This window comes from Thermobia domestica, chromosome 5 (genome assembly GCF_964235325.1).
Source record: "Thermobia domestica chromosome 5, izTheDome1.hap1.1, whole genome shotgun sequence".
Taxonomy (NCBI): Eukaryota; Metazoa; Arthropoda; class Insecta; order Zygentoma; family Lepismatidae; genus Thermobia; species Thermobia domestica.
The window spans coordinates 40,325,215-40,469,393 of NC_137458.1; the positions used below are offsets into that span (position 1 = coordinate 40,325,215).

Genomic DNA, 144,179 nt, shown 5'->3' on the forward strand with positions numbered 1-144,179 from the left:
CGATATCTTATGTCTACAGGAACCCTATTTTAAAAATGACGAGTTTGAAACTCCAAATTTTAATTATAGAATAATAAGAGAAGATAGACAAGCACTTGCCTCAATAATAGTTTTAAACAATGAACTACAGATTTTAAATATTGTACATTTTTCAAATAAATGGACAAATTGTATACAAATAAAATATGGTTTAATAGATTTTTTATTGATAAACTCTTACTTTCAGTATTCACATCCCATAGAACCATATATAGAAAACATAATGTCAATTTGTAATACATACTCAGAAAAAAGACTGTTAATATGTGCAGATGCAAACGCTAAATCAACTTCGAAAGAAATCCTATTATAAAAATTGGTATTAAGTCCATTTCCAGAGTAGAAATTTTTAAATATCTTGGCATATGGTTGGACCAGTTGCTGAACTTTGCAGTCCATATAAATAAACAAAAAGAGAAGATAATCGGAATTGCAAATAAAATTTTTTATATAATGGCAAGAGACTTTAGACTGTCGGCAAGGCATTGTCTAACATATTACAAGGCAATATTTGTAACAATCGCTGCTTATGGCTCAAGTTCTTGGAGCCACAGACTACTAGAAAATGTTAAAATAAGAACAAAGGTAGATAGTATTCAAAGAAGTATTTTAATAAGAATGACCGGGGCAATGGGTACTACACCTGTGGAAGCCCTACAAGTTCTTTTAGGCATAGAACCTTTATATCTATCAATACTGAGACAAGCAGGTCGATATTGGCTGCAAAAGGGCAACCTAGTAAAAGTGGAAAGAATATTTAAACACAGAATTCTCACGAGGGAGGAAATGGACAATTATATAAGGAGGAAATGGCAGGAAACCTGGACAAATAGCACCAAAGCCCGAAGATTATTTAATATTTTTCCTAACATTGACCAAAGACTTGAAATGGGAGATCTTCATTTTAATAAACACATGACACAATTTTTAACCGGACATGAACCATTCAAAACTACATTTTATAAATTAGGACTTTTAGATAATGACGTATGTGATTGTGGAAATATCCAAACACCTGATCACATAACCTTTTACTGTGAGAACATTACTTTGTTCGAAGATGACCACAACATAAGAGCACATCTAAGAAACGATTTTGAACTAAATGGAATACAGGAAATAATAAGAGACAAAGAAAAAAGACTAAAGCTTAGCAGTCTGTGTAGCAAAATATTAGAAATAAACAGAGTGCAAATAAGCCTTGACTTGGCAAGAAGAAGAAGAAGATAAAATTTCTGCATGTCTAGGGAAAATCATAAATATAGCCAAAACAATCTTAGTCTAATAACCAAGTCCTTGGTGTTTTGTGTGTGTGTGTGTGTGTGTGTGTGTTTTGTGTGTTTATCAGTGTAGTGTAGTAAGGGAAATGTAATGGTGTAGTTGTAGTATTTCAGTGTTTTATGGTGATCTAAAGTAGAAATATGAAGTGCGGAGGACCGTGTAAAAAAGTAGATAAAAACTGAAATGCGGAGGACCGCCAACATTAGGAAGTCTATAGGTACAGTAATACAGGTGAAAACCAAGTGTTATTAATAACTATAATAGAATAAGGTTTAAGGTGAAAAACCCAATAGTCATACAGGTAATGAACTAAAAAAAAAAGAATAAATGAAATGAAATTGAAAATAGAAAAGTTTAATTCAATTCATAGATAATTCATACAGGTGAGATCACCTATGTTAGTCATGTTGTAATTGTAGTGTTATGAGTACTGTGTGTTTGTAAATTGTGTTGTATCTATGTTATCATGTATGTATTAAAAATGTTTTCTCTTTTATTTCCAGAATAAAGGATACGCATATAAGAAGAAGAAAACTAAGACCTGAGATAAGCATTTTAGGACTCAGGTCATAAAAGCCCCACCCCCTAGCACTTGGGTATACAAAACGAAAAGAGAGATGAGATAAAAAAAATGGAGAGAGATTATCACAGAGTTAGGGGCAGATGCGTCTGCTGGTAAGTCCGTAAGAAAACGGCAAGAGCAGGGGTAGTGGAGGAATAAAAAAAAAAACACCCCAGGAATGTGTCCAGGCTTGTCGTCGTCCAACCTTGTCATCAACGAACGACCCAAAATGAGATGTGTCCAGGCTTGTCGGGATCGACCGCGACAAACCTGGACACCCTAGGAATGTGTCCAGGGTTGTCGTCAACGACCCAATTTGAAATGTCTGTTCCAACAAACTCTAACAATTAAGACGTTTCCAGTCCATACATACATGCCCTTCAATATAGAGTTGCATGGCTCGCATCTATATCGATATTGGCTGATTCTCGCCAGTCAGCTACTGCCCTCTACTAAAGGATTTTCGAATTATTTTAAATTTATTTATCTTTTATGAAAAGAGATTATTATTATTTACAAAATTTTCGTTTTACTTAAATAATTATTAAATGGGATGTGTGCCCTTGTACATAAAATTTTCGTCGAACTGAGCTGGCGCCGATACGGTGTCGTCGAAACGTAGCGGCACCAAAGCCTGATGGCTTGAATAGGTTTGAACCCTCATATCTGTGGTACTTCTTACGATTTTTATGAATATCACGGTGGTATAAAAATAACACTGCAGTATAATCAGAGAGAACAGCTGCCCTTGTACAATGATAACACTGACTTCCCTTGTACACCCGTGCAAGTGAATAAACAGTTGTATTTGCCAGATCTACGTGCTTTGAATGCACCAAATCGGCCCATTAGAATGTGCCCAGACTTGTCGTTGGCTAACCTTGTCGTCAGCGATCCAAAATCGATCCCGACAAGCCTAGACACCTAAGGAATGTGTCCAGGCTTGTCGTTGGCCAACCTTGTCGTCAGCGACCCAAAATTAGATGTGTCCAGGTTTGTCGGGATCGACCACGACAAGCTTGGACACCTCAGGAATGTGTCCAGGCTTGTCGTCGTCCAACCTTGTCGTCAACGACCCAAAATGAGATGTATCCAGGCTTGTCGGGATCGACCACGACATGCTTGGACACCTCAGGAATTCGTTCGAGTCTGGCGCAAGAGGATAAATTGAGAAGTGTCCAAGCTTTTCGTCGTCCAACCTTGTCAGGAGCGACCAAAATTAAGTGTCCAGGCTTGTCGTCGTCCAACATTGTCTGCGTCCCACATGTACATATAATAACGTTGATGTGGACTGTGTGAAGAACAGCATTATTAAGTGGGAACCAGATTATGCGCTAATGTGTAGCGGATGTGCAAGTGGAATTTATAACCAACAAGGACATTATTGTTTAATGGTGGATCCTATTTCATATGAAACTGGGGCATGGTGTGTTATGACATTGGAAAGGGTACAAGAAGACGTTTTGTTTGTACAGTGATTCTCATATGATTGGACATGATACGCAGAATAATTTAATAAGAGTTATGCAAGTGTAATTAGTAATCCATCATATTTTTCGGAACTGGTGACGATTCTTCGTGAAAAAGATGTTGAGAAAGGATATCAACTACATAACATTTAACGAAATGAACTGTGAAAACAGTGAAGTGTGAAAATACGTTTACATCTTGCAGTGAATGGAAATTTTACCAAGTTTGAATTATATTTTAACGTTACGTTATACAAATAACATGTGCAAGAACATTTGTAGAACACAATATTATGTTTTGTGAAATTCATGTGTGTTTTTAATTCCAAGTTTGCAAGTTACGTATTGTTTGCTTACTATTTTCTATGCTAATGTGTATCTTTTCACTCTTTTTTCGTAATTATTCATTTGCTTTGTATGTGAATTCTTTGGTGTTGCATGTGTGATGTGAAATATTCAATTTATATTTTGGAAAATAATTAGTGTACACAACTTTAGATTTGAAAACTAATAAAATAAAATGAATAAGACAAGTGTTACGAACTGCAGTGCTAGTGAACTTATACATTTGCAAAACTTAATAAAAACTAAAATGAAAACTGTTATTACTGAAAACGAAGACTGTAACTTAACGGAAAAACGTAATGATGTTTCCGCCGACGGAAAGTTTATGTTGTTGAAATCAGAAAAACTTTTACCTTCAGCATTAAATTGGCCAACGTGTACTTGTTCATTTGAATTCGTAAGCATTGATTGTATTAAACAACATATTAAGAAAACAACCGTTAACACTTACTTTTTAAAAATATTTGTGTAAACATTAATGTAATATAAGTATGATTTAATTTTAAATGATATAATAAAATTATTATTATATTTTATTTTTTGTTTATTATTGTTTTCTTCGAGTAAACTTAGTAATATTGATTAAGATTTTTTACGCACGGAATTTATTTCATCTTGAAAAAACTTTAACTATACATACAGTTTATCTTTTTTTGTTTGTTTGTTCATAACAAACTTGGATGAAAAAATTAACGTCAGTATGTGAAGAATTAAAAATAATATGAAAGGATTTTATCATAGACAAAAAGTATTTAGAATTATGATTAACTTATTTAACACGAATGTCCTTGTGGTGGACAAACACCGTGTGCGTGGGTTTTCTCGGGGTTTTCCCGTTTCCTCCCACTTTCTTCATTCCACCATTTCATTCATTACTCATCATCACCGTCTCCTTTAGCCTAACCGGCATAACGTGGGACGTAAAACTCAAAGATTTCATTTTTTCGAACAGTATATGTGTATAGTGGATGAGAACAGAGCAGCAGGGTTAAGAAATAGCTAAGAATTAAATTATATGCTGATTCCTTGAGCCAAAAATCTCCACATTCAGTCTATTTAAAGTCAATAAAATTGTAACGAAAAAAGTGTGTTCGCAGTTTAAGCTTATATATCTCTATTGGTCATTAAAAACTTATATTTTCCTATTGGTAATTAAAAGTTTGGTTTTATAAGCCTAATTAAATTGAATTTAAATAAAGTGTATTCCAGTTCTGATACTATAGTAAAATCGTTGAAAGGACATTAATCGTTGGCTACAAATTATTTTTCTACATTTAATTATATATTGTACCTTAAATCTCAAAAATTTGAAACTAAGTAAAACCGTCCTAAAATTTGATTTAATTGTTTAATTGCTATTTTCTTGCATTCGCTAACCAGTTTCAATTGTATGAACGATAGAGTGTGGAGTGTTGTAAGAATAACTATTTGGCTTTCATTTTTCTTTATTTTGGGAGGTTTTCAGGTACGCTACTGTTGTAGGCCTAATTTTTCACTGCTTCAGATTCAGAGCGCTTTTTTCTAATTATTTTTCACAAGCCATACAGTGATTGAAATACCGAAAAGTGACGCTTCATATAAACCAAGTCTCCAAGTCTCTCTCTCTATCTGTATATATATATATATATATATATATATATATATATATATATATATATATATATATATTCTTTGATAGGGTTCAGGTAGATTGCCTATGAGATGCTATATTTTGGATCAGTCGAAATACTTACTAATGCTTTCAGTAAAGTACTATAAATTCTAGAAGAGTTGATAATTTACGATTTGATTTTGATTTTTTGAGTGTTTTATGCTTGAAGAAGTAACAGGTTATTTGTAAAAGTGTACACAGTTGTTTTATTAGTATTGTTTGGAGCGATTTATTATCGTTGTTTTCTTTGAATTAGTAGGATCGACACTCCCGCTAAGTTTTAATTATGTCATATACTTTATTATTAGAGCAATTAACTTTATGCTTTCTACAGCTGTATATTGTGCTTTATTTACTTTTTTTTACATTATGCTTTTTTCCAAATTTATGCCTTATATGATATTCCTTGAATTATACTTCATTTTCACCCATTCATTCATTTTAAAGTATTTCTAGTACATATTTGTCTTGTTTCACTCGTTTTCATTACACAAGCATTAAAAAGATATATGGAATTATTAATTTTCCCCATTAAAATTACATAAATATGGTGCATCAAGGTACGGTGATACAAAATTGCATCAAGATGCTGAGAGAGGTTGAATTTGAACTTTCCATTGTTACGCGTAAAGGCAATTGGCAGTTGGTTTCCATTGTTTGCGGCATTGATAACAGCCTTTCTTGATATATTTTTCTTTGGTACAAAATATGGGTTACTGCTGGATATGTCCATGGTAACTCAGGTTACGTAATGACATATTTTGAAGAATACTAGCCACAAACAAACTTAAAAGTTCCGCTTTTTGTTAAAAAAGGAAAGCTGTCCTATTTATACAGATAATTACCAATTATCGTAATTTTATATGATACAGCAAACCTAGGAGAAAAGAAAATACTATAGTAACTCACGTTAAAAATTTTTCCCCTACATTCAGAACGTGTGATTTTTCAGTACATTTTCTTTTGTCCTGGTATAGTGCATGGCGTCGTATAGTGCAGTAGTGTCAAGATCGCGTTCGCAAAAAGACAGAGTTATAAGGAATGCTAGTTGTGCGAAATGCTACAAAATAGTTAGAAACGGAATTATATGTGATAACTGTGATAGATGGTATCATTTTGATAAATGTTGTGAAATTAGAGCGGATAATATTCCAAAAAATGACTGGCATTGTGAAGGATGCTTACAAACGACAATGGCGTCTACTCAAAGGTGTGAAAACAAAAGAAAATCGAACTGTGAATGTGATAATAGGGATCTGGTAAGTGAGCTATTAGATGAAATTATGTCTTTGAAAGAAGTTATTAATATTTTGAAAGGTGATATTGTGAAAATCAAGCAAGAATATACTTCTGTGGAAGAGAGGCAAGTTAGGCATGGTGTGAGTAACCGGAAAACGAATGTGGATGTGGATAATATGGTAGTAGAGACCGAGTGGCAAAAAACAAAACCGCGTAGATCTAGGCATATAGAAATTTCAAACAATGAGCCTTGCATTAGTGTTCTTACATCGAATAGATATTCCGTACTAACCGAAATAGAAGATGTAGACGAAGAAAACTCAGTGCCGGTAGTGCAAGGGGACACAGTGATCAAGTTAAAGTGCAAGGATAATAGGACGGATGTAAGAAATAATAAAATCAAGATCTATGCAGATAGTTATGGTCGTGGAATTTCTACAATGTTAAGAGATATGAACCATGATAAGTTTGATACAGAAGCATGGGTGAAACCAGGGGCGAAATTCGATAAAATTGTGACAGAGGTAAGGAACAATTGTGCTAAGCTAACGGATAAAGACTTTGTTGTACTCATGGGAGGTGCGAATGATGTTGCTAGTAACGAGACAGAAGCCGCCGCTGCTACACTACGGAAAACTTTGGCAGGTCTAACACACACGAACGTGATCGTTATGGGTATTCCACATAGACATGATCTTGTAGACTGGTCAATTGTTAATAAAGAAGTAGAAAAAGCAAACATTGTGTACGGTAAGATATGTAAACGTTTTAAGAATGTAACGGTGGTAAATATCAATAAGGCTGACGGAATGCTTCATACTAGACACGGTCAGCATTTTAATGTTTATGGTAAAAGGAAGTTGTGTGAGTCTATAGGTAAAGTTATTGAAAACAGGTACTGGAATATGAATCATAAAATTATCACGCTGAGTAATGAACAGGGAAACGTGAATTAAAGGCCAAGCTGATTCAAGATGAAGTTTGGCCGGTTTCGTACAAGCTAAATAACAACAATATTAGAAATCATACCAGAGAACAATATACTAACAATAATAATACTACGTCTATGACTGACTTGAGTGAAGATAATATGAATTTTGACCTAAAAATAGGTTTTCTTAAGGTACAAGGTTTAAATAACAAACAGCTTGCTGTAAACGTTTATGCTAAAGATAATATGTTTGACGTTATTGGTGTAAGTGAACATTGGTGTCATGAAAATGAAATACCATATATTGTGATGGATGATTATTATGTAGCCAATAGTTATAGTAGAGAAAAACATAAACACGGAGGTGTAGCAATTTATGTAAAAAAGTCCTATATGATGAAATGTAGTATATTAGACTTAAACTATTTATGTAATGAACTACATTTTGAGGTTACAGGTATCTGTATTGAAGAGCTTAAGTTAGTTATAGTATCTATTTATAGGTCACCTGACGGAAACCCCGTTATTTTCCTAGAAAATCTTGAGAAAATATTTAATTTTTTAAGTAGACCTAGGTGGAAGTATTTTAGTATTGTTGTTGGGGGTGATGTAAACTCCCACTTTGATGTAAGGCAGGTCAAACGCAGTGTATCCGAATTATGTAACTTACTTAGAGAGTACAACTTCTGCTATACGAATGACAAACCAACTAGAGGATTAGCCTGTCTTGACAATATATTTACAAATATAACAAAAGATCGTATATCTAGTGATGTAACAATTTTTCCATTAGCAGATCATGACTCTGTCTGGATTAAAGTAGGTTCCGTTATTGCTAGTAAATGTGTAATTGAGGAGAGTAAAATAATAATTACAAGACCAATATCCGACGAAAGAATTTTACATTTTAGAAATTCATTGAATAATATAAATTGGTTGAATGTGTTAACTGGACCTACATCTATGAAATCAGCTAATAATACGTTTGAGCGTTTCATGCAGGTTTTTCTGAATGTGTTTAATACATCTATTCCTCAAAGGAAAGTTAAAGTTAAAACTAACAAAAATAATGTAAAAAAAATAAATGGTAATACAAATTGGTATACTACCCAACTTGCAACTATGAAATGTACAGTTATGTCATTATTGGCATTATACAGATGGGATAAAAGTGAAAACAACAAAGAAAAGTATTTGAAAGCAAAAAAGGATTATAAATTAGCGTTAAATCAAACAAAAAAATTATATAATGTAGCAAAAATTGAGGCAGCACCCAATAAATGTAAAGAGGCCTGGAAATTAATTAACGAGGTAGCTAAAGTTGGTAATAGGGATAGTATACCCATTTCCCCTGATGAACTTAACACATTCTTTATTAAATCGATTGAGGAAATACGTAAAAATACAAATATAGGGGTCTCTGACATAACTGAACCGCATTCTAATAAATGGGTACAGAATAATTTAGTTTTTACCGGGGTAACAACCCCAGTAGTTTTAGATATTGTTAAAAGAATGAAGTCCTCGGATAGTGTTGATATTTATGATTTATCAACAACTCTAATTCAAAAAGTAATTGATTGCATTGTAAGTCCACTTACATATTGCATAAATAGATGTATAAATGAAGGTACTTTTCCTGACGTACTAAAGCTGTCTAGGGTTGTTCCAATTTATAAAAAGGGAGACAAACATTGTACAGCTAGCTATCGCCCTGTTTCGCTGGTTCCTATCTTTTCAAAAATTATCGAATACATTATAAAAATGCAGTTATGTGATCATTTGGAACAACTTAATATAATTAGTGATTCACAGTTTGGATTTAGGGCAGGAAGATCTACGGTTGATGCTATAGACTCATTAGTAAGCAAAATTTTACAAGTTTTTGAGTCCAGGGGTTTTGCAAGGGCCACATTCTGTGACCTGAGCAAGGCTTTCGACTGTGTTGACCATAATCTATTATTAAATAAACTGGCGTATTATGGTGTAGGAAATACTGGTCTAAATTTATTCAGGACTTACCTTAAGGATCGTAGGCAAGTGGTATGTGTGGGAAGGGAAAAGTCACAAGTTGCACAGGTTGTATATGGTGTACCGCAAGGCTCAGTACTTGGACCTTTGCTTTTTACTATAATGGTTAATGATTTACCAAATTGTGTAAGTAGTCACTCAATTTTATATGCAGATGACACAACATTTCTCAGTGTTAGCCACGACTTGGAAAAATTAGAAGAAATCACAGAAAGAACATTATCTGAAGCTGGATCGTGGTTTAAGACGAATGGTTTTTTCCTTAATGAAAGTAAAACGAAACATTTAAACTTCAGTTTAAGAGGTATGGCAACCGAGAACAATTTGGACAGTGTAAAATTTTTGGGCATTATTATTGATAACAAATTATCATGGGACTCTCATATTCAATATATTACAGGAAAACTTTCAAGAGTGATATATTTGATAAAAAATTTGAGGAATCAGGTACCACAAAACTATGTAAGATCCGCATATTTTGCGTTTTTTCAAAGTATCTTACTATATGGTATACTGTTATGGGGAAATGGTAGCCATGTGAAGGACGTTCTGTTGTTACAGAAAAAAGTTGTGAGAATAATGATGAATGCAGAGAATACGTGTCATTGTAAACCATTATTCATAAGATTAAAAATAATGACGGTAATCAATTTATATATATACAATGTGTTGATGTACATAAAGGGCAAAACGTCGGAAATACACTATAGGCATGACATACACTCATACAACACTAGGAATAATAGACGTGTCAACGTACCATATTTGAGATTAACAAAATCACAAAATAGCTATGAAGCCATGAGTGTGAGGTTATATAATAAATTACCTATAGAACTGACACAACTACCTATGGGTAGCTTCAAAAATAGATTATATTCTTGGTTAGTAAAAACACCATTTTATTCAATAGATGAGTTTTTTGAATACGATAATATTTAATTTTTGTAAGGTAATAATATTTAAGATATGTTATTGTGGTGAACTTTAGTACTTTAGCACTTATTGTAGATAATGAACAATCACTATTGCTGTACATTATTGTAGTAAGTTATAATTTGACGTTGTCTATGGCTATGTAGCTGATTCGACAATAAAATTTATTTTTATTATTATTATATAGCTATGTGCATAAAATTACTATGTAAGATAGAGGCACACATAATTTAATTAAAGCAAAAATATTAATTTTTTATTTACATTTTATGACTAGTTATTTTAGTGGAATGTGCACAAAGTAGGGTAACTCACGTTACATTTGTCAACGATCTTTTATTATTAAGCATAAGCAACATATTTAATACATTTATAATAACTTGAAATAAGCACAGTTTAATTAAATTGAACATTGAACTTTACTTTAAGAAAAGGTTTCATATTAATTGGGATACCGACAGAAAAAATAAGACCTATGTAATTGTTGATTACTAAGGTTCAGTTAGGTTCTCAAGAGTAATTCAATAGTATACCTCTTAAACTTAATCTACACCTTTATCTTTTTCATAGATATATTTGCCTAAATCACTTACCAAATGTCTATAGGCTAATACTGTTTGATATATTGATATTGATACTCAACTATAACGACTATTAATTCCAATTCACTAAATCCATTTATTACCATATTACATCCACATCATATTTGCACTTCCTATATCGAAGTATTTTCAAGTACTAAACAAACATATCCATTACCTGTTCTAATCAATCCATTTTAATCTTTTTCCATTATATGAACTAATTGTTCACACAGTGTATTCTCTAGCAACCAATTAATATGCATATGCCATTACCTCAAACATTTAACAGCCTCTGGCCTCATTCCACACCTACCAACACTCTCCCCTCTTTACGTAAATAGACTATATCTTCTAGGCACCCATTAAATATTCCTGCAATATGTCAGAGAATAGGTAATTTAACAGCACCTAATTCCAATTACATTAACAATTACATTTTGCATCACAGATAAAACAACAAAACTAATGAGTTCATTTCAGTTCCATAACTCTTTTCACCGTACATTCGCTTCTTTCAATCTATTGTCTAAATGCATGTACCACGAGTCAACCTTGTGTCGCAAATTCTCAATCTTCATTGCATGTACATCCAGCTGTTTCTTTATTTTTACCATATCACCTCGCAACTGATATAGTACTTCTTCACGTTTCTTTAATTTACCAATAACCAATTGTTCTATTGTTCCATTTCGTTTTTTAACTTGTTTCAAAACTTCATCTCTCTTTTTCAATTCATCTGCCAAACATCGCATCAATTCGAATTTACAGTTACAACTTATTAGCCCTATGTTTTCTTTTTCTTCTCTTTCTTCTTTCATTTTCCCCTCCTCTGCCATTTCGTTTGTTCCTTTGACAATCTCGTCTACTGTATTCTGTTTTTTAGTCACTTCAGTCGAACTAGACTTGCTTTCAGGAATATTTGGTGTCTTTTGGTTTTCCAGTAATATCTTACTCTTCTTTCCTTTCTTTCTAATTTTCGTCTCATACTCTGTAATATATCCATCCTTGTCTTGTATTTCGCCTTCTCCTTTAGACTGTAATTCTTCAATTACCTCTGGATTATTTATTTCTTGATTGCCTTCTTTGTGGCTGATTACTGAACTGTCCTGTACAAAACTTTTAACATCGTTTTGTACTTCTGTTTCCTTGACACCCAAATCAAAAATAGAATGCTCCGTTCTTTGTTGTAAACGTACGTATCATTCTTGTTTTCTGGTAAAAAGATTTTAGAAGTGATGTCGATATCACTAAGACGCGCTATACATTACGAGATCAATCCTAGGAAATATCTTAGGATTTATCTTCGGAAAAATGTTATGACATATCTTGTAGGAAATCTTACCCTTATGTGCCATACACGTGAAGATTTTTCCTGTCTGACCGAATGACGTATATCAACATTGTGAAATAGTTCTATTTAATAAAAGTATAAAGTTGAAGAATTACTATGCTAACCACACTGCACATCCCACTGATATTAATATCAGGCGCTATATTGTTAAATTGGATACCTCTAAAAAAAAATAAAAAAAGCATAAGTCAGAAGGGTGCTGGTACACTTTTGGCGCACCACATTTTAGAAGATTTACACGTAAAATTTAATACTTTGCATGAAAAGACATATTTATAAGGAACAAATTTTTTGGAAGCAACATAATTAAATACAAAGTAATACACCTGTATTTTATGTTTACAACTGTAGGGTTACTAGTGTAAAATCATTATAAATGTTTTAACGACGGTTAAAATAAGTGAGACAATGTTTAGCAGAAAGGGTCCAGCTATTTTTTCTAAGAAATGCTACAATTTCGGTAGTTTATATTCACATTAGTTTAGTTTAGGTTGGTTCAGGTTAGTTACGGTTATGTTACGTTAGATTATATTAGTACATGGGTCCAACACAATTTTCAAAAAGTAATAGAATTTCGCTTACTTCTATTAATATTAGGTTAGTTTAAGCTAGTTAACTTCATTAGGTTAGATTTAGTTAGGTTGTGTTAGGTCTAAGTACTTGCATCTTCCATTTCTCCTGTAAATTTTGTATGTTCTGCTTACTTCTGGACCCCTTCTGCGAAACTTTTACGTAAGTGAGTGCATATGAAGGTTGACCGGTGTTACTATTTTCCACCACCGGTGTATTTCTTCATAGTTTACAGAAGCTATAATTTATGTTTACGAGTGGAGCGCTACTACCACGATACCATGACAAGTGCTATTCAAACTCGTATCATTGCCAAAACGCACTCGTTTTCACTACATCAACTGACGCGCCTGCTTCCTTCGCTCGCACCCCCTCACTGACGCTCGGGACTCCGCTTAGCCCTGCTCTGACTCGGTTAAATAGCATTCGTACTTTCTAGAAACAACCTAGCACAACTTGGTTTGCGTTTTTTGCACTATAGTTTTTATACTATATATATATCTTGACCCCGTATTTGTACGCAAATCGTAAAAGAATTGTAGTTTATCAACAATTGCTTTTGTTGGTCCCCTTCAGGGATTTTATCTATGCTATGTAAGATATTTTCATGTCGGTCAACGCAAATCATTTAGGAAATAGTGACAAATTATAATTTTTCAACAATTATTTCGAGTGGTACATCTAAAGTAAACCTGCACGATCAGAAGATACCTCATCATTTGTGTTTTGTTTTCACTTTCTCTCACCTGATGTCCCTTAAATCGAAATCTTACGAATTTTCTTTCCGAAATAGAGCGTGCTCTAAACAAGAGAAATCTCATAGGATCGTTCAGAACACAGGAAATGACATGGGATCTGTTGCCATACACGTTGAGATTTTGACTCTAGGATAAATCGTAAGAGTTTTCCTAGGATCTATCTTATAGTGTATAGCCGGCCTAACTTGACCAGTATTATCGTCACTCCCTTGCACTATGTTTGTTTGAAACTGCTGTATCTGCTGTGCACTATTCGAAAAAGTTTTGTATCTACAGGCGTACGAGAAATGATTATTTCCGTGCCATGAAAAACATTGTTTTCCATATGCAGGACAGTTACGGAAAGCATGAAATTTTCTGCACCTCCTACATGGAAACTGCCTTCTTTGATCTTTATTTAATTGTGAACATCGTTGACAAACTACTGTTAATTCTTCTTCGTTATTCTGCATCTGCTTAAACAAAACTTGGGTATTAGAACACTCCAAATCACAAGCCATTTGTACTGCTTCTTTAAAAGTTAGATTGTCTTTAGAAAGTAACAAATTTCGGATTCGGTTGCTTGATAATCCAAAAATTAATTGATTACATAACGCCAGATCTTGATATGTCTCAAATGCACATGTTGGAACTGTATTCTGAAGCTCTGTAACAAACTGCACAACATTTTGGTTCTCCTTCTGTTTCATAGAATGAAATTTAAAGCGATATGTCCATTTACTGTATGTGATGTGTGAGTTGTTCAACAATAAATCATGTCCCTGATCTTGCTCCAAACTCGAAAAAGTTGCCATAATATCTGTGTTAGGAAGCGTTGCTCGAAATCGACTGCGCCAATGTTGATTACTAAGGTTCAGTTAGGTTCTCAAGAGTAATTCAATAGTATACCTCTTAAACTTAATCTACACCTTTATCTTTTTCATAGATATATTTGCCTAAATCACTTACCAAATGTCTATAGGCTAATACTGTTTGATATATTGATATTGATACTCAACTATAACGACTATTAATTCCAATTCACTAAATCCACTTATTACCATATTGCATCCACATCATATTTGCACTTCCTATATCGAAGTATTTTCAAGTACTAAACAAACATATCCATTACCTGTTCTAATCAATCCATTTTAATCTTTTTCCATTATATGAACTAACTGTTTACACAGTGTATTCTCTAGCAACCAATTAATATGCATATGCCATTACCTCAAACATTTAACAGCCTCTGGCCTCATTCCACACCTACCAACAGTAATAATAAATAAAGCTTGTATAATATAATCAACATTAAAACTTAGTAGATGAAAAGTAACCTACGGAAAAAATAAGAAAATAGTAATTCTCTGAAAAAATTAATGATGTCTGCTACACACAACTATATTTTTATCAAAAGAACAACTTGACTAAAAATTATAACTATATATCTTTCGTGAATTTTTGTCCCTGTTTCTGTGGACATGCCCTGCTGTATTGCCGCACCAGTTTTAGGAAATTTACCGGGTAAATTGGAGAATTTATTTTTCTGAGGAAGAATGAGTGAAAGTCAGGTAAGGGGAGTAGTAAGAGTTAAGAAAGTGGTTGTATTTGTTGGTTGTTTTTGATGTTGTAAGCGGCACTGTATGTAGAGGCGGATGGACTATTTCGCGGAAAGGTACACTTGTTTTGCTATACAGATCCATAGATTGTAAAATTTACAGAAAAATTTGGGCAAGTCTTGAATTTGCCATTTCATGTCGAGAACAGAACCTAACGAACCCCTGCGGGGCTTCTAACCCGTTTCTCCTCCTCCTCCTCCTCCTACTACTTATATTATGAATCCGTATTGTAAAACTACACGCCTAATAACGTAATCTAACATAACATAATGTAATCCAACCAAATATTACCGAAATGCAGTACATTTTGGTACTTTTTTCGATTTTGAAATTGGTCCGGCGATACAGAAGTAATGCCCAAAATATAATATATGTTTCTTTGTTGTACACAGACACAATGTTCTGGAATATAAAACATTAAGCATTATGCTTTATTTCTGTAAATTATGCTTATAAGATTAGCAAATTTGGATATATAAAGTGGTAAAAATCACATATATGGTACATCACATAGATGAAAATTTCCATTATGCTTTTATTGCATTTTATGCTTTATTGTTGCCCTATTTGTTATTTTTGTTATTTTGTTTTCCGAAATTTTGAGGTCTTATATTTTCTATTTACTTTTTCTGCATGAAATTTTTGTTCTGTTTTGTGTTGTACCATTCTATTTATGAAAGGTTCAAATAATTTTTATAGATTGTGCAATCTTAAACTATTTATTTTACTTAGTGTATATGTATATTTACTCGATTTTGTCTTATACTTTGATACTTTGATATAAACTTTTTCGTTTTATCTACAAGAGATTACTTCTATCTACTCTCTATATTCTCTTTTTATTCATATGGAACTTCATAAACCAAGATGTTATGATGTTACTAGAACATGGCCAAATTATAGTAATCCTGATTTTGACTAAATCTCGATATGTACTAATTTAATAAACTGAACTAGACAAGAGTGTGCACAAATACCTGATTTATTGACATATCCATGAACGTATGTATATTTAAATACATATGAATTTTATTTCCTCATTTTGATTTGTTGCTAGTATTGTTCAAGCTATATACAAGCTGTTTTTCGTTACCATATGTTTACAAAATAATCGAATCGTGAACGCTAATTCAATATTCTGTTTTTGGTCTTTGTTGCCATATGGCTGCACCTTTCCGCTTCGTACGCTGACTCGTGCTGACACCTGGTAGTGAGTTCGGGTAACTTCACACGGGAAAGATGCGTTTGTTAGTAGAATCCAGAATTCACAGAGGGTGAAGAGCAAACATTTTTGGTTGTTAGGTAAGTAGCAGTAATTTTGTTTTGCTGACTTCTAGTTGTTTATAAAGCCTAACTGAGAGATTTTAAATTTAATGTTATCAATTATATCAATTTATGAGTACGTTCGGGGTTGTTAAACCTCGCGTAACCATATGGTTAAATTGTTCAATGAGGAAATAAAATTATATTATTTATTGAGCAGTATTCCTCACGATTTTATGTACAAGGGTATATACTGAACTGTTGATATTCATACATGAAAGAAATGTTTTATGTGTCTACTCTGTGAATTTTTTTTATATTACAGTTTGGTTCATCAATTTGTTCCATAAAGGCTTGTCCATTTTCATTTTCGGCTTTCGTAAATCCAGTGAGCTGTGATCAGGGGTGTTGTCAGTAAAGGTTTTGTGGGTATTACACCATTTCTAATAATACTTTTATATAGGATATCGTTAAATGTAAATGTGTTTCAGATACAATTTGTGTACCTTTTTTTTTTTTACCCAGATCTATCCTGAACGTTGATCTATGACAAATATATTTATAGCTTAGTGACTTATTATATTTTTAGTTTGTTCATTTCAGAGTTCAGTTCGTCGTCGCTCAAAATGGATGGGGGTGGTATCTCAACGTGTTTGACGAAAAAGCCTTAAGGAGCAACAGCTGTCATACCAGATTCCTCGCAGTTGCCTGACATTGATTCGTCCGAATCTTATGAAGACCTAAGTTGCAGTGATTCTGATCAAGACTATGTACCTGACAGTGAGGTATGTTCAATCATTTAGGCACCTATATATGTTTATGTATCCCGTAGAAGTATTCTGCTGTTGCAAATTTTCTTTGTGTTGTTGCTAAATTCTAGCATGTTATATGCTTGATATTGAATATACATTTTAAAACTACTAGTAGAAAGAAAATGGATGAAACCCCTTCCCTTTTTGTTTCGTACATTTTCACTATTCTTGTTCATTGGCGTAATATCTATAACTTGCCACTGGTATTTTCAGTAAATTCTATGTAACATAATACAATTCTAAGTCACGTTCTTTGAATCGAGATATTTACCAAAATCTATTTCATGTTTGAAGGTTTTACTTCATAAAAAGACAATCGAAAAATATCTGATTTAGAATAATTTTACCTTTGTTTCTTTTTTCAGAATAATAGCATTCCGAAAGGTCTTACATCTGTACCGGATGACAACCGATTCTGATGCTGACTCCGAAGTTTCAAAGAGAAAATGCATGTTTATTGCCCAGCCATTTTCAAACGATAAAACAAACATATGGGGCAGTGGATAAATCAAATATGCTAACTGAAATTTATCGTACAATGAAAGCCAAACATTGGTACCTCAGAATCTTCGGCTACATCCTAGACTTGGCTGTAGTAAACAGCTGGTTGCTATGCAGGAGAGACCGTAAAATAGTTAGAGAATTACATATACAGTTGAACGTATATCGTCCTGATATTGCCTACGCAGTTGCTACGTGTGGGAAACCAAAGAGAGGATTGTCCTCTGTACGAATCGAGAGTGGAACCGCAAGGAAAGACACGTCGACCACTGAAAGGTTCGCCCGGGTGATGATACTACAACAGATAATATAGCCCACTGGCCTATCCATACGTCTAAAGGAAGGTGCCGGTTTAGAAATATGGTACTAGTCGAATTACGTGCATGAAATGTGATGCAAGGTTGTCTTTTACTGAAACCGAACCAAAAACTGCATTCTGGTATTCCATTCGTAGAAACTAACTATACTGCTCTGAAAATTTTATTATATGGTAAAGAAATATGTCCATAAGCACTACATTACAGTGCGAGAAAACATCCAATACCATAACCATTATTTGTAATTTATTTAGTCCAAATAAATACACTGTCATTTTTATACTAACTTGCACGCAAAAAAGTCACCATCTTTTCTTGACAAGTGACTAAGTTGTAATTATATGCCCCAGATATTTGATAACATAACTATTTAGGAGCTGTAACACAAAAGTATTGTTTGTAATTGAACACGGTTTAAAACATATTCAGTATTTTGCAACTGGCCTCTTATTTCAATTTACTCTCGTAGAAATGGTTTTTACATAACAAGGACACCATATTGACCAATGTTACCATATGGTTACACCTATGAATACAAGCATATTGTACAATGTAACCATATTGTAACAATTCATAACTCAAAGAGTTTTGGCGGGAAAATTTTCAGGATCAGTAGAGATGATACAGAGTGCCTATATGTCATCCTGTACAAGTTTGAGATTTTTTGGTCAACTGTAAGTCATAGTGAACAGTAAAGGGTTATTGTTGCACTTGTATTTATGCATTGTTTTATTCTTTATTTAATTTCATTTTGAGTTCAACGTTTCGTTTAGACGCGAGGCTATATGAGACGTGGAGTCCGAATCACATGAGCTCCCGCCGGGAATCGAACCCGGGTCTCCCACGCCAAAGCACGTACGCTAACCGCTTAGTCACGAAGGATCTATGTTTTATTCTTGTTACTATTTGTTTTCTATTTTGGTTTTAATTTTTATTAGTACTCTTTTTGCCAATTTTAACAACTTTCATAACTTTTTTGTTCATTGTTTATCAGTCAAATCTTTGCTCTTCTCATTGAAGCGTACTTTGAAATGAAGTTTACTATTTTGAAGCAGTAATTTAATTTTAAATTTTGACTTTCTGGAGCTTTAATTCAGTCAATTCTTAAAGAATTTAATTCTCAACTTTAGTAATTATTTTGAATATTTAATTTTTTATTTCTTTTACGTTAATATTATTGTATAATGATTATTTTGTCCCTTGCATTAGCTCTTTTTTTTTTTTTTTTTTTTTTTAAACTTTCATTCTGGATGTAATTATATCTTTGCCGCAAACTTCCCCCGAAGCCTTTCCCGTGCCTGGAGAAAATGGTAGGTAGTTCTTTTCTTTTTGGATCAAAAGATCCAATATATTTCAGGCAACAATTCTCTTGTGGGTCTTATATGTGGTGAACTACATATAGTGTAGCCAAATCCAAACTATCACTTAACACCGATGATGTGCTTATTTCGTTAAAAAAAAGCTTGATTTAGGGACCGTTCAAAAACTTTGTGGTCCCTAATCCGAAAACTAATTATTGGACAAGATCGCAATCGCTTGATCTATTTTTTTTATCATTCAAAAATTCTTATTCAAGAAATAATTATTTTCAGAACACTTTTGTGATATCCCAATTTTTTTTTTTAGATTAAGTTTATCCCCCCACCTTGGGATAGCAATATAGATGTATTTTTTCATTTCGGTATGTTCGATCCCGTAGTTTTGCTTAATTTTGTTTATTTTATGCTACCATTATTTCTTTTTGTTTTTTCGTTTCTTCTATTTTTGTCTATTTTTCTAGTACTGCTAGTCGTTCCGCTTCGTGTTTATGGACCCTACGGCGTATTGTTTTGGATTCAATGACCCATATTTATAGCTTGTGTACGTGACCCAGTTGCGTCAGTTTTAATTTTTCATTGTATATGACCAAGGTCACTTTTATATTTATAGTAGTACCTTGTTGTATCTTCCAATTTTGTTTGTGTTTCTCTTTTTTCAGATCCGATGTGTTTAGTTCGATTCCGCCTCACATCTTTTTTTTTTTTTTTTGTTTTTCTGTATGTTTTACTGATACAGATTTTTGTCTTCTACTCAATTTGATTTCCTTTTGATAATATCCAATTAACTTTATTTTTTGGGTAGCATAACTTTTTATACAGTTTCCTTTTAAGCAACCTCATACACTGTAAACTGTTTTACTGATCTCACCACCATAATTTTGGAGTGATTTAAGTGAAAGTTCATTTGAGACACTGATTTAGTGATCGTGATCTGGTTCTTCACTATTTATTGGAAACTTTGAAACCGTGAACTTACCTCCTACCTTTCTCTTTAAGGACCTGATATTCATATTTTTATCGGCTTTATTCACTACCACTGTTCACGCACTATCTGCCATATTTACTGTATACGAGTTCTACTGACGTCACCTGCAGCCTGCTTGTGTGCTCCAGATGTGTTACAATCACCCTGCAGTGATATACATTTTACCAGCGGCTTCCGGATCTTTCCATCATTTTCTTCATGGTCCAGTAAGAAGAAATTAATCTTACAACATCCATCCCTGCAGAGAACTTAATATTTTTTTTCTACGCTTCCAAAAATCTTCTGCCAGGCTTCTCCTCCTAGGTTTCGACCCCTTCCTATTCCGAAATTTTTTGTGCTGATGACGTTACCGGATATGAAGGACCGACCAAGAACATCTTTATTCATGTAGGAAATCGATCATCCTTCCATTGAGAGCCAAGCAGCTTCGAAGTTTGAGTTCATTACCTAATGATTAACACCCACCATTCGCTTGACGTCAACAGCTGACATCAAAATTTTACATCAAGGAAATATTTACTTATTGTTTTGCTTTCAACTAGAAAGTTTTTATACATGTTAGAAACATTTGCAATAAACAGTGGTAGCGACCTCTAGTACCTTCACCCCTTGTTTCATCATAGTCGCAAACGCAACTCTTCTAAATTTAATTCTATTTAGATCAGTTGCTTTCTCAATAAGTTTGATCTTACTGGCCCTCATAATCATAAAACAACAACCTGACATTGTCCTCTTCGTTCGTTTACCTGCTTCACGACGCAACAACAAGTAATGGATATTGGAAGTAAGTACTTTGATGAATCTCTCTTGTACGTCTTCCTGCCAACGTTAGCAAGCTCAGTAGGAAGTCTAGCTGATCTGTGCTGAATCAACAAGATGTGGAAATACGGACTTCGTCAGTGTCCTTTTGGGTAATTGACCACGTTCATGTGATCTAGTGAGTGTCATATTCACCTGCTCACTAATGACGTCAGAGGGACAATCGGATCAAAAGCAATTGAGAAAGCCTGAATTTGGTCATTCTGGATCGATCATTCTTAGCCATCCTGCAATCTTTCTGTTAATCGATACCGTGGGAATCTACGAGACGACGCGATCTGCGAGTCTCTAGAACTTCGAGGACAACACCTAACATCGCCTATTAGAAAGAGCGAGGATAATGGAAATTCTACAGTTTGGGTAAGATTGTTCGAAATTAGTTGCTTTCCTTTGCTCTACCATCTTTCCCCCAATTATACCTTTATTGCTACTATTTATTATTATGAGAATCATGTGTTTTACTTCTTTCATATTGTCAAAGTTATCGCACACACGTCACTATTTCCTCTTTTCACACTTGATTTGTCTCTAAGATAGAAATAAAATGTATAACGCGTTTAAAAGTTGCCAGCAAATTGACTTTAATCCTTGTCTTATATAAAGAAAAATTAACGGGTGAAAAAAAAAAAAATCGAATAGGAAAGTTTAACATGACTCAATATCGTGTACTCAGAGTACAGTTAAGTTTTTTCCGTTTATTTTTTCTATCAGGTTCATTTCTTTCCTGTAAAAGGAAAAAATACGATTTATGTTATTTTTAGAAGTTTGGGATTAAATCTATTTGGCAATCCATTTTAACGATATTATGAACGGCTTCTTACTGAACCATGACAACGAGCGAGTTCGAATCTGGTGTAAACAGTTTGAGTTCCGTCTCTGGGATACAGCATATGGGAGTTCAACAAGCAAGTAGTAGTGGTGTCACTATCTGGGGAGGGATCTGACATTCTTACGCATTAGTCATCATTCACCAAATTCTAAATGGCGAAAGGTATCACAATCTGTTAGCTCACAACAGTGTCGTAATCCAATAGAATAACGTAAAGTGTCATTAGGCTGTGATCACTACAGAATGAAGGAGGAATATCACTTGAATTCTCAACAAAACACTGGCCTCCAAACTCGCCATTCTAACCCTATTGAAAATGCATGGGACATACTGGACAGTACCACACAACCTGCTGATTTTTCTCTCAAAATCAACATTAATTGGAGGAACTACTACAGCACGCATGGCTTGGACTGAACATGCTGATGTAGAATCTGTTCTTGCCCGTTTGAACGCTGTAATTGCCCAGAAATTTGGATCAACACGCTATTTGATAAATTTAATGCAATGATCGTTCACTATATCTATCTACCTATCTATGTATTTATAATATTAATATACATTTTTTTTTCTTTTAATTGGACGAGTCGTTTGAGCTGTACACTTTTTATGCGTCCAATGTTAAATTAAAATGCAACGCTTCAATTTACCTGGACCCACAACATAAAGTGAAGGGGGCTGGCCATCGACATGTTAGCGTAAAAGACAGTAACTTCATTCATTTATGTTACGGGTCCAGGTAAATGGCAACACTGCATTTTTACTTAACATTAGGTGCATAAATAGTGTACAGCCCAAACGGTTCATCCGATTTAACAAAATTCCTTTGCTTTAGATTGAAAACATTTGGAAACTGTTTTCCCTCTTAAATTTTGTTGTAACTCTTATAATAATAGAGTTACCCTATGTCAGGGGAAAGTAATTCTGTACAGGATTCGTATCGAAGATGACAAGCCGTCATTAAAACTTATGTAGATGAGAATAAATAAATAAATAAAAAAAGCTTAGTTGAGTTCAACCGTATCAGCGTTCAGTATGCATACTATTAGTTCAAGTAATTGAAAAGTTCGTTGTCTTTTATCATCTGGTATATCCAGGATCACACACACTCGTCAACAAATTGATCCTAATGATCAACCGAGAGTTCATGGAACAGAATGAACGTCTGAATCTGTGTGTTACTCTATAAAACTTCCTATGATCTTAGGATTCTAAGACATCTTTTGCCAGTCTACAGCAAAGTACAATGTTACCTGTTGAACTTTTTTTTAATGAATAAACAAATTGTTTTCTTTAACGTTTGTTTATTGATTCATGGAATCTCTCTGCGATATTTCAGATTTTCAATTTCTTGACATTATGCGAAATTTTTTCTCCTACAAACATTCTTGATGGAAAAATGCCGAACTTTCTTTGCAAATTAAACAGTTAAAAGTTTTCTTACATATGATATTAATACTTAACATTGTGTTTTATTTTAAATACTTAAAAAGCAGAATTATTTTTACATTGCATGTTTAAGGTTTTGCAATTAACCTTTTACAATCATCGTAAGATGCATAAGATTGTTTGGAGGTAAAGAAAGTTAGATAAATCTCAGATTTAAATTAATTACGAATTTTCATTAAAGCACAGCACAAAAATACATAACGCACAATATTATGCAAAACAATATTTAATCATTTTACAAATATCTATTTAGTTATAGACAATTTCATTGATGTACTTTACAATTGACAATCATAGCGAAAACTGGATATAAAACATTTCTCTAAAAAGGAAAGTATTATTCTTTTGTCGTTTGTTCTGAACTGATATGTTAAAAAATAATGTCAGCAAGTACATGAAAATTGTCTACAACTACAAATGAGTCAATGTGATGCACAAGAAAAAAAAAAATCCATCGTTTCCAAATGAATGAGATTTCAAGATCATGAATCACATATACAGATTTTTCTTTTTCACAAAACAGAAATAAATTGACTTAACAATATTTACCGCTGTTTCCGAGCAGCAAATCAAAGCATAATTTACGATCAACAATATACATATATAGCAGTTTCTTTTGCTGCAACTTATTTCATTCAATTTTATTGCACAGACGTTTTTTATTTGTGTTTTAAAAAAATTCTAGAAAATGCATTCCTACAAAGCACTGCTTTATCTACTTATTTTTAGGAATAAAAGGAAAAATGTCAATCTCCCTCTCTCTCTCGCTTGCTTCAACAGCACACGCAATCATTCATTCGTTAGATCACACCCTTTTAGCATCTAGACAATGCAAATATACCACTGGACTGGGTCAATCAACACAGCTTTGTAACGTTTGAGATTACACGAAATAAATACACACTTATCAAAAACAAATTACAATTTTGTTTTCTATTCTTCAATGTTGTCACACAATGAAGGCGCCAAATCCAAATGTTCTCTTAAGAGCTGCCCAATAGTACTGATCCCAGCCTTCTTTGGTTGCTTCTGCTTCACTGAAAGAAAGAGTAAACAGAGTTCTAGCGAATTACAGGTGCATAAAATCATATCCGTACGAGTTTTTGATTTATGTTTACTGCAAACAACAAATGTAAATAAAATGTTTGGTGTTTAACATCTTATTGATGTCCTTTTTCCGTATGAGTATGGTTAGACAAGTAGAAAACTGAAGAAAATAAGTGTAGTCAAACTACCATTATTTACGTTAGATGCAATGCACTCTAGTTTCCAATAAGATGTATAATAACTGGATCAATAGCACTTAAAAACACTTTTATCGAATCCATGACCAAATATTTTCTTTCACGCGGAAGGATATGGAGCCCAGTCATTATGTATTATAATGGAAGTTGAAGGTAAGCGTAAATTACGAAACTACTAAAACTTCCAATTTTCTTGAGTTATCGACCACGTTTGGTACTTCAAAATTTATTATCACTGTGAAAATCGGAAAACAATAGCATTTGAGTTGAGTTGATTTTGAGTTTTAACGTCCCTTTCAGCAGCGAGGCTATATGAGACATGGACCTACTGATTAACGTAGAGTCCGAACCACATGAGCTCCCGCCGGGAATACCTTAGCATTTGGTATCTCAAGATATGACATCACTAACGTGTGGAAGTTAAATCACACATACTACAAATGAACAGTCTTATTCAAGAAAACTTGGCCACCTACCTCTTTTTGAAAAGGCTTGCACTTCTTACCTAGAGTTGGATACTGATTTTCTTTGGGGTCAATTTACATCTTTATTTAGAGCCATATTATTGGAATTTACTACGTACGGTTTCCCCAGTATGGGCTTTTAAAGCAAGATGGTTGGCGAATATTTTCTGAACAAGACTACGTATGCTAAAAGGCATTTTTGTTACACGCTTCACCAGATAGGTAGGGGAAGGAATAGGGAAAAAGAAAAATTAAAGAACAAAGAAATAAAAATTGTATTAATCACTTGTATTCCTAGTGGCTAAAAGGGTTTTTAATATTTCGAATATATTAGGAAAAAAAAAATCTTTTCTTGTAAAATGTAATCCGTATGTTCTATTAGCCAACAGAAGTACCCTGATTTCAAAGAAGTCTTAAGAGCTCTGTACATTCTATTTAGTAAAAACGCTTTTTGCCGAATAGGATTTAATTGTCATGAAGTCAAAAGAAATTAAATTATATAAATGTCCACAGCGAGAAAAAATACCTGAACACACCAATTGAAGGGTAAGGGGAAAAAAAACAAGGAATGTTCATGTGTGTGCTTTGGTATTTGTTGGTGACTGTTGGTACTATATCACTGCGTACAATAACGAATGGACAATAACCTTTAACTTTGTTAAGTTATCGTTCGTGTAATTCAACCCTATTATTTTGTACACGGTTTTCAATATTAAAAAGCCGTTTTCTCGGAAATGTAGTTTTGGGACATTTCTTTTTTTTTTTTCCTTACCCTTCAATTACTATGATGAACAAAGGCATACAAACTACACCTGAAGACTTTTTTTTTTGGCATTATTATGTGAAGAAGTATAAAAGCAAAATGTTTTTACAGTTTATTTAGGACGAAAGAAATTCATTAGCCAATTTTATACTACTACTTATACCAAGTTATTGTAATTTTGCAAGCATACGTCTATCAGTGATATAGTTACTGTGCTCATTATTGTGAACACTTTTCCCATAAAACAGTTTTTGCTATCAGGATACGTGGAACTACAATTAGAATTTACTCTCACTCACTCACTCACTCTCTCTCTCTCTCTCTCTCTCTCTCTCACACACACACACACACACACCCACACACACATATATATATATATATATATATATATATATATATTACTCTACTTCTTTAAAAGTGTAATAGTTTAAGCTATCTATATCTTTGAATGTTTCCTGTGTCTACATATGTGGTTGCAAGTAGGTCTTACCCGTCATCATTTTAAAGGCAAAACGAGTCAGTGTAAGCTATATGTAAAATATAAGCTAAGCTATAATGTATATTTTCTTAAATCTAACCAAGTAGGTTATATGTTAGTCTTTCCTATATATGGTCTTTAGCTATTTTATATGTTATTTACTAGCCAAGAGCACAAATTGTGGGCCGTGAACCAAACGAAATACATGATAAAAATGTGTTTGTGTATTTTATATGATATTAAATCAATACATAATTACTATTTATTCCAAATATTTTAATCCACTTACTTCGAAGGTACGCCAGTCTGAGTTACTCGGACTTCCGTATGATCGTCTTTTTGCTTAATGTTAAAAGTAACCGTAGAGTAATGTTCCGCTGGCCACCTCCTAAACCTCCATCTTTGCACTATTTTCTCATTTGGAACCTGGAAAAGGGAATATATATATATTTTTTTTGTGGTAAATACATTATTGCACAATTTTATGAAAGAAAGGTATATTGTAAAAACCAACTATGTTAAATACGTTCGATTTATTAAGCATTCATTTGTAACCGTAATTTCTAAGACAAGTGTAACCCTCTGTTTTAAATGAAAAGCATCACAGGTCCTGGGTTCATTAATACACATGTACAAGTTCTAACAGATCGCTTACACAGAATTGCATCGGACAGAATCAATTGTAAATAGAATCCGCTTTGTTACGTCCCTCAATTTTATGCAATACATGTGTCCTCGATATGAGCCAAAGATGCAAGGTAAAGACAATAAGGCAAATCGCCCTCAGCAATCAATTCCTAATCTAAATCAAAGTCAGCCATTTCCTTGACACCTGACCAAGGAAACTATACAAATTAAGACTTCTCATTCTTAAATCAGCGATTTCTTTCCTAAAAAAAAAAAAAAAAAAAAAAAAAAAAAAAAAAAAAAAAAAAAAAAAAAAAAAAAACACTCAAGAAGATGAACATGTGCCCTTGGGCATTCACTCATATAAGCAGAGATGGAGACCAATTAAAGGCCACTAGAATTGGGACCGATTGGTTGCGATTAACCAACAAGGACAACTTCATCCTCTGATTGAGCCACAGAGTTCCAACCGAACAAAGACAAAGAATTTTCAAGATGAGTGTATCTTTTCAAATGCAACATCTAAATGAATTTTCGACAAGTGTCAGTAACACAGGAAACAACGGAACCGAGGACTCAGCAGTGTCAAAAATGAACGATGAATACTAATATTCCGTACAATTTGATGTTTCAATTTGATTAGAGGTCAATTAGAACTATTAAGCTGCTATTTGCACCTTACATCATTGCTTTCTACTTTAGAAAAGCTCTTATTTGCATTTACACACACACTCCTTTTCGGATCAGTTTAATACTATGAAAAATGTAATTGACTGAATTAATACGGTGGCTGTACCAATTTTTAATCTTCTCTTTCATCTTGTGTATGTTATGATAATCCAAGCTAATTTTTATTTATTTCATTAGTGTCTGGTTACAATTGAAACAGCAAGTCAGAAATATAGCAAAAACGATTTGGAAATATACAACAGAGAGGAATTTTCGCATGACTAGCCCCTTCTAACAAAGACAACAGATTTAAGCTGGCTTATAAATATGGAAAGGTTGTTTATCCAAGTCACAAACTTACACAACAGCAACTGACTTTTATTAAGGTGTGAAGCTTCCTTGAACAATTAGCACCGCTGCACACCTGTAACATGAAATTCAATATTTTATCGATGGAATCCTTGATTCTTTGCAACTCCTCCTGGACAGCTATTTCCAGCTGGCGAGACTTGCAGGAGGTATGGTTTTGCAGTGCGTCTCCTGTGTTCTACAGAATTACTCTTGCAAGTTTACTCACCATCCAATCCACTTAATGTCATCTTCCTGAAGTATATTGTCCATCATTTGCACTTTGTGAGGGCGTTCATTATTGTCCATGAAAATATAGAATCACCAAATACGTTAGTCATTACCACGACACGAGGCCTGAGGATCTCATCCCCACCCAATCGGAAAGTCTAATTATCTTTCTGAATTACAGTCAGGTCGTATATCAGCAATCAATAACACTGGTCAACAGTGAAAATGCTTCGGAGATAAAAGAAACCACTTTAACTAATTTTAGAGTGCTGATAACGAACATGAAATTAGTTTTTGAAGACCGGTTCGAGTTTCAAAGAAATACGTCATCACCAGGAGTGCTTCTGCGCGCAAATTAAGGGTTTGTGGTAACTTGATCTGTCTGTTTATTTCAATGAACTTCCTTGTTTGAGGGTTAGCTTTACTGCTATCCTTATCGCCTGCATTTCATCGCTGACAAAGAAACATCAACCACATCACGGTTTAGTTTGTATTGAAGAGTTTGACAATGAAAATGTGTTGTGTAAGGTTTGTTTTTAATTTCATTTTGCCATCCCGGATGTGGTCGTCGAGACATATTAGGTAAGTGTGTGGTGTCATTATTTTTTATCGTTCTATGACTGTATGTGAGCAGAAACTTGTTGCGTAAATGTGTTAACAGTGCAGAGCAAATTGTTATGTTTTTAACGAAGTAACATTTGCCAATAAAAAAAAAATTCACACTAACTATAAAGAACGTGCACAACAAACTGTATGTTCGTAGTAGAATTCCCGAACGTGGTCATGGTGAGATACTTGGTTAAAGTGTGTTGTTTTCTTTCTTTTTATTGTTATATAACCGTATTGACCAGAAAATATGTCGCGTAAGTGTATTAACAATGCGGACAATTTTCGTTATGTTTGCGGCGAAGTAACATTTTCCAATCAAAAACGAAATTTCACGTACTATAAAGAAAGCCTATCACTTGTACGTTGGCTGTAAAGTTGGGATATGGATAAGAAGTGGGCACACATATATGTTGTAATACTTGTTCTACAAAATTGCGGGACTGCCGACACGGAATATGGCAATGCATGTAGTTTGCAGTTCCAATGATATGGAGAAAGCAGACAGATCATACTTTAAACTGCTATTTTTGAATGGTTCATCCAATTAAAGGTCAATCTGGAAAGAAAAAGAGGACAATTACTTATCCCAATATCCCTTCAGCTATTCGTCCTGTGCCACATTCTGAAGAACTAAAGGTTCCACAACCTCCCGTACCCTACTCCAGTTTTTCATTCGACAGAGAGTAAGAGGCGGACAAAGTCGACCCAAATGTCAAATCCTGTTGTAGATTACTCGTCATAAACCGATCCTGACTTCACAACCAACATACCATTATCTATTCGCCATATGATCACTCAACATGAATTAAATGACCTTGTAAGGGACCTGGGTTATCAAAAGGTGGCGTAGAACTACTGGCATCTAGAGTCGAGCAGTGGGGAGCTCTTTCTGAAGATCTTCAAGTGTTCATGTATCGAATACGTTAGAAGCCCTTGGAAGAATATTTTTCAGTGGAAAGTGACATAGTGGGTTGTAAAAATGTAACCAGTATTATGAGTATAAACTTAACATAAAACATAATCCCGATGAACGGTGCCTGTTCATAGACGCATCAAAAAATTTTGAAGGCTGTGTTAGTGAACAATGGAAATGTGTTGCCATCAATCCGAATTGGTTATACAGTACACTGAAGGAAACTTATACTAACATGGAAAAACTACTGAAAGCCATTAATTATAACGAATATAACTGGAATATTTATGGTTCTAGCCATACTTCTTGGCCTGCAGCTCGGCTATACGAAATATTGCTGCTTTTTATGCGAATGGGATACGCGTGATAAAGACTTCCCACCATGTGAAAAAAGACTGGACACTACGTAAATCTTTGGATCCAGGAGCCAAAAACGTTCAATATATTCCTTTGATATATTCCAATAAATTTTTACTTTCTCTTGTACATATTAAGTTAGGTTTAATCAAGAACTTCGTTAAAAGTATGAATGGGTGATGCCTTCAAAACAGGTGATGCCTTCAAATATATGCTGCGTAAATGTCCACAAATTAGTGAAACTAAAATCAGGGAGGAAATATTAAATGGCCCTCAAATTCGACAACTTCTCAATGATCCTGAAATTGATGCAGTGTTAGAACGTAAGAAGATTGCACGGGATTCTTTTCGAAACGTGTAATGATTTTTTTAAAGCAATCTCAGAACTATAAGGAACTAGTGGAATACCTAATATCTTCCTACCAAACAATCAGGTGTAATATGTCACTAAAAATGCACATGTTGCACTTCCACATAGATTTCTTCCCAGCAAATTACGGAGCAGTCAACAATGAACATGGGGAACATTTCCACCAAGTTATATCTACGATGTAGAAATGATATAAGGGCCACTGGAGCAAATCTATGATTGCTGATTATTGTTGAACAATTGCTCGAGATGTTCCAGAACCACAATACAAGCGACGGACAAAGAGGCGCCGTTTGTAATATCTATGTAAGTTATGTTTTATCACTTCCATTTATTAACCCTTTTAAATTCTTTGGGACAAACTCTATGCTAGGCACACATCATATACCATAAAACCTATACTTGCTTCAAGTGATTTTTGTCTCATATCTAGAGGGTCTAACATTATAACAAGATGTATTTTCTGCTCTTTACGTACGAACGCTACTGTATATATTTTTATTTTATATCTCACTTTTCCCTATATGAATTTTGGTATTGTCAAGCAGGATTGAGAAATATTTTTCCCTCATAATATTGTAGATATTAGAATGAAACTTATTACGTATAAACCACAGTTGTTTTCAAGATATATTTTGGTACCAGCAACCAGGGGCGTTACATTAAAAAGAACAAAAACTCAAATTTCCCTTCTCTTGTACATTATGTACACATGCATATTTGCAAACTTGATTTATTTTGAAGCGAATGACATATGAACCACGATACTCGGATGAACAATACTGAAGCAGTATCTACTTAAGTGAAAATCAACATAGAAAATGCAAGAACTTAAGTTTAACACTACATAACATATATTTCTGTAGATTACAATTTAACTCTAACCAATTCAGCATTTTTAGTGTCATTTTTGTATTAGGCATCCTCATTTGCATTTAAAAATGTACTTTTCATTTCCGAAGCATGAAAGAAGTTCAAATTTGTTGTCCAGTGTTTGTGGAGTACTGTATATACGTTAAACCAGATAATTTAAGAATTTCATTTTTTTTTTCTATATCAGTATGTAACAATTATCTGACTGAAGTACAACTCATCCAACCACAGAAGCGAACTCCACTCGACATGCTCTCAATCGCGATGTTTCGCAGCCTATGGCTCATAGACTCAACGATGTCGTGCTCTCAACGGGAACAGCAACGGCCTTCATGCACAGAATCTACCTTCGCACAGGTGACAGCGGATTGTTCTGGTTGATATACTGCGTCTTGTTGTCTGCTATAATGAGTTAACACTAAGCACCAGTTGTTTTTTGCTATTGAAAGTATTCAGCCTTCGTCATGACCTCCATAGTTGGTCTGTTAAAAACGGGTCCATAGTTAAGAAAAGACAACGCAAGATATATCAACGGTCTCTGTTACTTCCCACTATATCTGTTTTGTTTCAAATCTGTCTATGGTTTACCTTGACAGATTTCACTAAATTACGCTTGCGCTGTACTTCACTACACTAGGTACCTGCTTCATCAGTGGCACACTACAAGAGCTACTATGTAGTGTTGTAGATTGCATCTTATTACGTTCTCTGAGTTACGCATTCTGATGTCATACCTGATTTTATTATACGCACAAACCAGGAGATAAGAAATGAAATATTTGAGTTTAACATCCCACGATTATGTCTTTTAGGCTAAGGGAGACTACGATTAAGGCAAGTGAATGAGATGAAAGAAGTGGTGGAATGAGAATGTGGAAGGAAACGGGAATACCCCGAGAAAACCCACTGACACGATGTTGTCGACCACAAACTTACTTGGCCGGGAATCGAAGCAAGGACTCTACGCACCAGAGCATAATCCAGTAGAAACCTACAGTATCTGCTACGGAAAAAAACAATCAAGCACAAAACTAAGTTGTTTGTTTAGAGCTTAGAGATTTCAGAATAAGTATATGAAAATCAAAACAAAAGATGTGCTTATAAGGTAGTTACGTACATACACTGAAAGCACTGTCACACATACATACGATCAGACTTCTAATATTTCACTCCTCTCTACACTCAGTGACCAACGTAAGATCAAGTGGTAGTTTCGTATATTGGCCTCAAAAGCGTGTAATGAATGTGACAAGTATAATACAACTAGAAGACTTAGTTTGGTTGAAACTTACTAGAATCTATGGTTACTTTTTTAACATCTCGTTGTGAAGTTATTTGAAAGTGATGAATTGCAAATTTCTATATAGGAATTTTCACAATCAGTATACTTGAAAGAGATTGGCTGCGGCTAGCAGCCAATCAGAAGCAAGATGTCTCAGTAGTTGTTTGTATATAGAATTGTACAGGGTTGAAAAAACACGTTTTTAAAAAAAAAAACAAAAAGAACATTTTTTATGTATAAAACATGTTTTTTTTTTGTTTAAAACGTATTTAACGTTTAAAACAAAGTACTTTGTTTTAAACAAAAAAAAAAAACATGTTTAAAATGATTATTTTGTTTAAAACAATAATCTAAATAGGCGTATATATTACATTTTTACGCTCTTAGGTATTGCTTGCCATCTATATTCAACCGCTAGATCAAATTTCGGGAACTTCCCTAATCTCGATCCGCCCAAATGTTCAATTTCGGAGAAAGAAATCGGGAATTTCCCGATCTCCGTTCACAGAATATGTAGTTTAGTTTCTTTGTGTTACGTTCTACTGGTCGTCTGTATTCTTAATCTTTAAACGTCCATTGACGCAACTGTTGTGTCAGGGCTTTAAACCTCAAATTAAGGCTGGAAGATGGTTTTGGTAGCAATTTATTTCTGAAAGATGCAGCTTTGCTGTTGTGCATTTTATGTATGTGGGAGAAGGGTAAATATCGTGTTTTTTTTCAACAGTTTTTTGGGGGCCGTTCCCCCTCTTGGGGGATAGATTCATAAAATTGTTACGTGAAGCAATGAAATAGGCCACTACATGGTAATATCGTGTATTTGTACTTCTTGCTTATATGAAATAGCAGCGAGGGGGTAAAGTTAGCCAATTTTTGGAGTTAGTTTTTTGACGTAAATTACATTTATTTTTACAACAAACATCAATAGATCAGTCCTTAATTAAGCTAGAAAGATGATTTGGTACCAAAGTATTTTTGAGGGTTGAAGCTTTCCGTCAGTTGCATTTTACGTATATAGGGGGTACGTATGTACGGCCGAGAGAGAGAAAAAATAAAATGAAATCTTTCAGTTTTACGTCCCACGGTTATGCCGGTTAGGCTAAAGGAGACGGCAATGATGAGTAATGAATGAAATGGTGAAATGAAGAAAGTGGGAGGAAATGGGAGAAACCGAGAAAACCCACGCACACGGTGTTTGTCCACCACAAAGTTCACTTGGCAGGTGCTGGGATCGAACCCGGGACCTCTAGCACCAGAGGTGAACGCTCTACCACTAAGCCCCGCGGCCCATTGTCGAGAGAGCGAGGATGAATTTTTTTTTAATTTTTCATCTTTTTTTTCCATCAGGTTTTGGCGGGTATTCCTCTCCCCTTTGTGGTCATCTATAAAAATTGGTATGTGAAGCAATGAAGTAGTCCCCTACATGATAGTAACCTGTATGTGTACTTGTTGTTTATAGAGGAAGAGGGGGTCAAATTTGGTTAATTTACATTTATTTTCGGGACGGTCCTATATAACACAAGATATAGTTTACTGAAGTGGTCTAGAAGCATAATTCTTGTTCGTATACATGATGTGTGCAACAAAAATGATTTGCATATGGACGTGGTACTATAGTAGGAGAAGGGGGGGGGGGAAGAATGTTTAATTCAATGAATGTTTTTCTGCGCATATTTTTTAAAAATATTTCCTACATAAAACGAATTCATTACGCAATGGCTACCATTTCTTATATTATTGTCACAAGTATGTGGCCTATACATTAGCATCATTTTGTCAGCGTAGGGGACTGCAAGGGTTGCCAGGGCCCCGCAAAGTCAATATTTTCGTATTTTTAATTATTTTTTAGGTCTGTTCTTTTTCTACGAATACGGCGGGAATTTCACGAATGTTACCTCGTTGGAATTTGTGGTCTATAAGCTTTCCAATGGTGTATAACTCATGACTGTGATAATTAGGAGGGTCACCAGAGCCCCGAACGTCTACCATTTTGTTAAAATTCCTGGCGGGTGTCTAGAGTTAATTGTGTTGTTATGCCGTAGACACTAATCATTATTAGCTACCCATGTTGTAGATAGAGATGTATCTTGAAAACTGTTTAGATAAAATGTAATTTGTTCCTTGTAGGCTAATCAGTTCTCTTTCTTATGAGTTGTATTGTATTTGTCAGAGCATTTCTTCTAGCTTATGATGTGAGAACTGTTCAGTATTATGGAAATGATAGTGATAAAAAATTACCCGTTTTCAACTTGTGAATTTGGATCTTAGAATAGTGTATAGTGTGTTTAACCTCCGTTATTCTTGGAAATTAAGAAATGTTGAAATACTTCATTTGAATTTCTGTTGGTTTAGTTATATGCACATTGATATGCAGAATTTCGTTCAGTAATTGCTGTTATAATAAGAATATAACTCTGCTTGTAATTTACTCCATGCACAAATCCTGCGGGGGATGGGTTGTTTGTTAGAAAATTAAATTAGCTTCTTCAATCTGATATTTTAGTTGTTTTAAACATGTCCAACCACTATCGAAAAAAAAAAAAAAAATGTTTAAAACAATTTGTTTAAAACGTTTAAAAACAACAGCTCTCGTTTTAAACATGTTTTAAACACTTGTTTTAAACATATCAACCCTGGAATTGTACATTACTTCTGTATCTCAGTCTTTGATGAAGCCAAAGAGTTAGTTGGCGAAATTGTCGCAAATACATAATTTTTTAATGAAAATATATTATTTTGCTTAGCAGGTTTGTGAAATTCAATATTTTATGTGTGTTTTATGCTTTAATATTTTATATGCACGTGTCCTTTATAATATGAAGGAAAATATAATAAAATTTGTGTATTCATAGCAATCGGTCTAAAGTGCATGACACTATATATTATATATATATATATATATATATATATATATATATATATATATATATATATATATATATATATATCAAGGTGAAGGGGATAGACCAACTTTTAAGCCTAATTTAATCATAATCGCGAGAGTTCTTTGTTCTATCCACGATGTGTGCGTCTACTTGTCTCTTTGTCCATCCTCAACATTCTGTCTACTTTTGATATTTTGTTTCATTTTCTTTTTTCTTCTAGTTATTCTTCAGTGTAATTTCCTATCAGTGTTCAATTCCATACTATTCTATGCATCTCATGGGACAGTGGATGTATGGAAAGGTTGGTGGATCTTAACCAATCTCATAGAAAGACTCCAAACAGGTAAATAGTAGTAGCACATTAACAATGTATATAAATTTATAGAAACTAGATCCTTGAGCTACTGTCAATTTATTCTCAGATGTAAACATACCTACTGTAGATGCTATATAGACCAGTGCATCAACTCTTAATTAGGTATTATTGATAAATATATATATATACACCAAGGTCTGAGTGTCGACTACTACAAGGATTGAATTTCCCCTCATCTTTTATGCACATGCCTTCACCCACACACATATTGCACCTTAACCAGACTCAAAGCAAAACCAGAGTCAATTACTCCATGCCACTTACACGAATTCATTAGCCACACTATAATTCAATTCTTTGTCGATTATAGATGGTCATCAAATTACCTCCAAAATGCGGCAACACAAGTCATTTACTTCAGGTCTCAAACTAGCCAAGCAATGAAAAAAAAATACCACTTCCCTACTGGATTTTCCAAATTTTCTTTTAAAAGGAATGTGCATATTTCCTGTTTACATTTTACTACCTCATACTCGCGGCTAAGTGAAAGCAAATGCAGTCATCCTGACAGACTGCTAGTTTGGGCGACACACGCATTATTATTATTATTATTATTATTAATAATAATAATAATAATAATAATAATAATAATAATAATAATAATAATAATAATAATAATAATAATAAATAAAATTACAAGTAAGGTAGTTTTGCGGAATGAATCTACTTGTAAAATATTTATAAGAAAATCCAATTGGATCTTCGAGGTAGGATTAAAGAAAGAAAAAAAATAAATATATAAAAGTAAGAACGTAAGGTTGCACAAAGCACGGAAAATTCAGATATTAAGTAAAGAAAAAAAAATCCAAGCTAAATGCACTAGAAACCTACAAATTTATTTGAATAGGTTAATTGAAGGTTCCCTTGTATACTGAGACCATGTAATATGAGAGAAAATTATTTTTCTGAAACAGCAGTTCACTTTTTGCAAGGGGGAACAGGTATTCATACCTTAGGCACGGGATTCTTCATTACGGATATTATTTTAATGGCAGTTCGGAAGGTCGTTTAGATAACTGTATAATGCTACTGGGACATAATTCAGAAATGTTATACAAAATTCTAAATTTCCCTATCTCAGAGTTGTTCCTCAATGCATCCTTCCCTCTTCTGGTCTGCTATATTGCATTCGTGCAATAAATACATATTTGTATTTTGTGTCAAACGGCCCCTAAATACCAATTTTCAAAATGGCATGTCTTAACAGTTAGAAGAATCACATAATAGTTAATTCTGTCAGATCTGTCGGCTAAAATAGTGGCTGAAATGTATGATAAATTACTTTCTGAGCATTTTCATTAAAACACTTCATCAGATAATGAGAGGAAGACGTAGGGAGAAAAGAAAAGGAAAATTAAAGCACAAAGCAAAACCGGAGAAGTGTCTAGTGGATGCAATGTTGTAATGCAGCGCTCTCTTTCCTCGGCTTTCCTCTTATCCCGCTTAGTAATGCTCTTAAAAGGAAAAAAGAGTTTCCTCAGGTGAGTACTGAATTTTCCTCTTAAGAGTAAACTATTAATAAATATTTAGAACTTACCAATTCTACGAATTCTCCATGTACATTGCCTCCAAAGAATTCGAATTTTCCTCCTTTTTTGGGTTCTAGCTTGACAGGACCGTTTGTGAATGCCTGGACCATCTGCAATGAAAATTATCAGTGAATAAATACCAAGATTGAAGGGAGTTGCAACAATCTTATCTTTTAATTAACCAATTTACTAACTGTAGGAACTAACAAATACATTACAGTGACACTTCCAATTAAGTTACTTCAATCGACAATCTTAATTTTAACAAGCTACAACTTATATTAACTTATTTTTCCATACGAAACTAGCCATGTCCGAATGTATGATAACTTGAGTATTTTACGCGCAAACAAATCATAAGTTATTTCAAATTCGCATACGAGAAGTTGCCCATTTCAGTTACAACAATAACCACAATCGTTGAGGTTTACTTGTTACTGTAAAATAATAGGATTACTAATACTTTTTTTTTTTTTCATGTAATTGGACTGAAATAGAAAGAAAACATCGAATATTAGCGCTTCCTAAGTATACCTTGGTTTTCCGAAATTAGATATTGTTAAGATTTCACTACAGACTGCTCAAATGGTAAGACTTACCAAACAATACACTCTCACAGAAAGGCAACTCTACGAGGGGGGAGGGCTAAAACATTCATGAAATCACCAAGAAGAAATAAAAATTGGAACATATCATTGCAGTCATTAGAAAGGTCATATATTGTGAACCTCTCATCCCGTATATGATCATTTTATCACTGTTATTTCCTTTGTTACAGGTTTTGTAAGAAGATATGGCGGAGGATCTAAGGAAATTCGAGAAGAATGAGCTTCGCAGCGTCATCAAGTTTTTTGTGCTGCAAGACAAATCCTCTATGGAAATTCATAAAACTTTGCAAGATACTTTGGGGAACACGTTCCTGGATATACAACGTAAGTGAAGTGGGTGAGGCGTTTTAAGACTGGTCATCGTGAGACTGAAGATGAACCTCGCTCAGGCAGGCCTTCAAGTGCAGTGACCACGGAAAACATCGACAAAGTGCACGACATGATCATGGAGGATAGGCGCATATAAATCAAAAACTGTTGCATGTGTGGGGATATCGCGTGGGCGTCATAATAGCAGAATATATGAACATGCGGAAGGTCAGTGCTAAAAGGATCCCAAAATGTTTGAATGCTGACCAGAAGAGAACACGGGTTCAAAACCCTGTGAGTTTTTGCGCAGTTTGGTGACAGAAGATGAAACACTGCTGCACTGCTATGATCCAGAGACTAAACAGCAATCCATAGAGTGGCTCCACAGTGGATCTCCTCAACTGAAGAAGTTCCGAAGCCAAAGATCAGCTGGGAAGGTGCTGGAATCGGTGTTTTGGGATAAGGACGGTATCATCCTTATCAAATATCTTAAAAAGAGTGAAACCATCAATGCTGGGGCTTATTACAACTATTTGAGCTGAAGAAGGCTCTGAAGAAAAAACGTCGGGGAAAAGTGAGCAGTGGTGTTCAGTTTCTCCAGGACAATGCACCCTCCCACAAAGCTCATCAAACCATGCAATTGCTCGTGGATCTGGGCTTCATCTGTGTACCTCACCCACTCTACTCACCTGATCTGGCCCCCTCCGACTATCACCTCTTCCCACATCTCAAAGGCAAACATCTTCCATCCGATTAGGCACTTATTGCGGAGGTGGAGGACTGGTTTGCACAGCAGGACAAGAGCTTCCATTTGCAAGGGTTAGAAATGTTGCAACATCGTTGTGAAAAGTGTATTGAGCTTCGGGGGGAATACGTTGAATAGGTATTAAAATGGTTCTTCCAGGTAAATTTCTTCTTGGTGATTTCATGAACTTTCCAGCCTCCCCTCGTATGATAAATGGCACAGTGGAAGCTTAGAATAACATGCGTATGAAAATTATTTTTTTTAACTTACCTCGGGCACGGTTAATGCATTATAAACTTCTTCTGCTGTACATTGGAAATCTTGCTTTAATTCTAATTTCGTTGTACTGATTTTCACACCTTTTGTGTCTCCATCGCTACTTGGGCTGTTTACATGAACCTGTAGAGAAAGTATAAATCAAATAAGAACAAACTATATAGATTTTCGTTAAATTGAGATACATTCTGTAGCCACATATACAGTATATTTTATATTCAACTACTTACGTTTTGGACCAATTCCGGGGACCCAAAATAACCAGAATCGTACACTTGCGCATCGTGTACTTGTAATACGAGATTGCGCCGCTTGGGTGCTGTGGGAAGACCTCTCTTGAGTTAGTATGCCCAGTGGCATCAACCGGATAGAGTGGTAATAATTTACTATAACGACTCTTTTTTGGGGAGAGATACAAGGTTAGTACTCAAGTACAATCATGTTACTAAAATATGCCCGCTGTACAAAAATACTTGTCTGAATAGCACTGAATGCTCTTTGGTTATCACATAGATGAGTGCTTTATCGACAACACGCAAAAGTTGTTTAATTTTGTTTAGGTAATACGTAGAACGAAAAATATTTTTGTGTAGTAGTCAAGTTTAATGACGTATGATGGACAGATTTCCCTTCCCACTGGGTTGTCTGCACTGACAAGAATTAATTATAGAAGTTTATTTAACAGAAAAACAGTACAGTTGTGAAGTAGTATGAAAATTTTGCTCTTCCTTTTCTTGTCCACAGAGGTTTTATTATAATAGATATTCAAGACAAAGAATAAAGAAAACCCACCTGTTTCAATGGATTTTCTTTAGGAGCTGAACACACTGGTTTCTTGGTATCCGTCACAGCTTCACCTTTCTTTGGAAGAATCATTCCTTGTGAAAACTCTGGAAAATAAACAAAAATACTTTAATTCCGATATTGACACACATACAGGAACACAATATCGAATAATTAATAAAGCCTGTCGAGTTATTAAACTGACGAGTAGAAATCCTAATTCTGTTGACTGCGTCTGTTAAATTTTTACTAGTGAACAAGACCAAAGTTTAAGTGGCCGAAACAGTCCAGAAAAATCTTACAAATGCAATTAATGGAATTAGAGTTTCACTCATCATTTCTATTAATTTGATTAAAAATGAGCCAATTTCAATTTCTAAGCACACAATAAACCTCAGTTTAAACAAAATTCAACTGAAAGTATCGGGTCCCAACTGTCGCTGAATTCTGAAGCTCAATATCCAGACTCTTAATGCCGATGAAGGTAACATGAAGCGAGAGGGAAAAAGGTACGACAAAGGCAGAAAATAATCATACTTGTGAGGTAATGGGGTAAAAGCAGGTTAAAAAAACTTTTATACAACGAAAACTACAACCGGTATCAACTCGAAGTCAAAGTAGAAACAAACGATTGATGGAAAGTATGGTCAAAACCTAACTGAGAAGACAATTTCTACGATTAAATGGAACTACACGATGTAGAAAATGTCCTATGATTCAGATTTGCTTCCTTGACTTTTAATAAAAAACAAAACAAAAACATCTAATTTTTACTTCATTTCTGACTCGCTTCATAATCCTACCCTCATTTACAGAATACTACATATCACTCAACTGCATTATGAAATCAGATTGGGAGCAAGAAATTTCACGGCAAGTATGATCCTTTTCTGCCTGCCTATCATTTTATTTTTCTTTATTCTTTTGAACTTATATAGATGGATAGATATATACCACTCTTTTTCTTAACCCTTTAACATTATACCACTTACATAGGTATATGAGTAAGATTCGGAATAGAAATGGAAAATTCATCTTCACATACAAAAGGATTGATCTACATCATTTTCTGCCTTCTTGGGTTTTAAGAATTATAACAAATTAAAGGTTATTCAGCTATACAAAGTATAAAATTCAATATACAGTCTCAAGTAATAATAATAATAATAATAATAATAATGAAATAAATGATACCTGCATATATTTCTTTTCGAAACTGATTTGAATTATCATTGCAATATACAGTATAGTGTGCTGTTTCCTCAACAGATGCTGGTACTTACTTGATTTGCAATATGTAACGTATGATAAATGATAATGAAATAAAATAGCCAGTACACGCTTGACACTTGAGGAATGAATCCAGTGATATTTCACGTTTGAAAAAGCCGATTTTTATGCTGAGGAGACCTTGAAGGATGTGGTATATTGCAGGAAACTGACTACGCTGGAGGACCTTCGTGAAGAAATTACAGCAACATGTGCATCAACCTGCACGAAAACGTCAACCGACACTGCTAAAGCAACCGCTCGCCGCTGTCATAGGTTGTCTGGTCGGTAACCATATCACTTTGAATCGATTACACCTTCAGTAATTGTTGAGTTGATTTTGGGTTTAACGACCTTCAGTAATTGTACAGGTGCAGAAAACACGTATTGTGCTTTATTGTAATATGTATTACGCTATTAAGCTTGTGATGCAGAATTAAGTTTTGCAACTAACACACAATATAGATCTTTCTTTGGTTAAAGTGTATATACATCTCCTTGACGGCATCTGTAACATAATTAGCCTTCTCAAACAAGTGTCCTTGATAATAACTTGTAGATTTTCTAGAATGCATATTTAAACATAGAAAAAAATCATCTTGCATCCGGTGCCACTGTACTCCTATTAGGACTTCATAATATTTAATATATCGGCCCGTGCTGGGGTCATGCACGCGAACACTCTTACCGCAAACTGCATTAAATTACCGAGACATTTGTTGCTTTTCGTCCTATAATGGAGAAAACACACTGAGTATTCAAAAAGCTCTAAATATTTTAACACTTGAAGGTTTGAATTTTAACATACCCAAAGAATTGCAGTTTGTACAGTGACATTTATGTACCGGAAATATTTTAATATCCATAAATTCTGTACATACAGTATATGAGCAGACAAAACAAAAGGGACAAAGTGCATACAGTGAAAGATATTAGTGAGAAGTGAAAGTATCTGATAACAAAACAAATCTTCCCGTTAATATTACTTTCATACCTTAAAAGTGAATGAACAAAGGTCAAATCTTCAAGTGTTGAAACATCTTTAGTGCCTTTTGGATACTCAGTGTTTCCTTCATTACAGAACCAAAACAAATATCAAAGTAATTTCTTCCAGTTTGCAGCAGGAATGTTAGCGCCATGGCCCCAGTACGGGTCGAAATATTGAATATTACGGAGACAGTAGCACTAAATGCAAGGTGAGTTCACTTACAAATATCCATGATATTTTGATATAGCGAATTATCGGCAATACAGTTATTGTTTTCAACAAGCTGAAAATTAAGCGAGAGAGAAAGAAAAAATGCAATATGGACAGCAGAAAAAATATTTCTCATGCTTCTAGGGGATTATGCAGTTATTCAGAAGGAACTTGAACATACGGGTTTCATAGCCATCTTTTTACCCTTAGTTTTATCACGGTAAAGACAATAGCTAAATTGATGAAATTCACTCTACTAAAAGCACTAGGACACTTGAAATTATCATAAGAAACTGTTCAATTACTTCAATATTTTATAACAATGTCACGTTGAATGATTGTTTAAAGACTGAAACTGACGCATTTTTAATGACATTGTTAAAAATGATGAGCGAAAACACTATAATATAGTTGATTGCGTTCATAAAATGTTTACTGGACGGTTTTGACCGCTTAAGCTGTGGCCTTGTTCACCAGGAGAGTTACTCACACGAAGATCGAATTACCGTATTTACGCGAATCTAAGACGCCCTCAAATGCAAGACGCACCCCAAATTTTTGAAGGAAAAATTGAAGAAACAACCTCGAATATAAGACGCGCCTTTGAAGAAATGAGAAAAACTTGCACTGCATTGATTTTAAAGAATGAAAAAGGTAAGAAAAAGCGAAGATTAATAAACATGGGAAAACAAATAATATAATGGGAAAAATAAAGAAACATTGAACTTAATGCTGGAATTTACGGTATATTCATGTGCATCTGCCGGATCCAATCCCGGAAGGTGTCAACTTTAAAACTGCACCTGCAAATCTTCGGGCAAGCAGGCTGTCATTCCCAAACAACGACTCACTCACCCGCGCCAACCCCTTACTTCCAACCGGATTGTGCCTCCAACTTCCTGATTTGCAGCATTTTTGAACGCCTTATTTTATTGTCAATTGTTCTGCTTCAAGATGTGTGACTCACTTGCTTTTGCTCTTTAAACGGACAAAGACACCAGCCACAGTATGTGGGAGCGGAAGGAATAATCTCCGCTGTCGAAAATCGACAAGAATGATTCATCTCTTTCATTTGCTACTGGTTTGCGGATTAATTTTAAAGGTTTTTATTTCGCACGATTTTAATTCTTAATTCTGTTCGTCCCACCGCCCGCTGGAGTCACCCGCTCTGCTCTCGCTCTAAACTGCCTGTCGAAAGAACGTTTCGTAGCGTACGAAAAAAAAAAAAAAAAAAAAAAAAACCGCTAGGTGGCAGGGTCAGCCGAGACTTTTTCTCAAGTTTAATGTATAATCGTTTTTTTTTTTTTTTTATACAATTCTTTGAAGAAATTGTACTTACATTTTGTATTGATTTTATCTCTAGTATTATAGTATTTTACTTCCAATAAATAAATGAACAAATTCCACTAATCAATTATCACAAAGTAATAGAAAGACAACACACAAAAGAGCGCAATAGACCTACTTGTATATCAAAATTATCGTCAGCTACATCAGTCAGTAAGTGCTATTCGTGATTTGTATTACATTTCTTTCACATGTAAAAAATAAGTAATATTTATATAAAAATACATAAATATTATTCGTCATTTTCTCAAAGAAATAAGTCCAAAATATCTCGAAACTACGGGAAAGAATTAAACTACGATTTACTCATTGATAAGAAAAACAAATCACTACACATTGCTTGTGTTAACTGACCATCACCACCACTACCATTACATTATTATTACTATTATATATTCAAAGAATGGCTACTAGTCGTCGCAAACAAACAAGGATGCTATTGAATATCATTTAATTCACATACTATAATGTGTATTCAAGATTGTTATCCATCTCCCCAAGATACATTTTTAAATATCATTCATGTTTTCTAGACCTACCGAAGAAACTTTGTAATATGTATATATTCCATGTGTATTTTCCGTGAGAATGACGCACTCCACCCACTTCTGTTTCAATAATAATAATAATAATAATAATAATAATAATAATAATAATAATAATAATAATAATAATAATAATATACGAAATATGTTGGAAATTTGCAACACTTACGTTTCACAGCTTAAGAGTCTTTCTTGAAAGGGGTTTGAATTTGCAGGAAAATCGAAACGCACTATCTGTGTTTTCTGCCTATGTTTGTTAGCAGTGGTTTCACAAATTTGTTCACTATTATTTCAGATAGAAGCAACTGGTGCTTTTCTTCGCTGGGACGCTTCAACAAAGTGCACTGGCGCAGAACTGGAAGGATATAATGACTCATATTACGCAGTAAATCTCCTGATTTCTTGAAATGTGGTATTACACCCTTCACAAAGTTCTGTAGTGATTTAATAAGGCGAACGAAACACGGGTTAGGGTATCGAAGTCCGCCTTTATCCAATAATGGATGAGGCCCATTAATGGTGTCCCTGTTGGTGGAATTGATATGTTACTTACACACGAACTACACATTGTTTTTTCTTCTACGACGCGCACTAAATAGCCATACACTAATGCCTGAAATGCTGATTCCAGATTAATATGAAGTGGTCCATTTGGCTCACGAATATCCTGAAGGAGAATTTCTATCTCCGGAGGAAGCCTGATAGAATATTCTTGAGAAATAACTTGGTTCCTCGATCGTGCTGTTTTAGTACACATATCTAAATCATCATGAGCAACATTGGCATTAGACGATGATATCAAAAGACCAGATTTTAAAATTCTAATAGCATTTTGTGCAGCTCGAGTATCCGTCATATCGTTGCCTCCTCCTCCCATTATAACTGAGCTGAACATTGCCTCAACTGGATCGCCAGAAAATTTTCGCGTCAATACATAAAAGTATCCATTTTCAAGTAGATAAACGACACACACGATAAACGACAACGAGGCTGTAGATTCTGCAGTGAGAAGAAGGGCATTAAGTGTTTCTTTTGTAAGTCCTTTGGCGCCACACTCTTTAAATTCGACTTGAATTTCCCTCACATAATTGCAAAAATCATTTATCAGCCAAAGAAATCGTTCATCGGTCACAGAATAAAACATCATTTTTTCCCGATTGTTCTGTCGAACATATTGTGTTTTGTCACTGATATCATGCACGGAAAAAAACTTGTACATATTCTGCATAAAGCGCACCGTTGAACCAATCTGTTCAAAATCTACTTCAGAAGACATGCGCAGGTTATTTTCACTTACATACTGTAAAGCTGCAGTTACGGAGAGTGAAAATAATTGTACTGCGTACTAATTTTTTCGAAAGAACTTGGTTCAATGTGTTTTCTGGTTAAATACCGAATTGGTTTAACCATCAAGTTTTTCTGTAATTTATAAACTTCTTTTATAAACTTGGAGCTGATAGTTCCTTCTCTATCTGCCATCTCATGGTATAAAAACTGACTTCTTACATTTTTTATTAGATGACAATAGTCAAATGATTAAAAAAAAAAAACTGCCGTTGAGGATCGCAGGGGTGTTCAATGCATGGTTTTAGATCACCACCAGCAATCTGCTTAAACATGGATACGTTTGTTTTATGGTTATCAGTTACAATGCGCAAAACATAAAAGTCACACTCTTCAACAGCTTGGATAACATGATCAACCAATGTTAATAGTTCACTTCCTTGTAGACCTCTTACCAAAAAGTAAGCAACTGGAATTGTGTATTTTTTTGGATAACCCATGAATCACAAAACACAGAAGCTTATTTGCTAGAACAGGGTTTATTAGTATTTCTTCTTCGTAAACACCACTTGCCTCCACGACTCCGAAGAATTTATCTTCTTTGTTGTACGTCATTTTTTCCTTTATTGCCACTTCATCACAAATAAAGGAGGAAACCTTTCCCAAAGAACTTAAATATTCAGCTTCTGCCTTCAGCCTTTCTTTAATTAGAGGTGAAACACCGGAATCACACTTAATTCCTCCGAATAATTTATCCAGTGTAGTCCGTGAAGGAGCTTGGATTAGCTTCGATTTTCTTGCATGTTCAGCCTTTAGGAGTCACTATTCGGCAGCATATACAATAACGGAGAGTTAATTCTGACCACTCTGGACGCTGCTTCTCAAAGTTTCTTATTTGATCGATGATGCACACTGCCATTTGATTACCTCCTCTGGCTGAATTCTTTATTGTAGTAAGGGATTTTATTTCGGGACAATTATTAATCTTTTCCTTAGTTTCATGTAGTTCTTTGTCTAATTCTTCTATTTTCTGCTCAAGCCAATATATCTTTACCCTGAGCTTTTCATTTATTCCTTTTTGGTGGTCTATATTTGTTTTAGTTAAGATATTAACTTGTATGCCAATATCACATGATTTACTAGTAGAGTCACACAATTCTTGTCCTTTGTCGTTCACGCTTCTGTCAATATGGCACTGAATCTTTTCTGGAAAATAAAAGAAAAATTACAAATAGTTACAAATAAAAATGTATTTACGTTTATATATGAAAAAAATCAACACAAAATTCAACGCTTCACACTGACATCATTATTGGAAGTTTAATTCAAATGGGCTAGAATTCACAGAAGATACATGAATCGATATTCTGACTATTTCACGTGTGAGAATTTCATTGATAATAAAACACTATTCCTTCTGAGAAAAGATCACAACTTGATTTTGCAGTATAAGATACTAATTCCACTGTTATTTGTGTTGAATTTTCTGTTTGAAAATCTCATCTAGCCTTTACGAGTAAGCTCTACTTTATGTAAATGCCGCTTTTTTAATAAATTGGTTGTCTAACTCTTTGAAAAAGAAGCAAATTGATTTAGTTGTTACTACAAGTAAATTTATGTTACTCGTATTTAAAAACGAAAATTTTGTTGTTTAGAAAGAAAAGGCCTTTTAGAATAACTTGAAAGAAAAATAAAATCACATATTGGAGCTCACTAAATAATAATAATAATAATAATAATAATAATAATAATAATAATAATAATAATAATAATAATAATAATAATAATATTTTATTGTAAGATTTCTAAAGATGCTACAAAATGATTACTAGGAAAAATAACTTTCATGAATAATGTACTCATTCTTATCTCTCAAGAAACTATATACTAAGCATTTGTAAGTTCAAAATCAGAATGAAAATAATCGAATTGCTAATAAAACAAAATCAAACTTTTACGCAAATAAACTATCAGACATGTACTTTAAATTGTTTGTTATCACATAACTGTACACATAAAACTCAATTGTGCCCTTTTCGATTGTCTAATGCTAGCCTTGTGCCTTTGGTCCAAGGGTTGCTGGTTCGTTACTTGATAGGGAAGCATTGAATGCGTTGCGATAGTTTGGATACTTCCTTAAACCATAGGCCCACGCTTCATATAGCCTCGACGCTAAAAAGAGTCTAAACTCTTACAAAGAAGAAGGATTCAATTGTGTTAATCGAAAGTTTGAAACGTCGACTTACATCATTATGATACAATTTTCTGTTTCAACCTAATTTTTTAATGTTGATCCAACTCCAGTTGTGTGTTTATCCGAATAGAAGTGCAATGTGCATATGCATAAAAAATTAAACATGACACAAGATCCAAAATACACCAACCTCTCTCACACACAAAAAACTTCCATGGATGTTCTACGGATGTAACAAAAGTAGTGAACAAACTCGTACGCAAGAATTTATTTCGGGAGGGGTCCAAATTCAATGAGGATAAATTATATTAAAATTTGCAAAAAATCACCTTGAAAATAACTGAATTTACAGAAAAGCTAAAATTTCTGGTATGGGGGGTCCGTAACTCCAGGACTCACTCTGCTGCGTACATCCTAGATGAACACTTTTAAATAATTTGCGTAATTTATTTGCACAAGTTGCTTATTTGGTACAAATCCAATCCATAAGATCATTAAAAGACTCTTTATTCGTATTATGAAACATTGCCAGTGTATAATTTGTAAAATATTAATGTCTCTAAAGTAAACTATAGCTCTTTTGTGGTTAAGCGATTACCATACGCGCCTTTGGCGTGGGAGATCTGGGTTCGATTCCCGGTGGGAGCTCATATGGTTCGGATCCCATATTAAGCTGTAGATCCATAACTCATAGTTCCGTTGCTGAAATAGACGCTAAACTCAAAAATAAAATTATATCTGACATAAACTACGTAGCACTTCAAGTAACGACGGTTTATGACTACCAATTAGCGGAATTTTAAGTAGATAGTGCGATGTCAATAAACAAACTTTGAGAGTCCTTCCCGCTGGTCTGGTGGCTAGCTCGTTCGCATTTGGTGCACGTGGTCTGGGGTTCGAATTCCGGGAAAGAGCACAAAATATCACTTCCATTAATCACCCGTCTCATTTAGCTTAAAGGACATAACTGTGGGAAGGGGTCATCTCAGAACCATTACTCTACTTCTAGCTTTCTACATCTAATTAAGAGGAAGGTACCCAAGTGCTTCGTCATGATAGATCCCCACCGCAAATATTGTCCAAACTAGGAATCGAACTCTGGAGCGTTCAATGGTGTAATAAAGCACACTAACCATAAACATACACAACAACATCGATTTTACCGTTTCGTTAATATATGAAAAATATTCTGCACGTTATATTTACGCCGAAAAATGATTCTACAATGCCAGCTAACAGTATTTGATGGACTAAATATTAACTCTACAAATTTAAACATGCAAAACGAAGTTAATCATGTGAAATTTTGTTATGTGATGTTTTCTGAAACATCTAATAATGGCTTAGAGAATATTTTGGTTTTATAACTTTTACTTTGTTTGCATTTGTTAAATAATTATGGCATAGTGTTATAAAAATTAAGTTTTCAGAAACATCATAGTAAGCATTCATTTTTCTGCTTTCATCATAAAATATTACAAGATCAAAATACAGCCTTAACTTTCAATAGTTAAATCAATTCAAAAAAGCAAGTTTAAAAAAAAGAAAATAAAAAATAGAAATAACTACTTACCATTTACTGCGACATGTTTTAATGTATCATCATCCGTCGTTTCCGACTTCGAACATCTCTTCCTAGGTGGTTCTTCGAGTTGCTTGTAAGATGGATATTCAGGGAACGCACTGGGCACAGAATCTTGTTTCAACTTCCGAATTTTGCAATTTCCTCTAAAATCTTCTTTTACAAAATGCTGACTACAAACAACGGATCTGTCGGATGGAATCCAGTTACTTCCCCTCTTATCACCCTGTCCTGATATTTTTCTTAACCATTTCGTCCGTAGTTCAATGTTCGATGGTATTTCGTGAAATGATACCCCAACATATTCTGAATTGCCTTTTCGTGCCTTACAAAAGGGCACACAACAATAATATATTTTAATTTACGAAAACACCGAACCGCACGATGTATATTCCTCTATGAGATTTATACAAACAAGCCTCGCTCGGTGCTGCACCCATGCGGCGGAATTCGGAAAAAAATTCGTACGATGACCTCTATGCTATTTCTGGCGATTCGACAGGCAGTATAGAGGGAGAGCGGGTGGTTCGTACACACAAAATACATTCTTTACAGAATCGTGACTAACGGGATTAGTAATTTTTGGCAAAACTCCATCTAATCTGGCCTAAATTTGCATAACTCAAATCTAAGAAGCATCTTGATTTTGGAGACAAAAAATCGACAAAAAAGTGCGTCTTAGAATCGCGTAAATACGGTACTTTATAAACATATTTTGTACATCTAGCGTAAGAGTTCATAGGCGTAAAAATACATTTTGTTAAAATGGTTATTTATATTTAAAAAAAAAAAGTCTTACGTTTGCAGCTTGCCCTTCCAATACCAAGCACAAAGGATTGCAACAGAAGAATATTTTCAATACTCCAGCTTTTAGGTTAATAGTTAAAGAGTTTGAATATTAATGCTTCCTAATAATTACATAATCAATAAATTGTCTTATCATCAATTATTTAATTTGTATGAAGAAGCTGTTACAAAAAAGAAGCATAACCTAAAAAAGATACTCAGGTTTTGTTGTTTGTTTCCACCTATGAACTCCTTGCACTGAAAATTCAAAATGTATTTATAAAATGATTCGATCTTCTCGTGATTAACTATCTTAGTGAATAAAACCACATCTTACGTGGCGGAAAAATCCTTCCAGACGCAATCAATGCAATTACTATTTTCACTCATCATTTTTAATAGTGAGGTAAGATGGTGATGTGGATTTGAAAATACAGTAATTCTTCATACTGTACGCATTAGTGTTTCTTATATTAATTTAAAGTGTATTTAGTCTACTCTGCTAGTATTTGAAGACTCAGTTTATATTTGTGGAGCCTTAAGAAATAGCATTCCAGTTGAAAGAGGAAGACATCAAAAATGCAATATCAACAACTCAATAAGAAATTCAAGGTGAATGTCTTAGAAGATGTCAGGTATCAAAATTATCACGATAAAATAAAGATGAATGATTTAATTAATTCTTTACTAATTTAAACTCTACCTTGTTGATTTGATGAGTTATCAACTGACTATAAAATTCAAAATTCAGAATTAAGAAAAGTGAGACTAATGAACAGCAGTGTACAAGAACTAGCATTACAGGTTAATTTTAAGTCAGAACATTTACATTACCTTTTTTCAAGGCGTTGACATATTTTTCTAACTGTTCCCTTACTTTTGGCTTTCCTTCTTTATTAAGAAATTCCTTCATCCTATCTTCTTCCATACCGGACTTTTTGACATGGAAATTTATCTGGAATTAAAATTATTAAAATATTGAATGTTTACAAAATACTTGACAAAGTTTTAATCACTTAAATGTACTTTTTATAATGTTAATGTTTACCAACGCATTCCTTTATTCTTAAGTTAGGAATAGAAAGCTCTAGTTTGATCAATGATAGGCATTCTGTGTGTTTACATCGATCAACAAACTTGTATTCCTTATATGATCACTACAAACTTATGTTTATGGGAAAGTGAATTAATTCTATGCAGGAACTTCGATGGCCGTCGCTGCGTCCTAAGAGTTATGATGAGTAAATTTGAGAAAAACAAGCAACAACCAGATTTTGTCAATATTTAATTTTAATGTCTGAAATTACAAATATGTAATGGAATTGGTAACTAGAGAATTTTTCTAATTTCGCGAAGAAAGAATTTTTGCTTACCTCATGTAAGTACGACTGAAGGAAACGCTCGCGAGTCTTGGAATCTTTCGGCAAATTAACAGCAAGGTACACAAAGAGCTTCAAATGATTGCAAAATACATTTCATTTCAAGAAATAAAAAACTACTGACTCAAGACTGAACCCGGATCTCATGCTTACTGTGTCTGTGCGTTAACTATTAAACCGCTTTTCTCAGGTCAGCCACATATTAAGGCAATTCCTTACGTCTTGCGACAGATCATTCGGACTATCTCACAACTGGTATATATTATTTTTGCACAACCTCTGTATCCCTTTATCAGTTGTGGTTCTGTCCATGTGATTCAGGCCACAGATTACCACTCTCAACAGTGCAAAATGTAGCTGACCCGGCGGACCCCTGTATCTTTCACTGTGTATATTCTGTTTAAGATTAACTGAGGAGCAAGGTGTCACAAGATAAGAGTTTAACTCTTGGATTTACTATATACAAAAAACGACTTCTCATAAAACTACTACATAACTCGTTTATCCATCAAATTTTTCAATTGCACTGCTATTTAAAAAAACATATGCAACCCAATTCTTGTTGGAAACAAAAAACAAAAAAGTGAACATTACATGGCCCTACTTTCTGAGAATATTTTAATTCCTTGAATTCTTATTGCCCCACATTATTTATACGATGGCGGAAAATAAAAAGAGCCTTGAAAAAGAAAAAGTTTGTTGGAACAGCCATCCTTATCATCATATGCAGAATCCAAGGTTAGTTATGAATTTCTATTAGAGCTCATGGCAAATTATTCTATTCACGGAAATAGACTAGAAAGAAATATAAACACGATTTGTTTCTCAACCACAAGGAGTGGAAACTGCATAACAAATCCTGTAGGAATAATGGTTACCATGTGTCACCCGGGTTCGATTCCTGTAAAACTACATAGGTATATCTGTTCAGCCAATTCTGAATTAAGAGAGAAACTACCATTTAGAAAATAACCAAAGCCGGTATCACGAACACACACACTCAACTGAAACATCTATACGGCCATCGATCGTTATGGGACAAACGTCAGAAACCCAATTGGGAATAATCTACAAGCTTTGGAACAATATTTTCAGGCGTTCGGGCGTTGATGCTACCTTAGCGCAATCATTTCCGTACAACCTTTTGTATCTAGTTATTTATATGGAATGAAAACCTATGATCGCTGTTGTTGATACGGGATCGGAAGAAAACTATGTGAGTGATCAATATTTCGAAAATTTAAAGAAACAATGCAACATTTGTGTTGCAGGGTGTCTACTAAAATTCTAAAATGAAATTTCGTGACCTTTTCTTTATCAAACCATAAAATTTCGTAACATTTAAAAACTAATAACAGTACCTATATTCTTCAGCACTGATCTTTATCTTATCTCTACTTTCAAAGGCTGTTTCCTTGGAGTGATAAAAGGTTGGTAACTTCTCTCAGTTGAAAAAATGAAATTTTTGAGTTTTACGTCCCACGATTATGCCGGTTAGGCTATAGGGGACGGTGATGAGAAATGAATGAAATGGTGGAATGAAGAAAGTGGGAGGGAAACGGGAGAACTCCGAGAAAACCCACGCACACGGTGTTTGTCCATCACAAAGTTCCTTGGTGAGAGTTCTCTTAGTTGAATAAACTGGTTAGATGTGTAGGTGGTTTGGGTGATGCGATGCGATTTGCACCGCCATTGCTCAATGATGCCAGCTGAAGGACAGTCTCAAGAGCGAATCTGAATGTGAATTAGGTCGAATTTTCATTCATGCGAAAGAAGCGTGCTTTCCTTGCGATTTGGTAGCGTTTAAAGCCGACAGTAGATCTTTTTGGTGGTGAATTTTGACGTTTTATACAATAAAACTTTCCAGTCTGTACTTATATTCGTACAGATATATAAAAAACACGTGACTCTAAAGCTAAATTTCGTGACTTTTTCTTTTCATGATCTTTTTCTGATTTCGTGACTTTTTCATGACTTTCGTGACCGATAGACACCCTATGTTGATAATGTGAGCATAAAAACACATGGAGTTGGAAACTACATTTCCGTTCCGTTAATTTGTACTCAGTAGTTTCATGTTCAAAGTGTCGGATGGTCTTATTAAACTGTTTTTTTCGAGACATCTTAAATTTTAGCCAAGATATAGAAACTCATACGAAACTTTTTGTTGAGGTTTTCGAGAAACTTTTAAATGGGGGATTCCTGTCTCTCAGAAGAAAACTTTACCGTTTCAATCTAAAATTAAGTATCTCGGGTTTGTCTTTCAAAATGATACTAGGAGAATTGACGGAAGAAGAATACAAATTAACAAAGATACCACAGGCACAGATCCGTAAAGGGTTAAACAGAATATGTTCACTTTTAAACTTTTATAAGTAATTTGTCTATAACTACTCGGAATTAATCGCTCCATTGTTGGCATTAAGCTCTGAGAAATGCGCTTTCAAATAGAATACTTCTCATGACACCGCCTTAAGAGAAATAAAAGGAAGCTCTTTGTGAACAGGTTGTACTTAAAGTTCCGGACATGAATGCTAGCTTTGTTGTCCATTGTCACAGTTTTCTTAGTCATTTTTTCTGGGGGTTTACGTCAGTATGACTGCCACGGTCAGTATGACTGCGCCCAATGTCAATGTTCTCGAAGGCTATCCCGGAAACAGATTAGGACAAAAATGTATATGAATTAGAAATGAAGACACTTGTTTTATCCTTGGAGAAATTGGAGTACTACCTTCATAATAATTTCACTTTTTATTGTGACAACAAAATTTTACCATGGCTATTGACAAATCATAAGCGACACAGTATACAAGAAAATATTTCGATGTAACTTTAAAATTATTCATGTTTGCAGTATAACATAATTGTGCTGTGAAATTAAAACTACCTTTTACCCATATTAAAAGACATTAATTTCAATTTTTTAAAGTATATACTTCTTCGATTTCTTTCCGTAAATATAAGCGCTTACCAAATGCTTGCAATACGAATGACTAACTACATACAGAAGCCTAACAATTAAGTACGGTACTTGTTCAACTTAATTTCCAGTATTTATCGAATGAGTACAATACTTACATCCACTTCACTAACGTCGTTCTCTTCACTCAAATTAGGAATAGAAATAGTTCCCGAGATTTCCTTTTCACTCTCTTTCAACTTGCCCTTCCATTTCAGGACAACGTCCCACTCGTAGAAGAATATCAGTTTGCCTTTCCTGTTATTGACTACGGCTTCACCTTCACACTTCTCTACTTCCTTGATTTTACAATTTCCTATAGAGCACAGAGCAAAACTAATTCAGTCTTTAATATGAAAACATTTATGAGGAGAAATTTAAAAACTACAGAAGGTTGACCAAGTTATATCCGACCGATTTTGAAAGTGCAGTTACACTATGAAAAGTCATTGGACCATCAGCATATTATAGACTATCACACGACATCGCAATTTTCACTGCAACGAACTATGTTCGAGCATAGGGTTATGAATTCCATCTCATTCCTTTGTTCATGTTTTCCTTAAGTCATGAAGGTACGTAGCAGACGTCATTTTAACAAACTAAATGTGCAAAAATCCATTAGAGGCAATGAGGACTTTCTACAGTCCACTCAAGGGAATAATCGCTCGCGCCGTGTGAACTTTGTGGTGGACAAACACCGTGCTCGTGAGTTTTCTCGGGGTTCTCCCGTTTCCTCCCACTTTCTTCATTCCACCATTTCACTCATCTCTCATCATCACCGTCTCCTTTAGCCTAACCGGCATAACCGTGGGACGTAAAACTTAAAGATTTCATTTCATTTCATTTCAAGGGAATAATCTGCTCGATGTCGTGCTAAAACCACAGGATGATTGGCTAGAGGTCTTGTCCATGTGGATCGTTCTTACTAATTCCATATAAACGAAGAAAAGATTGGAGTCATGATGGATTTTTGAAAGAAGGCAGCATTTACCGTCACGTTTTATGTTAACATTACGTACCTTTTACTTTTCCTCGCAACTGTTCCCAGCGAAGATCATTTCCTGCGAGAAACTTTCTCGGAACTGCCAGTAAAACAAGGTACGTCCCTTGCAAGAGTTGTCAGGGTACGTAATTACACGTGCATTATTATTACGCGTGAGATAAATGAACGCCTCCTCTAATTGACAAACATGTTAAATTCTGACCCTGTAAATGTATTTCATACGTAAGGTGTCCACTAAAATTCCAAAATGAAATTTCGTGACTTTTACGTGACCTTTTTTCAACTAAACCATAAAATTTGCGTGCCAAGCTGACCATAGACATTTTTGGTGGTGAATTTTGACGTTTTATAGAACAAAATTTTCCAGTCTGTACTTATATTCGTACAGATTAAAAAAACTTGACCCAAAAGCTGAATTTCGTGACTTTCTTGACCATTTTCTGATTTCGTGACTCTTTTGTGACCGAGAGACACCCTGATACAGTTTGTTGTATGTTCAGCAAGGTGGAGCGTCGGAAGTTATGAAACCGGTTCTTATGCACGCACCTGAAGCCAAGACCAGGAAACGAATGACGTAGCTGATAGTGGACCGATCCACATTTAATCATAGAATTATGTCAAGTAGAGGCGATGGGTTATTCTATGTTGTTAGTTAAATTCCACTAAGCAACTCAGGCGACACTTTCGCCCAATAATCTCGAATGGCTTCCTTTTGTTGATGACATGGGTCTCATTTGCACTTGCCTGCAAACTAGCACCAAACACGTTACCCCGGCAGTTGCAAGCTGAGACACCAAACTGATATCGACGATAGTTTCATAGTTCTGGCTTAACTACACAGATATCAGCAACGTTGCTAAATGGGACGGATTTGGCCCGATCAACCTTCTGTTGTTTAAAAAATGTAGATATGTATCATATTTATTTACGGTGTTTCGAATTTATCGAAAGCACTTTTAGACTATAATTTGTTCCATCTTACTATTAGGAAGCCATCAGTAATTAAACCATGACATTTTGCTAATGAGTACTTCATGCATATACTCTTACGGAAAATAGTTCAACAGAAATATAATTTTGCTATAAAACAATCATATAAAACTAACACACTACACAAAAAACACTTTATGAATATGGTAAAGATTTCAAGTTTTACATAACTGTTAAAGACTTTACCTATTACTTGCGTATTTGTTTTAGTTCCTGCTCTATATATTTCACTCGCATTCGCTGTTAACAGCTTCGAGGGAAAGAATTTCTTAGGATCAAATCTTGACATTATCTCTTGGTTATATCACACGTAATTTTCTTCTTTTGTATACAGGTGGAGCCGCGGTGGCTCAGTGGTAGAGCGTTCACCTCTGGTGCATAGCGTTCTTGGTTCGATCCCAGCTCGCGCCAAGTGTTTTTCTTGGTGGATAAACACCGTGCACATGAGTTTTCTCGGGGTTCTCCCGTTTCCTCCCACTCTTCACTCCCCCGCTTCATTTATTTCTCATCACAGTCTTCTTTAGCCTCGCCGGCATAACTGTGGGACGTAAAACGTAAAGATTTCATTTTTTTTTTTTTGTATACAGGTAAATACAGATATGCTTTTTTAGTCCTGAATTTGTATATATCAAGATTCTGTTGTGAAAAGCACTAATAATAATAATAATACTCATGCACCATCGCGGACAGCCGTACACAACTCATCTGTGCACGAAACTTAAATATAACCAACATGAAAGTTCAAGATTCAATTCCAGGATATTCCCTCCCTCAAAGAAGCTCACAACAGCAGACGTTGAGTGAAAAATGTAAGGCAGAAAATAAAACCAATACTCAACTAAGTTAAATGCAAATCTTTATTTACACTGAGTGACTAGAAGTTACTACGTACAAGTATGCGCACTAGAGTTCCTATTAGCGCCAATTCAATTGTATAGATGTGTTCTGTTTTTAATATGACTTGACTCTTGCTTCCGGGAGTTCTGTGGTGAAACAGAAGCGAGGGAGGTCTTGTACTATAGACAAACACTAATGGTGCCAAGTTTACTGAGGACTATAGCCATTAATTTGTTCAGTAAATTTTACGAAATCAAGGAACTCGTGGTTAGTACAAAGCACTGTCAGTTTTCTATTACATGTTCCCTAGATGATTCAGGCCCGCTGAAAAATAGGTGTATTACGTTAATTTTAGCTAATTTTCTTCAAGTAACCTCAGATATTCGTAAAACGTTAATGATTTTATTTTATTTTACGTAACTTGTACTAATAAAATCAAACTGTTTTGCTCTAAGTTACGTATTCTGTTCCTCTTTGGAACCACTTTATTCGCTTCCTATATTTCGTTCATTGGGACTGCTGCTAACTACTTCTGGATAAGTGCAGTTTCAAATAGCAGGTGTATGTGAAATTTTTACATGTTGTTTAATTCTCTTATTAAAAAAAAAAAAAAAAAAAAAAAAAAAAAAAAACTTCAAATCCATACAACTGAATTTTCTTTCCAGATTAATTGGAAAAGCGAATCAAAAGCACAACTGAAGACATTGGGTAAAATACCAAGAATTCAAAACATCAGCAAGTAAAAGTCACATGGCAACATTAATCATCAGACGCCCGCCAGGGATATTAACAAAATCGTAGACTCTCACGTTGAGAGCTCTGGTGATCCCCCCCCCCCCCGTCTATTATCACCGAGTCACCGGTGATACATACCGTTGGAAAGTTTATAGACAACAGATTTCAACGAGGTAACATTCGTGCAATTCCCGCCATATTCGTAGAAGAAACAAAAAAATAATTTTAAAAATATGAAAAAAAAAAAGACTTTGCAGGGGTCCTGGCAACCCTTGCAGTCATCCTATGCTGACAAAATGATGCTAATGTGTAAGGCCAGATACTTGTGACAATATTAAAAAAATGAAGCCATTACTGCAATACAAAGCGAAATAAAAATTCATAACGAAATTCCTATAAAAACGCCCTGTGTACCATTTTCGAAGAGCTCTTGTAGACCTTTGCTTTGGCAGCTTTGGTGATCCCCCCCCCCTTCCCTAATTATCAAAGAGTCATGATTCATACATCGTTGGAAAGCCTATGAAACGCATATTTCAACGAGATAACATTTGTACAGACCAATTCAGTGAAAAGAGATCTCGCCTTATATGGAACTATCTAGGAAATAAATGTAATTTACGTCAAAAACAGACTCAACAAATTGGCCAAATTTGCCCCTCCTCTACTCCCTCCTATAAGCAAGAAAGAAGTACAAACACAGGATATTACCATGTAGTGGTCTACTCCATTGCTTCACACACCAATTTTTACGTGTACCCTCAAGGGAAAATGCCCCCCTCCCCCAAAACCTGCTGAAAAACCTTAACCCTCCTCAACCCCGCACACTCCTTACACACATAAAATGCACACCGGCGGAAAGCTGCATCCTTCAGGAATACATTAGTACCAAAATCAGGGGCTGAGCTATTGAGGTTAAAGCCCCGATGCAGCAGTTGCGTCAATTAGGCGTCTACAGGTTAAACTGCATTCGACTTCAAACAGCACATTTCAATATTGTAGTATGAATAAACAATCTAGGTTTTTACAGGTTTTTTTTCTTTCTTTCTTTTTTCTGTAGATTTGAGGTTATTTTTAAAAACAGGAACATCATTAAACAAGATGTAAAACTTTCACATGTGTCTGCTACTATTCGAAACTGCACTTGTCCTGAAGAAGTACACAACAGTCCCAGTGAATGAAATATGGGAAAGGGAAGAAACTGATTCCAAAGAGGATCAGTACACGCGATTTAAGATAAAGTATTTGTATCAAACTCAGATATTTGGCATTTGGCATCAATTTGTTAATATATATATATAATTCGCTGCTTCTATTGACCTTTTATTTCTTTTTTTGTGTAGACATCAATTTATAACATTCATCTTTCGGTTTCAAAACGTCAATTTTCATACAATAAAAAATATATATTCTATGTCTTAATTACAGACAGACAGAATTAACGAAAAATTACAATTCAATCATGGAATATATGAAAATGTATTAATTATAAGCACAGTGACATAATTCAAACTGAATAAAAATAAAGATTAGATAACATTCATTATAAAAACAATTAAAGATAATTAGATACGGAGACATATAACAAATCTCATTGAACAAAAAACAAGTATTAGCCACAACCTTGTGCCAGAAATAATGAAAGGTGGAGCAATATATTCTCCCATTCCTTGTCACTATCTTTATTACATTAAAATCCGCGTTCGATTCCCGGCGGGCGTAGTTCGGACTCCACGTTGTTAAGCTGTAGGCCCATGTCTTATATAGCTTTGCTTCTGAAAGTCTGAAAGGTTAATTCAAATCAAACCAAAAGCAAATGTTTCAATTTCCTCCCAACTAGTCTAGTGGCTAGCGCGAGCAGTTTTCGTGTATGTACAGGGCCCCGGATTCAATTCTCAGTACGAGAGCCGGAATTTCAACTACCAGGTGGTCCACGTCTCATACAGCTTTGGTGCTGAAAGGGATGTTAAAACTCGAATCACCACTCATTGAATGTTTCAGTTGATTGTATTTATTATGTCTCCTTTAGCCCACAAGGCATACGCGCGCGACGGCTGCTAAGCTACATTTTCATATTACCATCATAATACTTTGACACTCAATTTTCTACTCGTATGGAATTTTATTTACCCTATCCATGTGTCCATCAAAAAACCCTCAATAATTACTTGATGGATCACCAAATTTGGCCAAAATGTAGACGGCCGAAAGTTAGGAATAGACTTGGTTTAATGGAGACTATATTGAAACCGGAAATGATTGAAATTAACAATTTCCGACTTTTACGTTGATTACTATAGAGCAAAAGCTGTAACTGATAGCAAGAAGCTGTTTTCTGTAATTCATTAAGCATCCAAAAAATTCATTTCACCTCCATACTTGACTTTCTACGAAAACTGAAGTGGTCGAAATGCTACAAATTTTGGTTTCAATATTAATGTACATACATAGAACAAAAACTATTAGAGATAGGGAAAAACGTGTTTTTTTGGAATTGATTTGGCGTCTAAGAATAGAAAATGAAATCTTTGAGTTTTACGTCCCACGGTTATGCCGGTTAGGCTAAAGGAGACGGTGATGATGAGTAATGAATGAAGTGGTGGAATGAAGAAAGTGGGAGGAAACGGGAGAACCCCGAGAAAACCCACGCACACGGTGTTTGTCCACCACAAAGTTCACTTGGCGGGGGCTGGGATCGAACCCGGACCCCAACGTCTAAGAATAGGTATCATGTCCTTTCCTACCCCCCTCCTCCCTCTCAACCGTTCCGATTTTAACGTTGATTGCAATAGAAAAACTGCGACACATAGCAAGAAGTAGTTCTCTGTAATATCCCACTAGTGAAACCGGAAGTAGTAAAAATAAACAAATTTCGGTTTTAACGGTGAGGGTTAGAGAGTAAAAAAGCTAACATGTAACGAGAAGCGGCTTTCTTCAATCAATTAACCGTCCAAAGGAATATATTCCATCCCCACTCTAATCTTTCTAAAGCTTCAAAGGATAGAAATCTACTAACACTATTGGCTTCAATATTAATTTGGAAAATATTTCGCCATATAAACCAAACTTCATGTAGCGCTGCTAATTATTATAACTTAATTTTATCTTTATCCACAATATATCTAATTATATATGTTGGAACTTCCTATACACCTACAGGATCTTATTTTTTTGAGGACTTGCTTTACAACTCAAATCTACGGTTTAGAATTAAATAACATTATCAAGATTAAAAAAAAATGAAGTAAGATATACTAATCAATAATTCTCATTGCTCTGAACGAGACACTATACACGAATGTAAATCCTCATGCCTGCGTTTTTTTCTTCTTTCCTTGGTACATTTAAAAACTTATGTTGTTGAATAACCACACCATCTGTTAAAGGTGCCTTCCATTTCAATTTAGGCAGAGCATGTACCATCACCATCTCAGATATTGTTGAAACTTTTTTTATAGCAACTAGACATGTTTTTAAGAGACCCATATTTTTTTGTTTTGTCGAAAAAAATTTTCCCGCCAAGTAATGGGCCATCAAAGACGGGGAGTACAATTTATGAATTCTAGAAGACATGGAAAATGATAAACTTCGGACCCTCACCATTCGGCTATTGAGACAGGTAGAGTTATAATTCTTGTTGTGGCATGTACATAGGGATATAAATAAACTATATTTTATTGTAGTTTGGTTTGCGTATGCGTATCTTTCTGTACATAAATTAACAAATGAACGTCAATTTATCTGAAAAGTCGAAGTTTGCGAATTTTTTTCGAGCACTTCCGGTTCGAATTTTAAAATTCTGTTTTTACGGTTGGTAAGACCTGGTTACCCGCTTTCCGAAATAATTTTTGTATCGCTTCTGTGTGCAACCGTTTTGTCGCAAAAAATTCGAGAAATTGTAAAATTTTCAAAAATCGCCATTTTTGGGCGCCATTTTCTCGAAAACACCATCTTTTAAAATTCTGAAATTTTGTCAGATGGTTCAACTTTACATGAATAATAAACACACCAAATACCATTCTCGACCAATGCTTTATGAACTAACTGCAGCCTTTTAAAGTTAGTGAAGTTTCGTTAACTTTGATGTTACACTTAGTAACACTGGGAACAATAAAAGTGCAATGATTTGATGATGTTTGTGGTTCACATTAATTAAATGAAGAATAAAAGGTTTTCTTGATTTTCTTTTTTTTTTTTCATTAATTTGATCAAGAAGGCTCTCTGAAATAGTAAAATGAGCCTCCCCCTACTCCTCCGTTTTCTTAAACCGAAATAATCTGATGTGGAAATTACGATTACGAAACACACAAATTTTAAGTTTACTTGAAATGGCCATCCAATAAATTCTGATGATCTACAAAAAGCCTGAACTATTACCTCAGTGATGATTTGGAATGCTCCAGACAAAGTCTCAATGAAGTGCGATGTCATTACAGTGATCGAAAAAGAACAAAAAGTTAAAAAAACTGGAACGTTTTCTTACGCGTTCCAAAGAAATTTACTGACTTTTTAAACAGAACAATCCCAACATAAGAACAGGTCACTCGGAATTTTACAGTATTCGACTAAAGTGGGTCAGTCCGCAACCTGCGAGGAAAGAGTGTATGTGTGTGTGTGTGAATTGTACAAGTTTTAAGTTAGCTGCTACTGCGTTGCTACAAATCAAAGGTGCAGCCTGTATTGAAGCTGTCATGAGTGACCTATTTCCTTTTGTAGTATGATCTGTAGAAAATGACTACTGTATTCTTCAAGAATGTGGTGAATGTCCTGGAGTGGAAGGAATAAGTGTGGAGTCTTTAATTATTGATCCTGATGAAAATGAAAGTGTTACGTATGCTATATGGGAAAACAATCATCTCGTTAAAAGGCCATGCAAGGGTCTCTGCGACGGTATTGAGTGGGGGGGGGGGGGGAGGTGTAAAGAATGTGGCAACGTGGCATAACCTTAGGCAAAAACAGATACACAGTATTAAAACCACAGAAGAAAAAAATGAAATGAAATCTAAGTTTTACGTCCCATGCTTATGCCGGTTAGGCTAAAGGAGACTATGATTATGAGAAATGAATGAAATGGTGGAATGCAGAAAGTGGGATGAAACGGGAGAACCCCGAGAAAACCCACGCACACGGTGTTTGTCGACCACAAAGTTCACTTGGCGGGGGCTGGGATCGAACCCGGGACCCCAAGCACCAGAGGTGAAAACCGCAGAAGAATTCGTGATTATAGTGCAAGTACAAACTCCGGATATGACTCTCGTTTCGTTGCCTGGAACTGAATTCGACGACTTCCGGAAGAAAAAAGGGGAAGTATGCGACCAGTAACTGGTATTCAACGAAGTCATCTTTGGCTTTCGGAAAATGGCGAAGTTTTTATGGCAGTAACGGGTCACCATGAACTAACTTCATGCTTCCCCCAAAATCGAACTTCTGCAATTCAAAGTGTAGATTTAAGAAACCTGCAAAAAGGAACTTTTGTTAACATACATATATGTATGATAACCAGTGGTGCGTAGCAGAAATATTAGAAATAAATCATGAATTACGTGAAGTTGAAGTGCTGTTTATGCTTCCACATGGACCTTCAGCATTTGTGACTATCGACAATGTGCTACGCAGGGGCGGATCCAGGACGCACTTCTGGAGGGGGGGCGTAATTCTGCTACTTAGAGCTACTTTTAAGAGCTCCAAACTCTGAGATCGGTTATATTTATATATAAAATAAAAATGTTTCTTCCCCCTAGATCCACTCCTGGACGAGTTGTGAGTGAGCCAATACCTATTGGAGCACCTGCACGGTTACATGCTATTAGTGAAGAAGAACACCAACCAAGCAAATGATTGGTCCATGTAAAAATAAATAAATAAATAAATAAAAATAAATCAGTGAAATTTTGTTTCCGAAGACCATTTTAAATAAATGAACTTGAAATTTGTGCGTTTCGTAATCGTAATTTCCGCCTCAGATTATTTCGGTTTAAGAAAACTGAGTAGGGGGAGGCTCATTTTACTATTTCAGAGAGCCTTCTTGATCAAAATAATGAAAAAAAAAAAATCAAGAAAAACTTTTATTCTTCATTTAATTAATGTAAACCACAAACATCATCAAATCATTGCACTTTTATTGTTCCCAGTGTTACTAACTGTAACATCAAAGTTAACGAAACTTCACTAACTTTAAAAGGCTGCAGTTAATTCATAAAGCATTGGTCGAGAATGGTATTTGGTGTGTTTATTATTCATGTAAAGTTGAACCATCTGACAAAATTTCAGAATTTTAAAAGATGGTGTTTTCGAGAAAATGGCGCCCAAAAATGGTGATTTTTGAAAATTTTACAATTTCTCGAATTTTTTGCGACAAAACGGTTGCACACAGAAGCGATACAAAAATTATTTCGGAAAGCGGGTAGCTAGGTCTTACCAACCGCGAAAACAGAATTTTAAAATTCGAACCGGAAGTGCTCGAAAAAAAAATCGCAAACTTCGACTTTTCAGATAAATTGACGTTCATTTGTTAATTTATGTACAGAAAGATACACATGCGCAAACCAAACTATAATAAAATATCGTTCATTTATATCCCTATGTACATACCACAACAAGAATTATAACTACCTGTCTCCATAGCCGAATGGTGAGGCTCCGAAGTTGACCATTTTCCATGTCTTCTACAATTCATAAATTGTACTTCCCGTCTTTGATGGCCCATTACTTGGGGGGATAATTTTTTTTCGACAAAACAAAAAAATATGGGTCTCTTAAAAACATGTCTAGTTGCTATAAAAAAAAGTTTCAACAATATCTGAGATGGTGATGGTACAATTTTATATTTTTTTGCCTGAGTTGAAATGGAAGGCACCTAAGATAAACCAACGCTAAGGCATATTCTGATCAAACTTCTCATTATGACACTAGCAAAACGACAGTTCACAGAATGATTAATGAGATATAGCTCAAAATTATGAAGTATAATTAACTCTTAAAACTATAATTTTTGTTTCACTACAATACCGTTCAAATATGACTGTGCTGAACCAAATGAGATGCCTAAGAGTAAACGATTCCGCTGCCAATAAACTGATTACGACCAGAGCCGACTTTCCATATGTACACTCATGTCCAAAATTATTGTCGCATGTCTATAAATATGTTGTTGTAGGAATATAATTTGATAACGAATTCGCCCGGTATTTCTCATAATGTTAGTACGTGTATAATCGGCAAAGACATGTATATGCCAAATTTCATGTCAAAAGAGCAAAGAAAACTTTCTTGCCCACTTAGCAACATTTTGTTTTACTCATTCTAATTTTCGTATTTATATTTCTTTCCCTATGAAATTTACCACAAATATACATTTCCCGATTATACACATAGTGTCAGTATTAAATGCACCCTGCAAAATCATTATCATATTATATTCTTACAAGAAGACAGTTATAGATATGCGACAATCATTTTGGACACGAGTGTACAATACGTCTATTTGCACGGAGTGGCAAAATCTGTAATACCTATATTATTTAAAATAAATATTTCTTGTTGGAAACAGACTTCATGATGATGGTAGTTAAATTTACTAAACTGACCTTCTCTTTAAATTTAACTACATTGTTAAATCACATTTAGGTCGCATTAGTTTAAGGTCACATCGACAGCACTAAAGCAAATCGCCAATGATTGTTTATCTTTCACTAACATAATAGATTATTATTTAAAGAAAGAAATAGACAGAACAAGATTGTATTTGCAGTGTTTAGACCTTTTTGAGTGTGAGTAAACTTTCCCTCCCGTCCGTAGATCATAATGGAGTAGCATACTTAAATTTGTGGCTTTTAAGACTTGTTCTTTCTGGAGAAAGAGGGCGGCAAACTGCCTTATATATATATATATAAATTTTTTTTTACCTCTACTGAGCGTACGTACCTATGTTTATTGTACACGTAAAAAAATCCACTGTTACGAAGCAGATTGTATCTATCGCAGCCTATTCTAATGGTGGCACATATACTTCTGTCGATGACACAGTCCAATCAGCGAAATACACTGTTTGTAATAATAATAATGGCAATAATTAAGAAATAAAACTTACCTATGTCGCCTTCTATCGTCAAATCCGAGAACAACTTTTTGATTGTTTCAACAGACCAAGCGCAGGCATTCTTCTCCGTCCTACAATTTAACAATATCAACTTTACATGTTTGCTCTAATGTTTTGTTTAAGATTGATTCTAACTCAAATATACAAAATATTAGTAAGTAAACAATGTTATAACACTTAGTGAAACAGTAAGATTAAATATGAAATAATAACAACAACAATAATAATAAATAAAGTTCAACATTCACCTACACTAGCAGGGTTCGCACTTATTTCGAAGCACGAATTCTGACATTCCAGGTTTTCTAGGCCACACTTTACCAATTTTCTTGGTCCATATATACCGTTAAAAAAACAACTATATTTCCCGACCAGGGGGCTCCTCATCTATTATGCATGGATCATGTATATAATGTAAAGAAGTTCTACGAATTAATTAATTTATTTTATAAAATATTCCCTACCAAACAGCCTGGTAAGACTAAAAGAGGAAGTGTTCTGTGAAGTAAAAATCTGCACTTAAAATTCACAGACAGTTTCAGATTTTTTCATGAAATTAGTTGACTTTTCCAGGTTTTCGGTGTGAACCCTGATTAGGATGCTTAGGTGAGTTCTGAATTTTCATTTTTGTTAATGTCATAATTATTTAAAGAACTTAAATACTTAATTAACAAAAAATTGGCTACTTACCAACGAATCCTCTCTTCAGAAATTTAAAGATTTTGACGTTTCGGAACTCTCAGCCGGTTCCTTCCTCAGTGGCAAGGTAAAAAAGATTAAAACGGAAAGGAGATAAAAGGAGTAATCCTTTTTACCTTGCCACTGAGCAAGGAACCAGTTGAGAGTTCCGAAACGTCAAAATCTTTAAATTTTTCAAGGGAGGATTTATTGGTAAGCAGCCAATTTTTTGTTAATTTTGAATATCCCCCCCCCCCATGCGCCCATGTAATTATAAACTTAAATACTTATTTATGTCAATAATTTAATTGCAAATATGTAAACGAATAAGCACAGAAATAACACAGCGGTATATACGTTTACTGTATAACTTCGTCCTATATAACTTAATTGTGTGGATATATAAGGATATTACAAACTACCTTCAAGAACGGTTTTGGCACGTTAAAAACTATTTGTGCTGAGTAGAAAATGTTCATCTATTAAGAATACTCAGGGGTGGAAATGGAATTTCACGACAAAGGGGACTCTAATAGATAAAATCTGATCGGACTACGTCACGTGAACACATGCCGAGGGGAGATGAGACTGCAAGCAAACATTCGTGGGAAACCGACTAAAGCGCCAGTGTTTGATGCAGAACAAACAACAACCAATCATCCTCTTGCTATTCAAACATTTTCTAATATCACTAATATAACGAGTCGTTATCGAACTTCCAAATAATTTTTTCATTTTCAGAGTACTCGAGAACCATCTTGAACTGTATACAGGATATTAAGTTATATTAACTACTCTGTTGAGAAGCGGGTTCATATGTTCTAAGAAAACGAAGAAAACACAAAATAAAAGATCTTCCTATGTCCACCAATCTTTTTCCCTTCTTTCTTGACCTTTCACTAAGGGAACGGCGTCCTCTCTCGTCCTCACTTACTTACACCCACTGCCGCGAACCTAATAACAACTTGGGTTTATAAGCTAGCTAGATGCGAATATCGAACCCGAAAGTTTGTAGAACTCTTTATGTTAGTTTCCTCAAGTTTATTTATAATATCTATTATTCAGGGAACAAAGTGAGTGTTACCACAATTCTTCTAAAGAAACTATATTATGTTATACTAGCAGCGTTCACCCCGCTTCGCTGCGGTCACCCCGGAACGCAATAAACTTTGTTACTTAGATAATTTTTACTTTTTCGCTTTCAAATTGCAGTAAATGTTAACATTATAGCGCCTGTCATTTATGTTAACCCGCCGAGTGACACGGTCATGCGGGTTGCATATAAATACGTTTATTTTTATACCTATGATGAACTAACAAAGGATTTGTACGTTATGGACACTTGAATGGTCAATTATCTCAAGACACTGGTAATTAAAAATTAAAGTGATATGATAAAAACCATCTAGGGTCCAAATCCTAATAACCCCCCAAAAATGAAAGAAATTGGTTCAGCCGTATTAGCGTGATGAGCTAACAAAGGATTTGTGCGTTCTCTTTTATATAATAGATTATATAAATAGAGGAAGATATACACTGTTGTACCAATACACTTAGTTTTACAAAAAGCACATTTGCTGAATTGTGAGGTCTACAAAGGTAATGTTAGAACTATGAAATTTATAACCAACTTATCCTGCGGATTAATCACAGCAGCATAAAATGAACGTCACCATCTCGAACAAATTCAACCATGACTCGAAAGATGCTGGTTTATATTACCTTTCCATATTAAGGAAGACGCGAGTTCCCATTGAAAATTTCAGCAATTACTAAATAACGTATGTATACAAAGATTAATCCAAGTGAACATGAATATTTGTAACCGTATGTCAGTTTAGTTCCTTAAGTATTAATAATAAGGTTTTATAAAAATACTTACCAATGCCAATTGTTAACGTTCGTAGCATCTGGACGTTCTTCAACAATCCACCGAGGATCGCCTTCGCCCCATTTCGCCATTTTTCTGTTGAATAAAAACAGAATATATTGCACTAGTATAAATCAACTCAAGCTAAAGGGTTTGGTGAAGAGGCTTAACTTTCATACACTTCTGAGCATCAATTAGTTACAAACATCCTTTAAGACTGATAAAGTTATTTAATTAGGTGCTATATAGATATGATTTAGGTACGTAACTGATGGGCAATTTTGGGCAATATTTCAGAAGACTAATCTTTTCTTTGTCGAACCAGGTACAACACAAAGCACCTGCTTAAAGGAAATACATAAACGAGTTATTGCTCACCTTAATATTCTGTAATATTTTATCTTCTAGAAGACATTTCAATAGGCTTCAATCTTCTCTATTTAGTTTCATCAAATCAAAATTGAATAGGAAACTGTTACATCTGTATTTCTTCTGTAAGTAATAATCTATTCCCCAAAACATCATAAATTTGTTGTGGATCTGCAGAAAGTTTAAGTATCTCTAAAATATTGCGCGAAAAGTGTGTAACTCGCTGTAAACAACAACTCGTTACCGCAACTTACTTCACACTAGCGTACAATATTACACCACGATTTTGTACTAATTTTCAGTACTGGTACTTCTACACCGAGTTACAACTAGCCTCGGTGCAAAACTCTGTGCCAAATTATACAACTATATTTTATCCAAGTTAGTGATTTTACGTCCTTGTAGTGAAACATCACTGATTATCTACACTTAATTTCGGATCGGCGATTGGTTGTTATTTACAACGTGTTACACAGTTCTCGCGCAGTACTTTTAACAATTCTTACATAATAAGTGGAGGAAGGTTCTAGAACAAGGTCCCCCTATACAGGTTAGTACAGCGTTTCCCAACCGGTGTGCCGTGAGGAATCGAAACAAAATTATTAAGTTTATAGCAATCAATTTGAAAAACGCAGGGAAAAATGTATATTTGTATTTCACATTACTATAAACCTCTACTATGAATCTACAATTTTAAGTTTCATACCGGGTTACTGTTCTGTACATTTTTAATTGTTCTGTTGAAAAAAGTATTTGTTATAATTGTTATGACCATTATTGCTTCTTTATTGTTGCAGTGTATTTCGTAACTTGAAAATTTAAAATATCATTCAATCCTTTCGACAAATTACCTAAATTTGTGTTTTAAAAGTAAAAGAGACTTGTTTGTGCTCGTTATTTAGTGATCGTTCTTCTTAGTTAAAGATTGGATACATTTTTTTTTTTTAATGAAAGCGTATTTTTTTAAAACCTGAGTCCAATATTTCATTGCAATTGTTTTCTATTTTTAAATTAGAATGAAAAATAAGCATAATGATTTACCACGGGGAAAAAAACAGTGATAATCACAGAAAAAATACCACCGTGTTTTATATTTACAAATAATAATATCTATAAATGTGTCGCGAGAATCGAAGTAACACCCGTAGTATGCCGCAAGTTGAAAAAGGTTGGGAAACGCTGGGTTACTAGTTAGGTTGATTCTTTTCTGTCTATGAATGTTTGTAATGCCGTACTGTGCTCAATGGGAAGTGGAACCTGTGTTCTAGAACCTTGCCTAATAATAAGTGATTTAAACATTCTTCAGGTGCACAATACATTTAAGTATGTATTGCGGAACCTTATTAGTTATAGAAGACATTCAGAAAATATAAGTTTCCCATTCAATTTTACATTTGGAAAACTGAAGAGATGGAAGCAGTGAGCCTAGTCCATTGAAATACGTCTAGAAAAACAAAACATTACAGAATAGTAAGGTAAGCAAATATTCTTTTATTACATTATGTGCGTTAAAGTGTGATCTTTAACATTTTAAAGTAAGGTTAGTGGTTTTAATTTATGGATATATCACCTCTATTGTAAAGTTTTACTTATCTTACTTTATTTATACTTGGTGAATATTTCAAAATAATAAAAATTTTTGAAGTACATCAGGAAATAACATTAAAAAATTAAATCAAAAAGACGAATTCAGTACGTGATACGATTTTGTGAAAGAAACAGAGACATATCGCAAGCAAATTGTTACCTTGAATATAATGAAATGTGATGATTTGAAGGTCCTATTTCAGGTGTGAATAGTGTAAAGATTCCGCAAGAGTAAACACAATTGCGTGATTCTGTCAATGTATTTTCTATTGCCAGAGCTCATTGGAACAGATGCTCACTAAATTCAGCACACTGGTAGTGGTACACATAAGCGGATATATATACCTGCACTCTATGACATATGGGAGCTAGCGTATGTTTTGGGGAAAGATAAAATAAAACTGACGTTCCTCTACTCAGCTGGTTCATCTCTTATCTTTTCCATATACTGGGAAACTAGATGTTCTCTGGATCCGTGCTGTGGAATACTGTGTAAGATATATTTTGTGACCCCAACAGGCCGACTATACACTTTGTTTGACGAAGATGTAGTGAGAACCGAAAGAGCCTTAGTTATAAGAAGTATCCAGAGGAGACTTGAACTTCTAAATGTGTACACGAACCTGGTCAGTTTTTTCTTTGTTTATCCTTTGAAGAATAATCTGAATTAAAGCTATTTCAAGAACTGAAATTTCTTGTAACCAACGATCTCATGCTGGTACCAAATTATTTCGCGGATACATTCACAGCAGTAAAAATATCGTTTTAAATTTCTTAAAAAAAGAGTTTAATACCACAGTGTTATATACCTTTATAAGCTCTAAAATGACACTAACCAACGTCCTAGGTATTTTATGTCATCTGCAAATATGAACAGGAAAAATTTCACTCACGCAATGCTTGGTAAATTTTGAGAACTACGGGCACCTCTAATTTCAAAACAGGTTCACAGATCAAACTAAGCTTTCAATTCTTTCACACACTGATGATAGCGGTCAGGATGGGTTAAAATTCTGCATTCAGAGGACAAAAGCTAGGTAAAAAACTTGCAGGATGACTGATTTGTTGTTAGGATGGAAGGATAATTAATGTGTGAGTAATCAGTGAAGTGAATAGAACAGAAATGCAGTGTATGTGTGTGTAATGCAGGATCACGAAATATTGATGGAAGGGGGTAGGGAACTACATAAAAAAAAACGGAAGCCGCTTCCGATCTATATGAACTGTGAAGGTAAGTACAAAGTTAAATTTCTCGTGAAAAACTAACTGAATCTAACAAAAATTACAAAATATTTAACCAAAAATAGTATCTATTTTTAGAAAAAAAGAAAAAAGGTCTGGGCCCCTAAAAGCAGAATTTATCCCCTCTCACCAGCACTCGAATATTTAAACTTTTTCCATCTTACACTTCCTGAGTGCATATTAGAACCAGCCGGACTAAGCCACTTATAATGTGGTCTTTTTCCATAAAATCGACTTCTACTCATTCTACTGATAACCGCCTACTAGGGAACAGGTTCTACTACACAGATCCCCCCCCCCTCCATATAGATTAGCAGCTTGGTTGGTTCCTTTCTGTACCAAAGTTTAATATTTAATTCCCATAGTATTGCCGAGCGAGCGTCAGCGAGTGAGGTAATAGTTAAGAACAGCTACTTCTCATCTCCCGTGCATGAGGATACATCTTACTGTTGCACTACCTAACCACCCTAAGTACAAGGGCAAGAACTCAGTCTATTACCTACTTTTCAACATCCTAGATAGTCAATGAATAATGCCTGAAAGTATGGCGTTTCTCGTCCTTCCCTAAATGGGAAGTACGGCTCCTTAACTATAACCGCAAGGGAATATCAAAGAGGGTTAATACGCCGGAGGGTCCGTGAGAAGTTACTTGAAATCACTAACTCGAAACATCATGGACAAGTGCACATGATGTGTTAAAGAGATATCTGCACGCGTTTATCACATGAAGAATTACATTGAGCATAATAAGAGCGTTATGTATCACTCCTCTGTAAATAATTGCGTCACACATTAATTTACCCATACTTGTGTCCGAATTCTTACCTGCACTCTATATGGTTAGCCATCAATTCGACTATTACGTTTTAACAATAAATTTGAGGGATTAAATTTGTTTTAAAATTGTAAAAGGTATATTTGCTACACTGTTTACTTCTCAAAAGGACTAAATGCAAATTAACCTACTTTGAAATTCTAAGCAACAACTAGTCCAAAATAAATAAGTTCTCCTGCTTGGGTTAACTCTTTCCAATTGATTAACACATTTTAGTATTCGATAAAGAACAAAACCAGCATACTGTCGGAATCTTATTTATTTACTTTTTTAATTATTGTTTTATTACCAAGAACTGTACTTACTGGTTCGATTCAGATGCTTTAACCAATCAACACTCCAAATTATACTGGGAGCAGAAATTTAAGTACTTTTCTCAACTCAGTATTACGAAAATGGTAACTTACTATATGCAGTAAAACGTTTGGATAAGTAGATAACAGACTCTTCTTTAAGTTTACAATATAACTAACGAATCAGGTTACAATTAATCAAAATTGTAATACACCTTCCGCACAGAGCAAACACTACTTGCAAAGTACTGTGTTCACTTCCTACAATACCATACTATGCCCCAGGAGCTAAAACCAGATGTTTTCTACAATTTTCCAGAAACTTTTCTTCACTTGTTTTCTGGTACAATGTTGCCAGTACAGACTGTCATGCACTCGAAAGTTCTAGAATTGACATGAGAAACTTTCAATCATATTTCAAAATTTATCTTAACAACAAATGAAACAAATTAATAAATAGCGAAAAGAATCTAGTTGCTACTTGGTGGAACCCGGTGGAAATATTCTAACTGTAGTACTATGATTACGAATATGGATATTTTCGGTGGAAGAGAACAAAAAACAAAACAAACAAACAAACAAAAAGGCGATCATTCACTTTCATTAATCATCCGTCTCCTTCACCTTAAGCGCACAAACGTAGGACGATAAAGTATTTTTAAAAAATGTTAATTTTTCTTTTTGAACAAAATTTTCGAATGTTAGTATAAAACCACTGTGCGCTGTGAAGTATAACAAATCTCACCGAGACGTCATCCTTTATCACTATGCATCAACCAATTTAAATTTGAGTTTTAATTCATCTATCCTTGCCACTTTTTCACATTCTCATTATCCAAAGTTCTTAATGCATATTTTGTGTTGTGTTGCAGTCCGTAAAATTTTGCCAAGACTAATAGGGAATGAGGGCCCTACGGCCATCATTTGGAAGGGCAGGTGAAAAATGCTGTCTTGAGTTTGAAAAATGTATTAATAACTAAATACGTATTTACTTTAATCAATTGTATAATAATACATATCTAATAAAAGCTTGAAATCCAATAGATCGGTAGAGAAGCTTACCTCCCTCCAAACAAAACCTGAAATGACACTGTTGTGAGGCCTCTGCACTCTTATCATCGTTCACAAGTCCGTAGCCAGGATTTTGTTAAGGGAGGAGAGAGATAAATTCTTCTCTCTCTGTCTTAATATATATATATCACTCTTATTTTTTTATGTTCTGTATGTTAATTTTTATTTTTTTTCTTTTTTACAAATATTCTGAGTTCACAATATTTTTAGCCTAAGCTTAACAACACAATAGGTGAATCTAGCAAATCCTAAAACTTTTAAACTATAATCTATAATATAGTGTATATAATATCACTCTTCTTAACTGAGTTATTAAAATGCTTTTCGCACTTGATACGCATCGGTCCGGGTTTGATTCTTGTTAGAGAATCAAGATTTTCGGTGCTGAGACAATTTAAGACCTACTTACAAAAGGAATTAATGAATTTCAGTCCAGAATGCTAGAAAATAACGAGTTAGTAAAGTAATAATAATAATAATAATAATAATAATAATAATAATAATAATAATAATAATAATAATAATAATCTACATTTGATTTTACGCTAATTAAGAACTCGTTTTAATTCATATAAAAATATTTCTCGAAGCAACTATTTTTACAGAATCAGCTGAGCAGATAGCCTGCTGCACGATTCTTCGGGTCTTAAAAACTTGTTTTGATAATGAACTAAGAAACTTCAAGATAACATTCACCATAACTTCAAGAAATGTTTTGCACAAAAATTGCAGAAGGAATTTTATGTAGCAACTGTCTTTTGTTCCGAGAACATGCGTCATAGAAAGAAAATCAAAGCTGAAAGTAATGAAGTACAGGACTTAAAATGTGGATTTCAAGGTGACAGCTTCACAAGTTTAGGTCTAAAGTCTTCAATTTGAGTGCCTGATGAACTCTTCCTGTGATAATTTAATTTTGTATGTTATTTTTCTACTTTTGACAAGTATAGAATCTAGCAATAGCTTCGGACACAGCAACTGTAGAACAAATTCGAGCTATCGACAGCTCACTTTAAAGAAAATGAGTACGAGTTGAGAAATAAAGAGAAATGAAATGAAATCTTTAAGTTTTACGTCCCATGGTTGTGCCGGTTAGGCTAAAAGAGACGGTGATCATGAGAAATGAATGAAATGATGGAATGAAGAAAGTGGGAGGAAACTCACACAAACGGTGTTTGTCCCCCACAAAGTTCATTTAGCGTGAGCTGGGATCGAACCAGGGACTCCATGCACCAGAGGTGAATGCTTTACCACTAAGCCACCGTGGCCTCCCGAGAAATAAAGAGAGTGGAGAGTACTTTATTAATAACCAACAGAAATGGTAAAAATTTGTACAGTACATGTTTGTGGTTGTTTCGAAAAAGCTCATGAATCTCTCGAAAAGATATTATGTGCCCGGTAAATTAAAGACAGCCCGAGTCGTAAGGGATCGCGTTCTCGGGTGTCCTCCGTGGCTACGGCACTCATCGTTCATACCACTTATCGGTTATCAATATATTTACAGTACTATTTTCGATCCCTGTGGTATGAAAGCTCCTCTGGAGGAAATCTGAAATCCCTCTTGCGTTGAAGATCGAAGTGTGAGCACGAGGTGATCGGTCACAGCACAGGCTAAAGCAGACCAGTAATAATAATTCGTGGAAGAATTTGAGGAATGATTGACGTCTGTTTGTATATTTATTGAGATTTAGCATCTCGTTTCAGCACCAAGACTATATAAGACATGGATTTACGAATCACTGTAATACGTCACAGGAAACGAACGTGCACTAAAGTCGTATGCACTAGGCACGAGACCAGCGGAAAATGAGAAAATAAAAATGCACTAGAAAGCAGTGAAAACCCACAGACATGTCCACCCAAAACCCTTGGAATCGAAACAGAGAATCTTTAGAGTAAAGGTGAATTTTCCACCCCTTCCTTACTTCTTTTAGTCTATAATATCGTATTAGACCCCTACTAGTCTAATTTGTTTTTGAGCGTACGGCAAAGTTACAAAGTAATTTCCTTCTTTTCAAGCGACACAAGTAACATATAGCAGAGTCACCAGATGTACTGGATTCGCTTGATATTTCTTTCATATGCAGTTTTTCAAGAAAATCGAAATGATATACTGAATCGAATCAAATTTCATGGAATCCGTCGTGCACAGACTTCAAGTTGTTGCGCGCTGAGATCAATTAGTAAAGCATGTAGATGGAAACAAACTTAATTTTCCAATATAAAAATAGAACTTCAAGAATATTATATTGCATTAAAAAAATAATTTAATACGTTTATAGGAATGGCGGAGACAAGTGTGTATACCTAGGTACATATAAAAGAAATCCTAAATGACTGATTCGTCAATATCTAGGCTAAACCGCTAGAAACTTGAAATTTGAGCATGACATAGTATTTGTGATGTAAATTCCCACTACGGAAAGATTTTTGGAAATTCGACGGGTTAAAGGCGAAAAAAAGGATGCCAATTATTGACTTAAAATGCCCATATCTAGGGATGCGCACGAGGCAAGATGCTGTGTCGTCTCGAAAATGTGCTGTAAAAGTGATGCATCGACTCGAAAAATGTATATTTCTCTATTATATTGGAAGAGCCCTGTCTCGACTCGAATTTTGTCAGAAAAATCCTGTCTCGACACGTCTCGTGCGCATCCCTACCCATATCTCAGAATCTCTAAATGTTTGAGACATGAAATTTACTAGGTCTATATGGACTTCTCGCTCGAAATAGTTAGACACACGTTTCATTTTTTTACATTATTTTTTGTTATATTTGCCCTAGAAGGGAAAAAAGGCCGAAGGATACAATTATTATGATGTCTGACTATATCTCAAAATTCGTTAAGGTTACAAAATTGCAAACAAATTCATAAGTGCAGATAACGTAAGAATGAATGTGTTTTACTTGAAAAGTTAACATGTCATGATTATTACTATTATTTGGTATATAAAGTTAGTCATTTTGTAGTTTATGTCCACAACAAAATCCTTACACAGTTCTTTCTGCAACACCATTAAAATTATTTGCTTTTATGAAGGTTTTTCATTTTAATTTGTGTGAATGTTGTATTTTCATTTAGTAACGTGTTGATAATATCATTGTCTCTTTCAATCATTGTGCATCATGTAAGTCGTTTGAAGTATACACTTAATGTTACTATTACATATGTTGAAAATATTCATTACAGTAACTTATCTGTAACCTTGGACCCGGGTTTGGACCCGTTTTTCCTGCCTTTAAATCAGCTATGTTACCGACTGAGCTAAAGCAAACCAAAGTTATTCTTATAGTATCGGTACATTCTACTTTATCACAGCACAATGCGTTATGACAGCGTTCATAAAAGATTTTAACTAAGAGGCAATCAATCAAAAATATAGAGACCCCTTGAAAACATAATCGTCCAGCCATTAATATGTACCCACATAAATTTTGGAAAGTCGGCGCCATTGCTCTCATCTCGTAGGTTTTTTTTTATCGAATTCTTGTCTCGTCTCGATTATCGAAGAATTCTTTGTCATGTCCCGATTCTCGAAAACGTTTTCTCGTCTCGTCTCGTTTCGCAAATTTTAAGTACCGGTACGAAGTTTATGCCATGATTTTCTTCTTAATTTCCCTAGAAGTTATCCAAATCCTTCCGTCTCATGAGAGCTCCACGAAGAGTGTAATATAACAATATTTAAAACATGTTTCTTATTGAAGTGTATTGTATAATGAGATACTTATCTTTGAACGTTGATAAATGCTTTTCATTATGTTCGTACAAGTACTTCATCAATTTAGCCTATAGGTTTTATACTATGGATCATGCAACACTAAAAGTGTGTTTGAGATTTAAGAATGGTGTTTGAAAGCTGCTATAATCACTTGTGGACTTACGCGGGGGTAAAAGTGAAGGGAAACGCGGGCACGCTATTACCCCACTTCCAGAAAATATCTATAGCGCCCCTCCAGTTTCTAAAAATTACAAAGATAGGCACGGACGACGGTGCGACATCATGCATCTCCCTACCTTTTTAGATCCACTTTGACCTCTGGACTTGCAGCTTAACGTGGGACCCGAATTACATGAGCTTTCGTCGGAAATTGAATCTGAGAGTCCCAAGCTAACGGCGCGTACGAGAGACTCATGTCATATATTATCGACCATGTATATTTTGGAGAACAAGTTTTATTTTTTAATATTATAGATTTTTTTTAAAGACAGAAATTGGCGTCCGGATCAAAGAACGTAGTGAAAATTATATTTTGAATAGGGACTATGTGAGAGATTTTTTTAAAAAAAGAAAGAGAAGCCTTACTTTTTGAAATTACGTTCGGGAAGAGTTGTAAACATGGTAACGGAACTAGATAAGACTAGAACCAGATTTTCGAAACACTTAGACTAGAATATACCGAAATTGGCTCAGAGGAAATCATTCCGAAGATATAAGAATTAAGAAGGGATGAGAATAGGCGGGAAGAAGGAAGTAATTCTGCTGAAGATAATGAAGAAATGGAGTCAAAATAAATGGGTAGAGGCAATGCCGGATTTACGTATAAGCTAAACAAGCTATAGCTTAGGGCCCCACTCTCTTGGGGGCCCTAAAAATTAGACACAACTAGATGTACGCTTCCAAAATATAAGAAAAATAATAAATAAAATCTACATATAGCAACAATGCTTCGTGTTGTGCAGACTCCTATGATGTAAGTAATGGTTCCCCTTTTGCTAGCCTGCTTCCTAAAATACCAATAGTTTCTTCATTTCTGTGTATAGGGTGCCTACGTTCACCTTGATACGTAAAGGGCCCCATTACCTTCAATAGCTTAGGGCCTCTCCAAACCTAAATCCGACTCTGGGTAGAGGAAAAGTAGGCTAAACATCTCCGAATTTACAGAAGACATTCCTAGGAGAGATCCATTTGCTTATCTAGACGAGTTAGAAGACTAAGCAAGCTAGGATATTAAGCGATAAAGAACTATTAGATTTAGTTCTCCCTCGGACGTTGAAGAAAAAGCGGTAAAATTTGGTTTACTTTTAAGCAACCCTTTGCTAGTTACAAGTAATTCAAAAAATTCGTTCTTCAAAGAATACTTTAGTTTCAGTTATGAACAAGAGATTAAGCAGCAATTGCAAAAGAGCTTTCAAAAGGCTGACGAATCTTTATCTTCGTACATAAGACATGTTGCTCTTATGGTCAATAGGTTAGAAGAATTGGCAAATGAAAAGTTTCAGATCAATTTCATTATGGAACATTCTTATACAAAATTTAGACAGCTGGTATATAAGAAGAAAATTGTAACTCTAAAGCAGCTAGAAGCCGAAGTTTGAAGAATCAACATCTTATGAGTGAATTATTATATTTGCCCGAATGAGAAGGATATAAAGCATGCATGCAGTCCGATCTCACCCCTTTAAAAACTGAAATGTGGCGGGAAAATAATTATCATCCTCAGCTCTTGATCCTGCTTATTTTAAGCTGAGCAGAATCACCACAAGGAAACTGTGTAGAATTCTAGTCCTGGAAACAAGTCTTTGGCCTGTGATTTTTGTCACAAAAGGGGCCATATTAGTTTATTTTGTAGAAAGAGAAAAGGAAAATAAAGAAAGAGAGCACATCCATTAGAAAACACATCCTTCTGAAAGTAAAGTTCACAAAGAGAATAATCGATTAAAAGAAGCCCTTATTCCCTATAAGATTTGGGAGGAAAGTATTGAATTATATATTGACATTGTAAGTGAAATTTCATTAATAAATTTAATCCCAGCGGGGAAACTTGTATCGAAGGGGGCAAAGATGAAGAAATAAAAAATAAAATTGCAGTTGGCTGAGGGAGAAACAGAAACTGTAGATGAAAGGAAGGAAAGCTCGTGCAAAATTGCATGTTTCAAGAGACTGTGCTCATAACTTCATACTAGGCGGTAAGAATTTAATAAATGAAAATTAGAGTAATTTTATTAATTTCCCAGAATTCGTAGACATTTGACGACGAATATAGAAAATATCCCTTGGCAGAAGCATGGACGCGTCTGTAGAAAAGAAGAGAGAATAATGGAAGAGTATAGAGTAGCCGATAGGAATTTGCTAGTTCAAAACACCATGCTAACAGTAAACTGCAATCAACTTGAAAATTATTGTGAGAACACAGATTTTGTAAATAAGGAGAAAAAAAACGTTGTTCATAAAAATTCTACTAGAATGTCGTACAAGTTTAGATACAAAGAAGTATATATGTGTACTAGATAGGGATGACCGGATCCGGATCTTGCCGGATCCGAAGATCCGGATCTCGAATTCGGATCTGGATCCGGATCTCGAACCTCGGATCTGGATCCGGATCTTGAATCTCGGATCTGGATCCGGATCTCGGATATGGGTCCGGATCTCGGATCTCGGATCTGGATTCGGATCTCGGATCTCGGATCTGGATTCGGATCTCGGATCTCGGATCTGGATTCGGATCTCGGATCTGGGTTCGAAATTCGGATCTGGATCCGAAATCCGGATCTCAGATCTTGATTCTTATCCAAACCCATATCCCACCCAAATTGTGATAAACTTGAACATCGAAAATTCGCCGAAAATAACTTCACGAAGTCCTGACAGTGAAGAAGAAAACAGAAAATTAAGACGAATATTGACAAGTCTATTTGTCTCCTTCATTCTACACTAAAGATCAAATGCTTGCCTTACTAAAAAATAATCTGATTTGATCCGGATGAGAGTTCGAATGTCGAATCTAGGTCCACCCGGTTGCAGGACCGAGATGAAATACACACATATTTATATTTGAAACCGGAATACAAAACTCGAATATTTAAAATTCCTCAATACACCTATGTCATTGACAGTTAAGAAAACATAAATAGTTAAAACAAGTATTGACTAGTTTTTATGTATATTTATCTTGCTCAATCTGCTCAACATATCAAATGTATACCTTACAATTAAATTTAATAATTGTTTAGTAAATCACAATATGAGCACCGAGAATAAACTATGAATTTTGGTTCCCCTTATCTAGATTTGAAATTTCGGATTCAAATATAGAATCAGGCTGAAAGATTAATATTTGAGATCTGGAAACCGAAACAAGTGCTAGTACCAAGATCGTAGCCGTTTGTACTTAGGTAATGCGAGCGGAAGGCACGTGCACTAATTCCGCATGTACTTTGGGGAACACGAGAAACTAAAAACAGATAAATATTCTTTTTCAGGGGCAAGTCGCGCTTTAACATGACTTTTCATGAGTGTTGTGTTCAAATACGAAAACTGTAATGGCGACTTATTTGAAATAAATGCCTTTTCTTTTTTAGCAATAAAGTTAGGTACTTTCACATTGAATAAAAATTAGCAAAACACATTTCACTGATTAGAGTGCTGGTTCTTATGGAAGCTTTCACACTGAACCGAAGATTTCCTCATGTGGGCATCGGCTTGCTGAAAGACGTGGTTTATCAGGAGGTCGGCCAAGATTCTTTTGGACTTAGCCTGTAGACTGCTTCTGGTCTCAATTATTCCCATATAACAAGACTAACTATATATAAAGTTGATTCGAAATGATTTACAATATCACTAATTGACCTTAAGGGGATAATCGCGATTTAAATATTCGTAAATCAGAAGAGATGTAAAAGTTAAGCGTTAAAATAAATCCGATAATTCCTAATGCAACCTAATGATAGCAATAAAACTCCTTATGTAACATTTTCAAAGCTAAGATTAACAGTTATGTTCTTGAAGAGGGTTCATGGCAACATAGAATATTATAAATCCAATTATCATAAGTAGTACCTCTGACACCCCCGCATTTCACATCACCATCGCCCTTCATCCTGACAAGTGGGCAATTCACTTACCCACAATGATTTTTCAGGCGTTCCAGTGACATCAATATCTCAGTTTGGGTTTGGGATCATGCTTCGGTGAACCTTGACTATCACCATCAGCAGCTATTAGAGAATCAGAACTTATTTCTATATTAGATAATGTTGATAACTATAGCTTTTCGTCTATAGAAGACGGAGAGCTTGCCTTCGGTGCCCGTGGTCATGGGCTCAATTTCCGGAAAGGCACTCAACAATTTCGATGTTGACCCAGCATCGTGAGGACAATTGGGGAGTAATCTTAAGTAAGAGGTAGCGGACTCCAGTCTAGAAAGCCGGCATTAGGGACTTCGGGTGTCGATGCGTTGACTACACATCCCCACTTTCAACATAAGCCCTCTGGTAGGAACTGAAGGACTGTCGTGCCAAGAATTTAGTTTCTTTTAATTATCATAAATGCCTTCTTTATTATTAAATTTTATCCAATAGGCCTATTTTCTTTTCAAATAGTTTGCGAAACTCAGAGCTAGCTACTTGTTTTCTTTTTAAATCATGTTCATAGTTAGCACAAGTAATCACTAAGGAAAAACAATCTTTTGAATAAAATTCGCCTCGAATCTTTCGTAGCTCTAAGTTTAGTTATTTTTAGTTTTTTTTTTTTAAGTCGAAGGGCGGTTTATCATTTTCCCCTCGCTTTCCCTAATTTTTTTCTAGTTTTACCTATGTTTCTTTGCACGGACATTGCGCCTATACGCACGTGCTTAGTGTGTTCGTTTACAAAAGCGGGCCATTTTCCTGCCACTATAGAAAGTAAGAGTGCACTGTATCAGAGAAATATTATTTGACGTATGTAAATGAATATATCTGTGACGGTCATAATTACTGTTTTTGCATTGTACATAGTTTCCTCATCCTCATTAATCTCTTCACCCCCGCTTCCTGAATTCCAGTTCTAGTATTCTTTCTTGATGGGGGACTGACGTCTCATGTAGGCTTATTAACTATAACATCAGCAATAAAGAAAGTAAGGTTTAATTTGCACTAATTTTAAAACATTACGTTAATTAAATAATAATAATAATACGGAGCGAGCTCAGGCTACTTGTTAGGATTCTTGCTTCGCAATTGGATAACACCGGGTTCGAATTCGGAGACCAGCCATCCTGACTGAGGATTTTCCAGGGTTGTTCCTCAGTTATACTGGGCAAATGCTAGGTTAGTACCTTGATCTAAGGCTCTGGAGACCTTCTTTCCATTCCTTTTCCAATGTATTCATCTGTTGATTACTATAGTGTATAGTGGCCACTGAGGATGTATCTGGTAGCTTTAAACAATAACGACATAATATATCTTCACGAAATTGGGGTTTAAATTAACTACAGCCTTACAGTCCCAATAAATAGCTAAAGTTTTAATATCAATTTCCTGACTTTTAAATACTATTTTCATATTATTTCAGCTTTCAATTTTGTCATGTATGTTCCCACCGAGAATTGAACCTGAGATCACATGAACAAATGCGAATATGTTAAATATTTTTGAACACTTTAATATACAAAACACAAAACGCTTCAATGATGCTATGCATGGATATGTTTTGGTTACGTCCTGCAATGTATGATTAAAGAAACCTGGAGGGTGAATAAAAAAATAACAGAAATCTCTTTCATATGTACTCCTTCAACAAACTCCCGACCTCAGAAGGGCAAGCCATAAGTTAGGTAATAAAGTCATGCAACGAACACAACCATATCGCTTTCCTGAAATTCTCGTGTGTATGTTTAAAAATCTATTGTTCCACGTTAACCAGTCTATATTTTTTGTTGTATATACCTTCGAAGTGAAAGATATTCATTATTGCATTTGTTGATGTTTGGAATCTAGTGAGTCAGAAACTACTATTAATAAGGAGTTTGTTTTGTCTAGTATTCCTGCGATTAGAAGGGCCTTATATAAAAGATATTTCATTTGTATATGAGAAAAAAAGTTTATTTTCTAAGAATAAAATAAATATTTTCAATGTGAAGCTAACATTAAGTTTTGTAGAGGAGCTAAACAGAAGAATTTGTTACCATTTACATCAGTTTTCAGACAGTTCACTATACTCTGAAATGGAAAGAAATCAAACTTGGAAACATTTTACTAAAGAGACTTCGACAGAAAGTGCAACATGTAAATATTGCAAGGTTAAAATAAAATAAAGAACAAAGGTAGCACAAACGTGTTATGGAAACATTTAAAAGCACAGCAACCTACTATATCAGTGAATCCGAAAAAAGTTTTAACAAATTTTAGATATTCAATTTTATCATCACAATTTCAGATGTAGGTTTGGATATGAATCAAGATCTGAGATTAGAATTTCGGATCCAGATCCGAGATCCGAATTTCGGATCCAGATCCGAGATCCGGATCTGAGGTTCGAATCCGAGATCCGGATCTAGGTCCGGATCCGGCAAGATTCGGATCCGGATCTCACTGGATCCGGGGTATCCGGATTCGAAAATTTTTGGCCATCCCTAGTACTAGAGTCGCAGTGGCTCCCTGGGGTCCCTGGTTCGATCCCAGCTCGCGCCAAGTGAACTTTGTGGTGGACAAATACCGTGTGCGTGGGTTTTCTCGGGTTCTTTATTTCATTCATTTCTCATCATCACAGTCCCTTTTAGCCTAGCTGGCATAACTGTGGGACATGAAACTGAATATTTCATTTCATTTTTCATTTCGGTCTAGGTTATTATAATTTTATTTGCATCCATACACTCTACCTTTTTTCTTTTCTTAATCCTCTTTAACCCTTATTTTTTTTTGTGAAGAAGATAGTTAATTATAATTATTGAGGCAGAAAAATAACCGAAGAACTGAATGAAGAAATGTGAGACTTCTGTCCAGAGGATTTTTTTTTTTTTTTTTTTTTTTTTAACCATAAGAACCTGTTAGAAGTAAATCTTTCCAGCAGACAGAATCTGTCAAGGGACAAGAGGTCCGAGCAATAACAGACGGATATATATATATATATATATATATATATATATATATATATATATATATATATATATATATATATATATATATATTTCTACTCGTGAAGTGGAGTGTCACAATGAAATTTGAGATTTCTCGTAGACTTCTCTCTTACGTCCTTTAGTGGAAACAATTTTTACATGTATTACAGGTTTTATCATACTGTATCTTCCGATGAAAACTGGTCACACAGAAGTGAATACTAAAAGAACAAATATTTTAAACTCTTCATTGACTATTAATTTTGCAGTTGTGATTGTGAGTGACAACATCTTCCGCTTTGGATATGTCTTTTAAAGCATTGTATTCGCATAAGCCAGACTCAAAACATTTCGTTTCCAGGTGGACAGGGGGAAGAACAGATAAAAAGAAGAACATAAGAAGATAACCTTTCAAGTGAAGGAGAATCATCGAGTTCAGCAATTAGAAGACATTCCGCTTAACCTCGTGCAGCAGATTGAAAAAATACGGAGGAAGAAGAAGAAAAAAGAAGGAACCTGAAGAAAAAGGAGAAAGACTGAACAAACGCTTCTTATAGAAGAATAGAATGACGACTATTTTTTTATATACGCAGAGAATATCGCAATATCCCCGACTCTCGGAAGGGACATAGATTGAGAAGGACTCATTAAATCCAAACTAAACGAAGAGTGACCTTTCACAGTGAAGTGGAGCTGTTGTGTATGTGTACGAGTGTGTGTAGTGAATCACATAATATAAAAACTTTGATTGTTTTTTTTATTGTATAGGACAAGAAAAACTGAGACTGGGAAAGAGCGAAGCAAGATTGAAAATTTTCAGTTGAAGCTACGAATATACAAGTAGTGGACATTAAAATTGAAACACCTGTTAGAAAGCCATATTTTTATTTAATAAGGTGTTGGGGCGCCTTTGGCAGCTAGTACAGCAGTAACACGACTTGGGAAGACTCGATATAGGTCCTGTACCGCTTGTAGAAGGATTTTCAGCCATTTCTCTTGAAGCGTAGTGATAACTTCAGCACCTGCACGTAGCGAAGGGAAACGTTTCTTCATTCTATCCTCTAGCAAATCCCATACAAGCTCAATAATGTTGAGATCTGACGATTGAGCGGGCCATGGCAATGTTCAACCTCACTGCCATGCTTATCGAACCACTCTGCGACAAGTTTAGTAGTGTGAATGGGGCAGCTATCATCCCGAACACTGCACCATCGTCCGGAAAGAGTGTTCGAACTATAGGGTGTAAATGGTCGTAAAGTTCTTGGTAGTGACACGACCCTCTAGAACAATTTATGGGAACAAAGTCTGTTACGATATTGCATCCCAAACCATCATGAATCCGCCTCCTTGTTTGACTGTGGGTACCAAGCAATCTGGTTTGTATGCATCGGAGGGGTTTCTCCAGACGAACACTCTCCCTATTGTTTGGAAAACAGTGTAGCTGGACTCATCCCAGAATATGACACGTTTTAGGTTATCCAACAGTCAGCTTTTATGCTTCTGGCACCACTCAAACAGCTTTGCACTTTTTGTGCTACTGATGAAAGGTTTCCATATAGCAACCCTGCCATGGATTTTGGCCGTATGCAGGAATCGACGGAATGTTTCCGTGCACACAGGTTCTGTGGGATATGTATTCACTTCTGCGATTATTACCGATGCCGTGCTTTTCCGATTTCGTGCAACAATCTTAGTCAATGTCCTGACAACCCTTTCAGACACCCGTTTTCCCCTGCAGTTGCTTTTTCTGGATGTTGTTCGTCTTTCCTGTTCATATGCACCATCATCCTGCATACTTTAGCTCCTGAAACGTCACGAAATGCAGTTTTGGACACAGATGAATCTGCTGGACGCGTCCCTACTATCTGTCCTCTTTTGCGGTCGGGTGTGTCCCCCATTATACCTCTCTACACTCACAGTATGATGTTCACTGAAAAACCTCTTCTACTGAAGTGACTACCAAGGACTCGCACACGTGACTCATTGCTAAAATGTAGGATATAAACTAGCAAATGGCTTTGGTGAGCCCCGCACATATCCTATGCTATTTTCGTAGGTGCTTCAGACTTAATGTCCACTATCTATGTTATGTATCGACTATATAGCTATATTGTAGAGAGCAAGTTTTATTTTTTAATATCATAGAATTTTTTAACGACACAACCCTTGGTGTCAAAGAAGATAATGAGCATGGTCTTGTCCTTCGACCTGATCATTCGAATACTATATATATATATATATAGAGAGAGAGAGAGAGAGAGGTAAAAGTGTATCTGAAAAGATATGGGGACGCATGACTTCATGCCGTCCCCCGTGCCTATCTTCACCAATTGTATTTTTTTTTTTAGAAAGTGAGGGGACGCCACAGATATTTTCGGGAAGCGAGGAGACGGTGTCTCCCCTCGTTCCCCGCACTTTTACCCATATATATATATATATATATATATATATATATATATATATATATATATATATATATATATATTTATATATATATATATATATTGGCATAGTAAAAAGCCCATGTTTCGCCAATTATTCAAAAGCTCAGGGTCTGTTTGGACGCGCTGCGAAAGATCTTCGCAAACAAGCACACGGTTTTGCCTTCAATCGTCTGTTAAAACTTTCGGGACAACCGTGGCACAGATTTTTCTTATTTGCTAATCCTCGGTAATGATGATGTGCATAGTCATTTTGTCAATCCATACGAGGTCTGCGATCATTCAAATGCGTAACTGCTGGTCTGAGTTCAACATATCACGTACACGTTACACATTGTCCTCGTTTCTGCTCGTAGACGGACATCCTGAGCGGGGTTCGTCTTTCACGATCTCTGGACCATTTTTGAAGCAATTGTGTCATCTCAAAACAGCACCTTTTGATAGGCTTTCACTCCCGAATACTTGTTGGATCATTACCAACGTCTTCATAGCTGATTTTTCGACTCCCACAAATAATTTAATGGAGTAGAATTGTACAATAGTACGTTGCATTTTTACGCTTTGACCAAGCTTATAGACAGGGGCCCACTTAAACAACGATACGAACCGCACGGAAGCTCATACGTGACTGACGCTAGGTGCGTTTTGAAGCTTACTTTTCCCACCATCGGACCTGCGCGGAGCGAGAGTGCTAGAGTCACTCCAGAAAAAAACTGGCCTCATTATTTTTTTATGTAGACCCTGTATCTACTACAAGAGCTATTTTCTTTTCTAAACTTTTAATATATCTATACAATTAAGAAGTCAGATGTTCTACGTATTACTGATCCTAAATATGTTGTACAGTCATGTCCGAAATGATTGTCGCATATCTATAACTGTCTTCTTGTAAGAATATAATTTGATAATGATTTTGCAGGATAATTTTAATACTGATACTATGCGTATAATAAGGAAATGTATATTTGTGGTAAATTTCATAGGAAAAGATTCATAAATACGAAAATTAGAATGAGTAAAATAAAATGTTGCTACATGGACAAGAAAGTTTCATTTTCGTTTTATTCTTCTTATTTATGCTCTTTTGACATGAAATTTTCCATATAGATGTCTTTGCCGATTATACACATACTAACATTATAAGAAATACCGGGCAAATTCGTTATCAAATATATTCCTACAACAACATATTTATAGACATGCGACAATAATTTTGGACATGAGTGTACATTCGAGTCTTTTCATATCCAAGTTCTTAACGTCAATTTTATTGTACAAAGTTACCTTTGACATAGACTTGTGAAAGTTACGTAATTTGACTTTTCTAAATTTAAATACAAAGAGTTTATATATAATTAATGGTATAGTGTAGCCATGTTTTATTAAATGTATTATATCAATTCTTCTATAGTGAGTGCTTTATAAATATAGCTTTGTTATCACCAAATAAAGTCGTGTACCTCTTAGTTTAAGTAGATGAATATCATTAACATAGACTAAAAGAGTAGCGGTCCTAATATGGACTCTTGTGGTACACCATGTTTTATTTTTACATTAATACTTTCTTTTACATTTCTAAAACATATTGTGATCTATTAGATAGATAGATCTTGAACCAAGAAAGAGACATGCCTCTGAATCCTATATTTTCTAGCGTTTGTAGCAAATTGTTATTATTGAGTGTATCAAATGCTTTCCATAAATCAATAAATAATCATGCTGCAAGATTATTGTTATCCAGACACACTTGCGTTTCTACTACTGCATCAGTTATAGCATTAAAGGTAGTCGATTTTTTCCTAAAATCATATTGATGTTTGAAAAAGTACGTAGTTTATAGAATCCAGGTATGTTACTGCTCTGTTATGTAGACACTAGGTCTATAATTATTTGGATCTAACTTATCTCCACTCTTATAAATAGGAATTAAGACTATTCATGGCTTTGGATTAATTGTTTTAACAAAAGAGACACTGACCAAAGCTTAAAACTTTACTTTATTTTAAATTATAATTTGTAACTGTTTCGGATATCTAGCATATCCTTCTTCAGACACGATCAACATTTATATATATGTCTGTATTTTCATTAATTTCGATCGTGTCTGAAGAAGGATATGCTAGATATCCGAAACAGTTACAAATTATAATTTAAAATAAAGTAAAGTTTTAAGCTTTGGTCAGTGTCTCTTTTGTTAAAATAGGAATTACTTTGGCAATTTTGCATTGGGTTGGAAATTCGTCAAGAGTAAAGGAAGAACTTACTAATTTAGATATTGTTTTCTTGCACCTAATTAACATTTCATTATGTAATCAATCTTTTGTCTGATTTTTCTTTAAAGTACCAATAATTTTAATATATTCCACGTGGAAGTGAAAAAAGAGTGAATGGTTAATTTCAACACCTATATTGAACGCTTCATTCACCAATGAGGATATTTTTGATGCAAATGTTTTACCAACGCTTAAAAAATAACCATTTGGTATAAACTTATTATCAACTATAGTATTTCTTATTTTGAATTGTATACAAATTTTATTGTTATTATTGGTTATTAGTTCTTTAATAACTCCCCAAAATTTCCTGCTGTCAGACAAAGATTCATGTTTTTAGTGATAATACTCACTCTTTAGTTACCGTTTTGATTTAGTTACCACATTTCTGTTTCCTATGCACAGTACGTACATTAATATTCAGTGGCGTATTTAGGGGGACTTCCGGGCTTAAGTCCCCCCCCCGAAATCTTACTTACTATAATAAAGTATATGAAATATTTTGCTGAATTTTCACATTTTCAGGCAAAGCCCCCCGAAAGAAAATCGTAAATACGCCACTGTTAATATTACTTGGGAATCAGATAATAATATTTATCTCTTATTTTACTAAGTATAACAAATCCGTGTTTATCCAAGGCGACTTTAATTTGTATCGTTTCTACATACTTTGCGTATAGTTTACGTTTAACTATTTCAATTCCTTCTGATAAATACTTTATCAACTGACCTATTTTTCATCAATATTGTTAGCATTCAAATATATTTCAAATATATTTTAAAAAATAATTATTCAGTATACTGTAATTTATTTGAGGTAAACTAGTGTTCCTTACTGTTTTCATAGTAATGTGTGTAGGTATACACGTTGGAATATTAAGTTCTTGTATGTTAAGGTATGATCACTAACATCAGCTAGTATATTATTAATAGTGATAACTTCCACGTAAATTATTTCTTAATACATGATTAATCAAAGTTGTTTTTATCTGTTGATCTAGTCGGATGTTTCATATTTAGAATTTTCTGCCCAAAGTGTGTCCGCAGTTCGGATGCTTAACTGTGGCAAAATACGATTTTAGAGGATACGAAAGCATCACTTTATCGAACCAAATCTTAATGTGCTGAAATATTCACCACTGCTGGATTACTTCCGCCAAATGACAGATTGTGGATGAATGATGCGCTCGCTCAACTCAGTTTTGTATTGGAAATACCAATACATGCAGTATGAATCTAATGAATGATTAACTAAGATTATTTAACAAACATATGTGAAACTGACCAGTGTTTCTATCTATTTGATTCAGTGAGATTACACACAATAACGGATCTGGGAGGCAAAAACTGGGGGTGGGGGTCAACCATAACCCAGATTATGGTTGGTATATCATGAGTTTATAATTTTTAATGATTCCTGTAGAAGTTTCCAACTTAAATCTCTCCCGATGGATATTATGGCTAGGTTGGACGTTGACATTGTACACTGAGAAAAAAAATTGTAGGTGGCACACTTAAAAAGATAGGTTACATGCGTAATTTCTGTAGTTTTTGGACTTAACGTACAGCAGACGTATAACTGAAAACGCATATTTTATAATACTTTCTGTGTAAGTGTTCTATCTATACGTACTTTCCGTATTAAACAATGTAGGCGGTCAGGTTCTCACATACAAATGGACGTATATAACATATACCTGAGGAATGTAACATAAGTATATGCGGGGACCTCGGTAGCTCAGTGGTAGAGCGCTCACCTCTGGTGCATGGGGTCCCGGGTTCAAACCCGGCTCCTGCCAAGTGAACTTTGTGGTGGACTAACACCGTGTGCGTGGGTTTTCTCGGGGTTCTTCCGTTTTCTCCCACTTTCTTCATTCCACCATTTCATTCATTTCTCATAATCATAGGCCTCCTTTAGCCTAACCGGCATAACCGTGGGACGTAAAACTCAAAGATTTCATTTCATTCATAAGTATATGCATGTGATATGCGGGAAACTGTTAGATATCAGATATCCTGCAACGGCATGATGTAACATCTAAAGACAGTGCGCATGTGGCATACGGATAACGTTATGTTCCGTACTGATTTCTGTAGTAAGCAAGAGGATTCTGTATATTTGTACAATATACCGCTGTCCGGAGAACGGATTTTTCTCTGTGTAGACCTCAAGTATTGTTCTACACATTGCATAACAGAAAAACTACAACTGAAACTACTATATCTAATGATTCAAACATTTCCCAATAAAGAATAAAATGCAACGCATAGTATAAACTTTCAAAAATATACAAATATTAGTTTCAATTATATTTGTTACTCAAGAAACTAGAGGGCCTAGGCTAGATCTGCCTCTGATTACACATCTCTGGTGCCTGGAGTCCCTAGTTCGATCGCAGCTCGGTCCAAGAGGACCTTATAGTGGACAAACACCATGTACGTGGTTTCTGAGGAGCTTCTTCCATTACCTTGCAATTTCATAATTCCATTATTATAAACTATGGCCTTGGAGCATAGAATGTTGAACTTTTTTCTTTCTTTCTTTCTTTTTCTTTCTTTCTTTTTTTTAAAAGTTTCTATCTATCGTCTTCATTAGCAACATTTCTGCACTCACTTATATTCTATAATTTATCGCCATAGCTAGAAATACCTACAGGATTTTTTAAAGAGCGAAGGAGGACAAAAGTCTGACACACAAGTGTAAGGGCAAATACACAATAGGCATATACACCTTTATGCATGCGAGTAAATAATAACTTGATCTAAAATAGCATACCCCTGTGGGGCGGGGAGTATGAAAAGCGAGAAGAGGGAACGTAAGCTACTGAAGAAGATAAACTGCAACTAATAAAGATAAACAAATATTATGAATGTAAGAAAGAGGCGTTAAATTAAATACCGTAGAAACACAAAATAATTATTGAGTAAGAACTTCGGTTTCATTAAGAACAAACCTTGTAAAAACAATACTGCACTACAATGGTATGCAGAAGTTTTGTGGAAAAATATAAATCCGAGAGTATTATTATTATTATTATTATTATTATTATTATTATTATTATTATTATTATTATTATTATTATTATATATATATATATATATATATATATATATATATATATATATATATATATATATATATAATAGCTATAATAATAATAATAATAATAATAATAATAATAATAATAATAATAATAATAATAATAATAATAATAGAGAAGCGTGAATAATGCAAGGTTCATGAAGGAGAGGGGAGGCGGCAAGTAAATAAGATTGAGGACACGCAGAACATAAAACAATATTTAAGTATATTGCATAGTCTACCTATTAATTTTATAGTACTGAAATACTATAGTATTTAAAATATATTATAGTAAGCAAAATTGATATATATTTTTTTTTTTTTTTTTTGACATTTTCGAAGAACTGAACCCTGTTTGAAAATTGTTGCCTCACCCTGTGAGCGACCATGAGCTTAGCGTATTTTCGGAATTTGTTTAGTCATCTAAAAATCTTTCTTGCACTAAAAGAATGCAAGCACTATACAATTTTAACGTATACTCTCTTTTTTTTTACACTGAATGTCTGTCGGCGATGGCGCTAACTTACCACAAGGTCAACAGATGGTGCGAAGGTCTGCAGCGAATTGCGAATTCAAAGGCCGAGGCGAATCAATGTCAGCAGCTCACAACCGTGTCTGTAAGTTCGGCAACAATTGGCTCATTCATTTCAGGGAAGCTGTAATGATACCGTTCTGTGTAAACAGTAAGTTCTATGTAATTACGTAGTTTAATTACATGTAGACTGCAATATTGTGGGAGCGTTATATGAATTTTAATCCAACAAAAGGCAAGCAAAATTGAAATCAACACAATACTAAAAAAACATTAACATGGACTATAGAACTCAAAATTGTTTTGTTGATACTATAAATGTAAGCGTTTGTAAGGTGGGAGGAGGAGGACAACAGCCTCCGTTAGTACTTGATATTATTTTAAACAGTGCAACGTTTTAAGAACATTCAATACATTTTAATCATTCTAACTCTACGGTCCAGGGCCAGGCCCGTGCTGGGATACTAATGAGGGCGGTGGACAAGTCTACTAAAAGGGCGCCCATACGAACGGGAATATATATATATATATATATATATATATATATATATATATATATATATATATATACCATATGCACAGACTATGGAAGAAAGTATGGGTGCCATTTTATGTCAAAATCGCCACCAAATTTGTTTTAGTATTAACGTAAATAGCTAATTTGTGAAAAACCTCGAATCGAAATCCTCTTTACTAGAGTAAAACTTTTTAGTTCCTGTAACAACATTTCTGTCAAATAAAAAGAAGCTAAATATATAAACAACTTAATGTAGCTCTGTTGCCTATGGACCCAGGAGGTTCAGTGCCGCGTTTTCAAAAGCTTTCCATTGATTTCTGTCCTTAGCCAACTGGACTCAGTTTCTACTATACCTAAGTACCGGTATATTCCAATCTTTGCGAGAACCATTTTAATGTTGTCCTCCCATCTGCGCCTCGGTCTTCCTAGTGATTGTTTTCCTATTTGAATTTCCAGTTAAAACTCTGAAATGCATTCCTACCTTCTTCCATCCTGGCTACATGACCTGCTTATCTGAGCCTCCTCGACTTGATGACCCTAACAATGTTTGGTAAACGTATAAATTATGCAATTCCTCGTCATGAAGTTTCCGCCATTCCTCATTCTCGTTCCTCTTGGGTCCGAATATTCGTCTCAGGATCTTGTTTTCAAATACTTTCAGTCTATGTTCTTCCCTCAGACTAAGCGACCATGTTTCGCAACCATACAGAACAACACGCATGATTGTCGTTCTATATATTTTAAGCTTCTATTTCCTCGACGGAATTCGCGACAACAAAAGATGTTGAATCGAATAATAACACGAAATTCCTGCTTTCAGTTGACGTCAAATTTCTTAATGATTATGATTTTGGTCTCTTAATAATAATCCTAGATATTTGAAAGTATCCACTTTGTCGAAAGTAAACATTATCTGGTATTTTAACGCATCCAAAAAATGCAGTATTCCATGTGATTAGTTTTCTCTGCATTTACTTCTAAGCCTATATCCCTGCAAGCGTTAATTAAGATTTTTGTATTCCTTTCTATTGTTCTAATATCCCCTATAAAATTTACATCATCAGCATACGCCATAACCTGGTAAATACAATTCAGCTCTAGGACCTGATTGCTGTCTATGATTTTCCTTATAGTGTTCTCAAAAGAAAGTTAAATAATAATGGCGACAATACATCTCCTTGTTTCAGGCCATTCTCAACGTGAAAGCTCGTGAACGAGAATTTCTCTATTCGAAGCTTACTTTAGGATTAATTTAAACATACCTTAATTAATCTAACTTTTTCGGCATTCCAAATTCTGTAAGCATGTTGTTCAATGTTTCTTTCCTACCCGAGTCTATCAATAACTGATGTGCCAGGATATTGTATTCCTATTTCTTTTCAAGTATTAGTCGAATGGTAAATATCTGGTCGATAGTTGATCAATTTTACCTAAATCCGCTCTGATAATATCCAATTTTTCCGTGTAACGTGGGTTCCTGTCACCACGGCATGGCGCGTCCTCAGGTTGCGGATCGAGGAGAAGGCCTCTAGATATAGAGGTTAGCTGCGAATATACTGAATAAGCAGTCGCGGACAGACGACTAGGAGTGGTCCTCCAGCTTGGGGGTTTGGGTAAGGCTAACACCCTCATCCTGTAAAAAAAAAGGTACTTGTTCAGAAACATTCACAAAAGCCTCGGACAAGGACTGATAACTTGGCACGACATCAGCAAAAGAAAATGGACATGAGATTTGGAACATGGAATATTAGAAGTCTTTATAGGGCAGGCGCGTTAAAATCTGTAACGAGTGAGTTAGAGAAATACAGGATGGACTTAGTAGGAGTTCAGGAAGTTAGGTGGGAAGGAAATGGATCTGAGAATTCCGGAAATTTTACGTTCTTTTACGGGGAAGGAAATAAAAATCACCAGTTAGGAACAGGGTTTTTCGTTTACAAACGAATATTACCAGCAATTAAACGGGTTGAATTTGTTACTGACAGACTTTCTTTTATTACTCTTAAGGGACGGTGGTGTGATATTATTGTTTTAAATGTACATGCTCCAACTGAAGATAAGGGTGACGATATAAAAGATACGATATAAAGTTTTTACGAAGAAGTGGAACGGATATTTGACCAACTCCCGCGATACCATATGAAGATTCTATTAGGGGATTTCAATGCGAAGGTAGGACGAGAGGATATTTTCAAACCGATTATAGGGAACGAAAGTTTGCATAAGGAAAGTAATGACAACGGTGTTAGACTCGTGAACTTTGCAACATCCAAAAACCTAATCGTGAAGAGTACAAAATTCCCACATCGCGACGTTCATAAATACACTTGGACATCACCAGACGGAAAAACACATAATCAAATTGATCACGTTTTAGTAGATAGAAGAAGACAATCTAGCATAATTGACGTCCGGTCGTTTAGAGGGGCTGATTGTGACACTGATCACTGCCTGGTAGTAGCGATAATACGGGAGAGATTATCGTTGAATAAAGGTAATATTCAATGTCCGAAAACGGAGAGATTTAATTTAAAGAAATTAGAAGAGAGCCAGGTAAGAGAGGAATACCAGATTGAAGTTTCGAATAGATTCGCGGTTTTAGAAGACTCGGAGTGCACTAGTGTTGAGGATACTTGGATTGAAATTAGAGATAGCATTAAAAGTTCAGCAATAGAAATATTGGGACACGCGGAAATACGTAGGAACAAACCATGGTTCGACCAAGAATGCATTAAACTAGCGGAGAAGAGAAAACAGGCAAAATTACGGTGGCTACAAAATCCGAATGAAACAACTACACAAAATTTCGCAGATATCAGGCGGGAAACTTCCAAAACTTTTAGAACAAAGAAACGGGATTTTTTGAAAGCTAAAATTAAGGAACTTGAAGATAATAGTAAAAATAAAAATATTCGGGACTTGTATAAGGGGATCAGCGAATTTAAGAAAGGCTATCAACCTCGTGCTTATATATTAAAGAAATCTGACGGAACAGTTCTCACCGATACGGATAGCCTCTTAAATAGATGGAAAGATTTTTTTGACGATTTGCTGAACACGCAGCCAAAAACTAATGTGCATGGAGAAAAGGAGATACACACCGCAGAACCGTATATTCCAGAACCCAATCGAATAGAAGTGGAAGCCGCTATAAAGAAATTGAAGAAACACAAATCTCCGGGTGTAGATGAAATTCCGGCTGAGTTAATTTTAGCTGGAGGCGAAAAATTGTGGAACAAGATACACAAACTCATTCTCCTTATCTGGAACAAGGAAGAATTGCCACAAGAGTGGAAAGAATCAATCATTGTTCCAATTCACAAGAAAGGCGACAAAACTGACTGTAATAATTATCGAGGTATTTCTCTTCTGTCAACATCCTATAAAATCCTTTCAAATATTCTGTTAGCAAGATTGACCCCATACGCAGATGAAATTATTGGAGATTATCAGTGCGGATTTAGACGAAATCGATCAACTATCGACCAAATATTTACCATTCGCCAAATACTCGAAAAGAAGTGGGAATACAATACCCCGGTACATCAACTATTTATTGATTTTAGAAAGGCTTACGACTCGGTTAGGAGAGAAACATTATACAACGTTCTTACAGAACTTGGAATACCGAGAAAGCTTATTAGATTAATTAAGATATGTTTAAGTGAATCCCAAAGTAAAGTCCAGGTAGGAAAATTTTTGTCCACGAGCTTCCACGTCGAAAATGGCCTGAAACAAGGAGATGCGTTGTCGCCATTATTATTTAACTTTGTGCTGGAATACGCCATAAGGGAAATCAAAGATAGCAACCAGGGCCTAGAGTTGAACGGCATTCACCAGGTTATGGCATATGCTGATGATGTAAATTTAATAGGGGATGATAGGAGAACAGTAGAAATAAATGCAGAGATATTATTAAACGCTTGCAGGGACATGGGTTTAGAAGTAAATGCAGAGAAAACTAAATACATGGAAGTGCGTCGGGACCGTAATACGGCAAATTGTGGAGGCGTTAAAATATTAAATAATGCTTTTGAGAAAGTGGATACTTTCAAATATTTAGGATCAATATTAACAGACGAAAATCATATTCACGAAGAAATTAAATGTCGACTAAAAGCAGGGAATTCGTGTTACTATTCGGTTCAAAATCTCTTGTCGTCGCGAATTCTGTCGAGGAATTTGAAGCTTAAAATATATAAAACGATAATCATGCCTGTTGTAGTGTATGGTTGTGAAACATGGTCGCTTACTCTGAGGGAAGAACATAGACTGAAAGTATTTGAGAACAGGATCCTGAGAAGAATATTCGGACCCAAGAGGAACGAGAATGGGGAATGGCGGAAGCTTCATAACGAGGAACTACATAGTTTATACGGTTTACCCAACATTGTTAGGGTCGTCAAGTCTAGGAGGCTTAGGTGGGCAGGTCATGTAGCTAGAATGGAAGAAGGTAGAAACGCTTTCAAAGTCTTGACTGGTAGACCCATAGGAAAACGACCATTAGGAAGACATAGGCGCAGATGGGACGACAATATTAAGATGGATCTCGCAGAGATAGGAATACAAAGTAGAAACTGGATGCAATTAGCTAAGGATAGAAGTCAGTGGAGAGCTTTTGTGAACGCGGCACTGAACCTCCGGGTTCCATAGGCCATAGAGTTAGTTAGTTAGTTAGAGTTTAATATCCAATTTTTTCATCTGCGTATGGAGGCAATCTTGTTGACGGAAGAGAAATGCCTCAATAATTATAACAATCAGTTTTGTTGCTTTTCTTCTGAACTGGAAGAATAATGGATTCTTTCCACTTTTGTGATAATTCCTCCTTGTTCCAGATAAGGAGAATGAGTTTGTGTATCTTGCTGTACAATTTTTCCCCTCCAGCTAAATTAAGTCAGCCAGAATTTCGTCTATACCTCGAGAGGTGTGTTTCTTTAATTTTCTAATAGCGATTTCTATTTCTGTATGGTTAGGTTCTGGAATATACGGTTATGTGCATTTCACTTTCTCCACGAACATTAGATTTTGGCTATGTGTCAAGCAAATCGTCAAAGAAATCTTTCCATCTATTTAAGATGCTATCCTTATCAGTGAGAACTGTTTCGTTGGCTTTCTTTAATATATAAGCACGAGGTTGATATGCTTTCTTAAATTCGTTGACCCCCTTCTACATGTCCCCATTATTTTGTTTTTATTATTATCTTCAAGTTAATTAATTTTATCTTTCAAAAATCACGTTCCTTTGTTCTAAAAATTTTATAAGTTTTCCGCCAGATGATAATGAAATTTTATGTAGTTATTTCGTTCCGACTTTTTAACCAACGCTGTTTCTTCTATTTTCCCTTCTCTGCTACTTTAGTGCATTCCTGGTTGAACCATGGTTTGTTGCTACGTATCTCTGCGTGCCCCAATTTTTCTTTTGCTGAAATTTTAATGTTATCTCTAATTTCAACAAAGTATCCTGAACACTAGTGCGCTCCGAACCTTCTAAAATGGAGAATCTATTTGAAACTTTAATCTGGCTTTCCTCTCGCCTGACTCTCCTCAAATTTCTTTAAATTAAACCGCTCCGTTTTCAGATACTGAATATTTCCTTTATTCAACGATAGTCTCTCTCTCTTATTATCGCTGCTATCAGGTGGTAATCAGTATCACAATCAGCTCCTCTGAACGACCGAACATTAGTTTTGCTAGACTGTTTTCTTCTGTATACTAAAACGTGATCAGTTTGATTATGTGTTTTTTCATCTGATGAAATCCAAGTATATTTATGAATGTCGCGATATGGGAATTTTGTAATCTTTACAATAACGTCTGGATTTGCAAAGTTCACGAGTCTAACGCCGTTGTCACAACCTTCCTTATGGAGACATTTATTCCCTATAATCGATTTGAAAATACCCTCTCGTCCTATCTTCGCATTGAAACCACCTAACAGAATTTTCATATGGTGAAGGCAGGAGATGATCAAATACACGTTCTATTCTTTCGTAAAAGCTGTCATTTTTTATCGTCATCCTTATATTATGTTGGGGCAAGTGCATTTAAAACAAAATATTACACCACCGACCCTTAAGAGAAGTAAAAGAAAATCTATCATTAACAAATTCAATCCATGTAATTGCTAATATTATTCGTTTGTGAACGGATAGTCCTGTTTCCAGTTGGTAATTTTTAATTTGTTCCCCTTAAAAGAGCGTAAAATTTCCCGATTTGACTCCTCCATTTCCTTTTCATCTAACTTCCTGATATCCCACCAGGTCCATCGTCTATTTCTAAATTCATTCCTTACAAATTTTAACGCTGCTGCCCTATAGAGACTTCTTATTCCATGTTCCAAATCTCATGTCGATTTTACTTTGCTGAGTTCGGGCCAAGTTATCAGTTCTAATCCTAGAATTCTGCGAATATGTCTGAACAAGTCTTTTTTTTTTTTTTTTATAACAGGAAGAGGTTGTTCGCCCCACACCAAATCCCCAAGCTGGAGTATCACCCGTTGTCTGTCCGCGACTGCTTATTCAGTATATTCGCAGCTAACCTTTATATCTAGTGGTCTTCTAGATCCACAACCTGAGGACGCGCCATGCCATGGTGACAGGAAGACCACATTTCACAGAAATTAATATAGCTGTATGTTAGTTAGAAATACAATAGGTACTGATTATCCGAACACTGCTTTAAAACACACAGGAACAATCAATATGCTCGGATATATGGATGCATATGAAGATTGTGCAAGCTTCGATCCCGTAAAAATCGTAAATTTGAGACTAGTGTCAATGTAGTATTTCACGAATGCATCGTACCTTTGACTATCCGAACTATTCTTGATGTATCACATTATTTAGCTTTATAGCTACATATCTTTATAGTTATTTTTAAGTGATTATACTCTTTACCTGATCTCCACCAATAACAACTGTATGAATTTATATAACACAAAACTTGTATCCAGAAGAACAAATTAAAAAAAAAAAATATGTCTATAATGTCAAATGCGCAGGGCACCTTTTGTAAAGGGCGCCTTGTACCCTTCAAAGGTTCTTTATTAACAGCCACTATTTGAATTTATTATACAAACCTGGTATACAGAACAACTAAAACCACTTATCTATAATGTGATGTTTCGTAGGGCGCCTTATGTAAAGGGCGCACTGTATCTTTCACTTTTTCTTTACCAATAGTAACTGTATGTATGTATTGTACAGGACTGTAGTATACAGAAGAGTGAATAAAATCGTCCATCTTTGATGTGGTATCGCAAGGGCGTCTAATGTAAAGGGCGCACTACGCCTTTCACGGGTTCTTTACCAATAAAACTGTAAGAATTTATTTCTAAAAACTTGTACCTTTATTTATACTGTGATGTTTCGGAGGGCGCACCGGGACACGTCCCGGTAGGCCAGCACGAGACTGTCCAGGGCCTAATTTTTGATGGGCAGGGGAAAGAGTTTCCCCTGAGTTTGAGAAACACATGATTTTATAACGAAATACTTTAGTTTGTATAATATTTACCTGTACCGTGGGCAAAAAGTGCTCATAAATATGTAATATACTTAGTAGAATGTTCATTTTTAAATTAACAGAAAAGAAGAATGTTTTTAATATATGTAAGAGATTATTATGGGATAGTTGTGGCTATGTACATGTTATGTGTTGACCTAGTCAAGTGAATTTATGTATTTCACGGTTTTAAAAAGGAATATTTAAGACATATCAAGCAATAAAGGTGAGGCTAATGATCTTTGAATATCTGAGTTGATTCTTGCATAAAGATAAGTTATTATCGCTTCGTAACTTATATTTTACCAGACGGACCAGGTTGACGACACTTTTCTATAGAGTCGTTATAAAAATTTGGTTTACCAAACCCGGGACCTTTTGAAAATTCAATTCCCGAAGAAGGAAAGTAGGGCTGAATTTACTTGGATATTACCATTTATGAATACGAATTTAACCGTATTACGAAGCGGTAAGGTCATCAAAAGAAAAATGGATAGTGAAATAGTGCAACAGGAATCTAATACCAGTAATCCAGGTGAAATTAGTGCAACACCAAGTTTGTCATCTGAGGATCGACTTTTGTTAGCTGTGCAGCGACAAATTATGCAAATGACGACTGAGATAAAACAAACCATGGAACAGAAGCTCAATGAATCTAACACAAACATGGAACAGAAGTTCTATGAAGCTAACAAGACCATGGAACAGAAGTTCTATGAAGCTAACCAGACCATGGAACAGAAGATAGAATTGAAATTCAACGAAGCTAGCAAGCAGTATGAAGAATTAAGTAAACGAATAGAACGGATAGAACTGAAATCAGACGATACGAAACAAACAATCGTCCAGGTGATGAACGACATATCCTCGCAGTTTGAAGAGAAGTTAAAAAGGTTAGCCGATGAGTGTCAAGAAAAGCACGATCATCAAAATCATGAAATCTGTGCTATAAAAAAGGATTTAACGTTAATAGAATCTTCCGTTAAACATCAAAAGATCCAGTTGGCTACTATGCAGGAAGAAATTAAAACGTTACAGGCTAGAGACACCATTTATCGCAATAATCTGGGCAGTGATCGCTTCGAGTTTCCCCAATCACCGGATATAAATACGCCTTCGCCGGAATCTGAGGAGGATATTATATTAGAGGAAAATTGTCCGAAGATCACTGATGAACGAAATATAAATGGTATCATGACACAGCACGCTACGGACCGGAACAATCACACCACAAGAACAAGGAGTGAGAAAAGAAAGGTAAAGTTAAGTGTCAAGATGAGCGAAATCAAAGCCATGAGTAAATTTAGTGGTAAGTGCAATGAAAATGCTAGTTCTTTCTTAGAGAAGTTCCAAGACGAATGCAGTATAATGTCTATCGACCGATCACAATACATGAAATTAATACCCCATGTATTACTCCCACCTTGTTCCTTATGGTTTAAGGCAATACGTGATCACATTAGTACATATGAGGAATTTAAAGCGGCATTGATCGCGAATTACGAAAATGACTTTTTGCTGGCAAACAGAGATGCCACTCTTAGAAATCAACATTTCAATCCTCGATTGCACAAATCTATTGTAGAGTTTGTTATAAATGTCTATAATGAATTAAAGGTTGTTAATCCCTTGCAATCGGAATCAAGAATAATTGCATCGATTCACAATTTGCTTCCATTTAAATTACAGCAGATCTTATTTTCCACACAGTGTATGAGTTTCAGTCATTTATTAATGCTTGTACAATGCTACGAAACTCAATACCATGCTATGAATCTAACACAATCAGGAATGGGTAAAAATAAGAATAATTCAGATCATTTGGTCCCTGTTCGGAATTTGAATATCCGAAGTGTGAATAATAATGAACCGAACCTAAGACGAGTATACTCTAGCAATCAAAATGAACAAAATAGACAAGGCTATGTAAGGAATCCGCCTAACCTAATCAACCGAAGTAGACACAAAAATAATAGAAATACATGTCGAAATCCTAGAGATGCTATCAATCCTATGTATAGACATAATCATTGTTCACGAGATGGTACTTCGTATCCAAATTCAAATCACGATGAAAGACATGTACAACCTAATGTAGAACCTAACCACGATTGTGCGGTACAATGCACTTTATTAGATTCATATGCCAGTGCGAATGTAACATGATTACCGTTAACGAAATTAGGTTAAACCCATGTTGGTTATAGATTCTTGTGAATTTTCGTTTTAAAGTTTGTGTTAATATTAATAATGAAAACGATGGTTATAAATATTTGAAATGCATCTAGTTAAAGAGTTAGTAGCACCCAACATTCTTGATCAAATAAATAAGAATGAAAAATAACAATAATAATGAAAAATGTGTTTATTTAATAACAAAAAGGTGTCTTTTGTTTCTGTAAAATAAATTTATTTACTTCCATTTGATTATTCAAACGTAGGTTATGTTTAATTTTTATTCTTTCTTATTAATGTGAAGAATCATAATTCAATTTATAATTAGTTAAAGGCAAAAAAATTACTTTATATCAGATTGATTTGTGTTTAATTGTCAAAGATTATGTTAAGAATAAGATCCATTCTATAAAATCAATTATTCAATGACTACCTTGAGTGAAATTCTTCTTTATTTTGGACGTCTTAGTGCTACTATGTATACATTACAATTGCAACATCTAACTTATTTGTTATACAATGCGCCCGAAAAGAATAAATATTATTTGTCACATCATCGTTTGTAATAATGATCGAAACTAGTAATCTTGATAATTTGTGTTTCACCCTCGTTAATTATATTTCTAAGCGACGATGTTTTTAATGATAAAGAATAAATAATAATGTAATAAAAGAGAAATATTAATGAAATCAAAGATTTATTGTAAATGTATTTATGTGAATGATAATAACTAATATTTTATATATATATGAGGGTTAACCAAAAAGTAATGAAGACATATACGAGGTGTGATCAAAATATAAAGAACATATGTAATATACGAACATTAATCTAATCAGACCAGTGGTTCTTGAATATAAAAGCCAAGCCTACTCATGACTTTTATATTCAGTCCCTTTGTCGGGCGACATTTTCTATAACGAAATACTTTAGTTTGTATAATATTTACCTGTACCGTGGGCAAAAAGTGCTCATAAATATGTAATATACTTAGTAGAATGTTCATTTTTAAATTAACAGAAAAGAAGAATGTTTTTAATATATGTAAGAGATTATTATGGGATAGTTGTGGCTATGTACATGTTATGTGTTGACCTAGTCAAGTGAATTTATGTATTTCACGGTTTTAAAAAGGAATATTTAAGACATATCAAGCAATAAAGGTGAGGCTAATGATCTTTGAATATCTGAGTTGATTCTTGCATAAAGATAAGTTATTATCGCTTCGTAACTTATATTTTACCAGACGGACCAGGTTGACGACACTTTTCTATAGAGTCGTTATAATTTTTAATAAATTATCTTATACTAATAAAAATTATGAAATTTCAATGTCAGTGGACAATCTTGCTCACCCCCTGGCAAAATTTGAATTGACGCTACTGCAGGCCCGTATCCACGGGGGGCTAGGGGAGCCGGGCCCTCCCTAAACTTTAGCTCGCCCCCTAAAAGTTTCACGGTAGGCTTGGAAATGAACTATAATGTGGTGATGAAGTATAATATGATTTGGTCGGCCCCCTAACTTCTACTGCCCCCCCCTAAATTTTTGGGCTGGCTACGGGCCTGCGCTACTGATAGACTCTAAGGAATCTGGAAGTTCCATGCTGCCTTCATATAAGCTGTTCACTGACTTTTGCTCTTAGCCAATAAGCTAACTGAATCCAGTTTTTACTTTGTATTCCTATTTTTGCGAGATTTATCTTAATATTGTCCTCTAACCTGCGCTTAGGTCTTCTTATTTTTTTCTATTGGGTTTTCAGTTAAAATTTTGAAAGTAATCCTACTTTCTTCCATTCTGGCTACATCACCTGTCAACCTTGAGGCTACTAGACTTATTGACCCTAACAATGTTAGACAAACGGTATAAATTATGTAGTTCCTCGTTATGAATTTTCTACCATTACCCGTTCTCCTTTTTGGTTCCGAATATTCAGGATTATTTTTCAAACGCTTTCAGTGCGTTGTTCCCTCAAAGTTAGTGACCATGTTTCGCAACCATACAGTATAACAGCCATAATTATCGCTTTATATATTTTATTTCCCTTTAAATTTTCGACAGATTTCGCGAAGACTTAATATGAATTCCTTAATATGAAGAGTTTGAACTTAATATGAATTCCTTGCTTTCAACCGACATTTAATGTCTTCGTGGATATGATTTTGGTTTGCTAATGTTAATCTTAGATATTTGAAAGCGTTCAGTTTGTCGAAAGTATAACTTGATATTTTAACGTATCCATAATATGCAGTATTACGATCGGTAAATTTCCAAATAAATTTCCAAGTATTTACTTTCCCCCGCATTTACTTCTAAAACCATGTCCCTGTGGGCATACATATTTTTTATTATCTTTAGGCCTATATCATCTCCTATCAGATTGACATTACCAGCACAAGCTATAACTTGGTGAGTGCCATTCATCTTTAGGAACTGGTTTCTATCTTTAACTTTCGTCGTAGAATATTCCAGAACAAACTTGGCGACAATGCATTTCTCAATGTGAAAGTTCGTGGACAAGAATTTTTATACTTGGACTTTACTTCAGTAGGAACATTTCCAAATCTGACCTCCCTGAGGCGATATTATATTAATCGAGGCCTTTTACGCTGTATTATGGGCTTTCTAGCGCCGCGGTGTTGCCAAATTATGCCCTAAAGGGTTGAAATTCCCTATATTTTGTATATTTATAGTGTAAATTATGCAACATTGTAAGATATAATTTAATTAAATTTTGATATCAATTTAATTAACCCTTTAATTAATCTCTTATCAAATTGATTACCCCTTTAATCAAACAGCTATTAATTTATTCAATTAAAGATGATTGCGTAGAATTAATGTAATCGCGTATGATGATATACGCACCGTTATTACCTTATAATGGTATTTAATTACGAAAGGGTTTAATGTATTATTTTGGATTGATAACGCGTGGCAGATGGTGCCGCTGGCGCCATTACTGTTTGACCGTAGTGCAAGTTTCCTTTATACTTTTCCCGCCCGTTCACTTTGTATATTACCGACTGCCGCGTTGTATTGAACGTTAGTTTTTCGCTGGCGCCATTACCGTTGCCCCGCCCACTTTGTATATTTGCCGCTTGCCCGACAGCCACGGACGCTAATGGTATTTTCCTTTATAGATACCGGCACACTTTGTATGTTGCCCGATACTTTAACTTAAGTAAAAAGAGAAAGTTTACTTACCTTTGATAATATTTTGCCGCTATTTTGCTGGCTATTTCCTGGTTGCTGCCACTGCTTTATTCATGATGACAATCTTTTTTATGACGTACAAGAACTTGTTGAGCGAACAAACAAATATTGCGATACCGCATTTTGTAATTTCATGTTTTAGGATATATTTATAACCTCGGTTGGCTTTTTGATTCAGATTATTATTAAACTTAATAAAATAATAATTCATTGAGTGAATATATGAATTTGATATTGTAATTTTATGAAAAGTATAAATATTGTGCCTTTATTAATATTCTATTTTTATACATATGAAGCATATGTATTCTTCCTTTATCTTATATAGAATACACATACTTTAGTATAATGTACGTAAATAAGTTTATATAATAGTATATGAAGCATATGTATTCTTCCTTTATCTTATACAGAATACACATACTTTTTGCATTAAGTACCTTTTTAATTTTATAGGGTGTAGAAATTAAAGGCATAAATACAGTTAAAAAATTTGTTGTAAAAATAATGACAAAAAATTATATAGCAAAATAAAAAATAAAAAATTGTAAACATAATAAAATGAAAATGTAAAATATATAATAAAAATTAAAATATAGATATATAATAAAAATAAAAATGTTGATATATAATAAAAATATAAAAAATTGTAAACTATATAACAATTGATTAATATATATAGTGTTCTATTGATTGATTGTACTTGATTAACAAAACTAATTTAATATTTGAAAAAATCTATTTACAACATATGAAAAATTCATAATATATAAAACTATTTACAACAATATACACAATGTGTCTTAAATACAATATACATAATATATAAATATTATTTACAATATGAAAAATATTATTTACACCTGAAGCCGTGGATCATAGGGTGTGAGGGGTCATGAAAGATTTAAAGAATTTGATAATATAGCATACCCGGGAATAACATGATAGAGTGTATAATGCTTACGTGTTTCCTTTTCATTCATTTATACCACTACATATATTTTTCCCATTCATACCATTATTTACGTTTTCATCATTCATTCATTTATTTTATTTACAGTTTTTTATATGTTTATTTTATTACATAGTAACAAGATATATATACAAATATTTACAACCCATTCATGCACTCACACATTCACACATTTGCCAACCATTAGACACGGTACCCAAAGGGTAATGTCCTGTAGTCAGTCGTGCTGTCAGGATTTAATCGTCGACGTTTGTTGGATACCATTTGATGGGTCTTTGTTTCAGGACGCGAAACGATGACAAATCCGCGCTTACGGGTAATCCTACCTGGGATGTTTATTGTTTTCCTTTCAATTTTTCCACGAACCAGGTTGTAAAAATGCTCAAAATTAATTTCTTCACGCGTTCTATAATCCAAAGTGATACCCCGAATTTTATACACATAATCAAATTTTCCCGTCCCAATTTCTTTTAACCTATACGCATAATTTTTTGGCCCCAGACCTATAAATTTGTCTATTTCCCACCCCTCTTTTACTTCATCGGTTAATTCACCCAAGTAGGGCCCTAATGTAAGTGGAGATTTCTCATCACGGCGTTGTACAAACATGATGCTATCAGTATCACAATACACCACCTTATCACGTCCTACACTTGTCATCAAGTCATACAATTTTAACCGCGCCCATGACGTAATAAACGCCGCAAGAACAACGTTTGAAAATTTCCAAGGCTTATTCTTATTCTCCGTATTATGAAACGTAAGAATAAGATGTTTATCTCCGACAGGTAACACGCTTTGTACCTCGTATTGCGGTGCCCATAGATAATGCAAAAATTTTTCCGGTGTGTCAACAATTACGGATTGCGACAAATCCGTTCTTTGTCCCCATTTCCCATAAAGCGAATTGAGGAATATCTTGGAGATATACCTCAGACCAGGGTTCGATTCAATATTATCTTCCATTAACTCTATGCCTTCATGGGCATAATAATCTGCTACGTATTTTTCTTCGTCCCCTTTGGTTTTGCACCAAGCAGGAAATCCTGAAGATTCCTGCTTCATTTGGAGGAAAGAATTGACGTAGTTGCGGAACAAACTACGCGAATTACGATCCTCAGAACCGAACAGTTCGAATTCCCATACTTCAATAATTTGCAGAATTTTATATCCGGCCTTTAACGCTTTATGAAGTTCTGGGGTACAATACGTGTCTGTTAAGGCACGCTCGGTGTCGCAATGCATGCAATTATTGATACCTTCTTCCATACACGTGCGACATAAGCCAAACATAAGTCGGCCGTTACACGTATATGGGAGCACCGGAAAATACAAATCTTTTGGGGGCAAAATGGTGCATTTTACTAACCCATTGATACTTCCCACATCTGGGAAGTCCGGCCCCTTGTATATTTTTGGTTTACCTACGGGCATTGGTTTACGTGCCATTACCCAAGGATACAATGATGTTACATCATAATATGCAATGAACTCATCGGAAGTACATTCGTACAAAGCATTGAAACACTCGGTCCGACCACCATGAAAACCGTCCTTGGGTACAAGGTGATCAACAAGATCCTTACACTGAGTTTTAATAAACTCTTGCAAACTCTTGTCATTTTTCACCATGTGGTCCCAATTACATTCCCACATTTCAACGAGATTAACACCTCGTTTCTTGAGGTAATTAGCTTTTATGATGGTCTTTTCGAAGCGATCTTGTAGGGATGTACTATCCTTAGAGGTAGAATCGAGACTGACGTGGCGCAATGCTGTAAAACAACGCTTACACCCGTGGAAAAAACATCCATGAAACTCATAAACTGTATTTGTTTTGCTATCATAACCATCGACTTTATATTTACCAATACGCCTTTCCAATCCATTCCCTGAATGTTCAATTTTATTACCTTTGGTACGTTCTAAATACCGTAACCAATACAAAGCTTTTAGACTTTGCTGATCACGGTGATCGAACCCATAAGGCGGAATAATTGGAATGACCTCATTTGGTAAATATAAGGACCGATAAGTTAGAATTGCCAAACTTGCAATTGTAGGGGAGGAAATAAAACACTGGATACCATTCGTTTTTTCCTCGATTAAGTTCGAAAACTTAATCACAGCCTCTGCAAGAATCTTAACGTAATTCCTACAGTATTCCATCATCTCGTATTGGAGATCATACTCCTCGCCGCTTAAAGCACGTTCTTGGTGCCAGGCGATTAATTGTCCCCGTTCTTTTGGGCTGAGACTGTCTGCATCAAAATACTCTAAAGACGGAATTTTGCCTACATAATTTTGATTTTCGGATGTGTTAAATAAATATGGGAAATATCCCTTTCGCAAATTGCCAGATAAACCTAATGCTTCAGGGAGCCGGGACAATCTGACTCCCATATACAAATATGTGTCACGGAAATAGATTTTATTTCCAAGTCTCATTTCTACAATTTTTTGACCCGTCATTATTACATTTGGTGCGAGATCATGTTTTTCTATTAAGGTTCTTGCACAGAACTGCATGTCATAGTTACTTCCATTATGTGAAAGTACTATGATCTTCTTGAACATTGACCGACTTATTAGCACGTGACTAATAAATCCGTCAATATCCTGGAAATTAAACTTACGGGATCCATTTTTATCTCCACACACAAAGCAGGGATCATCCAACTTTGTGTCTTTGCATTTATGGCAAATATTAATACAATTTACGAAATTCACGCAATGTTCTCGTTCTCCTCGTTCATTCTTGGGTAATAACATCGTCTCCACGTCAAACACAATGTACAAGAAGGTATCGACATGCTCAACTTTGGCAGCCTGAACAAAACAAATATGGTCACCATCCACATGCATGTAGCATGCTTTGCAGAAATGTTCACCACATTTGTGTTCAGACTTCCTGTTTCGCATATCGAACATATCACCACAATCGGGACAAACTTTCTTTAATTCACACATTGTCTTGCCACGTGCAATTACATTTTTATGATTGGCAAAACACTCATGCGAAGGAAACAGTCGTAAACAATCATTACACTCGCGTTTAATATCGTCATTACAAGGCTCATGATATTTTTCACACGCAGGACACTTATATGCACACTTGTGATATTGTACATTATTATATCCTTGCAGACAATAGCAACAATATGAGTTTTTGTCCAAAAGTGTAGTAATATTGGTAATCAGCTCATAATGTCCTTCTGTGTACAATATTAAGATTTGTTTGTTTGCATGAATTCCCGGATATATTATATTATACTCACGAGTCAGTTTGTTCTTTTCATAAATGACAATTTGATATTCGGGGGTTAGTTTGTTTTGGAACTTTTTCGCATCAGTAATAGTGCACCCATTTTGATGCTCAATGGTAACATCAGCATCATCGCACAAATCCTTGGCCTGCTTCAACAATCGCTCAGGATGATTTTTTAATTTATACAGTTGTTCATATTTTTGATCAGCCCTAGCCTTCCCGAGGATAATAGCCTTAGGAAGACAATAGACATTTCTTTCCATAGGGATGGTACACTTTTTCAAAAATGTTGCATATTCCTCATACTTGGCCGATCCACGGGTTCGACCCCTTCCCTTGCGTGGATTAGCAATGTGGATCTTAAAATCCACCTTATTCCCAAAAAGAAAATGTTCATTACTATTTAAAACATTTTCAATGGTACGGAATAATACATCAGGGTTCAATTCCTTTTTAGGACGCCATGTCATGTACACCGGTTTGTTTAATTTCGACGCTGAACTTTCAATAGTAATACCAATGTACATATCATCGACGTCATTTAGCGTATGCTCTTGTACAAATTCAAATAAGGAGCGAATATATGTTTGCGGGTTTTCGATTCCAGTAGTTCGCATACGCTCAATGGTAACTTCCTTTCCACGCAGACCAAAGTAAGGATAGTGCTTAGTTTTACTATTAACAATGCGAAAATAATCCCGTTTGCCTGCACCATACAATGTAGGTTCCAATGTAGAACATGTACTATGTTCTGGTGCAGAACTCGTACTAGCCCCCGGAAGAACACCCAATAACTCGTTGGAATCATCAGCAGTTAAGCCCGTAGTCTTCCCTGCAGACACAAATTCTCTAAATTTTTCACGTGCTGCTTCCAGCATATTGTCTTGACGAAAGAAGCCCACACGATACAAATCAATAATATCCTTTGCGGACTTGCAACTCTTCAATACAATAGCCAAAATGCACAAATACCGCTTGCAATAACTTTACATATGATAAAGTGTTTACCCTCACACCCGTAGCATGGCATTGCGTCAACACTTCCCACGTAAAAAACACTTCTTCGGCATTATTATAGCCCCGAGCTTCCTGGGCCGCCAACATGGTGGAAATAACATTGTGCGCTTCCATTTTTTTCAGTCTTCAAGCACTGTTTAAATAAAATAAGTAGTTTTAGTTTTCGTTAAAACTTTCTAAATATTCTTACACAGTTTTGCACTAATGATATAATTAAAAGTTTTCGTGCTTCAAATCAGTTACTTAATTTTTCAATTTACTGAACACACTGTTTAACTTTATTGACAAGTCCGTTAGTACTTTCAGTTATTACCAGTTTACAGTTTGCCGTAATAAAATTCTCTTCAGGCTAATTGCACCACGTAATATAAACCATGAACGTCTTCACTTTTTCAAAAATTCTTCACTACTGACTGACCGCTCAATTTTACTTGTCTTATATACACGAAAATATTGTAAATTCCACACGAAGTTTTCCGAACATTAACGAAATTTTCCGAAGATTGCCGAAAAATACCAATCCTATATTAATACTGTTTATTGAAAATATAATTAAATGTTTATCGACAAATCCTGATAACTATAACTCCGTAAGTTTTTCACTTTACAAAATCGGCAAATCCACTCACAGTTTCCAATAACACTAAATGACAAAATCCTGTAATATTTATCTAACTGTTTGCAATTGCAGCACACAACGTACAAACAGAAACGTCTTCACTGCAGCAGTCCTTCTTCTTCTTCTATAGTGAACCGCCGCGGCTTGCTACGCTTTATTTATACTTTCGGAAATGTAATCTCGCACCCAAACGCATTTAATTTGCAATCTCGTACCCAGATACACTTACTTTAAAGTTTCGTACCCAATCGTGTTCAGTTTGTAATCTCGTACCCAGATAATTTAGTTTGTAATCTCGGACCCAGACGACATAAAATATTTTTTAAAGTAATAATGCTATTTTACAAACATGTATTATTTTAGGTCATGTGTCATTTTCGAAGATTTCCGAACTTAACCGAATGTTTCCGAATATTTAATTTTCACGGACATTATTATTTTAATAGTTGAAAAATGAACATATCTGATGTGAACATTCCAAAGAATAAAAAATCATTTCAAATTAACATTGGCAATAAAATCGAAGTAGTAATAAACAGAAGCACAAATTAATAAAAATAAGATAGTAAACAAAACACATCAAAGAAGAAACAATTTAGCAAAAAGCAATTAAGAAACAAGGTTAGCAAAAGGTTTAAAATAGTTTATGACCCAAAGCATCAGAACTTTATCAGACAAACAATATAGCAGAGATTTAAAGAATATACTGAATTAATCCACATAGGTTAGCAAATCCATATTTAATTAAGCCAATTATTATTAAACATACGATAGCATAGAAACAGCAGATTTTAAAGATATTTAATTATTACAGTTTATTCAAAATAGCATTCAAATAGTTAAGAAAAATTACGTATGGTTAGAATGAAAGTTCGATTACTTACAAATCATAGTTAAGCACCAATCAACAGAGAAAATTTATTAAATAGGATTAGCAAAAATTAAAATAATTAAATCATGTTAGGAAAAGCATCATTATTTAAAAGATCAATTACTAAATTTAAAATACGTATAGTTAGAGAAAGCATATTAAATTAACAAACAAAATAAGAACAAATAAAATAATTAATATGATAACTGTTCTACAGTATTCAATGAAATGCATCAACAAAGAAAACTAATATATTTAATAAATATTTTGTGACTTTCTATTATTCAATTTGTAAATTTTGATTTATTGTAACTATTTTTTATAATGCACTACTAATGAAAGTTCAGTTAATTTTATTTTTTACTTTACCTGTAAACGTTAATGTCTATTTTTTAAATGACATTAAATTTTGCAATACAATTCTTTATATGTTTACATGGTGCTTTTTGATTGTAAAATAAAAAAATGCAAAAGTGTAAATGTAATTTTCACATCTAACATGAAACTTTTTGATTGCAAAATACATTTTTTCATATATTCGTTTCATCATATGAAACTCTGACTGTAAAATAAAAAATGTAAAAAAGTAATTAAAATTTAAAGGAGTTGCAAACGAAAATATAATTTTACATGGTCTTAAAATATTCATTAAGTTTATATACTTAAACACATGTAAAGTTAGTTTATTCAAAATTATTTGTTAATATGTTTTTAATTATATACTCTTTATATTATAGTTTCATTAGATTAAAATATTGTTTTTATTAATTCATTTATGTAAGTAACAAATATTTTTATTTCTATTTATTAACAAGTTTTAAAGGTTAACAAAAATTGTATATGAACACTTACCGCCGCTGGAAAACAGGAAATCCTTATCTAAATGTTCTTAGATGTCGAGAAGTGATAAATTCACAGTTGAGGATAAAACACTTGAATGCTGTAATAATAAAGAAATACAATATTACTTTACATGAAATTATATTTCAGTATTAAAAAAATTGAAAATGTGTATTACTAAACTGTAGAAATTAATTTGCAAAATATTTAACTATGTTGCATGCTGCAAAAATTTTAAGAGGTGTTAACAAAACTGCATGCTAAAAAACTTACATGTGAACAAAAAATTTAACATTTGTTAACAAAAAATGTATCAGTTGTTAACAAAAAAAACGTTACGCAAAACAAATGCATGTTCTCAAAAAATAAAGTGATCTGCAGGTTACAAAATAATGCACGCTTTCAAAAATAACTGATGCAAAATAATTCTTTCAAAAGTAATCTGCATGCTACACAAGCTCAAAGCAGCTACGCTGTGAACTTACAAAAAAATTATAAGCACAAACTATTATGTAAGTTACCAATGATACTTTACTTCTGTAAACTTTGATACTTTGGAATTCTTAATTCCGCTGCCACTTTTACTCCAATTAACTGCCTGCCCTGAAACAATGAAACATTACTAAGTAACACTTGTAATTTATTTTCCTAATCATATTTTAATTGGTTCGTATCTTTTTTATTATTTCGCTTCTTATTTTTATATTCTCCTTTCTTATAGAAAGTCGTAATTTTAATAATGGATCGCTTCCATAAGAAGCTCCTTATTCATTTAACCTCTCCTAATAAATTACTCGAACACTGCGTGTGAACTTGCAAAATAAATCATCTGTTACACAAACTCGTTTTCTACGAAAACTCAAGAATAAAATCTCATAAAGAGAAACTTGTTTCGAAAATAATAAAAATTGAGAACTTGTAAATTACTCGGAACAACTATACTGTGAATATTAGAATGTTTAATCAAACTAACTCAACATAACTTAAGCTAACCTTTTTTATATATTTGACTATTTCTACTTGTTCTTTCAATGTTGCTTTTTTATATATTTGACTATTTCTATTTGGTCTTTCAATGTTGCTTTTTTATATATTTGACTATTTCTATTTGGTCTTTCAATGTTCCTTTTTTTATATGTTTGACTATTTCTACTTGGTCTTTCAATGTTCTTTCTTATATGTTTGACTATTTCTATTTGGTCTTTCAATGTTCTTTCTTATATGTTTGACTATTTCTACTTGTTCTTTTAATGTTCTTTTTTAACTTTGACGGATCATTTTCTGTGAAAACTTCTTTTTATTGGATCGTATCTTATTTATTATTTCGCTTCTTTTTTATTGGTTCGTGTTATTTTATTTTATTGGTTCGATTTCTATGAAATCTCAGAACACTTGTAGTGTGAACCTACAAATAATTTCGAAAATACTAACTAAGCTCGTTTTTAAAATTAGAAAGTCGTAAGAGCAGCTACGGTGTGATTATTTTATTCGTTCGTTTGTTACACAAACTCGTTTTTAAAATATTTTATTGGTTCGTATGCCAGAGCATACTCGTAAGAGCAGCTACCCTGCGAAACTTACAAAAAATTCTTATTTTACTATTTTAATAATATTCTTGCAGAAACATAATTGGTCTATTTAAGTACAAAGGAATAAAGAAATACCTTTGGTAGCAGAAAATATCTTGCTCCTCTGGTACTTTTGGTTGGTGCTTCTCGATACTTTTTAGTAGTACACCAGTAATAATGGTAACCTAAAATATAACATAACATGTGTTAGAACATATAGTAAATATATAGTATTAAACCTTATACCTAACTATATATCTATATTTACATTAGAGATATAACTATATCTATATCTATCTATAACTATATATTTATATCTATATCTATAACTATCTATAACTATATTTATATCTATATATATCTATATCTATCTATAACTATATATTTATATCTAACTATATCTATATCTATATATATATCTATAACTATATATTTATATCTAACTATATCTATATCTATATATATCTATATCTATAACTATAATTATTTATCTATATCTATTTATCTATAACTATATATCTATCTATAACTATATATCTATATATAATTATGCCTATATCTATCTATATCTATAACTATATCTATATTTACCCATAACTATATCTATAATTATATCTATATCTATCTATATCTATAACTATATCTATCTATAACTATATCTATCTATCGATATATATTTACATTAGAGATATATCTATATCTATCTTATATGTTAATATACTATATGGTATGCCTAATATAAGATATAAGAACATGATATTGAGTGTATCTAAAGATATATATTTCTGAAATATGTATAAATCATTTGGTTCTGTTAGAATTAAATTTTCAAATATCAGTACTATAAAATACTAGGAAGAGGTGGCAGGAGATGTCAATGGAGTTTTGATAAGTTACGAGAAACTTAAAGGAAACATTAAAGGAAACTTAAAGGAAAAAAAAACGTCTACGAAAACAGAGTACAAAAAACAATACAAAGAAAAAACAATGGCAGGCATAAGAAGAAAACATGCATAAAGACAAAACATCAAATTTGGATTATACACAAACAGAAAGCTTCTGCTATATACAGAAAGATAAAAGACATATGATAGCTAATGTCAAATAGTTTGGGTTAGGTTAAAGAAGTTATAATAGAATAACAGACAAACATCTTGAAAAAATACAAGTAGTAGTGCTAATAATAGTAAATAGCAGTATAAGCCAAGCAAGAAAAAAAATACTAAACATAATAGAATAATACTCAAGCAGGTTAAGAAATTCTACTAGTAGTGCTAGCACCAAATAGCAGAAAAACCAAGCAAGGAAAATACTAAACACAATAGAATAGCAAACAGCCATTTTAAAAAATATATAATGCTAGCACAATAAGGAACCCATACACCAATCTTAAAATCATCTACAAAGAGGAGCACAATTGAAAATTCTAAGAGACATCTAACAATAGAATTGGTAACAGACATATAATAGCAAACAGGGAGACAGAAAAACTTTTCAAATAGCTTAAGCTTAGTTCAGGATAGGGACATAAACTTGAGTATGCATTAGTTAAAAGTACCATACTGGTTTAGCATTATTTAAGAAGTAGCGAACTAATTAGTTAGCAAGTAAAAGCAGAACATGAGCTTAAGTTTAGAGTTTAGGAAACATTTAAAGCTTAGTTGTTGTTCTGTATGGCTGCAAAACACTGTCACTTACTCTGAGGGAAGAACATAAACTAAAAAGTATTTGAAAACAAGATCCTAAGACGAATATTCAGTCCTCAGAAATGGAAAAATGGCGGAACTACATAATTTATATGGTTTTACCCAACATTGTTAGGATCGTCAAGTCTAGGAGGGCAAATCATGTATCTAAAATGAAAAAACGCTTTCAAACTCTTGACTGGAAGACCAGTCGGCAAAACAACCATTAGGAAGTTCTAGGCGCAAATGGGAGGAAAATATTAAGATGGATCTCCCAGAGATTGGAATACAAAGTAAAAATTGATGCATGAATAGAAGTCAGTGGAGAGCTTCTGTGAACCTCCGGGTTCCATAGACCATAGAGTTAGTTAAAGCTTAGCTGCAGACAAGATCTTAAAGTTTAAAATAATTCAAAACAAATTATTCAGATCATAACCGTATTGGCATTTATTGTAAGTCATTGGCAATTGACGAATGAGGCAAAGCACAAATACAATAAATTAAATTTAGTTCAGTACAATAACAGCAGGAATAAAAGTAACGGCAGCAAAATAAAAGAGGAAATCATATAGTACAACAAACAGAAAGAAAATATTTATCGATCCATACCATGAAACAAAGGATAGATATATTACATAACAAGTAAAGGTGGCTGGGCAGAAGCAAGAATATGTTAGCTAAAGCATACTAGGGAAAACCAAAGAAAGAGCAAATCAGGACGTAATTTATATAAAATTGGAAGCCCATCAAAATTAGGGTAGCACACAATAAATTGAAATAGCTTAGGTTAGGACAGGTTACATAAAAAGGAGTCAAACTCAAGCAAGAGAAGATACTAATCTGTAAGAGATGGCTTGTTAATGGTACTTTACTTAGTTTTTTATCTACTTCATCATATTATTCTCTAAAAGAAATAGACATACATGAGAAAAAAAGAGAAATATTCAATAGACATAAACCAACAAAAGAAACGGGGAATTTAGAAGCTAATCAACAAAGGAGTAAAATAGAAATCTAATAGCATTCTGCATAGAGCAAATAGGTAAAAATAGTTAGAGAAAAACACAAAGAAAAGAAACTTTGATTAGAAAAAAAGGGGATACAGGCAAAGAAAGAAAAAAAAAGAGGCATACATGCAATAGTTTACATGGTAGTAGAAGAAAGAAGGTTAGATTACAAGCGGAACAGAAAAATAACCACAAAGCAACAAGTAGTAATCGATATTCGATAGTTCACATGCAACCAATAGTAGTAGTAATAGTAGTAGTAGTAGTAGTAGCGGAAGTAGCGATAGTAGCAGTAGTAATAGTAGTAGTAGTAGTAGCGGAAGTAGCGATAGTAGCAGTAGTAATATTAGTAGTAGTAGTAGTAGTAGTAGCAGTGGTAGTACTAATAGAGTATTAGTAGCAGTATTAATTGTGGCAGTGGTAATACTACTACTACTAGTAGTAGTAGTAGTGGTAGAATACTAATAGCAGTAGTGGCTAACAGTGGTAATACTAGTAGTCGATAGTATTAGTAGTGGTGGTAATACTAGTAGTCGATAGTATTAGTAGTGGTAGTGCTGATAGAGTATTAGTAGCAATAGTGATGGTAATACTAGTAGTAGTAGTAGTAGTGGGAGTAGCAATAGTAGTAATACTAGTACTAGGAGGTAGTACTGGTAGAATACTAGTGGCACTAGCGGCGGGGACATTGGTAATACTAGTAGTTGGTAATAGTAGTAGCGATAGCAGTAGTACTAATAGTAGTAGTAGTAATAGTAGTAGTGGGAGTAGCAATAGTTGTAGTAATAATACGAGTTCATGTAGTTTCAACGATCATGTGTTTTTACATATATAAAGTATCTGTAATTCAGAACTTAGTTACTTAAGAACCCAAGGTAAATACATATGTAGCGGACTCAACTAATACAGATTTACTTTAAATTAGATACTTTCTGTTACATATACGTAGACTCTCATTGGGTAACCATTTATCTAATGTAGGGTCCCAGGGTAAGCATTCTACATTGAACTAAATTAGTGACTATAAGAAAAAGGAATGCCTAAATTTAATCATTATTATTGGTAAGCTTGAAATGAGTCTTTACAATGTATCAGCTATATTTTCTAACAATATCAATAACTTGGTCCTATCTGCAAATATAAGTTGGACAAATAATAATGAATCGGTTTTTTCTTAGTTTCGCATGTCTCAGTGTCTTGAACAATAGTATTCACATTGAATTAAAACAAGTGTTTCTGCTTCTATTATTCATATTGACTACTCCTCATACTTTTACGAATATTAACAGCGTACAGTTCTTTCGCCTCTGATTATATTGAAATCTTCTAATTAAATGCGTATTCTAGTTAAAATTGCGTCCATTTAACTCGAATGTATGCCATACTCAATAATAAAATTGTTGGGAGCAGTGCTAGAAATTCTTGGCTCCCTGTAGCGTTCTCATGACAAAAATCAAGTGTTTTGTATAAATTGTAGTAAACAATCAGCGTAATCGTGGGTTTCCTTCCATTTTTTTATATACTATTTCAACAACTTTCTTTGTAAAGCAAATCAATATAAAAATCATTTCTCATAAGGGACCGCAATGGTTCAGTAAGCCGGTGGGTGTAGCCGAATGGTCTGAGGCGTTAGGCTGATAATTGTGAGGTAAAGCCGATTGGGGGTTCAAGTCCCTCTGTAGTAGCAAGGGTGAAATTTTAACTGTCCTCGATGTTTCTGTGTTCGTGTCCCTGTCGTGCCTAGTAGTTTGAAAAGTGGTTAAAGTAGGAAATAAGTCAGGAAGTTTAAAAGTGGTAGAGCATTCACCTCTGGTGTTTGGGGTCCCGGGTTCAATACCAGGCTAAGTAAGTTTGTGGTGGACAAACACCGTGTCCATGGGTTTTTTCTCGGGGGTTCTCCCGTTTCCTCCCACTTACTATATACTTTTAAGAGCTTATTTTAGCTCCCATATTTAGTTCAAACACCTTATTTTTAACAACGAGTTTGCACAGCAAACGATTTATTTTGCAAGTTCGAAAATACAATTTGCTCCGACTAATTTATTAGGAGAATATAAAAATAAGAAACGAACCAAAAAAAAATAATCACCGTCTCCTTTAGCCTAACCGGCATAACCGTGGGACTCAAAGATTTCATTTCATTTTTTCATTTTCTCATAATCACCATAAACTGAAAAATACTAATTCTTTAACAAGTACATACAAAATTCCCTCTGTCCCCAGTCTTAGTGTCCATGTCCGGTCATAACAATTTTAAATCTTATATAAATTGTGGTGGGACCCCACCCCGCCTTTGGCGTACATTTGAAAGAAAATTGGTGAGTATTTTTCGAAAATCATAATTGTGGGACGCTAAACTAAAATATGTCATCTCAGTATAATAATAAATTTCAAAGAATAAATTGAGATATGGTAGTATCCCTGGTTGTATGCAACCCAGCGGTACATAAGTGCTTATCACGTCTACATAACATTTCAGACACTTTTCTATTAAATATGTTTAGTATCGTTCCCTATATAGTTAAACCCGGTGTACGCTAAGCATTTTAAATGTCAAAATATACAAGTCTCGGCATGTCCTCAAATAAGTCATTATCCAAGGAAGCCCAAAAAATCTAAAATTTTCAATTCCAATTCTATATGTATTTCTAAGTATTGTTCTGAACAACCCACTAATCAACCTTACAAGTATTGAGGAGTGGTATAACATTTCTCGCCGGCATCAAATATTTTAAGGAAGCTAAAGACTCTATTTGTTAATTAAGAAATTTCATTTAATTTTTTTTTCTCCATCTAAACGATTTCTCATTTGTATTATCAAACGGAAATAAATATAAAACAAGTCGGGTACGCTAATATTCAAATATTACTGTAAACAAGACTGTAAAAACGCAATTTATGTATACTGTTCAACTTATTTTACACAAATACGGAGCTAATAGCTAATTTGATAATTCTAATATAAAATTATGTTTCCAATAATAATATTGAAACTCAATCGAGTACAAATCAAATTTAGTTTCAGGAAATACTAGTTTCAATAAACTCAAATAGTACGCTACAAACAAAATTCAAGAGTACTATAATTCGTTGTATCTGAAATTGTGTCTACGAACCCTGTAATCATCATTATTTCTTAATAAAAAATGTAATCTACAAACTAAAATACATTGTAATTAATCTAAATAGCAAATCAGTTCAACACCTCCTTTATATAGTCTTAGTATTAATCAATTTGTCTTTATACCAAAATATTTCCTATATTTCTTTAATTGTGGGGAAATCAGTAATAGAGTGCTTACTTCAAAGGCAAGTTAGGGCATTATAACAATGTCCATAGATTTTTCGAGGTTCTATCTATTTTAATGGATCAAAATAACCACCATTTCCTTCATAACTTAGCAACTATAATTGTAAAAAGTCAGTATTATTCCTCAGATCATTATAACTGCATGTTTTTCCCTGAGTGACTTAAAACATTATAATGCAGTAAACAAAGTGAGAGAATTCTTTAAATTTGTTCTCCAAAACTTAAAAAAAAAAACGTGTGTGCCGTCCGTTTTTTAAAATTATTAAGAGTCTTTAGAATCTCAAACCAAACAAAGTGGCGCTACTAATTCAATAATATATGCCTCATATAATTACACCGTTGGAGGTTCATGTCTCAAATAGCCATAACTTTGAAACTTATGTTTCGCCACCCATTTTTTTTTAAAAAAAACTAATAACTTAGTTCATACACTCTATCCATTGTCCCTAAGTGTCAATATTAACTGTATTACGCTATTACATCAGTTATGAATCTATTCGCTTTGCTTCACTCTATGACATCCAATAGATTAAAAAACTGTTATTTCGCTCTACGCAATTTCTACTTTCATTTAAGCTCCTCCCCATAAAATTTAATTTTATATGTGTCCAAAAGAGATATCATCTATAAAGTATTAAAGTTTTCTCGGAGTATCATATACGGCTTTAGCACGGTGGAGGTCCCCCCCATGCTACTTCCTGTGGTTCAGGAATATAATAATAAAATATAGGTCCGTGTCTCCTATAGCCTAGTTGTTAAAAGTAATAATAAAGCTTGTTCCTTACTAATCAATTAACGTACACGTCCTAGTTGTGGGAAACCCACCAATGGGGAAGCAACGCTAAGCTATGCTTCATATAGCCACAGATCTAAATGAACTCTATGTATTATCTTGGACTTTAAACGTAATTTTACTCGATAACCGTAAAATTGAAAGAGTATATTTTCGGTGAGTCATAATCCTAAAGATCTAAGTGGAAAATAAAATTCAATTACAAAGCTAACATAAAAAAATAACATTACGGTCAATAAGCGTAAACTGCTCTCATTATGCGGCGTAAAGCATCTAGATGTTAATGGAAATTATTCTACAATTTCATCTCATGACTTGTCCCCCAGCTGGACACTCTTTATTTTTACTGCTACCAACTCGCTGGATACGCATAAAATTTTAGAATTCAAACCCTTTAAACTTAATTATTCTGTCACGCACCAATTCCTGTAACATTGGCAATGCCCCATTTCATATAAAGTCAATACTTTATACTATCAGTATGTGAAATCAACAATAAAAAGCTTAGTATTCGATGACTATAAGGAAACATCCTAAATGTCATTCACTAAACTTGACATCACAATTTAATGGTCATATTACAAAATAAGGAAAACAAACGTAATAATAATAAAGGCACTGAAAAACAACCAAATAAGATAATATTCTTGCAATTAATCCTTTTTTCGCAAAACGAAGGAATCTCTCTTTATATATAATCTCAAATTGATTCCTAGTTAGAAAACCTTAAACACCAACGTGATAAATACGCATTTCACACTAGTAAACTCCAATAAATCACTTCAACAAATAATGTTTCCTACAACTTTGACTCTAATTCTGTACTACACAATAATAAAATACAAAAATCTCCAAAACGGAAAACAAGTTTGAAATTAAGCTCAAAATGTGCAAAATTCCAGCTCATAATAATAATAATAATAATAATAATAATAATAATAATAATAATAATAATAATAATAATAATAATAATAATAATAATAATAATAATAATAATAATAGAGCTTCTTTACTGCTAAACTTTTTAGCGTATGTGCCTTCGGCAATTAATTCTTTTATTCCTACAAAGCAGTATTCAACTCTGCTTTCCATTGTTTATTAGTTTGTTCGTTTCATTAAAAAAAAAAAATCGGTGCTAATCAGGTCTATAAACTCAAGTACAATCAACATAATGAAACAAATCTCTTTCAATAAAACAAAGTTTAAAACGAAATATCAATTTCATGAATCAATCAATCTTTGCAATATTTAATTCTATATTTTCTGTGTATAAAATTAGCTAAAGTTTTCTTACCTTAATTCTGCATAAGCGCTGAAACAATCTTCAATGTCAATACACCTATCTGCAGAAATCAAACACCAAACTAGTACACCAATAAATTCTAATACGACCACACAATAAATCTTCTCTATACCAAGCGCAGTACTACACAAATAATAAATCGGTTATGGTCGGTCATGTATTTATAAAGTTCTTCAATTCCGTCAAAGCATAAGTTCATTTACCTGCCCTCCCTTCTCCTATCTATGATTAGTTACAAATATCTTACAACTTTCTACCATTATGCTTATTTTAAAGAAAAAAAAATAAAATCTGATTTCCTCATGCATTTTCATCAGATATAATAAATGAGGGGTCAGTCTCCTGCCTTGTCCTAGTTTTTGGGTTAAGCAAACAGTTAACCAATTTATTTATTTTATTTCTAGCCAGCATGTTATTCCAAAATAAGATTGCACTTAAAAGAGAAAATTGTGGAAACCGTTTACTGATTACATGGCAATAACCTCTGTAAATAATGACCCCAGTATACATAGCACTTTCTTTCCTTAACTAGCATTCCATCAAAGTAACCTTTAGTGGCCCTTCCTTTTCAAATCGTCTATTAGTACACAATTAGAGGCGCCTTACAGACATAAATATCTTCACATAAGTAAATCTTAAAATATCTAAAGAGTAACCATAAAGTGGTTCTTTAGATAATATCACTCATTGGGCCATCACTGCAGATAATATCATCTATAGGAGAAAGTCCCATAGAGGTTCACAAAATAGCACTAGAAATCAAAGCATGTATTTATTACAACAGCTGTGGCTATTAATCAGATATTGTCTACATTTATAACTCGTCAACAGTCCTCATTTCAAAAATACTTTATAGTTCTTGTGTACATCAAAATAGACACAAGCATCAAAAATAATATTTCAACAAGCTGTATTTCAATTAGAGGTAAATGACATTTTAAAAATAAATATGAGCCACATGGTTTCAAGGGTGAGTTCCAAATTTCCAGTAACAACGAATATCCCGCTACAATCACACGAAAACCCATCGCTAAGGGTTCATTTCAAACATGTCATATATGCTATCAAGTTCTCCAAGTCATTGTAGTACAAATATCTGCCACATGATGTCAGCACCTCCTTATACGCAAAGAGAAATTTATCTTCGAAAGTATTAACACACAAAAAAAGATGCATAGCTGGTTTGTCTTTGATTTTCTTTCAGTAAAGAAAACTAAAAGTTACTATAATATATGAAAATGTTATTATAACAATAAATAATTCTAAGTTGTTCGGAAAAATCAACTTCATTCTACAAATAATTAAAAATTAAAAAAAAAACTCCGGAATCATAAAACCACAATCTGTGCGGTTCATGTGTCATCAGAGTGCTACGTCAAAGAACATCAGTGGTAATATTAAAGGTAACATGTCTTATTACTTAAGTTAAAATATTAAATAAACATATAAAGTGTGCCGAAAATACCATTAGCGTCCGTGGTTACCGAGCGGCAAAATACATAGCAGGCGGGGCTAAAAACTCGCGACGGTAATGGCGCCAGCGGAAAGCAAACATTCAATACAGTGCGGCAGTCAGTAATATACAAAGTGGACGGGCGGAAAAAGTATAAAGGAAACTTGCACTACGGTCAAACAGTAATGGCGCCAGCGGCACCATCTGCCACGCGTTATCAATCCAAAATAATACATTAAACCCTTTCGTAATTAAATAACATTATAAGGTAATAACGGTACATATATCATCATACGCGATTACATTGAAACTACGCAATCATCTTTAATTGAATAAATTAATAGCTGTTTGATTAAAGGGGTAATCAATTTGATAAGAGATTAATTAAAGGGTTAATTAAATTGATATCAAAATTTAATTAAATTATATCTTACAATGTTGCATAATTTACACTATAAATATACAAAATATAGGGAATTTCAACCCTTTAGGGCATAATTTGGCAACACCGCGGCGCTAGAAAGCCCATAATACAGCGTAAAAGGCCTCGATTAATATAATATCGCCTCAGGGAGGTCAGATTTGGAAATGTTCCTACTTACTTCGTGTTTCATTTAAGCATATCTTTAATTATCTAACTTTTAGCTTATCTAATTTTCATGATATACCGTAAGACGAGGTTACTTTGCACCAGGATTAAGGGATTTTAAAGGAAATCGCAGTAACTTTCAAACGTAATGATTTAAAACGCTGTATTTTAAACATATAATAGTTAGATATGTATGAGGAAAACATTTGTGTAAGTGCATGTAGTGGTGGGAATACTTTGCACAACTTTTAAAATAGTATGTTCAACATATGAACATAATGTTTCTATGCAATGTTTTTCCTTCAGTATTTATACATTTCACTTCCTACACAAAACTGCATGGACTCTACAAATATTGATATTAGAATGATGGTACTAGTACCAGTACTTAGTATGAATTATCGATATTTGTGTAGAAAATTATGTATTTTCTGATACCGGCACAGGAACAACATTCTGATAGTTTAGCACGTGCCCCATAAAAATGCCAACTCAGGAGCAAAAAAAAAAAAAAAACTCTTGAACTGATTTGCTTTGGTTGCTCATTATGTCCGAGAATATCATCCCAAATGTAATCAGTGGAATATTTACGAGGTTTGCGACTTACAGGCTGAAGAATACCCAAATTGCATGATTTTTTAAAAAATCTAATGTTAGTCATTTCTATGCGTATAAGCATCAAGCCTCCCAAAAAGTCTAGTGATTTCTCCCAAAAAAAAAAAAAAAAAAAAACTTTTCTGATTGAAGCCCCTCTCAAACTAATTTTCTGGATCCGCTACTGCTCGTAATTTATTTTTCAACAAGCAATCCATTCCGACATCTACCTAAATAGGAAATGTAATTAAAATTAGAAGGCAGGAGGTACCACCAGTAGTAATTTCCTATCTAAGGGGTTACTTTAGACCGGTGCAAAGTAACCCTGATTACAGGCTGAAACTACCTTCTCCCCGTTTTATCTTTTTTATGACTTTAAAACGTTTCATACTTCAATTTCAACTATTGTCTCAAAGTCCCGTTATACACAGTATTATTCTACGAAACTGACAACTTTGACGGAAATTCTTGTAGGCAGGCGCGGATCCAAGGGGAGGGCTATAAGGACTATAGCTCCCCCCTTGACACAGGTATACACTGGATAAAATCGGCTTCAATCCTACTTTCTTTACACTGGATGAAGCGGCAAACTATGGTTTAGCCTCTCTCTTGATCATATAATTTATCCGCGGCTGCTTGTACGTGATGTTTTTAAAATTTTGTCGGCCTTTACAATGATTGCTTTCCATACCTCTACAACAACAAACCTCCCCGGTAATTAGAACTGAAGTTAACTGTCAATATTATAGCTAAAATACAGTTAGATGTTCTCTTACGGCAACAGTTGAAACTTTATTTTTACAGTTCATCGTTTTAGCGACAGAGGACTGTGCAACTCTTTTCATATTTTGTGCAAAGTAACCCCTGATGTGGTAAGTAACTCCGTCTTACGGTACCAAATTCGGTAAGAATTTTGTACAATGTTTCCCTCCTAACTGAGTCATAGGACTTTCTGAAATCAATAAATAATTGATGTACCGAGGTGCTAAAATCTCATTTCTTTTCGTTATCTGACCGATAGCTGATTGGGTTTTGTCTATATCTATACTGATAACACAGGTCTGCAACCGAAAAGCTGCTTGCATAAGTTTAGCTGATTTTTACGCTTCTGGGTGCACCGAAGTCAAAAATGAGTCCCGTTTCTTCCTGGGACGTCAAGGTTTTGCACAATCGAAGTGTAACGTGGTCAAACAGGTAGATGGAAATCGCTAAATTGCAAATGCATCACACGAAAATCAAAGTGAACAGGTAAGATTAAATGTATTTGTGTTCCTCGAAACATGAAAATACATCTATATTGGTCTGGATAGGGATCACTGACACTTATCGTAATGTGTCATGAATGAGAGTACGAGATTACAAAGAAAAACCAAAAACAATAAATCTGTTCATAAAACGAATTTAGTAAGATTATATGTTAGATTTGTAAAACGTTGGTAAGTAGTTCTGGCTACACTGTTTGTTGCTCAATTACTACGAGTACGTGAGTACTCGGGTTTTTGTTGGCCATGATATTAGAAAACTCATATCCGACAAAGACTTCATCAGTTCAATGACTCGAACTCAAAAAGAGACTTGGGTTGCCTTCACTATGGTCATCAAAACGTTTTTGGGAAACCGAAAGGACCCACAATACAAGGAAATGGTGGAAAAAGTGTTGCACGCGTTCCGAAAGCTTGGTTGCCCCATGGGTTTAAAAGTCCATTTTCTCAACTTCCACCTTGACTACTTTCCTGACAATGTGGGAACAGTGAGTGAAGAGCAGGGGGAGCGTTTCCATCAATATATTAAAGAAATGGAACGACAGTATCAGGGGAACTGGACCGTTACGATGATGGGAGATTACTGCTGGATGTTGTTTAGGGATCTTGCGTCAGCCACCTACAAAAGGACAAGCTCCAAACGAAGTTTGACCTTTGAAAAAAGACGATTTCACAAGCAATCTTATTGAGGGTGGTGTTATTATTTTTGTCTTTAGGCTGTGAATGGTGTTTCTGTAAATCGCATATTTGTGTTCATATTTTTGTTCAGCAATGACCACCCGTTTGTTCGAAACCCAGACTTCCCAGGACAAAACGGTTGTCATTCCTGGATCCAGCTTACCCCAACACATACGAATCAGTTAACTAAACGGAAACAGCTTAGCATTGTTTTATTTTTGCAGACCTGTGTAATCTCCAATAATTTCATCCGTATATGGATATTTCATATCTTTTATCATTATAGTTACTAATGCCCAAAGATGCATTATTTTGCAACAGAGTATCATTTAAAAAAATGGACCTACAGTATATAAATGTTCAATTTCCTAATGACTTGGAATATTTTCCTGCACAGTACGCGAGTGAAATTTTCTTAAACCCTAATGGGATTTTTTTTTCTGAGAAAGACATGCGTAACTTCTTGCTATTGTACTACAAGCATTCTTGTAAGAAAATAATAGTAGTGACTTTGACTTTGAAACTGCAAGCACGAGTTTCAACTTAAAGAAAAAGCATAATTTTAGAATAGATCTAGAGGGAATAAAAAGCCTAAGATAAAACTAAGAAAGAGGAACAACAGCGCCGTAACTTAGATTTTTTTCTGTGGGGGCAAGCATTAGTACGCGTACTTGGCCCCCCTAGAAAAGCTGTTTTTCTAATTCTTGGGTGCCCTTCTTTCCATCTTTCTCTTACTCTTTATGAACCCCTGGAACCTGTGGGCCCTAACGCACGGCAAGGTTTGCTGGGATGTTAGTTACTCCCTTGGGCCCGTTCCACACATGACAAATTAATTAAGGGGACAATATTGACAAATCTCAAAGCCATACAAAATAAATATTATTTTTAGTTCCTCTAATAGTAGACATTTTTTACTGAAATGGGCCCATGACTCAGTTTTGTTTTATTTACATTTTATGTGCTTTTCTGTTTATGTAATGTAGTGAACCTGTTTTATGATTTATTTAAAATTTCATGTTCGTATTGTATACGGAGTAAAAAAAAAAATGTCTTAAAATGGGCCCTCTTCGAGCAGCAGGGAGCTTCCTTGAGGGAAGCAGTTGCCCCTTGATTCCCGACAAGTTATGACCCTGAGGAACAAAGACGTATTAACCTGTGTGCGGATTAGGGTTTCAGATCTATCAAGATAACGTACTATACATTAATAACAATTACACGTAAACACAAAGAATAACGTTGTAAATTTTGAAGACATAGCGAACGAGTTAAAGAAACATAACACGACAGTTGACAATTATTCGAATTAAACAGCAGCAGTAATAATGACAGCAGTTCAAATATAAAGCAACAGCAACAAAATAAATCAATTATAACAATAAAATAATAACAACAAAACTAAATCAAACGAAACTTAGCGGAAATCTGACAAGACTACATCCTCAGCAGTGACAACGCCAGAAGGGGGGGCAGGGGGCGAGCGCCCCCATGGTGGTTACTCCTGCCCCCCTGACTGCCATCCAGACTGCCCCCCCCCCAGACTCCTACAATCATAAAACATTATTGTCAGATCGTACTATCTATACATTTACTATGTTGCAGATTAGTCCTCAAGCTTTCTCCTTTGAGCGTCTGGGTATGCACGCATATTTCTGTTTTCTAATTTAGCGCCTTTTCCGGTAAATTTTAGTTACAGTTCTTTCTTATGAATTTTAATTACTGTGCCTAGCGAACAATAGTAGATTTGGTCGACTTGTTTTCTTCTCATTGGATCAACTTCGATTAGAAACAAAAGAAAGGTAAAACCAATTACATAACTTGTTTGTATTTATCCAGTTTTGAAGTTTTCAGTTTCATATTTTGTTTCATTTAAAGGTTTTATACTTCTATTTCCTGAAACATTATTCTCGGCTTTCAATATTCGGAGGATGGGCTTATAACAGCTTAATTTGCGACTACCAGGGCTTAGTTTTTTGAAGTTAAAAAACGTTGTGTTTTCCCTTCCTGCAAATGATAATAATAATAAATGTATGGAATTAAATCGATTATTTATTTAGCTCCCAATAAAACGTATTATCAGAGTGTTGATCTTTAGTTAGTAATTGGTATGCACTAGTGCTCCCTTACTTATTTTGTTTCAAAGAACTGACATGACGTCTACCATATTAACTAGAAATGTACGTGGAGCTACTGAAAATTCGTAGCCCAACCCTGGAGTGCACGTGGAATGGTGAAGTTTTACTTCTTCTACACTTCCCCCGAGAGTCAATATACCAGGGTGCGAAATCCCGGGGGGGACGGGAGGGATTCCCCCCCCACCAAAAATTTTACACTTGAGTTTCCCCCTCACCAAAATCTGTAAGGGGGGGACACCTTACAGGAGATAGAAAAATATAAGTAGGTCTATAATGAAAATTTTCAGACAAACAATAATTTTAAATGCATGCTGTTTTAAAAAAACGTAGTTTATTTGTAAAAGGATCAGGTGTTTAACTTTTTCGGTTGTTCGGTTGTTGACGAGATGAAGACCTTTATTCTTTAGCATACCAGTTACCTGCAAAATTGGTAAAATTTCTCAAACAAACAGATTGTTTTTCAATTTCAGTGGACGAATCTACAAACAGGTTTGCGGGTAAGCACTTGCTGTTACATGTAACATATGTGGACGAAGAAAATAAACCTTGTTGTCGTTTTTATAAATTAGTGCCTGTAGAAAATGCCGATGCAAAATCCCTTGAAGAGAAAATTATTCAAGCATTTTCCGAAGATGGCATAGATATTTTTAATCTTAAAGAAAAACTTGTTGGATTTAGTTCGGACGAGGATGCAGTGTTTATTGGGTGAAACGAAGGTGTTGCTGCTCAAATTGGAAGAAATGTCAACCCGTGTTTAATTAGCGTACACTGCATGGCACATCGAATGGACCTAGTTTCTGAAAGAGTTTTTGGTATTGTGAATGCTGTTCACAACTTTGAATGTTTGTTAGGCGAACTTTACAAGGTGTTCAATAAGTCATCTACAGCTGCAAAACTTAAAAGTATCGCGATAGTCACAGATGCCGCAGGACTGCTGAAAATCAAACGATTGTTTCATATACGTTGGATTTCAAATGAGAAGGATGCATTATTGGCAGCCTTTACATATTTTTCTTGTATGATGCAATTCCTACTCTTGGAGTATGAAAATAATGACCATTTCAATAGACAGTTTTAAACTGAGTGGTATTTACATAGAAAAAAAACTAACTGTTGGAGAAAAAGAACATTCTATTGTTCGGTTTTCTTCTGGATACTCGTATTGTGTCCATTCTGTCTACTAGTGAAACGATGCAAAAGGAAGCAGTTTCGTACAATGAAAGAGAAAAAATTGAACCTACAATCCATGTTCTGAGGGAAATGCGTATGAAAGATGATGTCTACCAAAGTCTTTGCAAAGATAAGTATTTAGTGCACTGCACACAAGCATCTGATACAGGGAGTGATGATAGTGAGTTTGATCAAATAAGATAGCAGGTAATCCAGGCTAAAGTGCTTTTCAGTGTTTGAAAATAAAGATCGTAATAGCATGAGTGGTTTATACGGTAACGTAGACGTATATAAAGCAGCTCAATTGTTTGGTTTGAATCTTGATACTGCAGTGTCAGAATGATTTCGTTGGATTTAGTTTAACGTCCCACGCTTATGCCTGCTAGGCTAAAGGAGACGTGGACCTACTGATTATAATGGAATCCGAACCACTTTGGTCGTTCAACTGTACCCCACCGGGAATCGAACCAGGGACCACGCTAACCGAAGTCAAGCGTGGTAGCCACTAGACCAAGCGGGGGTTCTACAGTGTCAGAATGGAGAGAGTACAAGTCAAGTTCTAAGTCGGTAAATGATTTTCAAGTTCTTAAAGCCTTAACGCGGAAAGTTCGTTCTGTGCCATTATCAACTCTGCCTGTGAACGTGGATTCAGTGTTGTTCATATTAAAAGTTCCGAAAGAAACCGTCTGTTGGCGAGTATCTTGCAATCTTTATTGATAATTAAACTCAGTGGACTTCCTTTAAAATTATGGGATGCTGTTACTGCTGCTCGTGCGTGGGTATCTTCTCGCCATCACATGTCCAGCTCTCGTTACACACGGAAAGAAAGTGAAGTTTAATCTTAAAATTTTTCTCAAAGATAAGAAACGTTATTGCAAACTATATTTTAGGTCTATAAATACAGCAACACAATCATTGAATACTTGTATTATTGTGGCTCTCTTCGGTGGTCTAGTGGCTAGCACGCGCGCACCATCTTCGGTGCACGGAGTCCTGGGTTCGATTCCCGGTGGGAGAACCTTACAAAAATTTCAACGATTACCGTGGTTCGGATTCCGCCTTAAACTGTAAGACCACATCTCATAGCCTCGCTGCTGAAAAGGGTCATTAAACTTAAATCAGCAAATCAATCGTATTATAGTGTTTGTGCTTTTATTTTCTAAAGTTTAACGTCTTATGAATATTCACCAAGGCTAGGGATGCGCTCGAGTCGAAACATGTCTCGAATCTCGACTCGACTCGACTCGAATTCGAGTCGAGATACTCTTTGTAAAATTCGAGACGAGTCGAGACAAACGTATTTCTCTACTCGAAAATTCGAGTCGAGACTCGAGTCGAGTCGAGACAACTGGTTAAAATCTCGACTCGACTCGAATGTCTCGAAAATCTTTCTATAATTTTTAATATTATTTTGAAGAAAGTACTCGCTCAGAAACACTCGGCACGAGAATTTCGGAAACTGCAGGACTTGTCAGGTGTTCGAGGAGTGCTGTGGTGATTGTCTTCAACAAGTGGCGAAACCAAGAGGAAAAGGCGTCCAAATGTCGAGGGGTTGGGCGGCCCCTACTTCATTAAAGATGTGGAGAATAAGAACGAGGACAGAAAAAGAGGACGAAAACAGAAAAAGAACGAAAATTTAGATGGCTCACTGACCGTTGGGAATTATCCCTTACAGCGTTTGCACACGTCCCCGGCAATGCCGGATCCGGTTCCGACAATGCCGGCGATGGAGTCGGCGGCAATGTAATCAAATGGTAGCTGGCACACGCTTTCCGACCCGGCAAAAAAGCCGGTGGAACTCCCGGCTCCGGCAAATGCAGCCGGACTAGCCGCCGACATGTCGGTGCCGGCTCCGGCTCCGGTTTTGTCGGCGGCAATGTTTTATTATGCGTAGATGCACACGCAGCCGGCAAAGACGGAGCCGGCTTGTTGATAGGTTTCTTCAATCTAGCTACAGTGAGTGAGTGGCAAGGCGTTGTGTATTCTTGTTTCTTTTCCTGTATTTGGATTTTTTGTTTACTTTAGGGTTTTTGTTATTTTCTTTTTTCACATCATATGAATATGTAATGAAGAATGAAATAATAAAAATGGCTGTGAGGTACCACAGATATAGTGGCTTGCTATTTACATAAATTCTCAGCAAGGGAAATTCGGATCTTGTTTGAATTATCCAACTACGGCAACGCGTAAAGTGAGTTTCACACATGTATGTATGTATATTAATTTGTTATCTTCTACAGCTGAAACTTACTTAAACGATTTAAACAAAGGGGTCGTTGGATTCGTTTTGATAGAGAATATGTCTTAGCATATATAAAGTCATAATTTTTAAAAAATCAACTTGGCGGAAATGAACAAAATGGAGATACGAAGAAATTATGAATCTAGGATAGTTGTCCAGTGCTTATCCTGTTAAATTATGCAACCCAGTATGTACGGTATAAATATTTATCATAATCGTAGAAGTAGGCATTTTCAAGCATAACAAAGGTTGTAAATAAAATTAAAGTAAATAAAAACTACAACACAGCTACAGAAAGAACTGAAAATGCACAAACGGAACAAGAAAATTTCTATTCTTGTGGTTGCATACTGTTTTACCTTATAGATCGTAATAAAAATATGTACTCTGTCTTGTCTGGTATTTGTTCCATAGAACGATTGTATACTGAGTGAATAGGCAACCGCAATGTTGCCTTTGTAGAGCTTATTATTATTATTATTATTATTATTATTATTATTATTATTATTATTATTATTATTATTATTATTATTATTATATTAAATAGCTTGATCTCAGCATGTTTCAATTTTGAGAAATTTAAATAGATGTTAAAATTATGGCAACAAAAGTGAAAAAAAGAGAAAGAAACCAAAAGAAGGCCATATACCTCGTGCGCACACATTCACACACACAAAGAGCAAATATACCTTTGTGTACTAAAGAAAATATATTTGGGGATTTAGACGTTAATGCTCCTACGTCACTTGATTGACGTAATACAATTAACCTTGTTCTTTGCATTGAGCTATTTCTCAGATATTGAACGACTCTTCCATTTATTCAAATCAGTCTGTAATATTACACGTCTCTTGCAAAAAAAAAAAAAAAAAAAAAAAATCTGAACAGCGCTGAATATGATTACTAATTCGTTGTACTAAGAAATCGAACGTTTGTTTAGACATGCGAAAGTAATTAATAAAAAAAATTCGAATCATATGTACGCAGCTTTTCTATAATGTATAAAACAGACTCATGTTCTCTCCTTCATGTTCAAACTCAAACTACCTTTCGGCACCGGCATTACCGGGATGTGTGTGCAAAGCAGCGCCGGCACCGACATTGCCGGATCCGGCTCCGGTTTTGCCGGCTGCGTGTGCAAAGCAGCCCCGGTTCCGGTTCCGGCATTGTCGGTGCCGGATCCGGCATTGCCGGGGACGTGTGCAAATACTCTTAGTTGAAGCGATGGTTGGAGTAATAAAACCAGTTAGTATTTCCGCTGTTGTATTGTTGATTTCACAGAAATGTTCAAAAATAAGCAAAACGTGACTCTGTACAAGATGTTTACTTACCCATAGTTTTATTATTGTCAACTGAACCCTGAGTGTCTGGGATGTTTCTGTCCCTTCACACTTACAACTTGAGAGGGGAGGGGGTATTATCATTAGGGTACCACTAGTAGTACACCACTAAAAGAAATGCTTTGGTGCTGCGTCGGAAGCGGCATGTTTTGTATATATTTCTTAAAATGTTATCCAGTATAAATTCCCCCTCCCTCCCCTCATTCTGTTTCCAATACAGAGAACCGACTCTTTAAATGAAGAACGAACCCTGAACCTTCCCGAAAATGCTAAAATGATTGATGCGTACAAATAACAAATCTGTGGATGAATCAGAAAATGCAGATACATGAGAAGATGCTTGATGCAGTGCAGTCCAACACATGTAAATAGATTTGAAGTGTTCATATTTGTGTATGTGTACGTGTGTATGTGCTTGTTTCTGAGTATTTATATGCGCGTGTGTCTCGTAATTGTTATATTAATATCCACTGGATTAAGTGGAAGTATAAAATGGATTTGATGACTGCCAAATTGACGTCACCTTGGTAAGTCATTATTTTTTAATATTTAGTAATATTAAATTAGATTATAGTTTAGCGTCGTTTTCAGGAGCAAAGCTCTACAAGACGTGAGCGTACAGTTTAACGTCGGATTTAAAACACATGAGCTCCTACCATGAATCAAACCTCGTTCGAGAAAGGCGCATCGCTAACAACATAGCAACGGGGAGCTAAACATTTAGTAATATGTATATTAAATTGTAAAATTATATTCGTTTAATTTTCACTAATATAATCTTCACAATGTAAAGCATTCGCTAGACACGTTATCTTGTTTAAAAACAAAGAGCCTATCTCTTATGTTTCCGTCTCGGGGTTGGACTGCGGGATGATAGTTTCTGAAAGAGATGTTTTTATTATATTTTGTACAGTAGATCTGCTCCTTCATAATCACCGTGTTTGATAAGAATGAACCTCCCTGGCTCACGAAAATGTATACGTAATATAACAAACCATGCACATTAAATGCCAGACTAATATAGCAAACATTGAAGATGCCCCCCTAGAAAATTTTCTTCCGCCGTCCATGTCTAGAGGTACACAATTTCGCAACTCAGTGGATACGATGTGGATGTATTCAAAGTCCACTGATTTACCCATCAAATTTAAATTTTATAAAAATATTATCAGTGAATACTAACCTGAGGATAACTATTTTTTTTTTTTTAATTTGATCGCAAAAGGAGTTTTTTTTTTTCACCAGGTCTCGGTAATCGTCCGGTACGAAAACTGAAGTTTGTACAAGTGTTTCCCCAGCAATTTCTTTGAGAAAGGAGTCCTCCAGGAGCGTTATTTATGGGGTAATTCCTGCATTTGCTATATACACATATAGATATAAATATAGATATACTGTATACATATAAAGATAAGTAGGAGCGGGTCTTTAAAATTAGTTCGGAAAGATAATATGAAAATCTGGTATAATTTGCAAGAATCTATCTAGTCTAATATAAATAAAATAAACAGTTTGTTTGTGTGTTTGTCTTTCTGTATGCGGCCTGGGGACCAGACGAGTGGACCGAGAGTTACCAAATTTTGGTCAGGGGTACCTTGGCCTAGGCCCGAGATCAAGATGAAAAGTTGTTTTCAAATTTCGAACCAGGGGAGTCTCAGGGGGAGGCGTTTACCGGAATCGGCTTGGGAACCAGACAAATTGACCGAGAGTTACCAAATTTTAGTCACGAATACCTTGGTCCAGGCTCCAGACCAGAGTTAAACGATTTTGTCAAAATTCGAACCAGGGGAGTCTCAGGGGGAGGCGTTTACCGGAATCGGCTTGGGAACCAGACAAATTGACCGAGAGTTACCAAATTTTAGTCACGAATACCTTGGTCCAGGCTCCAGACCAGAGTTAAACGATTTTGTCAAAATTCGAACCAGGGGGGTCTCAGGGGTTGTTTACCGGGACATGTAAAAGTAGTAGAAAATAACCGATATTAGTGTTGAATTCATAGTTTTCGCGGTCGTTGAAATCAATGGTGAAACTCCGATCGCATTAACTTCCAAATTCATGCTATGCGGCATCGGGCCGGAGGTCACCGGGGGGGGGGGGTTGAGATATCGAGACATATAAAAGTAATCCACAATGACCGATATTAGTGTCAAATCCATAGTTTTCGCGGTCGCTGAGATCAATAGTGACACTTCCATTAGCGATGATTTGCAAATTCAGCTACAATCGCATGTAGGCCGGGAGTCAGCGGGGGGGGGGGGATACCGAAACAAGTAAAAGTAATCCAAAATGATCGATATTAGTGTCAAATCCATAGTTTTCGCGGTCGCTGAGATGAATGGTTACTATTTCATTAGTGATCACTTGCAAATTCAGCTACCATTGTATGCGGGCCGGGAGTAAGCGGGGGCGGGGATTCCGAAATATGTGAAAGTAATACAAAATGACCGATATTAGTGTCAAATCCATAGTTTTCGTGATCGCTGAGAACAATGGTGACACTTCCATTAGCGATGATTTGCAAATTCAGATACCATTGTATGCGGGCCGAGAATCAGCGGGATTGGGGGATATACCGAGAGATGTAAAAGTAATCCACAATGACCTATAAATATATTAGTGTCAAATCCATAGTTTTCGCGGTCGCTGAGATGAATGGTGACACTTTCATTAGTGATCACTTGCAAATTCAGCTACCATTGTATGTGGGCCGGGAGTCAGCGGGGGGTGGGGATACCTAAACATGTAAAAGTAATACAAAATGACCGATATTAGTGTCAAATCCATAGTTTTCGTGATCGCTGAGAACAATGGTGACACTTCCATTAGCGATGATTTGCAAATTCAGATACCATTGTATGCGGGTCGAGAATCAGCGGGATGGGGGGATATACCGAGAGATGTAAAAGTAATCCACAATGACCTATATTAGTGTCAAATCCATAGTTTTCGCGGTCGCTGAGATGAATGGTGACACTTTCATTAGTGATCACTGGCAAATTCAGCTACCATTGTATGTGGGCCGGGAGTCAGCGGGGGGTGGGGATACCTAAACATGTAAAAGTAATACAAAATGACCGATATTAGTGTCAAATCCATAGTTTTCGCGGTCGCTGAGATGAATGGTGACACTTTCATTAGTGATCACTTGCAAATTCAGCTACCATTGAATGCGGGCCGGGAGTCAGCGGGGGTGCGGATACCGAAACATGTAGAAGTAATACAAAATGATCGATATTAGTGTCAAATCCATAGTTTTCCTGATCGCTGAGAACAATGGTGACACTTCCATTAGCGATGATTTGCAAATTCAGCTACCATTGTATGCGGACCGAGAATCAGCGGGAGGGGGGATATACCGAGACATGTAAAAGTAATCCAAAATGATCGATTTAGTCTCAGACCATAGTTTTCGCGGTCGCGGAAATGAGGGTAATACTTCCACAGACCTTGACTTCCATGCGAAGAATGGGTATATTTATCTAATATATATATATATATATTGATCAAAAAAATTAAGGAATCAGATGAAAACACATGTAAAACTTCTTACGAATAATGTGAGAACACTGTATCTTGTCCAGTTCAGATTAAAATCATGAAGGCCCAACGTGCAAACGAACCGTTTGAAACATCTGTGCATGTGATCAGTGACGTGGCGCTAACAGATATCATTTTGTAGTGTGGCGCTGCCAACACATTCCAGCTCCAGGATACCTTTGTTCTCATTGTGTTTAGTGCGTCACAAATCTACGTAGTGAAATTGCGCAACAACGTGATTTGCCAGAATCGTTGGCATGGCGAGCTGTCGGCAGGTTGGAAGTTGGTCAGTTACAGCGGGAGGTGTCACATGCCATAAGAGTGGCACAAAGTGTGATTTCCCGATTGTGGAATCGATTTCAAACAACTTGCCCACTTGGATCCGCCTCTGTGTATATATACACAGAGGCGGATTTAAACGGCATATATATATATACAGTAGAGCGTCGATTATCCGAAGTAATTGGGGGACATGGGTGTTCGGAAAACTGGTTTGTTCGGATAATCGACAGCTTAGATACTGCCGCTACTTCTACAGCCAGTGCCAAACCGACAGAAGTATGTTGATTGTTGAAACACAGCGACTGGCGGCTTGGCCGGTCAGCAGCGCCTTATGAAGGCCCCGTTAGAAGCAATGTTCCGCCAGCGGTGGCTCAGTGCGGCGACTACTGTGGGAAACTTGGTTTGGGAGTGAGGGGGATGATGGACGGTAGGGTGGGAGAGTAACAGGTGCGAGCGAGTACACAGTTCGGTTAAGCGGTCGTTCGGTTGACCGACGTTCGGATAATCGACGCTCTACTGTATATATATATATATTTTATATATATATATATATATATATATATATATATATATATATATATATATATATATATATATATATATATACATGAGCGAAAATGGCCTCGAATCCATACTCGCTGAGATGAACAGAAGATGCCGTTTAAATCCACAAATTCAGCCCCATTAGTACTCTAAGGGGGATGGTGACATGTAAAGATAATTGAAAATTATCGGTATTAATGTCAAATTCATAGTTTTGGGGCTCCACAACTTCATTGGTGACAGTTTTGGTGCCCTTTGCGTCCAAAATGAAACGTATTCTCCCCGTGCGAAGAACGGATATTCTGCTAGTCTGTAATAATAACTAACGGAAGTTTCACTTAATATATTTCTCGCTGCTCAAATTTACTCACTTGTGCGGTATATGTGTGTAAAGTAGAATTAAAACCTGTTGCTTTAAGTATTTTTCCGTTAGCGAAATACATTGTATATATAGTAGGACGTCGATAATCCTAACGTCAAAAATCCGAACGCGGTCCCTAGAAGCTTTTTACATTTTGTCTTAACGCTAGCGAGAAACAAACAATAGCGTGTCCATCGACGTTAAGTCAGTGTTTTTACAAAAGTTCATTTATATGTAATTGTTTGTCATGTATTTTTTTTAAATTTTTTCTTAGGCCTATAAATTTTAAGTGTGACTTACAAGAACAGCGTGACTGAGAGTACAAGCAAGTTCTTCAGAAACATTAAATGTAAGTAGCCTTACGTACGGTATTGTAATTACTGTATGTACTGAATAACCACTGTATCAATAGAAGAACATACCGTACAGTATATGTAAGCCTAAATGGCATTTTCTTGGTCATGTTCGAAAATCCGAACAATTTGAAAATTCGAACTACCTGTGGTCCAAATTAGTTCGAATTTTCGACTTCCCACTGTATATGTTGCAGACATGTTACAGCAAGTAAGATTACTAGCATCAGGCCAACAAATAGTTTTTAAACTACATTTTCCTGTTTTTGCCAATATTTCCGAACAAATTATATTTTCTAATGGTTTCAAAATTTCCGGAATTTTACATAGAACAATGAAGATATCTCTATGAAATATGTTTGATTTAACATATTAACTAAAATGATTCTGTGATTAACAAAAATGATGATTCTGATAATACCCAAATTTTCCGTTGTTTCCCCAGCTCGGGAAAACCGTAAAAAAAACTGTTTTTTTAAACCCAAAATTTCTGTTTTTTTTCACAGACCTTCACAACACTAGTCTGAACACACAGTGCACCGAACACTCCTAACGATGGCGAATGTTAACACCACGACATCGGCAACTACAACTGAAATGAACACGTTACCATCGCCACTAGAGCTTGGCACAATGGCAGAGCGTTGCATTATCTGATGAATCCCGATATCATCTTCATCATGACGATGTGAGGGTGCGAATCCGTCGTGTTCCAAGGGAACAGCTCCTTGACATCTGTACTGGGGGGCGGAGACAAACTGGCTGCGGCTTAATTATTATCTGGGGAACATTCAGGTGAGCATCCATGTGTCTATTGGAACTCGAGCAAGGCACCATGACGGCCGAGGCATCGCACGCTGCTTGCAGACTACGTACATCCCTTCATGATGGCCATGTTTCTCATCGGTAGTGGCATTTTTCGACAAGATAATGTACCATGTCACAAGGCCAGGAGTGTGATGGGGTGGTTCGAGGAACACAAGAGCGAGTTCCAAGTGATGTGTTGGCCCCCAAACTCTCCGGATCTGAACCCAATTGATCACTTTTGGGATGTGATTGAACGTGACCTGAGGACGCATCACCTCCTCCCCGGAATTACGGGAATTAGATGACCTGTGTGTGCATATGTGGTATCAACTCTCTCCAGCGACCCACCGAGGAACATTGCGACCATGCCAAGACGCGTTGCCGTTGTTATTCGAGCCAAAAGGTGGATATACTAACAATTAGGTAGGTAGTCATAATGGTCTGGGTGATGTGTGTGTATATTTTAACTCGTATATTTTGTCTCGACTCGAATTTCGAGACGTCTCGACTCGAATTCGAGTCGAGTCGAGACAGAGACTGTCGAGTCGAGACACGAGTCGAGACAGCAACATATTTTCGAGTCGAGATACGAGTCGAGACAACATTTTCTCGAGTCGAGTCGAGACAGGCTTAAATCTCGACTCGACTCGACTCGTGCGCATCCCTAACCAAGGCTAAGGAAAACGGTCATGATGAGATGAATTATAATGGTTGATTAGGATAGTGGAAGGAAGCGGAAGGACCCCGAGAAAACCCCACACAATTGTTTGTATACCACAAGCAGAATTTGGCGCGAGCTAGGATCCAGCCAATGACCCCACGTACCTGAGGTGAGCGCTCTACCACTGTTGTTGGCTCAGCTCACTTCTCGGTTTGAGCCGATAGTGAATGAGCTGTGAGCCGATCTGCTCGAGTCGTTGACAATTCTAAACCCGAGCCGAGCAGTTTTGAAGATATTTGGCCAGTGCCCTATAACTTTTAACAACGTTTGGCTCGAGCCCGAATACTCAACCTAGACCCTCAACCCAAATTCAGAAGCTCGTGAACAATGGCCTTTACTCCTAGACTTCACGACTACCGAGGTTGGCAATCAACTACTTTTTTAGTATTCATTTATATAAATCGCCTATTTTTCATGTTTATACACAGTGTTGTTGTTGTTGTTATAATAATAATAATAATAATAATAATAATAATAATAATAATAATAATAATAATAATAATAATAATAGAAGAAAAAGAAGTTGTAGTAGTAGTATAACCATAGATAATAATTATATTGTCTATGTAAGATACTTGAAGAGAGTACTCGAAACTATACACCAGATTTGACTCGACTCGACTCGAAACTCGACCCGAATTCGAGTCGAGTTGGAGGAAATTTTTCAAGCCGATTCTCGGCTCGAGCTCAAAGATGTCTGTTTCTAGTCAAATCAAGTTTCAAAGAAAACTTGCTCGAATTCACTGGTGCCAATCCCTACGAGTAACGCAGTATGGCATTTTAGTCAATGTTACATTACATTAAAATGTTCATATAGTTGTCAAGTAAAAATTTGTCCTTGCATTTACATAAATCGATTCAAAACGTGCAATAATAATAATAATAATAATAATAATAATAATAATAATAATAATAATAATAATAATAATAATAATAATAATAATAATAATAATAAAATAGCGGTAGTAATAGTAATACGGAAAACTGAAGTAATAAGATTTTTTCCACATATTCAAAGTTTCGCACCTAAAAGTAACGCGTTAGTAACGCGTTACTTTCGAAGTAAAGTAACAGTTACTTTTTTGAGGCAATTAACGCGTTTCTAACACGTTATATTTTAAGAGAAAGTAAAGTAACTTGTAACGCGTTACATTTTTACAAGTAACTTACCCAACACTTGGTGACTGGATACCTGAACGACCAAACTGAAACACTACATACTTAGCGAAGAAACGGTAATTTCATAAATAATAATAAAAGCTATACTCTGACTCTACAGCTCATAAGGATCTATGACTGGCCAGGTGGAGCATTTCAACTTAATAGATCTAATGCTTGGTTAGCACAACGTTTCTCAGGAGCTATTATTTCTTACTTCTAGATCTCATACTGCTATTTTCGTGAATGCAGTCTTCAATATGATGGTAAACACAAGAGGAATGTGCTCCCATGGGAGTCTAACCCTGGACCATACGCACCGAAATGCAGTAGATATTAAATGCAGTAGATAAGTGTACCAATTTTGGTTGAATGAATAAATAGCATTAAAGTATTTTTAAATAACAATGACGACTAGTTTGAACATAATAATAATAATAATAATAATAATAATAATAATAATAATAATAATAATAATAATAATAATAATAATAATAATAATAATAATAATAATAATAATAATAATCCATTAATATTTCAATTTTTTGGTGGCTCCACGAAGCATTAGTGTGGATCGCTGAACTTCTTCCCCCCCACAATTTTCAAACGATATCGCACGCTACAATATA

The 144,179-nt window shown here is 34.9% G+C and overlaps 1 protein-coding gene and 1 long non-coding RNA gene across 3 annotated transcripts; both read right to left on the minus strand.

Moving 5' to 3' along the window:
• Window positions 1-23,477: 23,477 nt before the first annotated feature.
• LOC145685887 (activator of 90 kDa heat shock protein ATPase homolog 1) lies at window positions 23,478-73,777 on the minus strand. Of its 2 annotated transcripts, none has more exons than XM_081758625.1 (10): window positions 73,573-73,777; window positions 69,145-69,228; window positions 66,576-66,655; window positions 55,041-55,237; window positions 51,418-51,538; window positions 40,388-40,485; window positions 39,590-39,718; window positions 37,666-37,767; window positions 26,881-27,017; window positions 23,478-24,679 (listed from the first exon to the last, which is right to left on the minus strand). In XM_081758625.1, exons 2-10 carry the CDS (start codon window positions 69,222-69,224, stop codon window positions 24,592-24,594), a joined length of 1,032 nt encoding a protein of 343 aa, XP_081614751.1. In that variant the 5' UTR covers window positions 69,225-69,228; window positions 73,573-73,777; the 3' UTR covers window positions 23,478-24,591. The 2 variants fall into 2 exon arrangements, with proteins under 2 accessions (XP_081614751.1, XP_081614750.1); XM_081758624.1 differs by having other exon boundaries at window positions 73,471-73,776.
• A 41,418-nt stretch (window positions 73,778-115,195) lies between these two features.
• LOC145684635 (uncharacterized) lies at window positions 115,196-124,542 on the minus strand. The gene is made up of 3 exons (XR_014131343.1): window positions 124,323-124,542; window positions 116,330-116,418; window positions 115,196-115,268 (listed from the first exon to the last, which is right to left on the minus strand). It is a non-coding gene; the product is annotated as an uncharacterized LOC145684635 (long non-coding RNA).
• Window positions 124,543-144,179: the final 19,637 nt, after the last annotated feature.

Coding starts and splice junctions, on each gene's coding strand:
- LOC145685887 (XM_081758625.1), bottom strand. CDS start 69,224: ATGGCGAAATGGGGCGAAGGCGATCCTCGGTGGATTGTTGAAGAACGT. Junction 51,539..55,040: donor ACGACGTTAGTGAAGTGGAT/GTAAGTATTGTA, acceptor TTTTAATTCCAG/ATAAATTTCCATGTCAAAAA. Junction 39,719..40,387: donor AAGAAAATCCATTGAAACAG/GTGGGTTTTCTT, acceptor CTTTCTCTACAG/GTTCATGTAAACAGCCCAAG.